Consider the following 144,179-nt stretch of genomic DNA (forward strand, 5'->3'; position numbering starts at 1 on the left):
AAAAAGAATTCTTTAACTTTTCAACTAGATTTTTTTTCTTTTTTCCTTTTTTTCTGTTTAATTGTGAACTTAAAGGCACATGGACATTTATACATATTTTTTTCCTCATTCTAGCATTTAAGAATTTTTAAATTTTATTTGTTCTAATTAGTTGTACATGACAGTTGAATGCATTTATACATTTTGATAGGTTATACATAAATGGAGTGTAATCTCTCATTTTTATGATTATACATATTGCAGGATCACATTGGTCATGCAGTCATACATGTACATGAGGTAATGATGTCTGTTTTACTCCACTACCATAGCATTTTTGAAGCTAATTATTTTTCATGGATCAGTTTTTTGAGGACTAGGATGTTTGATTAATATATTTTAGTTTTGTTTTGTATTCTTTAATTTATATTTTCAATTTTTAAAATTTTTACTTTGCATATATATTTTTCTCTTACCTGTTTCCCTTTATTCTTTCTCTTTTCTTCCACTAACAACCTCTATTGTTCTCTCTTTCACTCTTCCTTTAATTTTTTATTATATCTTCTCTCTTCCTCCGTCATTATCATAACATCCTATATCACTTTTGTTCTCTTCCTGTCCACCATTTGAAAATGTAAATCCTTTTGAAAACTTGCTGTTTTTGTTATAGACATAACTGATCATATCATTTTTGTTTATTGTGATAATTAACATTGTAGACATCATAGTAGGAACTATTTGGTTTAATACTGTATATAGTTTGCATTGGTTGTTGTTATCATTTGTATCCCCCTAAACAGTGAGGTATTGGAAACTTTCAGGGACACTATAATTCCACAGGGTTGAAACTCTACTGCCTCAGATCCATACTGTTAGATGGGTAGGCACACAAATAACATGAAAAAGCAAGAAAACAAATTGCACCAAACAAACCAAGATACTCCAATAACAGAATCCACAGTGGAAGAAATGTCTGAGGAGTCTAGAATGTACATAGTTAAACTGATCTGTAAAGTCTAGGATGATGTAAGGAATGAAATCAGAGAAAAAATACAGAGAGTGAAAGATCACTTCAATAAAGAGATAGAGATTCTAAAAAAAAAGCAGAAATCCTCAAAATGAAGGAAAAAACCAAATTAAAAATTCAATTGAAAATATCACCAACAGATGAGATCATTTGGAAGACAGAGTTCCAGACAATGAAAACAAATATATACTCTTGAAAACAAAGTTGACTGTGGAGAAAAGACCATGAACAAAACTTCCAAGAAATATATGATAACCTGAAAAAAAAAATAAATGTAAGATTTATTGGGATGGATGAAGGCTCAAAGATACAAACAAAAGGAATGCACAATCTTTTCAATGAAATAATATCAAAAGATTTTCCAAACCTAAAGAAAGAAATGGAAAATCAAATACAGGAGACTTATGGAACCCCAAATATACAAAATTACAACAGAGCCACCGCTAGGCACATTGTTTGAAATGCCTAACATACAGAATAAGGATAGAACTTAAAAGACTGCCAGAGAAAAATGGCAGGTAACATTTAGAAGGAAATCAATGCAGATCTCAGCAGATCTCTCAACCCAGACAATCAAAGCTAGAAAAGCAAATGAGCCACAACACAATAATACTGGGTGACTTTAACATACCCCTCTCATCACTGGATACATCTTCCAAACAAAAACTAAATAAAGAAGCTACAGAACTAAAAAATACAGTTAATAATTTAGACTTAACAGACATATATAGAATATTTCATCCATCAATGGTTGAATACACTTTATTCTCAGCAACACATGGTTCCTTCTCTAAAATATACCATACCTCAGGCCATGAAGCAATTCTTAGCAAATACAAAAAAATAGAGATAACACCTTGCATTCAATCAGATCATAAAGAAATGATATTAGAAATCAATGATAAAAATTAGAAGCTACTCTAACAACTGGAGACTACATAATACACTATTTTTAAAAGGTTAGTCATCTTTTAAAAAAAATTTAGTTGTTTATGGACCTTTATTTTATTTATATGAAGTGCTAGAAGTGAACCCCGTGCCTCACACATGCTAGGAAATCACTCTATCACTGAGCCACAACCCAAGCCCCCAATACACTATTGAATGACAAATGGATAGCAGAAGAAATCAGGGATGAAATAAACAAATACTTTGAGGTAAATGAGAACACCAGTACAACATATCTCTGGGACACAATGAAGATGGTGCTAACAGGAAAGTTCATTGCATTGAGCTTACTTATTAAAATAATAGAAATTCCACAAATAAATAACCTAAAATTACATCTCAAATCCCTAGAATAAGAAGAACAAATCAACAACAAAAGCAGTATACAGGAAATAATTAAAATCAGAGCTGAAGCCAATGAAATTGAAAAAAAAAAGAAACAATCCAAAAAAACAACAAAAGTTTGTTCTTTGAAAAAAATCTATAAAATTGGTAAACCCTTAGCAAAGCTAACAAAGAGAAAGAGAGAACACTCAAATTACTACAATTTAAGATGAAAGAGGAAATATCACAATGGACACTTCTGAAATACAGATGATAATCAGAAACTATTTTGAAAATTTAAGCTGTAATAAAATAGAAAATCTTGAAGATATCTGCAAATTTCTAGAGACATATGGCCTACCAAAATTGAATCAGGAGGACATAGAAATTTAAACAGATCAATTTCAAGCAATGAAATTGAAGACATTAGCAAAAGCCTACCAAGAAATAAAAGTCCAGGACCAGATGGAGTCTCAGCTGAGTTCTACCAGACCTTCGAAGTTCTTCTTCAAAGAAGAACTCATTCCAGTATTCCATGATATAGAAAAGGAGGGAACTCTTCCAAATTCATTCTATGAAGCTAATATCACCCTGATACCAAAACCCAACAAAGACACATAAAGGAAAGAAAATTTAGACCAATATCCCTGATGAACATAGATTCAAAAAGTCTTCATAAAATACTGGCAAGTCACGTACAAAACATGTTGAAAAGATAGTTCACCATGATCAAGTGGGGGTTCATCCCAATGATGCAAGGTTAGTTCAACATATGGAAATCAATAAATGTAATTCATCACATCAATAGACTTAAAAACAAGAATCACACAATTATCTCAATAGATGCAGAAAAAGCATTTGACAAAATACAGCATCCATTCTTGTTCAAAACACTAGAAAAACTAAGGATAGTAGGAATATACCTCACCATTGTAAAAGGTATATATGCTAAACTGAAGGCCAACATCATTCTAAATGGAAAAAACATTGACGGCATTCCCTCCAAACACTGGAACAAGACAGGGATGCTCTCCTTCACCAATTTCACTCAACATAGTCCTAGAAACTCTAGCCAGAGCAATTAGACAGAAGAAATAAATTAAAGGAATACAAATAGGAAAAGAACTCCAACTATCCCTATGTGCTGACACATTGATTCTATATTTAGAAGACCCAAAAAAAACTCCACCAGAAAACATCTAAAACTCATAATTCAATTCAACAAAGTAGCAAGATATAAAATTAACACCCATAAATCAACTGGGTTCCTATACATCATTGATGGTTCAAATGAAAGAGGAATTAGGAAAACTATCCCATTCAATAGCCTCAAAGAAAAGTAAAACATTTGGGAATCAATCTAACAAAAGAGATGAAAGATCTCTACAATGAAAACTACAGAACACTAAAGAAAGAAATTGAAACAGTAGAATGAGACAGACAGTATTACCCTATGTATATGTATGACTACATGAATGGTGTGAATCTACATTGTGTACAACCACAGAAAAGAAAAGTCGTACCCCATTTGTGTACAATGAATCAAAATGCAGTCTGTAAAAATAAAAATTTAAATAAAAAAAGAAAAAAGTAAGAAAGAAATTGAAGAAGATTTTAGAAGATGGAAAGATCTCCCATGTTCTTGGATTGGCAGAATTAATATTGTCAAAATACCATACTACCATAATCACTATACAGATTTAGTGAGATTCCTACGAAGGTTCTTCATAGAAAAAAGTCATGAAATTCATTTGGAAAAATAAGAGACCCAGAATAGACAAAGCAATACTTGCAAAAAAAGTGAAGCAGGAGGCGTCACAATACCAGACCTTAAATTATACTACAGGGCTCTAGTAACAAAAGGCCAATGGTACAGAATAGAAGACACAGAGACAAACCCACATAAATACAATTATCTCATACTAGACAATGGTGCCAAAAACATTCATTAGAGAAAAGATAGCCTCTTCAAAAGCGGTGCAGGGAAAACTGGAAATCCATACACAGTAAAATGAAATTAAACCCCTATCTCTCACCCTGCACAAAACTCATCTCTAAGTGGATGAAGAACCTATACCTTTTCTGCACCTACTAGAAGAAAAAGTAGACCCAAATCTCCACCACATTGACTTAGGAACCGGCTTCCTCAATAAGACTCCTAAAGTGAAAGAAGTAAAATCAAGAATCAATAAATGGGATTGTATCAAACTAAAAACTTCTTCGCAGCAAAGAACAATCAAGAATATGAAGAGAGAACTCTACAGAATGGGAGAAAATCTTTGCCACCTGCACCTAAGATAGAGTATTAATCTCCAGAATATATAAAGAATTCAAAGACTTAACACCAAAAAACAAATAACCCAACTGATAAATGGGCAAAGGAACTGAACAGACACTTCACAGAAGAAATACAAATGATCAACAAATATACGAAAATATGTTCAACACCATTAGCTATTAGAGAAGTGCAAATTAAAACTACGCTGAGATTTTTATCTCACTCCAGTCAGAATGTCAATTATCAAAAATACAAGTAAAAGTAAATGTTGCAGAGGATGTGGGGAACATGTATACCCATACATTGCTGGTGGGGCTGCAAATTGTTTCAACCACTCTGGAAGCAGTATGGAGATTCCTCAGAAAACTTGGAATGGAACCACCATTTGACCCAGTTATCCCACTCTTTGGGATATAGCCAATGGACTTAAAACCAGCATACTACAGTGAATGCAGCCACATTAATGTTCACAGTAGCTCAATTCACAATAGCTAAGCTATGGAACAGAACTAGGTGCCCTTCATCAGGTGAATAGATAAAGAAATTTAATATATATACACAATGGAGTATTACTAAGCCATAAAGAAGAATGAAATTAGGGCATTTTGCAGTAAATGGATGGAAAGGTTGAATATTCTCTCTGATATGTGGAGGCTGACTCACAATAGGTTGGTGGAGGGCAGAAAGGAGTAGAAGTTCACCAGATTGGTCAGGGGTTGTCAGGGGAAGGGATGGGGGTTGCAAATGGGAAAGACAGTAGAATGAATTGGACATAATTTTCCTATGTTCATATGTGAATACACAACCAGTGTAACTCCACATCATGTACAGCCACAAGAATGGGAAGTTATACTCCATGTATGTATGATATGTCAAAATGCATTTACTGTCATTTATAACTAAAAAGAACAAATTTTAAAAACAAGTAAAACTAAAAAAATTGATATATAAATCACATGCCACAAATACCACCATTTCAAAATGTAAAAATCTGTTTTTTAGTATACTCACACAGCTATAAAAATGTTTTCACTAACTCCAGATTGGCTGTCCACTCCATAAAGAAACATGTCATCAAAACCCAAACATAAATCTCCACTTCCCTCACACCTATCTTCTCCCAGGTGGATGTAGAGGAGCCCAGGAATGCACATCACCAGTCATCACAGAGAAAAGAGGGCCAAGCCTAACTGCAGAGGCTGAACAGAGGAGGCCCCAGGAGGTCTTCCCTGAGCATGCCCACAGGAAGCAGGTGTGAGAGCTGAGGGAGGGGGAGGTGGAACTCTGGGAAGTGGAGGCAGCTAGACAGAGGAGGTGCAGGAGGTCCTCCTGAGGATGGCCCACAGGAAGTGTTGGGGGCACAACTTAAGAACAGACTGATCACCACCAAGAAGTCCAAATTTGAGAGTCTTTATTAAACTAGCCTGTTGACTGTCTTACACAGTGCCCCCAAAAATGGCTATTGGGAGAACAGCCCCAACCATAGGGTTGTAGGGGTTCTTATACTAAAATCACATCAATCATAAGTGTCTGTTGTTATGATTTGAAATTACAAACTAACATCATGAGCTCATCAACAGAGGGAGAAGTGGGTCAAAATGACCCTTACCTAGGTACAAACTAAGAAATGGTTACTAACATCCACACAATCACCGTTTACATGGAACATCATTTAGGAGCAATAGAAATCAAAGAGAGCAAATTTTTTTAACATAGGAATTGTCATTCTATATTGTTAAGCATGTCACACTAAGTCACTGATGATGGGTACAGAGGTGGGGTGTTGCCTTGGGAGAAGCCTATAGCATTCTTATGGAGTCAGATCTGTCAGTCCATCACATTCCCCACTGTTTTTTTTTTTTTTTTTGTACATAATCAAATCATTGATTCATTAGTAGTTCTTAGGTGATTATAGTGAGTGTGCAACACCATTAACTCAACAGACTGGATTCTGTCTCTAACATATTTAGTTGAACAGTTTATCATGCATGACCTGATTAAAAGTTCCAACATAACTAGGATGAGAGGTCTCACCATTGTGGTTAATAGAGTAGTTAACCAGGGGGACTAAGAGAACAGATTTTGGTACCAATTTTTCTCAGGTTTTTAGCTTTTTTTTTTTTTTTTAACTTTTTTGAGCCTTTTAAAAAATTAAACTATCATGAATGACACCTGAGTGGTTAGTATAGAAATAATAGGTCTCCCCTAAGGCCATACATAATATTTTTATTTTAAAAACAACAAATTTAACACTCTTTTGTTTTGTAAAACCACTTCACCAGGTGAATCAAGGGAATTTTTAAGTGGCTTACAGGGTTTTTAAAATTTACTTACATTCAGATCTACTTTACTTAAGGTTTTGGAATTTTGGTTTCCTATAATGAGTGTAGTGGTCCCTATAGCTGTGGAGTCAGCTATATATATATTCCCACTAGGAGGGGAATTAGGAGAGGGGTCACTCATTTAAATATTAGCCCCATATGTTCCTTTTATCTCTTTCCATCAAAATAGTATACAGAATTTATCCTATTTGGTAATCTCAAAAAGTTGAATGGTTAAGCACAGAGTTATTCCTGATATAGTCCAATGATTAACATTTTTTCAGTCTTATCATTAGACAGTGGTTGGGGTCTCTGAGGGCTGTTCATTTTTCTATTGCTTTGACTCAGATGTGATGAGACCATGTTGTAAGATTCCTTCCATTTCAGCAGAGTATTAGTCCTTTTTGGAACCATTTGACATAGATGTAATCTTCTGACTGAAATGGGTGTTGTAAATCAGTGGTCTCTTGGGGCTGATTCTCTCATAAGTTGAGCCTGTTGAAGAGACTTAACAACAGGTTAGAACAGGAGCAGGTTCTTGGTAAGGGCGGAAGAAGGGCTCTGGAAGCATTAACATTTTAATCTCTCAGAGGTCATTTTCCTCCAACTTATTTTTGTGATTTAACCCAATTTATCTATCTATGTTGACTGTCTTTTAAATTTTTTATTATAACCCCTCTAATTTTAGGGACTTTTTACTGCTGTAAGGAAAAGGGGCGATGACCGCTCTTGCTGCTTCCAGCTGAGAGGGGGCAATGTGGGGTGGAGCAAGCAGTAAAGAGTTCCTTTTTAGAAATTGGGTCTTTCTAGTGGTAAAAGTCTTATGAAAGAAACAAAACACATGAGTACAAAATAAACAGCATCTGGAACATGTCAATGACTATCATGAAGATGATAGAAATCAATAATCTCTTACCAGGAGGTGGAAGAGCTGAATGTTATTCACATAAAAAGGCCTAACAAAGGCTAACAAGGCTGGAGAGGATAAGGCCTTAATTGTAAATCTTAACACTGTTGGAGTTATCAGGAATGTAAACACAACATTTAGTTAAGTTACTTACTGTCATCTGATTTTGTAAAATATCTTTTTATTGGCATGATCTCTTTGTTTCGTAGGGATTCCTTTGTTTTTGTTACTTAGGGTTAGAGAATCATACTAGCAAACATTGATTAAGTCTACCTGTATGAGAGGTTAGAAAGATAAGTAGGCCTTATACTGACTAAAAACTTATAACTCTGGCAGCTTCTTTTGATAATTATCAGGCATTTTTGTCTAAGAATCTTTTTTGTCACCTTCAGTTTTACTTATTTTGGGCAGGCTAACATAAGTGTACATCTCAAGTTACATTAAAATAACTATTGTTTAGTTTTTAAAATGTCCAGGAATGACTATATTTTTGTTTAAACTGTTTTTGCTAGGTGTTTAAGATCAAGCTGGTCAAATTGACCTTGTTTCTATCTGTTGTTAAGAGTCAGTTGAGTTCCCATAGGGGTCATTTATGGGGAGCTTGAGAGTAGCTTTTTAGCTCCTTTAGTGCCATTCACCTGGTCGGGTCTCCTTGATGAGGTGGCTTCCTTTGGAAGCATTAGGGATGTCTCCCTTTTCCAAGGACCCTCCTCTGCAGCAGATGCACTGATTGGCCTTTTATCCTCTAGTGATCTCATCAACCTCCCTGATTGGGAGGTCGTGTGGCCCAGAGTTGCAAATCTCCTTAGAGAAGTTCTCTTGTTCCCTGGGTCAGGCTGACTCTGAGGGCAAGAGCCAAATATTTATTTTCTTGGTCTTTTTATTTTAATCTCAGTCTTTAAGTTTTGATCTTAAATATCTAGCAAGTCAATCTCACCAGGCACACAATAAGAGTACTGGGCTTTAACTTTAATGTCTATGACTTTACAGCTACTTATCCACTTTTATTTAATTGGGGTATATATCTGTCCTATAGGTGATGGCTTATTATCTCAAATTAATTCAGATCGTTCTTGAAGCAGTACCTTGGCAAAACATTAATTAAGCAACAGTTATAGAGTTTACAAGGAAAATACAAAATGGAATTAACAACAGTAAAAACATTTTTAGTTGTGTAATAGCTATCTTAAATTTTGGTTGAGCTATATATTATATCCCCTGTTTGAGATCACAGTAATTTTACAACAAAAAAAACAATCTTTTGAATATGACTTTAAATGAGCTGAAGTCTGGCTTATTTTGGAGCCACAGTAACATGTAGTAAGGTGGGAGGCAGAGCCTTATCTCAGGTAAGGCAGGGCTCTTCATAAATCTTAGGTAAAGTAGTCCTAGTTCTGAAGCTGATCTTTTCTTTTAAATATCATTTTATAAAATTTACATATATTGTTTTCTAAGTTTATATAAGTGTTAGTTAACACAATTTGATATTACATCTAAAACATGAACCAAAGAAAGCTGAGAGAGCTTTTAACTTTCCTTTTGTGTAGTAAAGTGGCAAAATGTTTTCCTGATTCATGATATTAACTTATAAACATATCAGGCTCTCATTATCTTTTAGAAATACATTTACATTTTTATCCCAGTGCAAAAGGTAACATAAGGTTCAGGTCCAGTTGCAGAATACTAAATGATATGAATAAATCCCCAATAAAATTTCTTATTCTGATAAGTTTAAAATTACCATTACAACTTTGGTTGGAGAGCACCAACTTGATAAAATGTTTTTTTTTAATCTTTTAAAGACTTGTATACCTGGAAGATATGAACACATTTAATATATAAAGAAGAGTAATAGAATAATAATTGTATTGATGTTTTTATATTAACCATGTTTACTTTTAAAGAAAATTTAGACTTTGTCATGTAGTACAATACTCTAAAATAACAGTTGCTGTTTAACCAGAATTGTACAAACCCCCAATTTTTAAGACTAGTTGCTCTAGAGAATAAAACTTAACAGGTACAATGTTAAGAGTAAATTAATGTTTTAAGAATTATTGGTCATTTTAGCATATAGACTGAAATTTTGTTTATATCAGTGCATTAATATTTGATCTTGGAAAAAAACCTTGAATAGTTTTAACTGTTGTGTTACTTATATATACACATAAACTTTTTAAAATTTATCCTTAATTTACACTTTTTAAAATCTCTTAATTAGACTTTCTTGCTGTTTACTTAGCTGTATTACAACTTTATTTTATCACATAAAGAACTTTTTACCTAGAAACATTTTTTTACTAAATATATTTTTATATCTGAAACTTTGCAACATTTTAATTTTTAATCTGTTGATTCCTTTTTTAAAATTTACATTATGAAACAACCCTTATAAATTTCTGAATTTAGATAAATTACTCCATTGTAATCAGATGAAATACTTTGTTAGTTACAGAATGCTACTTAAATATAGTTGAAACTTTTGGACACTTTATATAGAATAATACTTGTTAAGACTTTAGTAACCATGTTTTCAGTGATAAAACAAAGTAAATTTAAATCCTCTTTTTATTTACCAATTTATGAAAACACCAAAAATGTTTTAAGTATGTTACTCTGTGAAATTTAAGGAGTTAAGAGTACTTGATGTTATATTTAACAATTAGCATTTTAACTCTCTAAACCAATCAGATGTCTCTAACAAACATGATCAATCCCATATATGTGAAATCTAATTTAGTTATTTTTTAAAAACCAAGATATCAGAGAAGTGTATTGGGCTGTATCAGTCATTTCTACCCTTTTGAAGAAAAATTGAGAAACAACGGATAGTAGACATTTTATAAAATTAATATTTTATTATTTTTGACCACCTAGAAACAAAACTGTGTTAGTAACTTGAAAGCCATATTTTTGTTTACCCAATTAAGAGACCTTTTAAATCATGTGAATCAAAAGAATTTGGATCCATTTTTTTTTAAATTTTAATTTATGAGCTCATATGTCAATTTTGGTACCAAATATAAGTATACATGACAATACACCAGTTTACATATACATAGAATAAATAGATGGACAAAGGCCTTATAGCTTATTTATTAAAACCCATTAGATTGAGAGTAAACCCTTGTAAATTGACCTCTGAATGAAACAGAGCATTAAGAAAACCTTATAGTTAGATAAAATAGGTCTGATCAAAAATTAACCTAGGCTCACCAGATCAAAATCATGAACTCAAAAAGATAGAATTTTAAAAGTCTTTTTGGCCTCCATCCTGATGTGGACCCTCTCATCAGAGATGAAAAGGATTAAGAGAATATAGACAAGGTTATGCCCCATCCCTCCCTGAAGGAGTTTCCCAAAGAGACAGCAAGGGAGCTGCTTTCACTGGTCTCCTGGGAGAGCCCCTCAGGTTGGGTCTTGTTCTAAACCGGTTTTCCTGGTGTCTTGGATGGCAGCCATCAAGATTTGAGCCTGGCATTTTGGTGGACCAACTCCAGTAGTTAGAAGTTCCAGTTGGCAGCAGTTTACATTTTAATGTAAGCTTTAGTGAACATTTTTTAAAACCTTTTTAGACATTTTTTTCCACTTTTGACTATAAAACATTTGATCAGGAAGTTCAGGCTGCCCAAAGACAATTTGGTGGTCCCTGAGGAGGCCATCTGACCTCGGAAGCTGGCCATTCTCTCTCACAGAATTTAGAGAGAAAAGATGTCACGGCAGGTCCCATCGTCAGTGGCCTTCTCTGGAATTCCTGAATTTGTCAATATGCACTGAAGGGAGTATATGATGAACATGAGGGAGATTGACCCACGCCCACACTCAAGGCAACAAAAAACAGAAAAAGACGAACACAGAACAGGCAAGACACCAAAGGCAATGACAAGTGGCCACTCCTGATTCCTGACCTGAGGGCCTGGGCAACATCTTGCCAGTCCCAGACTCAGGAAGTAATGCTACGTCCAGCCTTCCTCAGAGTCCCCAGATACGGATCCACCAGAAACAGACTACCAGTCCCCCGGGGGTGCAGAAACAGGTGACTCTCAGAGAATTTAGTTCAGTCCTGGTGTGGAACTCCACAGACCATGCAGCCTGGGGCTGAGGAACGTCTCTCAGAGGGCTTCCCCTAGGAGCAACGCTGTGGCCTCTCCCCTCCACAGGAGTTTCCAGGTCAGTAGTGAGTGGTGTTTGCCCACCAGGCAGCGAGGATCTTGCTTGGGCCTCCAAATGTTATGGGATGCAACTTAAGAACAGACTGATCACCACTGAGAAGTCCAAATTTAAGAGTCTTTATTAAGCTGGCCAGGTGACTGTCTCACATACTGCCCCCAAAAATGGCTATTGAGAGAACAGCCCTGACCACAGGGTTGTAGGAGTTTTTATACCAAATTCACATCAATCATAAATGTCTGTTGCTATGATTTGCAATTACAAACTAACATCATGAGATCATCAACAGAGGGAGAAGTGGGTCAAAATGACCCTTACCTAGGTACAAACTGAAGAATGGTTACTAACATCCACACAATCACTGTTCACATGGTACATTGTCTAGGAGCAATAGAAATCAAAAGAGACCAATTTTTCTTTACATAGGAATTGTCATTCTGTATTGTTAAACATGTCACACTAAGTAACGGATGATGGGCACACAGGTGGGGTGTTCCCATGGGAGCAGCTTATTTCCTACATAACATGGAGTCTCAGAGCAAAATGGAGTCTGTTTAGTCATTTCCCTTAGAGTCTGGCCTAGAACATTCTCATGGAGTCAGATCTGTTAGCCCATCTCAGAAGCAGGTGTGACCACAGAGGGAGGAAGAAGGTGGTGCCCTTGGAAGTGGAGGGGGCTTGAGGGGGACTCTGAGGAGTTGTCACAGAACACCTTTTGCTACGTCATGACCCACATTCCTTGGTTTCCCATTTGACCACAGGGAGGGTCAGGGGTCCTCCAGATACCTAGTCTTAGCTGGTGCCTGCTCTTCCTACAAAGGGAACCTGAGGGCCATCGCAGCCTCCTGAGAAGGATGGCGTCTGCATACCTGAGCTCTCTGCCAACTGATGAAAGTCGCTGATTGTTACATGGTCTGCACCCACTTAGGCATGTCCTCTTCATCCCTGCCCCCAGGTAAAAACTGTGGTTGCTAGTCCACATGCCAACATAAAGAAGCTGAGCAGCCCCTTCTTGTGGAAGGTCATGTTTGCTGCACCAGCCCACACAGGCCAGGCTGATGATCCACAGTGGCTTCTTGGAGCAATCATGCTTGTAGTATTCTGGGACACCTGAGTCACTGCATTTTTGGCTATTCCACAGAAAGAACCAGCATTTTCTCCAGGCGAAAATTCCACCAGGAAGGAGTATGAAGAGGTAAAAAATTCATGTATTATTTCCAAGCTTTTTCTTCTACATTCTGTTGTAAGACAGCGTTTTGTTGTAAGCTGGCCTGGAGTTATCAATCCTCCTGCCTCTGCCTTCTGAGTTGCTGGCATAAAAGTTGTAGCCACCATACCCAGCTTTTCAAGTCTTCTAACAGGTCACAAAAATTAAGGCTGGGATGTGTGGGACTTGCAGGCTGCTCAGCACCTCGGCCTCTCTCCAGGTTCTCCACACTGTCAGGAATGATCCAGAAATCCCATGACTGCAGCAGCACTCTCTGGCCATAAGTCTTATCACTGTGCAATAAGGGATGTCATGCCTGCTCTGCAGATCAGGAACAAGCACTGCAGCAAACTATGCCCTCAGGCAGAACACAGGTCCAAGCACATCAAGCCAGGGTGACCATCTGAGTACAAAGCTGGGGACCCACTCCTCTTGGTCAAGGGGACCTGCACTGAGCAGCACGTCAAGTTTACTAGCTCAGGATGCATGTGCTTTTCACCAGTTATGACACTCAAGGAGTCATGGAGAAACCCAGCTGAGACTTCAGGCTCTTTCCCCTTTGGACACCACAGCCCCAGTGCTACTGCCAGTGCCTGTGCATATGGAGCCCTCCACAAGCACCACTGCATGAATAAGGTCCTGGGACTGTGCTGCACTGTGGAACCCACACTCCCTGCAGGCCCTCTGGTCATGATGCCTTCTGTCTTGCCTGAGGACTGAGCTACTGTACTCTGAGACTGCAGGGAGCTGAGGTCCACATGAGCCCAAGGTTGAGGTGAGGCCTTAACACCAACTTGCTTGGGTGATCTCACCCCTGTTCTCTGCTCACCTGTAACTGAGTTCTGCAGCACCACTACCTGCTAACCACCTTGCTCCCTTCAGTATCCAAACAAATAGACCCTCTCTAAACAACCCTGAAGAAGGAATATGCCAAAGATCTGACAGTCTCTACAATTTTGAAGACAACGGGGGACCTACATGCTTTTAATGCCATCCCTTCACTCTCAATATTCACCCCTGTTCCAACTTCATTTCCAGCTCTGTCTCTGACCCCTCACTACATCCCTCCCCTCGCGTCTGTCTCCATTTCCCTCTTCATCTGGCAGAACCCTGACCTGGACAGGTCTAATGCTTTTTCTGTTCCCCATCAAATGTGCACAGCTGAGAACACCCTCCCACCAACTGGCCACCTTGCTTCACCTGCAAGTGGATCCTCCTGCTGCTCAAGAGGCCCACCACCTGGACCCAGTTCATGTTTTTCTCCTGTCCTGTGACAAGCATCCTGAACTCTGTCTCCTTAAGTCTCCAACACCTCCATTCTGTTGCATCTTATTTCATGAGAAAATCTAAACAACCAGAAGAGTGTCCCAGTGCTCCGCCCCACACCAGCACACCTGCTTCTGGGGCAGCACACCAGTGCCAAGGAGGTCAGCCCACTGCTGTCTGCTGCACCCTCTGTCTGTTAGGGACAGCAAGACTATGACTCTTACCTTCTGAACTCTTTGCCATTTCCCTTCCTGTGAGAATCAGATGGTCAAGACACCAGATGTCTCCTATCATAGAAAAAGCACCCAGAGGCAGAACTTGAACTCAGCATGCCCTCCTGCTGCTTCCTAGTTCTATTCCACATCACAGCACGACCTGAGTTCTCCACACTAGCAGTTTTTTGAATGACAATAAACGTTTCCTCACAAAGATGAAGGCCAGAGGAGAGCAGCACAAAACTATCAGGTTGAAAAGAGCTGTGAAAATTCTCAATCCAGTGGCCATACCATTCAAAATGAAGAATAAATTGACACATTACCTGGTGGAGAAAAACACATGGTTTTAGACATCTGCCTTGCCCTGTGGAATGACCCAAGAAGTCTCTGCCCAGAAGGGAACATTGAGAGGAGGAGCGAGGGCATATCAGCAAGAAGAAAGCACCCGGAAACAGAAGTGTGTGTTGATATGACAGGCTCGCCTCTTGCAGTCAGTCGCACTTGTTTAATGATTGACACATAAAGCTCGGCGCCACCTAATGCAGGAAAATACGAAGACCAGTGCACATGGGCAAGGAAATTCCTGTCAAAATCACAGCGAGGCTTTTCAGATACGAACATGATCACTGTCAACTCTGCATTGAAAGTCGGAAGAAGGATAACTACTGAAGCAGTGTGAAAAATAATAGGGTGGAGACGTTAGTCCAACAAATGTCCAGACTCATCACGTGACCACAGTTCTGAAGACCACCTGCTGCAACTGGCAGAGGGAGAGAGACAAGGACAACAGACTGGAAGAGAGCACCAGAAATAGACCCACAGGAAGGCGCCAGCTGACTTAACAGAGTCAAGAGAATAATTCAGAGAAAGAAGGGTGGTCTTTCAACAATGGTGCAGGTATCACTGTCTGAAAGGAAATGAGCTAAGTCACAAAATCCATACAGGAGTTAACTCCAAGTGGATCATGGACCTGACAGAAAACAGTGTGTTGGTCAGCTCCTCATCACGAACCAGAATGCCTGACGAGAATTCCTCAGAGGAGCTGAGGTTTATTTTGACTCATGGAATCAGTGTGGTCAGCCAACAGCACTGCAGAGACATCATGGTGAGTGGGCATGAGGGAGGAAAGCTGCTCAGCTCTTGACAACCAGAAAGCAGGGGCAGAGAATCGGATGTTAAGAGCCCTTAGAACCCCCAGGCCACACCCAGGAACCCACTGTCTCTAGCCAAACCCCACCTGCTTGTCATTTTCAATACCTCCCAGTAAGCCCATTCAAGTCACCATTTTTATTTTTATACTTTTGCAGTAGTGTTGATCGAACCAATGACCTCGCACATGCTGGGCAGGTGCTCTGCCCTGAGCTCCATTTAAATTATTAAACTGCTACGTGGATCAACCCACTGAGGAGGTCAGGGCCCTTGTAATCCAGTCTTTTGCTCTAAACACTGCTGCATATTCTTTGGAAGCTATTCTGGATCCGAACCATAACATTTAGGAAAACAAAACTAAGAAGTAGAACCTTTGGAACCACAGATTAAGCAAAGCGTTTCAGATTTGACAAAAAAATACAATCTAGAAAAGGAAAGGTTGATAAACTGATAATATTCTGCTCAGTGAAAGTCCTGTTCAGTGGAGAGAAAAAGTTACAGACTGAGAGAAAAATGCAAAGTGGGTGTGTTGGCCACACCTGTCATCCTGGTGACTCAAGAGACTGAGATAAGATCAACTCAGCCTCAGCTAGAGGCCCGCTTCAGAAACTTGGTGAGACCCATATCTATAAAATAACAAACAAACCAGGGAAGTAGATCAGTGGTAACACATGCTGGGTTCAAAAACCAGTAACCCCCCTTCAAAGAAGAGAAAGATTCAAAACACACGCTGAGCAAAGAACTACTATCTCGCAAGGGTAAGGTCTCAAAACACAAGAAAAACAAAAACAAGTGATTCTTACAGAAAATGCAGAAGACTTAAGGGGCTTTGACCAAAGAGAATAGAATCAAAGGGAAGCCATTCAATGTCCTTAGCCACAGGGATTCCTGAACTAAGAGGAGTGGGTACGTCCAGAGCTTGGGACACCACTTAGCAAAGAGAAAGTAAAGTGTCAACACACAGCAGCTTGGATAAGTCCCTAGAGACGTGCACTGAGCAATCCAAGAGTCCACACACTGCCTGAGTTCACTCAGTCGACGCTGCTGAGATGACCAGGTCGTAGAGGTGGAGGAACGTTTCAAGGCTGTCAGAGGTTAAGGATGTGGACGGGCTGGGCAGGGGCAGAGCTGACAGCAAGAGGGAGACAGGAGGGGCCTCAGCCTGGAGGCTTCTGCATCCTGGCTGCTTCTAGCAGGACCTGATGAGACTACAACACAGGGTTTCAAGATGGGGTCACTAGGGGAGGATAGGTCAAGGGCACATGGGTCTCTCTGCACCATTCCTGACTCACTGTTCACCTGAAATTACCTCAACATAAAACACTGGATTCTTTTAAATTGAGTCAGGCTTCACGACAAAGTAAGATAGCCCTGCTCACAGGGTAAATATTACTAAAATATTAAGAGGTAAATGATCCAAAGTGCTGCCATCTGGCATTTAATAGCAATATAATATCCAAATACTGACATCTAAACTAATACAACTTTATACCAATAAGGTATACACAGTTTAGCATATAAAACTAATATAATGACTGAACTGTAGATTTAACAGCTTTTTATTTTTATTTTTATTTTTTTGTACCCAGGTTTGAAACCTGGGGCATTTAACCACTGAATCAAATCCCCAGTCAATTTCAAATTTTAAAAATTTAAGACAAGGTCTCATTAAGTTGCTTAGGGCCTCGCTAGATTGCCAAGACTGGTCATGAACTTGTAATTCCCCTGCCTCAGCCACTCAAGTCACTGGGATGACAAATGTGCACCACCAGGCCCAGCTGGCCTTAAATACAAATAGAGTATGTACAACAGCCTCTTAACGTACTGCAGGAGCTGCCCTGTGACATCACCATTATCATTATAACCATACTGTGGCCATATGTGAATACCATATGTGAATGTATATGTGAACATATATGACTATATATGAGTGTATATAATTATAAATACAATTATTATGTGCAGGGTTAGGGTTAATATTAAAGTTAGGTTTGGTACTATTTATAAATATGTAAAAATATTTGTATGAACAAGAAAATGAATAGATACGTGAATGTGTATATAACAAAATGTGTGAAAATACAAATATGTAGATATGTAAATAGGCATATGATATGGGTACTTTTAGTGGTAATTATAGAAAAAAGATAATGATACTATTACTGTTTGGATATACATATATATAAAGTGGATATGTATGAATAATATATATGTCTACATACATTTTAATTTATGTTTTGGGTTAAAATAGAAAAAGGTACAGGCTTTTGTAAAACTGAACATATGTATCAATATATATGTATATATACACATATATATCCATATAGATTCACATATATGAATATGATTATAAATATATATGTTACTATATATAAATATAAGTATATATGCTTTTATATATAGAAGATTTTGTACTTAGGGGAATTGTTACATTTTGATTTAAAGAGCTCTTGCAGTATAAATGAATATATATGACCATAGATATAATTTTATAGTGAATTTATAAATACATATATGTATGAATATTCATGTAAATATGTATGGTTTATATATAAATATTTTAATAGTTGGGACTAGTGTTAGGGTTAGGAATAACTTTCAAAATAGGATTAGGGTTAGTATTAATTTGTGAACATGTATGTCAGTATATATAAATATAAATATGCATATATATATAAAAATATACATATGAAAACCTATAAATGAATATGGTTTAGTGCATGAATAAGTTAATGTTTAGATGGAGATTTACAATTTGAATTTGGCATACAGTATAAATATATAAATAAACATGCTTATGAACATATATGTGAAAATCTAAATATATAGATAAAAATATTCATGGATATTCATGTAGGTATATATGGTTTTCTATATGAGTATTTCTTGGTTGGGTTAATAAGGTTAGTATGGGTGAGGTTTAGTGTTTGGATGTGAACATATATGTGTGTATATTTGGGTATATGTGAACGTATATATGGAGTCACAGAAAGATATGACTTTATATATTTTAGGGTAATGTTGAGTTGTATGCTTATGGTTTGGTTTTGATTCAGTAAGAATATGTGAATGAATTTGTGTATTTATAAGAATTTCCATTTTTGCTTAAATTTATTTAAGTGGTTCATAAAATCATAAAGCTGTACATTGTCAGGAATAACAAATAAATTTAGTGCTTTGATCTGCATAGCCTTGGACAGCTAGGCTGCCCTTGTGGGTTTCTCTTCTTACAATGGTGCTGAAAGGCCCATTTGCAGGTGACCACTGTTCATGGGGCAGATTCCATGCCTGGTGTGGAATTCATGAATTCCTTAGCTTTAAATCCAGATGCCTGCCAGCCTTGGGTCAAAGAGATACCAATGTGCCTAAACAGCCTGGAGGTGCCCGCTGCCTGGAGGAGGAAGAATGACTGGCACATGTTAAGTCTGCAGCCAGGCCAACTTCCCCATGGCTTCTGACTTCTTCCTTGCCTTGAAGAACTCTTCCTCACAATGCATTCCTGTGGTGTTTCCTTAGAAATCAAGCATGCATGGGCTTTTCCCTTTGTTAGGATCAGATCCATCAGGCCTTTTCCACCAGTCAAGCACCCACTTTAAAAAATATTTTCTGTATCTTTTGCTTTCTTTCTTTTTCTTTTCTTTTTTATTTTTTTCTTCTTCTTTTACTTTTTTTTTTTTTTTTTTTTTTTTTTTTTTTTTTTTTTTTTTTTGGTGTCTGTCTGTGTGTGTGTGTGCATGCCAGGGATTGAACTCATGGGCACTCAACCACGGAGCCACATCCCCAGCCCTATTTTGTATTTTATTTAGAGAGAGTCTCACTGAGTTACTTAGCATCTCACTTTTGCTAAGGCTGGCTTTGAACTCATGATCCTCCTGTCTCAGCCTCCTGAGACACTGAGATTACAAGTGTGCCACCACACCTGGTGCTTTATCCCCCCCACACTGTTATCACTGGTTATTTTACAAAAATTGGTTTAGTGTACAAGTTCAAGGAAAACATTTGTTTTCCTTCTGAAATCATACTTCTAAAAGATTACATAACCTGGCCCAAACCTTCTATTTTGATTAATTTAAAGTAAGTTTGATTAAGAAGCTTTACAAGATGAATGACTGAAATATACAATGCTTTTTAAAAACAAAACTGAAAAAATTCAGAAAGGCAATCTTTATCTTGTTTGAACAATATATTTTAGAAAGGTTAAACTTCAGAAATTATTTAAAAGTACATAAGATTGGCAGCCATAAGGAATACTATTTATAAAATAAACACAATTATAAGAGGCTAGTTTTAAAAAAAAGACAATGTCGAGCTTCTGCATGGAACAAGTGTGTGATGACAGACGGGTCTAGAGGAGTGGAGTGAGGTCACACGGGTTGGCATTATCTGTGCACAGCATTTCTCCACTTTTCTCAGAAAAAAAAAAAAAGTAGGTGCACTTTGTCAGCTGCTTAGTTTCCAGTGAATTTAAATGCTTTAAAATCATTAAGAAAACAAAAATAAGATTTAAAGGAAGGCAGCCCTTTTTAAGAGGAAGGAGAATGTGGCTTATGTGTCTCCATTTAACACTGGCAGGCAGTGCTGCAGTAACTGGAAGTTACCCTTGGCATGCTTCAGTTCTAGTTATGCAAGTTCCACTAATTTTTTTTTTTCAGAATGCAGCAACTTGTCTTGTCTGAAAATCTTTAAGTTCATTCTTGTTTTTCAAATTCAGATATTTGTTCAAACTTCTGACATAATTGTTGGGAAGTTTCAGCTTGTAGAACATCTCTATTTTTTGCTCTTGCTTTATCCAGTACTTTGTTAGTGTTTTAATAATCCACTAGTGACCGAGATCATTGGTAAAGGAGATCCTTAGCTGTTTGAGATTCTTTTAAGTAATATGTCAAAAGGTCAGAAAGTTTGAGGTCTTTATCAGCAGATACCCTTGTTTCTCTTTTTCTTGCTTCATAAAACAGTTGTCATACTTTGAGGAAAAATTTGCACATATCTGTAGAATTCTGGGTTCCTAAAGCACATAATGAAGAACCAATTCTACTGTAATCAACTGCAGCACTTTTGTGGGATCTTGTCATCCTATCAGACTTAGCAGGTGCATCCTTAACTCAGTTACAATATTCTAAAAGGAATGTTCATTCATGCTCAAAAAAATCATCCATAGCCTTTACTCTGGAACAATTACTCCATCTGCTGATTTAACCATGTTCTTAAAGAAATCTTCAAGTTTCTCTTTTTAAATTTTTCCTTGCACACTAAAATGTTGATTATATTCCAAGAAGACATGGAAATTTAGATCTTTTCTCAACATAGGATGTGCTGCCACATGACCTAGGAACACTTCATGCATGGTAACGGTCTTCTTGAATAGTGCCTAATATTCAGTTTCCAGTTCTTGTTTCGTTTTTGTGAATTCTTCCTTTGCCATTGATCCTTCCCCTTCTCAAAGCCTCTGTAGTTTTTCCCTTGAAGCATCAAAATCAGGTCTTGATGGTGCTCGTGGAATGGTATATCCTGCATAGTCTTCATTTTCAACAAAGGAATCATGAAGGCAGAGAAATTCCTCATGTTGTTGAACAACAGAAAACTCGTTCTGTTTACAACTTGTCAATGAACCTTTTGTGTGAACATGAATTTTACTTTATCTCTCTCACTAAGAGCACCAGTGCTTTATTTATTAATACTGCATTTCAGTCTTTTATTTTCAGCTGGCCCACACCTCTGAGAGTTACTTATTCCCTCCCCACACAGGATGTGGCAGAGAGCACATATTTATGATGTACCATGTAATTCTTCCTTACCTGTGTACATTGTTTAATGTTTAAACAAGGTTAAACATATTTTGTCTCCTTAAATGTTTATCATTTCTTTAGGGTGAAAACATTCAAATTCATTATATACTAGCTTTTTAAAATTTATTTCTTTCATTTTAGGTATACATGACATTGTAGTGTATTTGACATGTGATATATACAAGGAGTATAACTCATCTAATTAGGATCCCATTCTTGTGGTTGTACATGATTCACTGGTCAAGTATTAATATATGAACATAGGAAAGTGCTGTCTGATTCATTCTACTGTCTTTTCTACACCCTTTCCACCGAGCTTCTCTTCATCCCACTTTGTCTAACAATGAATTCTATTCTTCCATCCCTGCCCCTTATCACGTGGTGGAATACACATATCGGAGAGTACATTGAGCCTAGAATAATGGTAACTAGAGTAATGGTAGTGATTTGTATATAAATAGATATGAGTATATGTGAATGTATGTATATGTATATAAAACAAAAATATAAAATATATACAAAATATACATGAGAAAGTTTAGGTTTTTGTGTTTTGTTAGGGTTCAATTTTGGATTAAGATTTGAATTTCATTTTGGGCTAGAATTATGGTCAATGTTAGGGTGCATATAAATATATGAAATTCCATAAGGATATATATGAATATACATGTAAAAATATATATGGATATTCCAAATAATATTTAAAGATTAAATATAACAGACTTATGTTAAAGAACAGTGTTATATTTAGTTCTGACTTAAGGAACAGTATTCAGGTAAGGGTTAGGATGTAAAGATATATATATATGTCAACATATAAATTTATATGAACATAAATTATATATAAAAATATATAAATATATATGCTTTTATCTATGGATAGGTTTATGGAATTTTCATGTTCTGTGTTAAAGATAAGGTATGTCTGTAGAATTGAATACATGTAAAAATATACATGGATTTTTATGTGAATTTATAAAATTATATCCCTATATATGTGCATTCATGTACATATATGGTTTATATGTAAAGTTGTTTATGTTTGGGGTGGTGGTAGGGATAGGACTAAGTTTAGAAACAGGGTTATGGGTAGGGTCAGGGTTTGAATGTCTATATCTATATAAATAAATGCAAGTATGAATATATATGTAAAATATACATGAAAATATATAAATGCATATGGGTTTTGTATATGGTTAGGGTTATGTTCAGATGGATGTTTATAATTTGATATAGGTATAACTTATATATACATAAATGAATATATAAAATATGTATGAATTTAAGTGAATATATAAATATTTATGTCAATATATATGAATATTCATATAAATACACATGGTTTTATATGTGCATATTTTATGGCTGGGGGAGTGTTAATGTTAGCAAAATATTTAATTGTTGGTTTAAGTAAAGTGTTTTACAAGGATACATATATGAATATACTTGAATATATTTTTGAAGATATATGTGAATACATGTATAATTATATGTGTAAGTGTATCTGACTATAGATATGAGTATGTTCAGAGTTAGTGCTAACAGCACATTATTTCAGGTTTAAGTTACAATAATGTATGAATATGTCAAAGTATATATATTTTTGGATACATGAATGAAAACATGATTGTATTTGTCACTATACATGCATGGAAATATGAATGAATATGGATAAAAAATTTATAAATATGCATAAGACTGGTTAGGTTTAGAAGTAATTATAGATTTAATGCTGGGGGCTATGCCGTGCGGATGGCGCTGGGATGGCGCCTGGCAGCCAGCCAGAGGTTGCTTTGATCACGTTGGGGTGAGGAGGTTGATTAACATAAGCTCACCAGGTGATTTGTCATTGGCCGAATCCAGTTAAGTCCGCGCACACAACGCTGCTCCTGAGTGCTCCTGATCGTTCCTGCTCATTTTGACCTTTACCATGATTGGGCAGCTAGCTCCTTGCCTAATCTTTGCATAATTGGCATCAGCCCTACCCTTCACCTCCCGGAGGGGATATAAGCCAGCTCTCCTCAAGCACCGGGGTTCGAGGTTTGAGGCCCCAGGTTCAAAGTTGGAGGTTCCAGGTTCGAGGTTCCAGTTTCCGGGTTTCCTGATTCATCAATAAACCATTCCGAATTCAAGAGCCTCGCTACTCTTTTGTCCCCTGTGCCAAATTAACTCCGCTGGACAGTGTCAATTTAACATTAATTTTATCCTTGAGTTTGGATATATATTTGTGCAAATGAATATATATGCATATATATATGTACATTTAATGAAATATCAGGTTACATTTAGGGTTGGGGTAGAAGTAGAATAGCTTTTAATTCCTTGTATAACTTTTAGAATTTAGCATTTAGAGTTAGAGATGTGAACTTTGTCTCTAGTAATAGGGATTAAGTTTTGGTGTTTCATATTATGGATACTGTGAGAGTTATGGTACTAATTTGCATATAAATGCATATGAATATATATAGAGATTGATATTTTGTATGTGTATATGAAGTATTTATTGAAAAGGAAAATAAATTTATAAATACACAGAATTTTTAGTTTTGAGTTGCTTTATGGTTTGGATTTTGATGGTTATGATTTTTTTACTGTAATTTCATATTTATTTATTTATTTTAATTCTTTTTTAATTTTTACAGACCTCATTTTGATTCATTGTACACAAATGGGGTACATCTTTTTCTTTAGGAGAGGGAGTATAAAAATGGTTTGGATTTTGATTAAAATTTGTGTTTCATTTAGGGGTAGGATTATAATCATTATGGTGCATACATATATATATATAAATCTATATAACATATTAATGTATATTTGAGAATATATATGGATATTCAACTTAATATTTATACTTTATACATATGGGTAGTTTTAGGTTTAGTTTTGAGATACAGTCTAGATTTAGGAGGAAGGTCAATGGTGGAACATATATGTCATAAATGAAAGTAAATATGAATGTATAAATAAAATTATATGTGAATATATAAACATATATACTTTTATCTATGAATAGTTTATGGTAAAGGGGAGTCTTATGTTTTGTGTTAAAACTAGGGTATGCCTATGGGAAAGAATATATAAATCAATATATATTTAATATGCATATAAATGATATATATGTGAATTTATAAATTTATATCCCCAAATATATAAGTACATTCACATAAAGTGTTATGGTTTATATGTATAGGGGTTTCTGATTAGTTGTGGTGGTAGGGATAGGACTAAGTTTAGAAATAGGGTTAGTGTTGGGGGCTGTGTTATGTTGGCGGCGCCAGGATGGCGCCTGATCACATCAGCAGAGAGGAGGTTAATTGACATAAGCACACTCAGGTGATTTTCTCGTCCATGCATACAATGTATGTGCATGTGTTCTCGAGCACTAATTGCCTGCTCGGAGCGTCTCGCCTAATCTTTGCGTAAGAGGCGTGGCCCTGCTCTCCGCCTCCTGGAGGTGATATAAGCGTAGGCGGAGCGAGACAGAGACACAGCAGCCATTACCAGAAAAGCTAGTAGAAGAAGATATATGCGGGGCAGCAGCCAGAGGGAAAAACACGCCACAGCAGCCATTAGCAGGAAAACAGCAGAAGAAGACACACGCGGCAGCAGCGAGTAGGGGCAGCGGCGGAAAGCAGATCACGGAACGGAGAACTGAGACGCATCACTAGGGCATCTTGGGTGGACGTACCCTTAGTTCACAGGATGCAGGACTTTAAGGTGTAGCAAGTCTCTTCCTCTAAGCTCTAAGCAAAGCTTGTCTTTCTCTCAAAGTTTCTCTCTTAAGCAAAGTCTCTTTCTCTCTGATAAGCGGGCTCTCTCTCTCTCCTCTCAAAGCAAGTAAACCTCATTTCCTCTATCCTCTATAACAAGCAAGAAAGCAGTGCACCAAAGAGAAAGATAGAAGTGCCTCAGTTTCCACTCCACCACCCATAAGACCCGTGCAAGTTGTTGCTGCAGGCGGTGACAAATATCCACGGATTTTGGAACCGCAAAGAGCCAGCGACAGGTTAGGGTTAGGGTTAGGTTTTGAACATTTCTAATCATGTATATGAATACAAATAGGAATATGTATGTAAGTATATATATACATATTCTTATATAAAAAAATATATTTTTGTATGTGGTTAGTTTTCTGTTCAGATGGATGTTGACAATTTGGTTTAGAGATAGGCTATGAATATATAAATGAATACATATGAAAATTTATAACAATCATAATTGAACAAAAAACTATATGTCAAATATATATAAATATTCATATAAAACCTGTCATTTTATATAAATATTTTATGCATGGGGTAGTGTTATGGTTAGGTCTCTAACCATATGCAAGAATATGCATGTGAATATACATGAATATATTTGTGAAGGAATATGTGACTGCATATATGATATATACATATAATTGTATCTGATTATAGTTATGAATATGTTCAGAGAGAGTGTTAGTGTAAGAGTTTCCAGTTTAGGTTACAACAATGTATGTGTATATTAAAATATATATGGGGGCTGGGGAAATAGCTCAGTTGGTAGAGTGCTTGCCTTGTAAGCACAAGGCCCTGGGTTCGATCCCCAGCACCAAAAAAAAAAAAAAAAAAAAAAACTAAAAATATATATGATTGGATACCTGAATAGAAAGGTGAAAGTATTTGTGTCTATATGCATAAAAATAAAAATAATATATATAATCATAACTATGCATTAGACTTTTTATGTTTAGAAGTAATTATATATTTAACAGCAATTCCACACTTGAATTTTCAATATATATTTCTGTAATTGTATGTATATGCATATTTAAGTGTATATTTGTGGATATGTAGGGTTAGATTTAGGGTTAGGGGTAGAATTAGAAGGATTTTAAAGTATGTATAACATTTAAAATTTAGTATCTATAATTAAGGGTGGGAATGTGGGGGTTTAGTCATAGGGATTATGATTTGGTGCTTAATTTTAGGGATACATTTAGAGTTTTGGTTGTAATTTGTATATGTAAACACATGAATATATTTATATATAAATACTTTTGTTGATGCATCTAAAATATTTATTAAAAATAATAAGTTTATAAATATACATGAGCATGATTAGAGTTTTCTGTTGCTTTAGGATTTCATTTTGGATTAAGGTTTGGGTTTCATGTAGAGCTAAGATTATGGTTATGGTTAGGGTCCACACACACACACACACACACACACACACACACACACACACATGAATGTATATACAGATATATATGAAAGTATATGTGAAAATATATAAATATTCACAATAATATTTATAGTTTATATATAAATGACTGACAGCTATGTGTAGTGATAGGATCAGTTCTGAGTAATGGACTAGATTTGGGTGAGGGTTACCATATGAATATGGTCATCGCCCCTTTTCCTTACAGCAGTAAAAAGTCCCTAAAATTAGAGGGGTTATAATAAAAAATTTAAAAGACAGTCAACATAGATAGATAAATTGGGTTAAATCACAAAAATAAGTTGGAGGAAAATGACCTCTGAGAGATTAAAATGTTAATGCTTCCAGAGCCCTTCTTCCGCCCTTACCAAGAACCTGCTCCTGTTCTAACCTGTTGTTAAGTCTCTTCAACAGGCTCAACTTATGAGAGAATCAGCCCCAAGAGACCACTGATTTACAACACCCATTTCAGTCAGAAGATTACATCTATGTCAAATGGTTCCAAAAAGGACTAATACTCTGCTGAAATGGAAGGAATCTTACAACATGGTCTCATCACATCTGAGTCAAAGCAATAGAAAAATGAACAGCCCTCAGAGACCCCAACCACTGTCTAATGATAAGACTGAAAAAATGTTAATCATTGGACTATATCAGGAATAACTCTGTGCTTAACCATTCAACTTTTTGAGATTACCAAATAGGATAAATTCTGTATACTATTTTGATGGAAAGAGATAAAAGGAACATATGGGGCTAATATTTAAATGAGTGACCCCTCTCCTAATTCCCCTCCTAGTGGGAATATATATATAGCTGACTCCACAGCTATAGGGACCACTACACTCATTATAGGAAACCAAAATTCCAAAACCTTAAGTAAAGTAGATCTGAATGTAAGTAAATTTTAAAAACCCTGTAAGCCACTTAAAAATTCCCTTGATTCACCTGGTGAAGTGGTTTTACAAAACAAAAGAGTGTTAAATTTGTTGTTTTTAAAATAAAAATATTATGTATGGCCTTAGGGGAGACCTATTATTTCTATACTAACCACTCAGGTGTCATTCATGATAGTTTAATTTTTTAAAAGGCTCAAAAAAGTTAAAAAAAAAAAAAAGCTAAAAACCTGAGAAAAATTGGTACCAAAATCTGTTCTCTTAGTCCCCCTGGTTAACTACTCTATTAACCACAATGGTGAGACCTCTCATCCTAGTTATGTTGGAACTTTTAATCAGGTCATGCATGATAAACTGTTCAACTAAATATGTTAGAGACAGAATCCAGTCTGTTGAGTTAATGGTGTTGCACACTCACTATAATCACCTAAGAACTACTAATGAATCAATGATTTGATTATGTACAAAAAAAAAAAAAAAAAACAGTGGGGAATGTGATGGACTGACAGATCTGACTCCATAAGAATGCTATAGGCTTCTCCCAAGGCAACACCCCACCTCTGTACCCATCATCAGTGACTTAGTGTGACATGCTTAACAATATAGAATGACAATTCCTATGTTAAAAAAATTTGCTCTCTTTGATTTCTATTGCTCCTAAATGATGTTCCATGTAAACGGTGATTGTGTGGATGTTAGTAACCATTTCTTAGTTTGTACCTAGGTAAGGGTCATTTTGACCCACTTCTCCCTCTGTTGATGAGCTCATGATGTTAGTTTGTAATTTCAAATCATAACAACAGACACTTATGATTGATGTGATTTTAGTATAAGAACCCCTACAACCCTATGGTTGGGGCTGTTCTCCCAATAGCCATTTTTGGGGGCACTGTGTAAGACAGTCAACAGGCTAGTTTAATAAAGACTCTCAAATTTGGACTTCTTGGTGGTGATCAGTCTGTTCTTAAGTTGTGCCCCCAACACTTCCTGTGGGCCATCCTCAGGAGGACCTCCTGCACCTCCTCTGTCTAGCTGCCTCCACTTCCCAGAGTTCCACCTCCCCCTCCCTCAGCTCTCACACCTGCTTCCTGTGGGCATGCTCAGGGAAGACCTCCTGGGGCCTCCTCTGTTCAGCCTCTGCAGTTAGGCTTGGCCCTCTTTTCTCTGTGATGACTGGTGATGTGCATTCCTGGGCTCCTCTACATCCACCTGGGAGAAGATAGGTGTGAGGGAAGTGGAGATTTATGTTTGGGTTTTGATGACATGTTTCTTTATGGAGTGGACAGCCAATCTGGAGTTAGTGAAAACATTTTTATAGCTGTGTGAGTATACTAAAAAACAGATTTTTACATTTTGAAATGGTGGTATTTGTGGCATGTGATTTATATATCAATTTTTTTAGTTTTACTTGTTTTTAAAATTTGTTCTTTTTAGTTATAAATGACAGTAAATGCATTTTGACATATCATACATACATGGAGTATAACTTCCCATTCTTGTGGCTGTACATGATGTGGAGTTACACTGGTTGTGTATTCACATATGAACATAGGAAAATTATGTCCAATTCATTCTACTGTCTTTCCCATTTGCAACCCCCATCCCTTCCCCTGACAACCCCTGACCAATCTGGTGAACTTCTACTCCTTTCTGCCCTCCACCAACCTATTGTGAGTCAGCCTCCACATATCAGAGAGAATATTCAACCTTTCCATCCATTTACTGCAAAATGCCCTAATTTCATTCTTCTTTATGGCTTAGTAATACTCCATTGTGTATATATATTAAATTTCTTTATCTATTCACCTGATGAAGGGCACCTAGTTCTGTTCCATAGCTTAGCTATTGTGAATTGAGCTACTGTGAACATTAATGTGGCTGCATTCACTGTAGTATGCTGGTTTTAAGTCCATTGGCTATATCCCAAAGAGTGGGATAACTGGGTCAAATGGTGGTTCCATTCCAAGTTTTCTGAGGAATCTCCATACTGCTTCCAGAGTGGTTGAAACAATTTGCAGCCCCACCAGCAATGTATGGGTATACATGTTCCCCACATCCTCTGCAACATTTACTTTTACTTGTATTTTTGATAATTGACATTCTGACTGGAGTGAGATAAAAATCTCAGCGTAGTTTTAATTTGCACTTCTCTAATAGCTAATGGTGTTGAACATATTTTCGTATATTTGTTGATCATTTGTATTTCTTCTGTGAAGTGTCTGTTCAGTTCCTTTGCCCATTTATCAGTTGGGTTATTTGTTTTTTGGTGTTAAGTCTTTGAATTCTTTATATATTCTGGAGATTAATACTCTATCTTAGGTGCAGGTGGCAAAGATTTTCTCCCATTCTGTAGAGTTCTCTCTTCATATTCTTGATTGTTCTTTGCTGCGAAGAAGTTTTTAGTTTGATACAATCCCATTTATTGATTCTTGATTTTACTTCTTTCACTTTAGGAGTCTTATTGAGGAAGCCGGTTCCTAAGTCAATGTGGTGGAGATTTGGGTCTACTTTTTCTTCTAGTAGGTGCAGAAAAGGTATAGGTTCTTCATCCACTTAGAGATGAGTTTTGTGCAGGGTGAGAGATAGGGGTTTAATTTCATTTTACTGTGTATGGATTTCCAGTTTTCCCTGCACCGCTTTTGAAGAGGCTATCTTTTCTCTAATGAATGTTTTTGGCACCATTGTCTAGTATGAGATAATTGTATTTATGTGGGTTTGTCTCTGTGTCTTCTATTCTGTACCATTGGCCTTTTGTTACTAGAGCCCTGTAGTATAATTTAAGGTCTGGTATTGTGACGCCTCCTGCTTCACTTTTTTTGCAAGTATTGCTTTGTCTATTCTGGGTCTCTTATTTTTCCAAATGAATTTCATGACTTTTTTCTATGAAGAACCTTCGTAGGAATCTCACTAAATCTGTATAGTGATTATGGTAGTATGGTATTTTGACAATATTAATTCTGCCAATCCAAGAACATGGGAGATCTTTCCATCTTCTAAAATCTTCTTCAATTTCTTTCTTACTTTTTTCTTTTTTTATTTAAATTTTTATTTTTACAGACTGCATTTTGATTCATTGTACACAAATGGGGTACGACTTTTCTTTTCTGTGGTTGTACACAATGTAGATTCACACCATTCATGTAGTCATACATATACATAGGGTAATACTGTCTGTCTCATTCTACTGTTTCAATTTCTTTCTTTAGTGTTCTGTAGTTTTCATTGTAGAGATCTTTCATCTCTTTTGTTAGATTGATTCCCAAATGTTTTACTTTTCTTTGAGGCTATTGAATGGGATAGTTTTCCTAATTCCTCTTTCATTTGAACCATCAATGATGTATAGGAACCCAGTTGATTTATGGGTGTTAATTTTATATCTTGCTACTTTGTTGAATTGAATTATGAGTTTTAGATGTTTTCTGGTGGAGTTTTTTTGGGTCTTCTAAATATAGAATCAATGTGTCAGCACATAGGGATAGTTGGAGTTCTTTTCCTATTTGTATTCCTTTAATTTATTTCTTCTGTCTAATTGCTCTGGCTAGAGTTTCTAGGACTATGTTGAGTGAAATTGGTGAAGGAGAGCATCCCTGTCTTGTTCCAGTGTTTGGAGGGAATGCCGTCAATGTTTTTTCCATTTAGAATGATGTTGGCCTTCAGTTTAGCATATATACCTTTTACAATGGTGAGGTATATTCCTACTATCCTTAGTTTTTCTAGTGTTTTGAACAAGAATGGATGCTGTATTTTGTCAAATGCTTTTTCTGCATCTATTGAGATAATTGTGTGATTCTTGTTTTTAAGTCTATTGATGTGATGAATTACATTTATTGATTTCCATATGTTGAACTAACCTTGCATCATTGGGATGAACCCCACTTGATCATGGTGAACTATCTTTTCAACATGTTTTTGTACGTGACTTGCCAGTATTTTATGAAGACTTTTTGAATCTATGTTCATCAGGGATATTGGTCTAAATTTTCTTTCCTTTATGTGTCTTTGTTGGGTTTTGGTATCAGGGTGATATTAGCTTCATAGAATGAATTTGGAAGAGTTCCCTCCTTTTCTATATCATGGAATACTGGAATGAGTTCTTCTTTGAAGAAGAACTTCGAAGGTCTGGTAGAACTCAGCTGAGACTCCATCTGGTCCTGGACTTTTATTTCTTGGTAGGCTTTTGCTAATGTCTTCAATTTCATTGCTTGAAATTGATCTGTTTAAATTTCTATGTCCTCCTGATTCAATTTTGGTAGGCCATATGTCTCTAGAAATTTGCAGATATCTTCAAGATTTTCTATTTTATTACAGCTTAAATTTTCAAAATAGTTTCTGATTATCATCTGTATTTCAGAAGTGTCCATTGTGATATTTCCTCTTTCATCTTAAATTGTAGTAATTTGAGTGTTCTCTCTTTCTCTTTGTTAGCTTTGCTAAGGGTTTACCAATTTTATAGATTTTTTTCAAAGAACAAACTTTTGTTGTTTTTTTGGATTGTTTCTTTTTTTTCAATTTCATTGGCTTCAGCTCTGATTTTAATTATTTCCTGTATACTGCTTTTGTTGTTGATTTGTTCTTCTTATTCTAGGGATTTGAGATGTAATTTTAGGTTATTTATTTGTGGAATTTCTATTATTTTAATAAGTAAGCTCAATGCAATGAACTTTCCTGTTAGCACCATCTTCATTGTGTCCCAGAGATATGTTGTACTGGTGTTCTCATTTACCTCAAAGTATTTGTTTATTTCATCCCTGATTTCTTCTGCTATCCATTTGTCATTCAATAGTGTATTGGGGGCTTGGGTTGTGGCTCAGTGATAGAGTGATTTCCTAGCATGTGTGAGGCACGGGGTTCACTTCTAGCACTTCATATAAATAAAATAAAGGTCCATAAACAACTAAATTTTTTTTAAAAGATGACTAACCTTTTAAAAAATAGTGTATTATGTAGTCTCCAGTTGTTAGAGTAGCTTCTAATTTTTATCATTGATTTCTAATATCATTTCTTTATGATCTGATTGAATGCAAGGTGTTATCTCTATTTTTTTGTATTTGCTAAGAATTGCTTCATGGCCTGAGGTATGGTATATTTTAGAGAAGGAACCATGTGTTGCTGAGAATAAAGTGTATTCAACCATTGATGGATGAAATATTCTATATATGTCTGTTAAGTCTAAATTATTAACTGTATTTTTTAGTTCTGTAGCTTCTTTATTTAGTTTTTGTTTGGAAGATGTATCCAGTGATGAGAGGGGTATGTTAAAGTCACCCAGTATTATTGTGTTGTGGCTCATTTGCTTTTCTAGCTTTGATTGTCTGGGTTGAGAGATCTGCTGAGATCTGCATTGATTTCCTTCTAAACGTTACCTGCCATTTTTCTCTGGCAGTCTTTTAAGTTCTATCCTTATTCTGTATGTTAGGCATTTCAAACAATGTGCCTAGCGGTGGCTCTGTTGTAATTTTGTATATTTGGGGTTCCATAAGTCTCCTGTATTTGATTTTCCATTTCTTTCTTTAGGTTTGGAAAATCTTTTGATATTATTTCATTGAAAAGATTGTGCATTCCTTTTGTTTGTATCTTTGAGCCTTCATCCATCCCAATAAATCTTACATTTATTTTTTTTTTCAGGTTATCATATATTTCTTGGAAGTTTTGTTCATGGTCTTTTCTCCACAGTCAACTTTGTTTTCAAGAGTATATATTTGTTTTCATTGTCTGGAACTCTGTCTTCCAAATGATCTCATCTGTTGGTGATATTTTCAATTGAATTTTTAATTTGGTTTTTTCCTTCATTTTGAGGATTTCTGCTTTTTTTTAGAATCTCTATCTCTTTATTGAAGTGATCTTTCACTCTCTGTATTTTTTCTCTGATTTCATTCCTTACATCATCCTAGACTTTACAGATCAGTTTAACTATGTACATTCTAGACTCCTCAGACATTTCTTCCACTGTGGATTCTGTTATTGGAGTATCTTGGTTTGTTTGGTGCAATTTGTTTTCTTGCTTTTTCATGTTATTTGTGTGCCTACCCATCTAACAGTATGGATCTGAGGCAGTAGAGTTTCAACCCTGTGGAATTATAGTGTCCCTGAAAGTTTCCAATACCTCACTGTTTAGGGGGATACAAATGATAACAACAACCAATGCAAACTATATACAGTATTAAACCAAATAGTTCCTACTATGATGTCTACAATGTTAATTATCACAATAAACAAAAATGATATGATCAGTTATGTCTATAACAAAAACAGCAAGTTTTCAAAAGGATTTACATTTTCAAATGGTGGACAGGAAGAGAACAAAAGTGATATAGGATGTTATGATAATGACGGAGGAAGAGAGAAGATATAATAAAAAATTAAAGGAAGAGTGAAAGAGAGAGCAATAGAGGTTGTTAGTGGAAGAAAAGAGAAAGAATAAAGGGAAACAGGTAAGAGAAAAATATATATGCAAAGTAAAAATTTTAAAAATTGAAAATATAAATTAAAGAATACAAAACAAAACTAAAATATATTAATCAAACATCCTAGTCCTCAAAAAACTGATCCATGAAAAATAATTAGCTTCAAAAATGCTATGGTAGTGGAGTAAAACAGACATCATTACCTCATGTACATGTATGACTGCATGACCAATGTGATCCTGCAATATGTATAATCATAAAAATGAGAGATTACACTCCATTTATGTATAACCTATCAAAATGTATAAATGCATTCAACTGTCATGTACAACTAATTAGAACAAATAAAATTTAAAAATTCTTAAATGCTAGAATGAGGAAAAAAATATGTATAAATGTCCATGTGCCTTTAAGTTCACAATTAAACAGAAAAAAAGGAAAAAAGAAAAAAAATCTAGTTGAAAAGTTAAAGAATTCTTTTTTTGGAGTTCAAAAGATTCTGAGCTTTTCTTCTCAGCAGTTTGAGGTAGGATCATATGGAACATTATGCTCCACCCTCCATATTGTTGGAGTGAGAGAGGTAATCCTGTAGGCAGAATTCTTGGAGGCAGGGTTTACATTTAGGTGGGCTCCAGGTTCTTTGCTGAATGCCAATAGATCTGAAGATTTTAAATCAGTACACCTCCAGGGCCAGACTGCCAGTCCATACTGGAAGACTGTACCTCAGGGATCTCCCCCAGGTTCCACTTATGTGGTTGAAAACAATTCTTAGTCCTCTATGTCACCTTCAGACCCCATTTTCCTGGACTTGGGTTCAGTCTCCAGTCTCTCCTGTCCCTGCCCTTCCAAGTTTGTGGCCAAATGCATCTGTCCCAGAGGGCTGTGCAAACAGCTGGGCTGGAGGGGGAAGGGTAGAATCAGGTGGGTTTCCATGACCAGTTGTCCCCTGGGTAAACCTCTTTCCATGTTTGATTTTGTCCTGGTCATATGAGCACACTCTATGGCATGCAATGTGTGTTCAGGCCAAACTCAAGTTTGCCACGAATTGGCTCCCTCAGCTGCCGGCCCCAGTGCCATGGATGCAAATGGTTACTTCCTTTGTCCTCTGCACACTTCCTGGAAAGATGGAAGCCTCTTTCCTGAATGAACAAGGATATTGTGCAGAGTGCAGTTCAGTTTAGTTGGGCAATACTGTTGGTCTCTAAACATTCTGTACACAGGAATGATGCTAGAAAAGGAGAAGGGGTTCTTAGAATGGATATGAAGATTCTGTATCCAATTTGGCATGTGTTTCTATTTGTTTTTTTGGGGGGGAACTTTGCTATCTCTAGAGGGCTTGGAGGGCAGGCAGGAGAACCTGGTTATATACATAGCAGGGCACATTCTAGGGCCTGGGTGATGAGACCTAGTCAGCAAAGCTGGCAGCCAGGGTCAAGTCCTCCCTGCCCAGGGGTTGACCATGCCAGTGTCAGGGAGCCTCCTGGACTGGGTGAGCCACACCCTCTGGGGATACTCCAGGGCAGCAAGAGGTGGGTGCCCAGGGGCTCTGCCCTGCTTGCAGGGAGGCAGAGTGAGCAGGGATGTCAGAGGTGGGAAGATGCTGCTGGGCATTGCCTAGATGATTAATACCTGTCCTTTCTTTGACAACCCACTACAGGATGGGCTACTTTCCCACCTGTCCTTCCTTTTCATCTACAGTCTCCCTGAGAAACAGTTCCTCAGACAGTTAGGGGTCCTGCTCCTCCAGAGCTGAGCTGATCCACTCATGTCAGCAGCACCTCCAAGAACAAAGACACTCTGCCCTGCTGCAGTGCAGTCAGCCTGCACTGCTCACATGCACCCACTCTGTGGGGGAGAATACACAGCCTCCTGGTCTTCCAGAGCACTTCAGCACCTCCACCTGTACCTCTGGATCAGTGTATGAGCAAGAGAGTAGAGAGTGCAGGGTAGTGACAAGTGCAGCCCTGTGATCACACCAGGCCAGGGGTTCCTGTGTCTCTGCTGTAGAGCTGTGAAGATGGGAGTCAAGATCTTTTCAGATAAGCATACAACAGAAGGTGATCTAATGTAACCTCAGTTCCTTGGTAGTAGGAAGTGATTGTTGGGTTCAAACCTTCCCATTGTCAAAAATCACAGAAATACAACAGGGCCTAGAGTTTCAGAACTGAAAAGAAACCCAGTCGGCCCTCCACTATGGAAACAGTGGCACCTCACTTCTGCTCCAGCGCGGCATGATTCCTTGTGGTGGCTGCTCTCCACTGCTGGTAGTGGTGAATGAATTGCAGGTTTCTTTATTTGAATCATCCCAAGGCAGAGGTGGGGCTCTTCTGGGAACTCCATTGAACTGTGCCAATTGAGACTGCTTAGTTGCTGGCAATGCCCTGTTCAAAGGGAAGATTTTGTGTCTCACAGAATTTATTGGTTCAAATCGCCTTGAGTTCAAATGCCTGCTGTCTGGGGCTAGAAGAGATATGGGCACACTCAATAGCCTGAGACACCAGATGCCTAGAGGTAGAAGAGGTATTGGTGCAAGCTGATAAACCCCAATTAAACTGCTTTTTGCTCACAACTTTATTTATCTTGAAGAAGCTTTCTCACAATAAATCCATTTTTTTTTTTTTTTTTTTTTTTTTTTTGTACTGCAGATTGAACTCAGGGGTACTCAACCACTGAGTCACATCCCCAGCCCTATTTTGTATTTTCTTTAAAGACAGGGTCTCACTGAGCTACATAGTGCCTCACTTTTGCTGGGTCTGGCTTTGAGCTTGCTATCCTCCTGCCTCAACTTCCAGAGTTGCTGGGATTACACACATGCACCACAGTGCCTGACTCACAGTAAATCCTCTTGAAGTAAAAACTGACATAATAAATATGTGGAGCCTCCTCATGGTGAGTCAGTCTTGTTCCCACCAGGAGCTCTGGTGATCCACTGTGTCCCCTTTTCTCTATATTTGAATGTTTGTATTTATTTCCCTTACTTTCTTTATTTCTAACCCACTCACAGCCTATATTCAGAGAACTGTTCACATGTTGTGCTGGATCGTGACACTGCACAGGTGCTGTTTAAATTGGAATTGGTTAAAATTAAATGAAATTTGAAGTTCAGACTCCCCAGGCACAGTGGTGCACAGGATGCTGAGCCAGGAGGATCATGAGTGGAAAGCCAACTTAAGCAACTTAGTGAGGCCCTAAGCAACTTAGCAAGACCCTGCCTCAAAAAAAGGGCGGGGGGGCTACAGATGTGACTCAGTGGTTAATACTGCTAGGCTCAATTCCTGGTTGAAATGAAAAAAGGACAGGAAAGGAAAAGAAAGGGAAAGGATGTGGACACAGAGCATGACTAAACATAACCCCAGAGTCTCAGTTGTACCAGCCACACTTTGAGCACTCCTAGAGATGAATCAGTGGATCAACGTATTATATCCCAGTGCCTTCCCTGTGCGTGTAGGAATGGAACGCCGAGTCCTTCCCTAGATGGGGTTGTAGGTCTCCACCCCTCCAACAAGTGAGTGGAGTAGTTCCCCTTTGGGGGTCCCCATGCCTTTCACCCCTTGAGGGGCACAGGTCCCCATACCCTCCATCTGGTGAGGTGGGTAGCACCATGATCTGGGGAGTTTTCTGTACAGTCCTTCTGATGATTTCTCACTCAGATTTTTCCACCTTCAAAATATGAATGGGGAAAGTATTAATATGGACATGAATGTTTATGTGTATGAACCTGAATATGTATATATGAATATGTACATTAAAATGAATGAGGGTATGTACATGAATGTGAATACATATGCATATAAATATGAATATGTATATTGGTAAATGTATATTAATGTGAACATGAAAATGCATGAACATGAATATAAACATATATATGAACATGTGTGCACTGTTAATATGAATATGAAAAAGGGACTGGTACATGTACATGAATGGGAATATGAATCTATAAATATGAAAATGGATAAGTGCATGAATGTTCAAGGATATGCACATGAATACATATGCATGCATACATATGTGTATGTATACTGATATGAATGTAACTGTGGATATATATGAACAGGAATGTGAATATATGCATATAGAATATGTATATTGTACATATTAATATGAAAATGTATATGAATATGAATGTGTACATAATTATGGATATGAATATGCATATGAACGGTGAATAGGTTTGTTAATATGTCCACATATATGATTGTGTACCTAGATATTAATATGTGTATGAATATAAATCTGTCCCTGCACATGAAAAAGTACAACAGGAATATGTACACATGTACATGAATATGATCTTCAATGTGTGTAAATAAGTACATGAACATGTAAGTGAATGTAAATGAGAATATGCACATGTATGAGTATATGAATATGTCTATGAATGTGAATATGTACATGAATATGAATATGTACATAAATATGTATATGAACAAATATGAATACATAAGTGAATTAGAATATACATGCGAATTAGATCCCAGTGTCTTCTGCTCATATGGGGAATGGCTCGTTCTTTTTTTTTATTTTTTTATTTGCAGTGCTGGGGATTGAACCCAGGGCCTTGTGCCTGGGAGGCGAGCACTCTACTGAGCCATCTCCCCAGCCCGGGAATGGCTCATTCTGACTTCCACTAGATGAGGTGTGTTGAGGGCTTATGGTTTCCATGGGGGGAACCTCACAACATGAGGGAAGTAGATCTCCATCCCCTCCACCTGGTGAATGGATTAGACTCATTTATCCTTGATCTGTTGAGGGAAGTTAATTCCTATACCCTCCATCTGATGAGATCCCACTCCAGAATATTTGTTCAAATCCTAAAAGGATGAAACTGGGGCAGATGCTATAGATGAATCTGTAGGTGAATGATGGGGGGGGGGGGTTGGAGTATGCTGCTATCATTGTTTCTAGTTGTGCACATAGAATGGATGATCTTGTGTGAGAAAGACGCTCAGGTAAGGGGATTGCAGGAAGAGACACCACAGGAAGTGATCTCACTTCCTTGATGATGGGCCAATCAGAACTTGAAATCCTAGTAGCTTAGCTGGGCACCCATATCCCAGAGGTGGCCCAACCAGCTCACTTCTCTAGCCCCTAGAGAGAGCATCGTTCTCCTGCTCCTTCCCAACTTGATGGGGCTCAGTCCTCAGGAAGCAGAGTGAGGCCTCATTCACATCTGGAGATGTAGGGTCAGCCCTCACCTCTGGGGGCCTTTCTGGAGGACCCCATGGGTGGTCAGCACAGTCCAGCCCACCACTGATTTCCCCGTGGACAGCACTAGACCCTTCTAATGTGTGTAATCAAGGAAAAACTTTCCATGGTGTTCTCGCTTCACTGTGCAGTGAGGAGTCGTTTTGCTGCTGGCTGCTGTTTCCATGTTTGATTCTCCCTTCTTAGTCCCACCCGAGAGAAATGGTGAAGTGTGCATGTTCTCAGCATGGTCATTCTGCATCTCACCAAGGAAGGTCTCTGATAACATGAAATACCCAAATGCCCGAGCCACACACACACATGAAAATCTGCTGTGTGCCTGTCGGCTATTGAGCAACAGCCCTGGCCTGGACCTATTTGATGGTCAGTAGCTCTTGACCTCTCGTTATGACAACCACAAATGTCCCTAGACACAGCCCATTGCATACTAACAAGAAATCTCATAATCAATATCTACCTACTGGTATATCATTAGACATTTTAAAGTAGTTTCCAATAAGACATTTACCATTTCTACCTGAAAATTAATATCCAAATTACATAAATGAATAATTTCCCTTCATTATAAATTTCTGATATGTAAGAAGTCATAGGAAGTCAGAAATTTTGTTGAAAGCTTCACACATTCAGAGTATTCAGAGTTCCTTTAGTCTGTGTTTTGTGAAATGTCCCTGTCAGATATGAAATTCTCAATTTATTGCAATTTCGCATTTCTTTTTCTCCATAAATTGGCTTGAAAAAGAAAGCTGAGGACAAAGGTTTGTCTCTGTAAGAAATCCCACGAAAACCACACCGGACATGGGAAATCACATAAGGGAGTTTATTAAGCAAACCGAGTGTCTCCCTGCAGGGTAAGAGAGAAAATGAGAGGAAAAGAGAAAGGAAAGAGAAAGGGCACGTGCTAGAGAGAGTGAAAAGCGAGGAGGAGAAAGAAAGCAAGTGAGTAGGAGAGAAAAAACAGGAGAAAAGATGGTGGGGTAGCTACCCTGAAGCAGCTGAATTCTGCTGGGCTAACAGGAGACCAATATCAGAGAAGGATACTTGCAAGCTGACTGATGAATCAATAGCTAGCCAGGATGTTCACAGACTGAGAGTAGTTGGGAGGCGGGGAAATGGCTGCAATGGAAAGGGTGGGGAGAGCAGCTTTGTACATTACAGTCTCCAAGGTGAAGTTTTTAAAATAAAAGGACAGGGACAGTCTCAGGTGGTTTATTGAATGAACCAATTCCCCAGGGGGTTGCATGTGTTACAAAACAGATCATGCAAAATGATTCCACAGAGTATTTCTCACTCACATGAACCACAAAGAGTATTCTGGGACAGTGGTGGGAAGATTTCTGCTCTCTCCTCTACATTCCATCTGTCTAAATCACATCTGATCTACCCAAAGCTTTCAAGGACACCTGGGGTCACCTGCACTCCAGGCCAGGGGTATGAGGACCCCAGGAAGAACAGAGCAAGTTTTGTTGATGGTCAAGCTGGAAGTACAACCATTATTCATGTTCAAAATTACACTACAGTAAAAGACTGGGAAGTGCAGACTGTGAGTCCCAAAGGAAAGGGATTTGAGAAGGCAAACAGGATTTTTTTGCCTCTGTGAGACCCTTGGTGCCAACTCAGGAACAATTTGCACAAAAACCTTTTCCCATATTCCTGATATTTTTAGGGCATCTCCTCAGCTGATTCTCTGATGGCTGCAGAGGTATGACATTAGTTTAAAGGTTATCCACATATATGACATTCAGGGCTTCTCCACCTGTTGAGTTCTCTGGTGTATAGTGAGGCCTGACTTATGGTTGAAAGTCTTTCTGCATTCTTTACACTCATAGGGCTTCTCATTTGAGTGAGTTATCTGATGTGTGTGGAGGTTTGACTTCTGGTAAAAGGTTTTTCCCACAAATAAAACATGCATAGGGCTTCTCACCTGTTGTGAATTCTGTGATGTACAGTGAGGCTGACTTACAGTTGAAACTTTTCCTACATTCTTTACATTCATAGAGTTTCTGACCTAGTGAGTTTTCTGATGTTTTCGGAGGTCTGAGTTTTGGTAAAAGGTTTTCCCCACAAATGTGACCACTCATAGGGCTTCTTGCCCTGTGTGGAATTCTCTGGCGTACAGTAACGGGCTGACTTGTGGTAGAAAGTTTTCCTGCATTCTTCCACCCATAGGGCTTCTCCACCCAGTGTGAGTTCCCTGGTGCCTGCTGAGGTCTGACTTCTGTAGAAGGTTTTCCCACATACTTTATACTCATAGGGCTTCTCACCTGTATGAGTTCTCTGATGTTTGTGGAGCGTGACTTTTGGCAAAGGTTTTTCCACATAATGTTACACTCCTAGGGCTTCTCACCTGTATGAATTCTGTGATGTACAGCAAAGTCTGACTCATGGTTGAACGTTTACCTACATTCTTTTTTTTTTTTTTTTTTTTTTTTTTTTTTTTTTTTATTGTAAACAAATGGGATACCTGGTTGTTTCTCTGTTTGTACATGGCGTAAAAGCATACCATTTGTGTAATCATAAAATTACATAGAGGCAATGTTGTTTGATTCATTCTGTTATTTTTTCCCTTCCCCCCACCCCTCCCACCCCTCTTTACCCTCTATTACCTACATTCTTTAACGTACATAGAGCTTCTTCCCCTGGGTGAATGCTCTGATCCGTTCTGTGGACTGAATTTTGGCAAAGTCTTCCCAGACACATTAGACTCAGTGTTCTTCTCCTCTGTGGGGTCTGGGATGCGCGATCAGCTTAGACTTCTGACAGAGGCTTTCTTACATCATTGTATCCGTAGGGCTTTTTTTTTCTGTGTGTGGACTCTGGTGTTTTGTAAGATACGATTTCTTAATGAAGGGTATCTCATGATTACTAAAATTATGACATTTCTTCCTTTGTGGATTTTTCATATGTTTAGAGAGTTTAGATTTTTGTATAGAACATATTCCCATACACTGTATATGCAGAAGTTTTCTCCCTTACCTGAGTCATCTCTTGAGCAGTAAGTGCCACCTTATCCAGGACTCTCCCACATTCACTGAGCATGCTGGGGGTCTCTCCCACATGCAGCCTCTTCAGTGTCCACACACTGCCTTCGCTGTGAAGGATTTACCCTGTCCACAATGTTGGAACCGCTGATGCCCACCTTAGAACCTTGTGGAGACTAGGCCGCTCAGGAGGCCTGGGGGGCTTCCCAGGGACATCAAGGACCACCAGGCTCCTCTCAGCCTGCACCTCCTCAGGCTCACTAGGGAGAAGCTCCTTCTGCCACACATCAAGCCCCTCTGGCCCACCCTTTGGATCCAGACTTGAAACAGGCTTTGAGCTCAAGTTAAACCTTGTTTCTAATGTGAACCTCTGCTCAGTTGGGGTACTGCTGTTGGGGAGTACAACTTGCCAGAAATGTCTCTCTGGCTTTTCCTGGATGGTCTCCTTCAAGCCATTTGCTTTCTGGACATCTAAAATGATATAGAAATCATGGTATTCATGAACAACACATGAAACTTTCTTATGGAATTCTAACACAATGGTAAAGAAACACCTTATCCTGATGACACAAGATTGTGAAATAATTATATTGACTTGTGGGCCTTTGTCCTTACTGAAATAATGGTTAAAAGTACCTTAATACATAACAACAAATAATGTTTGCCTTTTTTGCTCTAAGTTATTCTATTCTTTTAAAAGATGCAGATAACATTTACTTAAAACATTAACCTACTATCTAGCTGTGAGTTTTAACCAAGTTATTTTCATCCACCACTCTTCTGCCTATTTGTTTTCTTTAGTTTTTTCTTATGATAACAGTGGACGTGCTCTCCTTTGATTTCACTGCTCCTTCTGATTTGGAATGGAAGATATCCTGGATTAGCTACCGGTAGGACGCAGGCATGGTTCACTTGTCTGCCACCTGACCAAAAAAGGATTGGATCTGTGTTTGCTTAGTCTTCATTCCTTCCAGGGAAAGGAGATAGATATCTAGGGGGTTGTACAAGCACAAATTACCTTCTCTACACTAGAAGATAGCTTCCTCCCAAGTCCTAATTTTACCTGAACTAACCATAAAAGGTACAGAAATCTGCAAGTACACTTCCTGACAGAACTAAGGACCTGGCTCCACAATTCAAGCTGTGCCCTCCACTTTGAAATATGTCTTTCTGGTCCTTCAGAATCAGTTAAGGCCCTGGCATTTGCCCTTAGTTTCAGGCACATGCACTCAGCTTGGGTACTCACTGCTTCTGCAGGCTTTTCTTTTGTGCTTGGAGTGTCTTGTACAAATCAATCATGTCATTGTCTAGATGATTTCCACAAAGAGAAGGTAAATGCTAACTAGAAAATAAAACTCCCACACAAAAATCTGAGCCTTTGGCCACCTGGCCTCAACTGTCAACTCAAGCCTAGGGCCGGCCCTTCTTCAGGCTCTGTGCCAGCTCTCCTCAGTCCTGTATGTTCTGATGCCACTTGAAGCTTGATTCTGAGTCTCTCTTTGCAGTTTTCTTACCAATCCCAAGGTCCTTACCCTTATTTAAATATTGTTTTAAGCTGAAATCCAAGTTATTTCTTCAATACCAATGACCACTCTCAAGTCTGGATGTTATATCCATCTATGTAGTATGTACCACACTTATAAATAGTTATCTCAAATAAACTAAAGTGAACAAATAATTATCTCCTTAAAACTGTCTTCTCCTTAGACCTTTCCTAAAAGTAATACCTTGGAAAATAGTCATCTCAAAAACTCAAGTAAAGAAATAATAACTCTTTGAAGCTGCCTTCTTTTTAGAACATTCCCTATTTTTTTTTTCTTTCTCTCATCTAGGTAAATATTCTTCATATTCTTAATACCAAATTAAATGCATTTAACTTTCTGTTTCAACAAATGTAAGTTCTATTGAGAGATCCATTTGTTGATTTACTACTGTGTTCCCAACAACTATAAAAAGGCCAGTGCTTATGAGGGATTCAACAACAAGTGCCAGAAGGAGTCAAAACATGAATAAATGTCTTGAAAAAAAGAGACTACAAAGATGGAGGAAAGAAGAAAAAGTGAGAATGTAGAGGATGTACCTAACCAACAGAAATGTCAAGACGATTCATAGAAGGTTGGATTTTGGTAAATTAAAGAAGTAGACCTTATGAGAACATAAACATGGATATACATGAGGACAGCACTCCTTGGAGACTGTACTAAAGGAAGGGTTCTGATGCACAGGACCTGCTTCCTCAGGACTGGGACCTGAGGGAAACACGGAGGACAGCAGGCTCGTCGTGGCCGATGTCTGTGGGGCTCTCCTCATCCTGGTCTCTCTGCACAGTCTGCACTGACTGACCTGGGAGGCTCTGGTGTGGGGCTCCTCCACCATCCACGGCCCGGCTCCTTGCCTCCAGCCTGAAGATCACCTCAGGTTTTGCAACGCAGTGCCCTGTGAACAGAAACAGTGAAAGACTGGTGCCAAACTGCTAGTCAGGTGCCACTTGGAACGAAAGCATCTCAGGAGCTGTGCAATGATGGGACTGGTCTGAACACTCTGTGAGAGCGTTTTTGCTCACACTCTTATGGTCTGGAACGATGCACTGAGGCAGAACTCAACAGCTGGAGAAAGAATTCAAAGGATGATTTTTAAGAAAACCAAGGAGACAGAAGAGAATACAGATGGACAATAAAAAGAAGTTAGAAATACACTTTATGAAATACAGAAGAAATTGGACAAAGACATCCATGAAATAAAAAAGAACCAATCAGAAATCATGGGAGATAAAGAAAGAACTCAAATAATTAAATAAAAAATTACAGTTCAAAGCCTCAATAGTAGAACTAACTGGGCAGAAGAATTACTGAGGATGAAGACAGGTATTTTGATATAATCTTGTTAGAGAAAAATAAAATGAATTTAAAAGAAGGGGACATCATAAAGCAAGCTAACATTTAGAGAAAATATTTTTTTAAATGTATTAAATATCTGCTGGAAACTTTCAAATCATTGTAAAGATATGGACATCTAGATCTAGGAAGTTCAAAGAACCCTAATAAATTTGACCTAAAGAACTATAACAGCAGGAAGAAAAAAGCAACAAGTCATTTGTAAAAATATGCATAAATAAAAAATTTGAGTAATCAAAATAAATCAAATAACAAAAGGATCAATAAAACCAAAGTTGATTTTTAAAAAATAAATAAAATTGACACACCTTTAATTACACTAACCAAGAAAAAAGGAGAAGATCCAAATAAATAAAGCAAAGATGAAAAAACAGACATTACAACTGATACAACAGCTACATATTCCTAGGGAATATCAGGAACAACAACACTCACAATTGGAAAACCCAGAATGAATGATAAATTTCCATACACACACAACCCAACAGAATTGAACCATGAGGAGACAGAAACCTTATGAGAACCGGAACATGCAATGAGAGCCACATCAGGGAACAGACTTCCAACAAAACTCCAGCCAGGACCAAATGGCGTCACCTCCTGAATTTATCAAACAATTGCCAATTTTACAGAACAACTGCGAATTCTTCTCAAATATTGGAAGTATTAAAATAAAGGAAAATCTTCCAAATGCCTCTATGAGAACAGCATTGCCTGATATCAAAATGCCAGACAAGGACACAATTACAGACCAATACCCTGAGACCACAGATTTAAATTCTCAGTAAAACACTAGCAAAATCCAAACCATGAGCACATCACAAGGCCTGTAAACTTGTTAACCAGTCCACCAGCATATCAAAAAAGCGTACAAACTAGTTACCCAGTCCATCAGCATGTCACAAGTTTTAAAAAACCATTGACCCCTGTGTGACTAACCCCAGGAACAGAAGATGGCTCAATATACGAGAGCTGATAAATGTAATTTCATCACATAAACAGAATGCAGGATTAAAAACCATCTATCTCGCCAGGCATGGTGACACATGCCTATGGTCCCAGCGGCTTGGAAGGCTGAGGCAGGAGGATATTGAGTTCAAAGCCAGCCTCAGCAAATCAGTGAGGCTCTAGGCTGGGCATGTGGCTCAGTAAAAGTGCTTTTAAAAAAAGCATTCCCAGCAAAATGAATGGAACTGGAGGGTTTTTATGTAAAGTGAAATAAGTCAGGCACATAAAGACAAATACTGCATATTCTAATTTATTACTGGAAGCTAAAATTGACCTCAAAGATGCAGAGAATTGTGGGTACCAGAGCATGGGAAGGATGTGTGAGAGGGAGGGCGGAGAAATGACGGCAAAGTATGAGGTGGTGCACCTGCACAGGAAGAATGATTTTAATATCTTGCAGCACAGGAGCACAATTATGGTTGATAACAGTTCTTTAAATATTTCAAAATATCTATTAGAGAAGATTTTAAATGTTCCCAGTACAAACTTGCCTAAATTGACCATTGCACACTGTATACATGTACTGAAATGCCACACTCTACCCCATAAATATGTGCAATTACTATGTGTCAATTAAAATATATCATAGTAGTATTAAAACTTAAAAATGGTTTCCAATATTGCTGACAAAGAAAATGCTTCCAGTAAGATTACAGGGGCGTTTCACTCACCCAAGGACACCAGGCTGCAGTAGGTCTCCAGCATCACATCCCTGTAGAGGGTCCTCTGAGCATCATCCAGGTCCTGCCACTCCTCCCAGGTGAAGTCCACAGACACGTCCTCGAAGGACACCATCCCCTGTAAGGGAACATGTCTCCTCAGCCCAAGCCCTCCACCTGGGGTCAGAACAGGAATACGGAGCTCAGTCTTGTGTGAATGTGTGTCTTACATGTGTCTTGTATAAGACACAGCTTGATTTGTATTCTATATTTTGGGAGAGGAAAACACCAATAAAAATAAAAATACTTTGTAATTTGGTAGCCCTACATCACTATTATAGAATTCCCTTTATAGATTTTAATATGTTCTTGTTCACAGCAGAAACAGGGTGAAAAATATTCTGTTCCTAAAAAGAGATAAATCTAGTCTGAAGACTTAAATACAAACATGTAATTGAAACACTGTGTTAAATAAACTAAGCCACATGTTTGTAGTAGACTAGGGTGAGAAAGAAGGAGAAAAAGCAGATTGTTCCGAACTCCCAGAGTGTACTTCACTCAGATGACTGCGTCCCAGCCCTGGAGTCAGGCTGTGAAAGCACAAAGGGCCCACACCAGGCTAACGGAGCTACACAGTCAGTCTAGGTGAGGCTGCCTGGGCTGTGACAGGTGGTAAAGGTAGCTGTGTGTCTGGGAACTGACAACCTAGTGACAGGAAGGTGAATGCTTTGCCTCATTTCGACAATTAAAATCTCACATGTCCACTGTTATTAGAAACTACTATTAGGTTATAAAGTACTCTTGCGGGCAGTCTTGTATTTCCTTTCTAGATTAAATAGAACACTTCCGTATTTTGGATACAGAGCATTAAGAATGCAGAAGAGAGAACTTGTCCTAGAAAAAAGACAAAAAGAATGGAAAACAGAAACAATGTGGTACTCATTTTAGCTTGGAAGTACATGCCTACTGCAAACAGGCACTTACTTCCAAGCTATCTGCATAAGCAGCTGTGTAGACCCAGATTGGACAACAATAGCCACAATGGGCAGACTGACCTCAGACAGGCTGTGCTTAAAGTCCCTGTAATCAGATATGTGGGGACACCCACCTGGCAAGTGGATGCATGGTCCACAACTCAGAAGACAGGTCAAAAGTGAAGGTAAAGATTCAGGAAGCAGCAAGCCCTCAGGGACTGCTGAAGTAATCCGAGTGGGCAAAATGGCTTGAAATAAACCTAGATGTTGTTGAAATAAGCATCTGTTGGAAAGATGAAGATATGAGAACTGCATAACTTTTAAAATGTATTCCTGCATCAAAGCAAAGTTAAAAATTAAGAAATCAACTAATGTATTTCATCATACACATAACCCTGTGGAAATCTAAGTGTCACCCATTACAGACTCTGAGGAGGTGTCTTTAAAAATAATATCCCACCTGTAATGAAGATCTGCATACAATGGAATCCAAGGCATGACCTGACCTGACCATGTGTGTCTTGGAGCCAAGGCAGCATGACAGTGGGAGGACAGGCACTCTCCATTGCCGTAGCACTGAGCACAACTAGACAGGCACTGATACAAATGAAAAGAGAAAACAAAAGTGAAGGTTATAATAGAGTCTCCTGAAAAGTGACTCCAAATAGGAATATTCAATAAAGTAGAAAACTATAAATACCACATATTAAGGTCTTTGTGTATGTACAAACATTCATACAATAAGAAACATCAAAAAGAAAAATCACCCAGCAAGAGAACAAAAGGTAGGCAAGTATATAAGGGGAGAGTAAAAATGAAAGATGAAAAAATCACAGCTGGTCCCCTTAGCCGGTCTTATCTGCCAGATGGGTTCCTAATTTATGGTGGAGATTCTCTCTCAGGGTTGAGGCCCCTCTTCACACTCACTTTCTCTCGAAAACCCTGATGTCGGGTCCTCAACTCTCTTGGCTTTTGCCCAGCACACAGACTGATGCTTGTGTGATGACACCATCGATGTGCTGCCTTCTCATCTCCAGTCAAACAGTCTCTGACCCGGAACGCCGGGGCACAGACTTGGCTCTTTATCCGTCTCCACCACGGGATCTGGGTCCTCCATTCCAGCAGATTCACCCCTGGAATGTCTATTAGACAACTTTAGAACCCTTCGCCTGACCCCTGGCTTAAAGCCATCAAAACTTAATGATATTTGGCCACGGTACCCTTTAGATAATCAATCCAAAATGGTCACATAATGGCACACAGCTTCTGTGAGCAAGCGGGCAGATGGAAAGGGATTCCTTATCTTCTTTTCTTTATTGCACTTCTTTGCTCTTCCTGCAAACTTGAACGCCTCCTTTTGGCTTCTTCTCCCCCTCTTAATCCCTCCCGCTTCCACTCAGCTAACAAACCACCCTGATACCGGTCCACTGTGACAGAGGCCCCTCCGGCCCCTGCTTCTCCATCTCCTTTATCCCATTCTGTTTCTGCTTCCATTCCCCTGCCCAGCCTACCTAGTCCTCCTGCCACGAGGTCCCACATACGTATTCTAGTCCCCCCTACGGCCGGTGTGGAGGGAGTAGCCAGCCCAACAGTCAGTGGCATGTCCCAGTAAGGAGTATGATATAGCAGCCCCATTCCTCACAAGTAGTGGGAGATAATGTTCCACAATTTTCTGTATCCAAACCTGAATTGATTACTAACCAGGAAAAAGGGTTAAAATGCCCTAGGTATCAAGTTTCCACTAGAACCTGTTAGCTCCTTTCAGTTCTCAGTCAAGGCTTACACTGAAATGTAAATGGACAAAACCAGAAGGTGCAGTGGGAGACCAGTCTCAAACCCAAGAAAAAAAAAAAGTGTCCATTTTAAATTTTCCTGGGCTGCAACACAGATACTCTATCTCTCCCTCTCACCCCTTCTCTCTGCCCTTCTCTTTCTCACTCTCTCATGCTATAATTAATGGCCATTATCATTTTTCTTCTAGGACTCTTGTTTTTCTTAAATGCTATATTTTTTGAGCTCACGATTTTGATCCTACATACCTAGGTTGATGATTTTTGGTCAGTTCTCTTTATCCAACTCTAGAGTTTTTTGAACATCTGTTACATTGCAATGGAGATAAACATTACAAGGCCTTTGTTTTTGTGTTATGTTTGTCTGTCTGGGTGCAACTAAATATAAGCGTGCATAAAATTAAAATTTAAAAAATGGATCCAATACTTTTAAGTCACATGATTTAAAAAAGTTCAATTTAAATTGGGTAAACTAATAGAAGTAAAATGTCTTTAAAATTAACTCACAAGTCTCTAGGTGGTCAAACTAATAAAATGTTGATGTTCATAAAATGTCTAACATCAATTTTTCTAGGACTTTTCTTCAATAGGAAAGAGACAGCAAATACTGTTGGTACACTTGTCTGATATCTTTTTTTTTAACAATAAGATGAGTGAATTAGAGTTGAAATGTATGGGATTACTCAAATGTGTTTGTTAGGGACATCTGATTAATTACAAAGTTAAAATGTTAATTATTAAATAACATCGAGTACTCTCAATTCCTTAAATTCCATGGTAGTAACATACTCAAACATTATTGGTGTTTTCATAGGTTGGAAAAATTTACTCTTAATATTATGTCTGTTAAGTTCTATTCTTTAGAACAACTAGTCTTAAAAATTGAGGTTTATGCAATTATGGTTAAACAACAATTGTTAAAGTATTGTACTACGTTACAGAGTCTAAATTTTTCTTTTACAACTAAATTTGTTAATGATTGAGGAATGATCATTCTTTGTATATTAAATGTGTTCATATTTTCCAGGTATACATGCCTTTAAAGCAGAAAATTTATAAGCTGCCATTCTCCAAATTAAACTTGTCTGTAATGGTAATTTTAAACTTATAAGAAGAGTAAATGCTATTGGGGATTTATTTCTATCATTTAATGCTCTATTATAGGACCTGTAATCAATAGGGTGTATGTAAAATTTTTTTACTTTTTACACTGAGATAAAAAAATTTGTTAAATGTAAATATATTTCTAAAAGTTAGTGAGAGCCTGATTTGTTTAAAGGTTAATATCGTGAAACATGAAGGCATTTTGCCACTTTGCCACACCAAAGGAAAGTTAAAAGCTCTCTCAGCCTTTCTTTAATTCATGTTTTAGATACTGAGATTGGGGTCTCTACCTCATGGCTGTGGCATGCCTGGTGCCTGGGAGTGTTCCTGTGTAGGGGCACAAGATGCCTAACTGCTGTGGCAGTGCCCTCCCTGGGGAGGCTCTGTGCAGGAGTCCTATCAGCTCTGACATTGATCTCAGGCACACAGCTCTTGGGCAGGAAGAAATTCTTTTGCTAGGTAACCAGTGTTTCCTCAGCTCCCTTCTCTGGTTCCTGCCCACCTTACTGTAACTTTGGACAGTGGACTTCCTTGAGAGCTACACAGAGCTCCATCTCATCTCAGTTTAATCTTCAAAATCTGTGTTTTTAAACCTTTATTTTCTAATACTCCTTTGCCCCTCACTGAACTTGAGAATTTGGTCATGCTGGTCATGGCAAAAGAGGCAAAAATTAGCTTCAGGATTAGAACATTTTACCTAAGATTTGCGAAGAGCCCTGCCTTACCTGAGATGAGGCTCTGCCTCACCCTGCTGCATGTTAGAATGGCTCCAAAGTAAGCCAGACTTGAACTCACTTAAAGTTGTGTTCAAAAGTTTGATGTTTGTTGTAAAGATTACTATGATCTCAAACAGGGGATATAATGAATAACTCAGCCAAAATTCAAGATAGCAATTGCACAAACTGAATGTCCTACTGTTGGTGATTCCATTTTGTATTTTCCTTGTAAACTCTAACTGTTGCCCGATTAATATTTTGCAGAAGTACTGCTTCAAGAGCAAACACCATAAATTAACTTGAAATAGTAAGCCATCACCTATAGGACAGATAATGTAGACCCCAATTTGATAAAAGAGGGTAAATAACTATAAAGTCATAGACATTGAAATTAAAGTCCAGCACTCTTACTTTATGACTGGTGAGACTGGCTTGCTGGATGGTTAAGATCAAATTTAGAGATTGAAATTAAATACAGAGACCAAGAAAAACCAGTATCTTGTCCTCAAAGTCATCCTGAACCCAGGGAACAAAAGGTCTTCACTAAGGAGCTTTGCAACTCTGGATCACACATCCTCCCAATCAGGGAGGTTGATGAGACCACTAGAGGATAAAAAGCCAATCAGTGCACCTGCTGCAGAGGAGGATCACTGGAAAAGGGAGACATCCCTGATGCTTCCAAGAGAAGCCACCTCATCGAGGAGACCCTACCTAACAAATGGTACTAAAGGAGCTAAGAAGCTGCTCTCAAGTTCCCCATGAGTGACCCCTGTAGGAACTCAGCTGACTCTTCAACAAGAGAGGAACAGGTCAATTTGACCCACTTCATCTTAGACACCTAGAGAAACAGTTAAAATCAAAATATAGCCATTCTTGGGCATTTAAAAGAAATAATAGTTAAATGTAACTTAAAATATACACTTGTGTTAGCCCATTAGAATAAAGATTAGAAGTTACAAAAGAGAGATTCTTAGGCAAATGTGCCTGATAACTATCAAGAGAAACTGCCAGAGTCAGAAGTTTTTTAGTCAGTTTAAGGCCTGCAGACACAGGTAGGCTTAATCTATGTTTGCTAGTAATAGAAATATAGAGATCTCTACTAAATGTTGTGTTTACAATAAGATGTGTACAATACATCTCTTGATATAGTGGGCGATGTACATATGTTCTCCTAATTTTTATTTTTTTGCTTTCTTACATCATTATCAATTTTCCACCAATGTTGCCAAGTCAAATGGATATATATGTAGAAAAATAAAATTATGTCCCTATATCATACCTTACACACAATCATAATTTGAAAGAAAATATTAAATTTGGAGAAAGCATTCATATTTTTGTTATTGGGAAATTTCTTACATTAGATTCTTTTAGAAGCATAAACTCTAAAGACAAAAATGTAATAAAGGGCTGTGTGTGGTGGCACATACCTGTAATCCCGATGGTTCAGGAGGCTGAGGCAGGAGGATTGCAAGTTCAAAGTCAGCCTCAGCAACTTAGCAAGGCCCTAAGCAACTCAGTGAGACCTTGTCTCTAAATAATTTTTTTAAAAAAAGGGCTGGGGATATGGCCAGGGGTTAAGTGCCCCTAGGTTCAATACCCCATACCAAAAAACATTTTAAATAAATAAATAAATAAATAAATAAATAAATAAATAAATAAATGTATGTTCTATGACAGTTCATTAGAACTGGGGATTTCTGTTCATCACATCTTAAGAGTCTACAAAAGTAAGTCATGAGTGGGAACAGATCTGCAGTGTACACTTTCAGTAAAGGGCTTGTAGTGCAGAATATATGAGGTATTACACATCTGTGAGGGAAAGCCAAGCATTGCACCAGAAAAAAGAACGGCCAAGAGAATTCAAGAAGCCCTTCAGAAAGCAGGAGACATTCCAAAGATAGATAAGTATGTTAACAGGGCTGAGGGTGGAGCTCAATGGTACAACACTTGCTAGCATGCAGGAGACCCTGGGTTTGATCACCAACACCCCAAAAACAAAACAAACATATCAATATGTGTAGAAATCAAAGAAGTTAACATTAAGATCAGCAGATACTATGCATAATCACCAGACAGGTAAAAATGGTAACAATGGAAGAATAAATAAATGAATAAATGACCAACAATCATAAAGACATGAAGTGACCGGAATTGTTAAACGCAGCTGGTGACAATGTAAATTAGTAAAGTCATTTTAGAAAATGGTTTGGTAGGAACTGCTCAGGCATACCCTAAGAACCATCATCTCAACTCCCAGACAGAACATAAATGCACTAAAAGACTCTACAAGAATGCTGTAACAGTACTAGATGGAAGAGAAAAATAATAGTTACTTCTAGGGAGAATAAAGGGATTACTGGCATAGATAGGGCATAAAGGGTTTTCTGGGGCCTCGCTAATGCTGAGGCTGGGCACCTGAGGAATTAGTAAGAAGCAGCAGGTTTATTTAAGTAGCATAGGTACAGAGGGGCTAATGCCTAAAAATCTCTGGAGCTGGGGTCTGGAAATTCTTGGAGATTTATACCCAGTGGGGGCAGGGAATAGGGAGGCTTACATAATAGGTACTCTTTGTTCCATGTTCTTAGGCTAGACAGAGGTTTCACAAGTTTTTACCATGGAAAACCAAGAGTACAACAAGCTCTCTTGAGACAGACTCTATCACAGCTTTTGCTTGCAAACCTGGCATTTATAAGAAAGAGGAAGGTTCAAACCACACCAAACTCTCTGTAGAAATCCTGTGAAATCCTGTTGACACTCTTTGTAAAATCTCACTGACAAGAAGCTTAATTATGGTGGGGGGGGGGGTCCTGGAGAAACAATTATGGTGGGTCTTTTTGGTGGGGGTACCTGGTGGTTGCATGAGTAGTTACATGTATGTGCCTTGTGATAACTCATGAACCTATATAATTTTAGCATTTGTCTTGTTTTTGTTTTGCTCAACAAAATCAAATTTATTAAATAAATGATGATAGGGAAGAAAAGAAGGGAAGAATTATAGAAAGACACCGGGAAACACATTGGGATAACAGATATACCAATGGTAGCACTGGTTCCATGAATATGTACATATTTCAAAATTAAAAATATGCACCTTAAATACATGCAGACTATTATATGTCAAGTATAGCTCAATAAAGTTGAAAATAAAAAAAGGAGGATGCATCCAAAGTTGAGGGTAAAAAGGAAACTTAAAGTCTGAGGTAGTTAAAATACAAAAGACACTAAGATTTCATTAGCTATCCATCAATCTGAATAATTAGAAAGGCTAACTTTACAAAATGAGAAGAAAGAAAATCTGAAGTAAAAGAGCAAAGAGTAGAAGATACTGAAAATGAACAAACCACAGAGAGTTAACAAGTAAATCAAATGTTTGTTCTTTTACAGGACTAATGAAATTGAAAGCACTTTGGTTTATTTGTTAAGGAAAAATTACATATTAAGTATATATCACATATATATCAATGACCAAAGAGTTTTAACAAGAAAGGGTAAGACAGGAACCCCAGAAGAAAAACAGGCAAGAGACTCAACAGCCACTTTAAACAGGTGATATTTAAGTGTTCAATAATCATAACAAGGATCAACATCTTTAGAAATTAGAAAAGTATAAAATAAAACAGCAGATAGACAAAATTAAAGAATACTGATGAAGACGTGGACAACTGAACCCTCATGATCTTAAGATGGAGCATAAGTTAACCAGTTGGGACACTGGCTATGGAAGAGATATGATACTCCCACCACGGGTACAGACTTGTAGAAATCTCTGCACATGTGTACCATAACACACAAGGATACAGCAGCACTGGTTTAAACCAGGGGGTCGGGGCAAGAGGAGGTACATTCAGAGGCCAGTACTCTCTAGGGGCCAGTCACACTGTAGGTCTTATATGTCCACTTTCACAAATAGTATAAAATACCACATAAGTTTTATAAACATATCATATACATGTGATAGTTTGCAAATTTTCAAAATCTGTATACATATTTATGAAAACCTAAAAATTTAGAGGCACATAAAAAGACTTGATTACACACATCACATGTGTGTATATATACATATATATGATATTAGTTAAGAAACTTCTGAATTATAAGAACAAGGAGTAATTATCATTTCCTATCACTAATACTTATTATAAAATGATAATATTACAATAAAGACCAAGAAATAGTTTTACAAACAAAATCCATAGATGAATCCACATGGACTTAAGAAATGTTTGTTGTTAAAGCAGAAAGGCCTTTATAAATCCAACTACATCAGAAATAACATTAAGTGTAAATGAATTAAAAATCAAAAGGCAGATGTTGGGCCTGGGGACATTGCTCAGTGGCAGAGTGTGTGCCCAGAATGTACGAGGGCCTGGGTTCACTCCTCAGCACCAAAAATAAAGGTAGATGATAAGAGGATTGATGTTGCAAACACAGCAGAATTGGAGGCTCCGAACTCTCTCTCTATCAATGAACAACTAAACAATCACCTACTCTTGTTTCAAGTACCGCCGTGTGAAAATTATATGAGTTGAGAGACTTCTGTACACTGGGCAACTAAGAAAAACATCTACAGCAAATGACTAGGAAAAACTGAGACACACTTGGCCTGGATTTTTCCTTCAGCAGTGAGCCATATAATTAGCAAAAAATCCCAACATCCCAGTATTACACTGAGAAGAAGTAGTCTGGGACCATAGTTGCTATGCTCTAGCGCTAAACTTCCCTGCGATTTGGATCTTAGTTCACCTAGCATCAGGAGAGGAAGGGACTAAGTATACACAAATCTCATGTCCACTGAAAAAAGTGGTGGTTTTCTATAGTCATTGAAGTACTTTCACAGGCTTTATCCCCTGGGATTTGGGCAGAGAAGACTTTAAACTTCAAAAGTCCCAGTTTCTGCCGGGAAGGAATTTGCCCCTTATTGTGCCAATTGTTGTTGCTGACAGATGCTACCTACTCTCATCAGCAATAGGGCAAAAAACAGTCTGCAGCCTCCTGCACCCTCTCCCCCAGCTCGTCCTATAACTCCAGTTCTATCAATGCTCCTAGGAGTCTGTCCATGCACTGAGAGTCGCAACTTGAACACCTACTGTTCAAGGGACTACATCTTAAACACCCAAGCTCTGGAAACAAAGGTGACTGGGTATAAGAAAACCGCTCTAGATTCCAAACAGGTGGCTTTACATTGTTGTGCAACCGCTTCCATGGACTTCAATCCCAAAGAGCAAAGCAAAGGTGCTAAGAAGCACAGGTCCCTGATTATTTGCAGAAAAGGTTTACGACACCCTCTTCCAGGGGCTATTTGACAGCCTGGATTCTAACAAACTTGCATCAGTAAAATGGCAGACCACCCATAGCCCAAGTACAGCCTTAGAATGGCTATTGTCAAAAAGTTACAAGATAGCAAGTGTTTCAGAGCACAAGCATATGGAAAAAGGGAATCTTGGTACACTGTTCATGAAAATATAAACTTATCACAGCCATTTCTGAAATATATGAAGACTCTTCAAAATAACTAAAAATATAACCACCTGATATAGCAAACACAGTTCTGGGTATGCATCCAAAGGAATTAAAATCAAAATGTCAAAGAAAGAGGTCCACTCCATGTTCATTATAGCACTAATCACCATAGCTGAGGCATGGAAACACCTGAAGTACCTTTTAGATGAGGGTATTCCAGTAGATTCCTCCAAGCCCCAGAGGGGCTTTACCCCATACCTCAGGCTGCCCTCTGGGACAAGACCCAGGGGTTGATTTTGCACTTTAAGAGATCAGAGACAGGGCAGCCATGGACACCTGAGGTCAGGTCCTGTGTCAGGGTCCTGAAAGCAGGACCTGGAAAAAAAGGAGGGTAGGGTGAGGATATATCACCCTATAATATGTCCGCAAAGAGGTAATCTTGACCCAAAGACATTTCCTATCTAGGGCAGAAAAGAAAAAAGGCACAATGATTTTTCTTACGAGGGGTTAAGTGATTCTAATCTACTTCACTCTCAAATGAAATGTTCACAAACACAATATGAATCCTTTAAAATGCCATCCACGGAGTGAGAAAATACTGTGTCCATTTCAAATGAAGTATGGGAAGCATAGAGCTGATAATGTTGTGCACAGGGTAACTGGTTTTGAGAACACAGTCATGAAGCTGGAATTATAGGAATTTAATGCTAGACATAGCAAGAGTCAGGCTGGTGGGCAGGGTTCTAGATTTCAGATCCTGCTTCCCAGACATTTAGTGAGATTAGGGGAAAAGAGGTGACACCTGAGGTGGAAGGAGAGACTGGAGCCCCTCCTGACCACAGCTGCTCTACTGCAGGCACCCCATACACAGAATCAGGATTATCCCCTGACAATCCTCCAGGTGGTCACCACACAATATGAGGACACAGGAGGCTGCTCTGGAGCTGTGCACAGAGAGCTCCCGGCATGGATGAGTCAGTCACCTAGGGTCCCAGCTCTCCACCCTGTCTCCATCCTACAGCCTTCGGGGGCCCAGATGCAGAGAGAGAGCTCCAGTGGAGCTGAAGTCCACAGAGGGACAGAAGAGGAAACTGGATCCGAGCTGCCGCCCCACCCACGGACAGCTGGTGGGGACCAAGGCCCAGCTGCACAGAGAGGGCTCCAGCGGGGCCGAGGAAGCCACGCCGGCTGCCGCCCAGCCCACCCACGGCCGCAGGGGACCGAGGCCCGGCTGCCCCAAGGACTCGCCTGCAGGCTGCTGGACCCTCCGCCCGGAGGCGGGTCCCGCCACAGCGGGCACGCGGTTCCAGACGGCCGCCGCCTGCCTCAGACCTCCGCCGCACACTCACCACATCCGGCCTCCGGGGAGGCTCGCGGCCTCCGTGTGGGTCTCCCGGGACCTGCGGTGACAGGGCGACTGGGGCCCAGCAGAGTGCAGGTTGGAGCAGCGCCCAACAAGGCAGAACCCCGACGAAGGCCCCGCCAGATTGCGGAAGCCCGCCCCCTCCTTTCTGTCCGCACACGTGATTGGACAGGTCTCGCCCCCGTGCTCCTGATTGGAGGACTTCGGGCCCGCCTCCTCGAGCCCCGGGTGACGGCAGATGCCCATCCAGGACGGAAAGAGACCAGGATGGCAGGTTTGGGGCCGCAACTGTTTTAAGATATAGTTTCCTCGCTGTGGGGGTCGGCCCCCACATTCGCATCTCTTCTTGTGTATAAGGTCATATCAACTTATGAATTATGTGAATGTACATATTATTCACAAATAAAAAAATACAGTGAATATTATTTTTAAAGTTCTCGTAACTTCTGATCTCTGGTCTTGTGAGTTGGTAGCCTGAACTTTTAACTGGGAAGCAATACCCTAAGGCAGTAGTATCCAACACAAATAAAATGGGAAGCACTAGTATTCACATTAAAATACTAAAAGGAAAGATAAAGTTAACTGTAATAACAATACTGCCAAAATATTATCATTATAATATGTATCAATATGTAATTATTGTGAATTATATATACTTTTGCTACAAAATCTTCCAAGTTTGCTCTCTTTTAAGCCTCCAGCACATGTCAGATCAGAGCAGTCAAATTCCAGCTTTGAAAGCTGACTCCCCTGAACTCAGGGAGGTGAAGGACTTGAAACCATTTCATGCCACAGGTGAGGGAGCACATTACCCTATCAATATTTCTCTTCAGGACCAAGAACAGGGAGAGAGAGTACCCTGACAAATGACAGGGAAATTCACCAAGAGGCCTCCAAAGGTAGATCATGCTACCCACCGGCTTTTGGGTCAAGGTCCATCCCCCTTGCAGAGATGGGAAAGCAAACAGGGGAAGATGAGGCCTCCAGAGGAGGGAATCTCATGTCTTCAGATCTTCCCATAGCCTTGTTCTCCAGAGTTTAAGCAGTGTATAGGCAAACTTCTTATTTTGCAATTCAGCCTTGGACTATGGCTAGGCTACCGATGTCTATTTCTCCTGTGGCATGGGGTATTGTGTGAGCTTAAGCCCAGTCACATGCATGCATGTCTACATGTATGTCTGTATAATTCAACAGCATCTACCAAGAGATTTAACTTTCCTGAAAACAGGAAATAACCTTGGTAATGTGCTTTTACTGCTGTTTCCATCAAGAGACAGATGTTGCTGTTTCCCAAACCTTAGGTTTGGACAGGACTTATTTGTTATAACTCATACAAAGCTGTGATGACAGTTTGGTACCAAGACTCAAAAGGTCTTGAATGCTTTTTCTTTTTCTTTCAGAATACTGCAATGCATGAGAACAAGCCCACATTAGCCTACTGGAGGATGGGCTGTCAAGGGGAGGAGAATAAGTATCCCAGATGACAGCCAGTTCACACTCTAAAGCTGAGTCATTTAGCCAACTGTCAGTCAATCACATGCCAGAGGAAGAGCCCAGTTGAGTCCAGAATAAATTGCTGACTACCAGTTAAAAGCTAATATATTTTGGAGTGATCTGTTATCTAGTGACAGACAGACTAATAGCCAGTGATAGGCAAGATGCTAGGATTCAATGACATATTGATTACAAGTTGCCTGGCAAACAGTAGGGGCCTTATAGATTTTCTGCTCCCTCACCTGTGGTATGAAATGGATGCTCAAGCCCTCCACCTTCCTGAAGTCAGGGAAGTCATAGCTCTCAAAGCTGGAATGTAGGCTCTGCTGCATGTGCTGGAGCCTTAAACAGAGTGTGCTTTGAAGATTTAGTAGCAAAAGTATATATACTTCACAATAATTTTATATTAATAACAATGATAATATTTTGGATTAAAATATGAAAATTCCATTTAACATAGATCTTTTAAAATTATTTGTATTGAACATTGTTGCCTTAAGTAACTGTATTCTCCAAGTTCAAAGCTAAGGCTTCTTCCTCACAAGGTTAGAGACCAAAAGTTACAGTAAATTTAAAAATTACTTTAATTATATTCTGTCCACTTGTAAATAACATATACATACACACATACAATTGATAAGTGGTAATGATCTTATATACAAGGTTAAAAATGCAAATATAGGGGCTAGGGAGATAAAGCACAAGGCCCTGGGTTAGATCCCCAGCACCCCCCCAAAAAAAAAAAAAAAAAGAAAAGAAAAAGCAAATATACCCGCATAATGGGGAAAAAAGAAAAAGATCCAGCTAAGAACCTGTTATTCTGGCCTCATTCAGCGGCGGGTTATCCAGTTACTGTCCCTCAGGGTATAAGAAGGCGGGAGTCTCAGGGTGTGTCCAATCAGGAACACGTGCGTGAGGACTGGCCAATCAAGCATCGTTCTAGAAAGGAGAAGGCGGGATTTCCTACTCTCGCGGACTTTGGTTCGGGGATTCCGCCATATTGGGATTCGTTCTTCCGCCCGGGAGGCTTCAGAGGTTCTGCCCGGCCTCTCTCGCCCTGTCATCCACACGCAGGGCCGAGCCTCCCCGGAAGCCGGATGTGGTGAGTGTGCGGCGGCCGTCTGGAACCGCGCGCCCGCTGTGGCGGGACCCGCCTTCGGGCGGAGGGTCCAGCAGCCTGCAGGCCGAGTCCTCCGGGCAGCCGGGCCTCGGCCCCCTGTGGCCGTGGGTGGGCTGAGCGGCAGCCGGGACCCAGGGCTCCTGTCCCGCTCTGCGTGGCGGCCTGGGCCGCGCTGGAGCCCTCTCTGTGCAGCTGTCCGTGGGCTGGGCAGCAGCTTGCACCCAGGGCTCCTGTCCGGCTCTGCGTGGCGACCTCGGCCCCGCTGGAGCCCCCTCAGGTGGATGTGTGCTCGCAGCCCCTTTTGTCTCCCTCTGTATCCTGTGGGGAGGACAGGATGAGGGAGAATCTTGACTTCGTGTGTGGGGTTCCTGTGTTAGAGGAACGGTGGTCTTCAGGGTTCCCTTCTTTCCCCCTGAGAGATCACTCTTTTCTACTGAACTTGAAAATACTGCCAGTGGTATGTTTACTTTCAGTATCTTTAAATTTGCGTAATGACTTTGTGTTTCTTTACTCTCCTTTTGTAAAGTTTGCCTGTTTTTCCTTCCTTCCTTCCTTCCTTCCTTCCTTCCTTCCTTCCTTCCTTCCTTCCTTCCTTCCTTCCTTCCTCCCTCCCTCCCTCCCTCCCTCCCTCCCTCCCTTTCTTTACTGGTGATTACACTGAGCCACATTCCTAGCCCCCTCCCTTTTTAATTATTTAAAAATTTTGAAAATTGTCCTGCTTTTTGTTGTTTGTTTTGTTTTGTTTTTATTTGGGGGGTTTTGTTTTTTGTTTTTGTTTTTTGAGTCTAAGTTGCTTGGGGCCTTGCTGAGTTACTGAGGCTGGCCTGGAATTTGCAGTCTTCAGCCTACTGAGATGCTGGGGTTATGGGGGACACTGCTAGGCTACATTTTACTTTTAAATCCGTGAATCTTTTGTGTTATGATATAGGGACCAAGTATTATTATTTTTTTCTTTTATTGGCCGTGCTGAGAAATGTTGAGGTATAACAGAAAGCTACCTTCCAGGACTTCTGAAATAACATTGGCTTCCAAATAAAATTCTCAGATTGATTAAATGCAAATTTGTTGTAAAGTAGGAGAGTAGCTCTTAGGCCAGCAAGATTAAACTCTGCCACTGGATACAAGGGATCTATTTGGAAATCAAAGCAATTGGTACCAAAGTGGGAAAATGTCTCAGAGGAAAATGTCACATTGCCCATCCCAACACTAGAAGAGGGCTGACTTATTGAGTACTTCATGTGGAACTGAGGCAGGGGAAGGTGGAAGAGCAGTACCTACCATTGAGTGCATTGTTCTTCTCAGCATCTTTTAAATTGCAGGTAGAGTTGACTCTGGGTAGCTGGATGGAATCACTTATAATTGAAATAGACAACAATGTAAAATAATACATCGGAGAATATCACACATTGCAAAGATAAGCTTTATTATATTTTAATTTCTTTGAAATTTTCAAGGATGTATAGGTGTATACTGGGATATAATATAAAATCTATTTCTTACCATGGGCTCCCTTCCAAAAATACCTTAAGCCTCACATTTCTACTTACTCGTTTTCCCTATGAACCACCTTCATTGTGTTGTCCCTTGTTTGTAATACACACACCTGCCTACTCAAAGGAAAGTGCTGGTCATGATGAGTCTCATTTCTTCCTGTGTTTGTGTGTGTATTTGACATCTTCTTGTGTGTCCTGTGCTGCAGTAGCCCACTGTTTCACAGCCCCAGGCCTAGATTAAGATCTCAGCACCAGTGTACCTGCCCATAGTATTCCAACAGAATTGGTGGGGGTGGAATTACCATGAATTGAAAGTTGAAGATGTGTTGAATGAAGAGGAGACTAGGGTACCTGACAGTACAGGGGCAACGAAGGGCAATTCAGGTGTCCAACCAAAAGTGCTGGCTCCAACTACAGCAGGAACTTTTTGTTCTCTTTATTCCAGAGCTTGCTATTTCATCAGCTTCTCCCCACCTCTCGCTGTGCCTCTCTTCTGGACATTAACCCTTTCCTCCCTCCTGCTTTGACCGCTCATGTGTGGTTCACATGCAGCATGGGGACTCCAGGAACCGCAGACTGGGATCTGGATCTCAGTCTGTTCCGTACCTAGACACGGGCTCCTTGTCCTCACTCTGGGGGTCCCGTACCTAGACACGAGCTCCTTGTCCTCACTCTGGGGGTCCCGTACCTAGACACGGCTCCTCGTCCTCACTCTGGGGGTCCCGTACCTAGACACGGGCTCCTTGTCCTCACTCTGGGGGTCCCGTACCTAGACACGGGCTCCCTGTCCTCACTCTGGGGGTCCCGTACCTAGACACGGCTCCTTGTCCTCACTCTGGGGGTCCCGTGCCTAGACACGGCTCCTCGTCCTCACTCTGGGGGTCCTGTACCTAGACACGGCTCCTCGTCCTCACTCTGGGGGTCAGACTGTCCCCAGTCTCCTTCACTTCCACATTCAGCTTCTCTGCTTGTCACATGGCCCCTAGTTTGTGATTCAAGGTAGAGCTGGTGATCACTTTAGAGCAGACATAAGAAGGCACGAAGCAGTTAAGAAGGAAATATTGATAAAGCAGGGGTTAGCGTTTGCCTGCTTTTAAAAGTTTGGAGGGGGCACTTTCATGCTTTCTTATAAAACCACCTCTGTACAAATTGAAGTTGAATTTATATGACTCTTTTTCCTAGTGCAACAGTATATTACAGATTAAAACTATTCCTTGTCAATTTAATGATGTCTGGCTTTATCTTTCACAGGGGATTATTTTATCACCTGTTGACAGGTTGGGAGAAGAGACAATGGATTGCTTTGAAAATGCAGAGGTTTCCTGATGTGGGTTGAGACTATGCTAACTATTGAAACTATTATGTTAATCATCCCATCCAGTTTCCACATTTCCAAAATCCCAGTTTGGCAGGACCAGAGGACTAGCTATGACCAGTGAATCACTTCCAAGCAAAGGATGAAATATCAGTGTCCAACCTGGATTATGTCCCGACATCATAGGCTGGGACCTTCTGCAAAACTGAGGCAAGGCCAAGGTCCCCTCCTTCAAAACCTGATTCTTGGGACCAAGTCAAGAAAGGTTTCAGACATGTCACTCAGAGTAACAGGCATGAGTTTATTAACAGGGAAAAAGTAAAGGGGACACACTCAAGGGAGAGACTGGGTCCTCTCAGAGAGGAAAGGGACAACATACCTCTCCTTCCCTCCAGTTTTATTGGTGGTTCCAGGGAAGTTTCCAGAGAATCCCACCTTCCCAGGTTGACCTCTTGACTTTTGACTGAACAAGATGACAGCAGACTTTCAAGTCCCCACTGCCATGATGGTTCTGGGTCACTTTGGCCCATGCCGACCAGTTCTAATTGGCACCATTTTTACAGATTTTATGGTTAGGGGCAGTTATTCTTATCTCCCTGACTTCTGGGATGTGGTCTGTGTGTGGGTCAAAAAAGCCTCCCCCTTCAGGGTAACTTGCATTCTTACAGCATTTGGAGGCCTGCATATAACAGGTAGTTTGCTGACAAATGTAATAATATTCTGTCAACTTGAGCCAGGCAGGGCCACAGGTAAATTGCTTTGTAGAAAAGAAAGCGTGGGGGTCAGTGGGCCCAGCTTATAGAATCATTCCCTTCACTTCATCTTCCCACTGCTCATGTCTGTCTGTTCCCTATCAACACCACTGTCAGCATGGGTTCCTCTGTCACTCTGGAAAGCACCATGCACCCCAAGTTGCTCTACCTGAGAAGTCAGTCCTCTGAAGCCACTGAGAAGGTCATTAATTTTTAATGGATACTAATTTGGTCAAGTCAGGGTGGCCTTGTAATTGGTTCAGCTTTGCAGACCATGTGGAATAGAGCATGGAGACATGCTGACTTGAATTGACAAAAGTGTTTCACAGAGATTACCACAAAAACTTGCAGTGCAGTTTTTGATAACCAACATGTATATACCCTGGGGCTGAAAGTCAATACAGTGTTCCACATGGGATGTTGGGGGAAGAACATGGGCACATAAAAGATGAAGAGAGTAATAATTGGGATGATCCAGGGCTCAGTGGAACTAGGAAAAGTTCCAGGGGTCTTGTTAGAAACAAAAGTATGGCCCTCAGTCTGCTCTGTTGTCTGGGTTTGCCCATGTCCAAGGAGCTCATCTGGTTTGTGATCTCTTGGATTTTCCCTTTGCAGGATATCGGAGGCAGTGTCCGTGGCTATCCTCTCCCCGTGTCTCACTCTTGGGTCTTCCACACCTACTCTAGTCTACAGTCCCAGGGTCCCCTCCCTTTCCTCATTCTCCTGTGCATGGAGCTGCCTTTCGCCATTTCTCAAAAGCACTATGTAAGGACAAGTCCACTGCTTCATCATCTATGTGGGTTTTGGGAGGGCTTGCCTATCTTCACACTTGAGGGCTCCCCCAAAACTTAGAGAAAGCAAGCATCGGTGACCTACAGTTGCCATAAGCTAGACTGAGCTCTCATAGAGCCTCTGGAGAGAGTGCAATTGTGTTAACACTGATTTAAGGCAGTGTCACTCATCCAGATGTACATCAGCCACTACCATTAGAGTGTAAGTTTCTATTACTTTAATTGTGTGTTTGTGATGATTTCTCTCAACAACAGAAGGAAATGCAGCTTCCTTAAATCTGTGTAACCAAATTTGCAGCATGCCAATGTAGCCAACATTAAGTGGTAGCTATCAAAGCTGTGCAAATCTTCTGGAAAACTTTCTTGTCAGCAACAGCTTGACCAGGTGACATATTCAGCTTGGTTGAAGAAGTCACTATCTGTGATTCTTTCCTCATTAGCAGTAATCTTTGCATGTAAGGTACATGGTGTGTCTTGTGGCTAGACATGGAATACTCTTTAAGTACTTCTGATAACTGATGCCTTAACAAATCTTTTCTAAAGCTAATTGGCATGTGTTATTATCTGCGGTTAAACAACCCTGATTTATACACGGGGAAGACTCTTACTATCAGAAATTTTCTACTCTGAATTAGTTTTGGAGATGAGGTGATCTTCATAGCTCCTATCTCCTTTGTTGAGAACTAGACAGTTTGTTGTTTTTCTGTCATCTCTTGTGTTGGGTAAATTTAGTGTGTCAGACTTGGGGTCCTGTCCTTCCTTTTTCTGACTTGTGGAGGCTAGTGTCTGGCTGAGATTTCTACCAACACCTTTGGCTTGGTCACAGTAAGGGGTGTGTGGCTGGCTTGTTTACTTGTGTCTTAGTTTTGTTTTTCTTCCAAAGAGTCCCGAGATAGAAGTGTATGTGAAGAGGGTATTTTGAAAGTAACCCCAAAGAAGACATGTGAGGAAGTAGGGAAAGTGAGACAGAAGGGAGGAAAAGGCAGTAGAAGGGGTGCTGCTGACCTGGGGACCACGTGGGGAATCCGGGCTCTGGATAGTCCCTGAAGGTCCAGGTTGCATGCATCTCAGTGATCCAGTGAGCCTGGGGGGGGGGGGGGGGGTGCTGACACCTCTGCCTCGTGTGTCAGTTGCCGTCAGCCACACTGATCTCCCTGTGAATGAGCTGAGTGAGCTCTCTTGAATTGGGGAAATACTTGTGTCAGAAGAATTGAGAGATTTAAATTGGTTGGGGCTGTGTCCCCGTGTAAGGGTCTGTCCTTGGAATCAGCAGCTGGGCTGAGGGGCAGAGCCAGGTCCATCAGAGGCATTCAAACCCCAGGATAAGCCTTCCTTTCCTCTTAACTCCTCAAGGCTGGCAGCACCCTCTCAACTAGAAGTGAAGCTGGAATGGTTAGTAGAAGTCATGGTCCTGCTGCTGTAGCTGGTGCTGAGGCTGCACCTGATGTTACGTCTTCATATGGATCTTCAGTTTTAAATTGGCACAACTGAAAACTTGCACTTAGGACTACGTGGCACACAGGGAAGGGGCACTTCTAGAAAGCACACGTATGCACATGCACATAGTATTTTAGAAATACTACTTTCTAATTTCTCCATATTTTCTACTAACTACATGGTATATCAACTAGCAGTTTCACACCCTTTGCAGAATTTTATGATAACAGTTTTGTGAATTATTTTCAGACATAATTTCAGCATTTGCCCTCTTTTTACTAGGTTAGTGGACTTGAGAATGACAATTTGGAAACTTAAAACAAAAACCTTAGTTTCAGTCACCCAGATCATCACAGCATTTGCAAAGCCCACTAAACTCATAGGTAATAATATGACTATTCAGAGGATACCATCACTTGGTTCAGTTTAACTTTGTTCACCAGTTAATGCGTCACTGTGCGGTGGTGTCCTTTACAGGCAGCTCCCAAGTCAGTCAGTTCTAGGACTTCCAGCACGCCTTGTGAAGAGCTCTATGCATCTACCAGCAGCCTCCAGCAAAATCACAGGAAATGGCTAAACAGAACAACAGCAGCAACAGCCAGTCCATGTGTGTGCACTGGGAATGGTTCTAGGGATGTATGAAGATGTAAAAGGCAGTGTAAATGCACAGTTGCTATCTTTTTTTCTCTTAATGGAGCTAGAAAGCAATAATATGAAACTACAAGAACAACATATTCTTCTTCCTACACCATACAGAAACGTAACAAATTTGCCAGGAGTGAAGGAAGGGGAGGGGGTGTGGGGGCAGGGAAAATAGTAGAATGAATCAGACATAATTACCCTATGTACACATGACTACAGGACCATCACTTACGACCCACCACCCACCGGAAGAGTGAGAAATGGGACTCCTTTTGTGTAAGACGTATCAAAGTGCATTCTATTGTCATGTGTAACTAGTTAGAACACATTTTTAAAAAAGAATGCAAAGAGTTTGGCGGTGAAGCTGTAATGGGTTAAGAACTGACTCCAGGTGATAAATCAGAAAAAAAGAAAGAAAGAGAAAAAATTCAAATTAAGAGAATAATGAATAAATAAGGTTAAGATGACAAAATTTATAAGTACATACCTTTTCCCACTCAGCTCTTTCAAAAGGCAAAACACCAGGAAAAAATAGAAGACTCAACTACATTCAGATATTACACAGGAAATATTTCTACCTCCCTTAGGAAAAAAAAATAATACTTAGAGAAAAGTAGTGTGAACAGTGATTATGTCAGTTTATTAGGTAATTCACACAAAATGGGCCAGTATCTAGAAACACAAACTAGACACAAAAAGAAAATAATGTGAAGAGACCTATCACAAGTGAAGAGGTTATATCAGCGATAAATACCAGCTACACACCAAGAAAGTCTCATGTGCCTATAATTCACCGGAGAATGCTACCAAACACTTGGAGACGTAAATATCAGTTCTTCCCCAGAGCTCCAAAACATGAATAGCAGAGGCGCTTCCCATCTCATTTTGTGAGTCAGAACTGCAGGGATGCACAAAGTACAAAACCACCACAAAAAAGTTCAGAGTATATCTTAAAATGTAGACTGGGAAGGCTGAGGCATGAGGATTGCAAGTTTGAGGCCAGCCTTGGCAGCTTAGTGAGACTATCTCAAAAACATTAAGGACTGAGAATAGCTCTGTGGTAGACCTCCTTTGGGTTCGATCCCCAGAATGAAAGGGGTTGGGAAGAGGTAGAGAAGGAGAAAGAAAGGGAGCAGGAGAAGGCGTAAGGGAGAGAGGGAGAGAGAGAAATATGCAAATACTTCAAAAATATAAACAAACAGAACCCATCAACATATAAAGAGAAGTATGTGCTCTCACATAGTTTGTTTATCCCTGGAATATAAGATGGATTAGTAGCCAAAAATCATTTAATATGGCATATCAGTACAGTTTTTAAAATATCACCTCAATAGATGGAGACAACAGGTTGACAAAATCCAAAACCTTTCATGATGAAGATTCAATAATATGGGGACTACTCAGGCTGAAAATGGGCTCATAAGATCCCATAGTTACTATTACACTTTATGATAAAATTTATTTTATAAGATTACAAAGAAGATAAACACATGCTATCTCATATATCTGTCCTTAGTTGTACTGGAGGTAGTAGTCAGGACAAGTGGAAAAAGAATTCTAAGATACATAGATTGGAAGAAGAGGACTAGGATCACATATTTACAGGTAACATGATGTATTTAGAAAATTAGAGAGAAATTCACTAAAAAACATTAGATTTAATAAAAAGTTTTGCAAAGTAAGAAGACATAATCAATGTATAAAATCACTTGTTTCTATATACAAGTAAAGAACAACCCAAAAATGAAGTTTGGGGAATAATTGCCATTATAATAATATTGAAAACAAAATACTACTAACTTTTTAAAATACTTTTTTAGTGTAGATGGACACAAACCATTTTTTAAAAAATTTTTATGTGATACTAAGGGTGGAACCCAGTGCTACATGTGCCAGGCAGGTACTGTGTACCACTGAGCTACAACCACAGTCCAGGAATAACTTTTTTAAAAGTTGTGAAAACTTGAACTTGAGTAATAGAACCTATGGCTTGTGCTGAGAACACCTGGCATCCTCCCTGAGCCACCTCTTCTTGCCTCTGAGGACTTCTCTTTTGTAGAGGGAGGAGAGGGGGTGCATTCTTGTCTTGTGTGGTATTATAAGCGGCTCAGAGTGAGGTCTGCACACCTAAGTTATCGCTACCTCCAGTTCTGTGGACAGAAGAACCAGGCCCACTAGGTGAAGGAATGACATCCCATATTCCAGAGGTGCTGCCAACTCCCCTCACCAACTGCCAATTACCTGTTTAAAGGATGCCCAGTAGATGCTTAAGAAAGCATGGTCCCAGATGTACAAAATCTGGCTCAGAAGCTCTGGAAATAGTGTGGTTGAGTTCAAGATGAAGATGATGATGGGGTAGGTCTTGAGCCTGCAAAGTGTGCAGTGTGAGTTCACTTTCTAGCTCTGCCACTGCAGGGTCTTCTCATTCCCTGACTGACACTCAGTTTACCCATGTGTAAGATGTGTGTGTTTATATTACTAGTGAATTCCACCGAATTCCCAGAGAAAGAGTTGTGAAGTGGGTGCTGAGCAGAGTTAGTATTTGTGGGATTTTTGTTGTTGTTCTAGGGATCAGACCCAAGGCCTCATACATGCCAAGGCAAACACTCTACCACTGAACTGCATTCTAACCCATCATATGATTTCTTGATGTCTCTTTGTCAAGAAAACTTTGAATCCCATCCTGCATTTCATAGCCTGCCTGGCACTCCTGGATTGAGTTTAGGGAGTTCATACAAGACCTCCCTTTCCAGGGACAGGGAGTTCTACAAGGCATATTGGGGTACTGGATGGTGGTTCTTTTTTGCTTTGAAACAAAGTAGTCCTTATGCAGTATGAGACAGGAGGCTTCATGACTAGGAATTCCATTCTAAAGAATATCTGAACATCTGCAATCTGAATCCTCTCTCTAGCAGCCCAGACCAGAGGCATAGGAGTCTTAGAAAGGAAAAGGTCTTGCTTTGAATGGACCAAATAATTATTGATAGTCCCACCCAATGTAATCAAGATTTGAGTGATACTCCAGAGGCTATCAAGGACGGGATGCTGTTTGGAAATTCTAGATCAACTTTGAGAAGGGCAGTGTGAGGTGGGCTGTGACCATTAGGGAAGGGTCTAGCAGGTATTGCTTATTCTTGGTACAGTGAGGGTGTGGCTGGGGTGGAAGGGCAGATCCAGTCTACATTGCCCCTTTCACACTCCCATAACCTCACTCTGTCCTCTTTATTTCCAGAATTAAGCTTCCAAACCTCGTCTTCACCACATTGTTCTCTAGACCTAGTGGTGCTCCCTATATCCTGGTGGTTCTTCCTAGTAATTCAGGAAGTTTGCCAGCATCTTTCTGGCTAATAAGAAAGGTAGAAAGTTGGATTTGTGGAAGTCAGTGAGTAGTACCAGGTCATGTGTTTTGTATGTGTTAGGCATCGTGGCTTTTTGACGAGTGTTAACTATTTTGCCACAATGAAGTCAAAACTGTTGTTAAATTTTTGAGATCAGTTTCAGAAATTGCAGTCAATTCAGAACAAATATTGTTTTAGAAGATTTCGCCTTGAACATGCTTTTCCTTTTAATCCCAGATTTTTTTGTGAATTGTATGAGCTCAGGGAGATAATACAAATTTTTTCTCACTTAATGTCTATAATCAGTTCTTGAAAATCATGATTGCTACAGCCAATAAGAGCCTATTTTTCCATTATTTAAAGTGGGAAATTAAGCTCAATCGCTTTTACTTCTAGTTTCTTAAAACAGTACAGTGGCAACACATAAGTGGTAGGATCATGATATAAAACTTTAGACATAGTTTTATGATTGCCAGACAGTTTGTTTGATTCCCATGGCCTCAGTGCCTGCAGTCTTGCTGAGGCTTATCTGGTTGATATTTATTATGCTTATGAAAACTCATAGGTGTGATTGTGAGGTTCTGTTGATTGTATTTGGTATATCATTAAGTTATTTCTCCACTGCTTTACCAGTATGTTAAAAACATTGAATACTGTAAGGTTACACAGGTATCTGTTTGTTACATAATGTATCACCAAAATTTTTCTGGGCTTAAAAAAAATGAAAACATTTCTTTGTTCATGATTCTATGCATCAGCATTTTGTACTGGATGCATCTGGGCAATTCTTTTGCTGGTGTTGACTGGAATCACAAATGAAGCATTAGTCATCTTGTCCCTTGACCGGCTGACTTCTTGAAGATGGCTTCACTCTTGTCTGCTGGTTTGTGCTGGCCATGTGTATCCAAAGATTAGCTCCAGACTCCTTCACAGAATGTCAGGCAGGATTCCAGGAAGGCAAATTGCAATGGGCAAATTCTTTTCAAAAACTATTTTCATCACATTTATTAGTGTTCTATTGGCCAGAGCAACTGAAATGGTGAAGCACAGGGTCATTGTGGAAAATGAAGATGCAGGGAGACACACGCTCGGGAGCCGTACTCAAAAGTGTTGTTCTGTCAGCATGTGTTATTCCTGTGCAGTCTTGGGGCAAAAGTGTTAGGTCGTAAGATGCATGCTTTGTACGAAATTTAAATATGTAAAATCAAGAGATGTTCTAGTAGAAACACTAGTACAGAGTGCTACACATCCATCTGTATTGGCAGGAAAACAGTTAACACTGCCCAGGTTTCATTGTACACCTTAAATTTTAGCAATTACATAGTGTTTCTTCCTTCACTTTAGTTTCATTAAACAACCTTAAAATTTTAAATTTTTTTCTTCATGTTAACATTATTACAAATCAGTGGGAAATAAGTATTTTCATTAACCTAAGGATAAATTGTATTTTTAATCTCTACCAATTAATAGAATTGTTAGTGTTCCTTCAACAAAACATGTTCAACAATTCTCACATATAAGGAAGTATATCCATATGGGAAGCTTTCTTGTTGGTTTCTAGCTTTTTTTTTTTTTTTTCTTTTTTCTTTTCCACCAGCTCCTGTGTAGAGATCTTTGCACAGTAGAACCTAGGAGCAAGGCACACCAACTCTCATGATTCCCTCTATTCACCTTGTCTTCCAGCTGTAATTCCACAGTCCTCTCTGTGTCTCCAAGAGCAAAGAAAATGAACACCATTGTGGTAAGTTATTTGTTTATTCCTCAGCTTGTTTTAGTGTATTTTAGGAACTTTTACTCCTTAATTCAAATGGGATTGGAATTAAATAAATCTAACAGAAGAGAAAAATGCACAAGCAAGCTAAAGTTGGCATGTTGATAGAGCCAGGTTATAAAACCTTGGAGCAATCTGAGCTGCATGTAACTTGGTTTCTGGTCTTTCTGATTGAATGGCCAAAAGACCTAGTTTATATGGCTGGCATCGACACTAAGAAGAGAACATGCTAAGTTCTCCTGGCATATATAGTCTAAAACAGAGGCTGTGGCTCGTGTAGATGATGTTGTGGACAGTGCTTCACTGCCAGACTGCAGACACACAGCATTCTGCCGTGTTAGGGAATCTGATGCTAAAACAAATCAGTTAAAACAGTTTTCTAGAGTTGCTAAAACAGTGTGGTCCCACAGAGCTTTTGAAAGACCTGGAATGTGTGGAGGATAGTCTGGTACAGGATCTTAAATAACTGTCCATACATTTCTACATTTTTTGTATGCTAGTCAAAACACAGAGTGTCCAAAGTTAATCTTTTCTGAAAAGTATGTCTAGTGCTCATCTGCACTCTAATGTGCCCTCCTTAGTCTTAGTTCAGTTTTTCAAACATTCACCAAGAATTTAAATGGTAGTCACCTTCAAAACCGTTCTCTCGTATCTGCCTTATTCAAGTCTTCTGTCATATCTGAAATTCCATGATACTCACCTTAAAGTTCTTTTGTTAGTGTCTGTCATGAATTTACTCATACTTTTTTCTCTTTTTCCCTGAATTCTACTTTTTTCTCCTTAACAAAGATTATCCAGGTGTTTTGTCCTGTTCCCCATTCATCCCACTCTGCCCTTCTTGTCTGATTGATCTTGGGGTGTTAGAGGTACCAGGGTGCCTCAAGGAATCAGACACATGCTCAGAAGCAGCTGGGCAAGGCAAACTTAACTTCTGCAGAGGGGTATGCTACTGAACACAGACTGACAAGCAAGCACACCTGGGCGGGCAGTCCACCTGTTTTTATCCTTAATGCAGCACTGCCCCTTACTCTGACAGGAGGAGCTCAGGGTCATGATCTATGGAATTGTGGTTAATTTTAAAATTGGGGAGGGCAAAGGGAAGGGCTAAGTTAAAATGGCTATGATTGGATACAGATTGGGAAGCTCCAGGTATTTAGATAAATAGGCCTTAGGTCGCCTTTCTTACATCAGTTTTACATTTAAGGCTAAATACTATATTCTAAAAATGGACCACTGGACTTCTTTTTCACACAGTGGTTTGAGACTCCTACATATTTCTCTGTTGTATGGACATCTTCCCCAGCCTTTAAAGCAATGGTTCACCTCCCCTGTAGGTCTTCAGAGGATACCTCAGACTCCACAAATCCTAAGTGAAAATTACAACTGCATCCTCAGTTCTTCCCCTCTATATGGTATTTCTACCAACTACACCCAAACCACCAAAGGGAACTTTGCCCTGGTACCTCCTGCCCCTCTTTGATCTTGAAGTCATCATTTGTCAAATCTGGCTGTTTTTGTTTCTTTTTTATTTTAGTACCTGTAATGCATTAAATTATAGGCACTAAAATAGTGAGGATCCCTTGGTCTAAACAGATAGAGTAGTAGTATTTTTAACATTGGAAATGTCAAGTTGGCAAGACATGAAGGGTGTGTTTGCTTAACAAAGATTTTCATCCTTTCATTAAGGGAAAAAGAAAAAAGTATGAGTAAGTTCATGGCAGAAACTAACAAAAGAGCCTCTTGAGCTGTGCTTCTAGCAAGCCAGTGTGATGAGGCCTAGGAGTAAGCACTCAGTAGGTGCAGTTTCAGTGAGAGTCGAGAAGGATACACAGAGAATAAACAGGGAGCAGTTCTTAATACCTTCCTTTTGCTTAAATATGATTAGGTTAGTTATCTTATAGAAAATTATTTCTATCAAAACTGTCTTGACTCTTAAAGATTGTATCTAATTTAGTCATTTCAACCAGTCACTTGAAAATCTGTAGAGAAAACAGATTTGTTATCACACAGACCTGTGGCTAAAACTTGGTTAAAAACAAAGTTCATTTTTTCCTTTAAAAAAATTTTTTTAATCAATACAGGAAAAAGTAAGAAGTTCTTTCTTGTAGCTTTTTTAGATGTTCAGCATGCCATTGTTACCTCTTGTCACCCAGGTGTCCAGTAGAGAGATTCCTGCTCTGTTTGACTGAAGTAGTACACATTGCTCAGCCTTTCCCTGCTCTCCCCAGCCTCTAGGAAACTACCACCCTGCCCTCCACTTCATGAGATCATGGTTTTTGAATTCTACATAAGCATGATCGTGCAGTACCTTTGTGTGCACCTGGCTTATGTATGATCTCCACTTCCACCCATGATGACACAGAGGACAGTGTCCTGTTCTCTTCTGTGGCTGAATAGTTCCATTGTGTATATACCACATTATCTTTATCCATTCATCTGTTGGTAGACATTTGTTGTTGGTGAACATGGAGCTGCTGGTCTCTCTGGCATATTGACCTCATTTCCTTTGGATATATATACTCAGTAATGGAACTGCTAGATCAGCTGGTAGTTCATTTTTCCCCTTTTGAAGAGCTGCTGTACTGTTTTCTATAATATCGGTTCTAATGTATGTTTTCACATTAGTGTGCAAGTGTTCCCTTGTCTCCACATCCTCACCAGTACCTGTTATCCTTATTGGTTTATATAGTAGCCATCTTTACTGATGTAAAGTGATATCTGATTGCACTCTGCTGATTATTTTGTTTGCTTTTAAAAAGCTTTTTAGTTTGTTTCCATTTTGTTTTATGTGCTTTAAGGGGTCACATACAAAAAAATCATTTCAATGTCCTGAAGCATTTTCCCTGTGATTTCTTCTAGTGGTTTCACAGTTTCAGGTCTTACAATTAAATCTGTAGTCCAGTTGGAGTTGATTTTTGTAACTGGTAAAAGACAAGGGTCTAGTTTCATTTTTCTGTATGTGGATATCCAGTTTTCCCAGCACCATTTGTTGAAAAGACCATCCTTTCTCCAACACATATTCTTAACACCTTTGTCAAAAATCAGGTGGCTGTGGCTGAGTGGATTTTCTTCTGGACTGACCATTCTGTTCCTGTGTTCATGCCAGTGCCTTACTGCTTAGATGACTGCAGCCTGTAGTATATTTTGACACCAGGTAGTGTAATGCCTCCTGCTTTGTTCTTTGTACTCACGTGGCTTTGGCCATCAAACATTTTTGTGGTTCCTTACGGGTATTAGAATTGTGTTTTCTAGTTTCATGAGGAATGTCTTTGATATTTTCATAGGGATTGCATTGAATCTGTGAATTATTTTTAGTACTATGGTCATTTTAACAACATTGAGTCTTCCAAACCATGTACACAGGGTGTCTTTCCACTTTGTGTCCTCTTCAGTTTCTTTCATCAGTGCTTTATAATTTTAATTGTATTTTGTTCATTGCATTTGTTTTACTTCATTGTATTTTCATTGTATTTCATATAATTTTCATAGGTATCTTATTTGTTTTGTAGCTATTGTAAATATATTGCTTTCTTGATTTTTCTTTCAGATCATTATTAGCAGGTAGTAGTGCTACTGTTTTTAGTATTTTGGTTTTTGTATCCTGCAACATTGCTGAATTCATTTATTGGTGGAGTTCATAGGGTTTTTTATAAAAAGATCTAGTCATCTAGAACCAGGGATAATTTGACTTCTTTTTTTCCAATTTGTATGTCTTTCTCCTACCTGATTGATTGCTCAAACTAGGACTTCCATAAGTATTTAATGCAAGGATAAAGTGTACACGTTTGTCTTATTCCAATCTTAGAAAGTTCTCAGCCTTTGTTGGCTTCTTATAAATGGCCTTTATTATGTTGAGGTACATTCCATTCTTGTGTTCAATTTTTTTATATCATTATTTTGGGGTTTTTTTTTTTTTTTTTTTTTTCTAATTCCTTGAAATGCAATGATAAGTTGTTTAGTTGAGGTCTTTTTGCTATGGGCATTGATTCCTATAAACTTTCCTCTTAGCACTGCTTTTCCTGTACCCCATAGGTTTTGTTATGTTGTGTCTCCATTTTAATTTGTTTCTGGAAACTTAAATTTCCTTCTTAATTTATACCTTGAGCCAATGTGTATTCTGAAGTAAGTGGTATAATTTCCATGTATTTACATAGTTTCCCAAGTTTTTCTTATTATTTCTTTATAGTTTTATTGCATTGTGGTTACTTGGTATAATTCTAGTGTTTAAAAATGTGCTGAGGGCTGGAGATATAACTCAGATGGTAGAGTGTTTGCCTTGCATGCACAAAGCCCTGGGTTTGATCCCCAGCACCACAAAAAATAAATAAATAAAAATGTGCTGAGGCTTGTTCAGTGGACTGTGATGTGATCGGTCCTTGAAAATATTCCAGTGCACTGCTGGGAAAATGTTTTTTTCTGCAGCTTTTGGGAGGAATGATCTGTAGATGCTTGGTGTGTGCATTTGGTTCTGCACTTTATGCAGGCACCACCTGAAGTGGACAGCTGCAGCAATACAACCCCTTTCGGTTACATCCCTGTGGACAGCGATGGAGGGAAGTTTTGTAGAGTGCAGAGCTTTTGGCACTGTGCCTGGTGGTACATTTGCTTGGAAGGAAGCAAGGCCAGATGTGCAGCTATTTACCAATTCATGAGCTGCAGCTAGTGGTTTGGCTGCATGGTCAGGGACTTGGAAGCAACATGTATCGGCCATCTGTTCATCACTGTGACAGAATCTCTGAGAAGCCAATCCATGGTTTTAGAGGTTTCAGTCCATGCTTGGCTGGTTCCTTCATTCCTGAGCATGAGATGATGCAGTGCAAGGGTGTGGTACAAGGGTGTGGTAGAGCAAAGCTGTTCAGCCCATGGGACCTGGGAAACAGTGAGAGAGGACAGGGCCAGGGACAAGTTAGAGTCCCCAAGGGCACTCCCCCAAGGACTCACTTCCTTCAGCCAAGTCCTACCCACCTCCTGTACTTTACACAATTTGTTTACATTGGACCACTTCCAGCATGAAAGGGTCAGCACTTAGTTCTTACTGGAATAGTCACTTATTCTAGGTATGGATTCTGTATATTAACCCTTCTGCCAAACTACCATCTGTGGACTTAGCAAATTCCTTACCCACCACCATGGTGTTCCTCACAGCAGTGCCTCTGACCAGAGAGCTCACATCACAACTAAAGCAGTGTGTAGTGGGCCCATGCTCCTGGAAATTGCTAGTCTTACTGTAATCCCCAGGATCCTGGAGTAGCTGGCTTGGTAGAACAGTGCCTTGGTCACTTGAAGACTCAGTTACAACACAGTTAGGTGGAATACCTTCTAGGACTGGGGCAAAGTTCTCCAGATTGTTGTATAGGTCCTGAATCAAAGTCCAATGTGTAGTTGTTCCTCCAAAAGCTAGGATTTACAGGTCCAGGATTAAGGGGAGGAGGTAGAAATAGTCATTCCCATTCCCCCTAGTAACCCACCAGGAAAACTTTTGCTTCCTGTCCCCATAATCTTAAGCTCTGGTGACTTATAGTTCCTGATGGGAAGAATACTTCTATCAGGAGTCGCAACAATTGTTCCATTGAAATGGAAGATAAGGCTTCCTCCTGGCCACTCAGGTCTCCCCATAGCTCTGAGTCAACAAGCTAAGGAACTTGCAGCATTGGCAGGCATGACTGGTGCAGGCAACCAAAGGGAAAGTGGACTCCTTTATGGTGGAGGAAGGGAAGAGTGTCTCTGGAGTGCAGGAAATTCCTTGGACAGTATGGTGGGCCCTCCCTTAAGGTCATGAACCCAATCCAGGTTGTGGGGCAAATGTCCCAGACTCTTCAGGAATTGAGGTGTGGGTTACCCCTCCAGGTAAAGAACCAGGGCCTGATGAGGTACTTGCTGAAGGCAGAGAGAATACAGAATGAGGTGGAAGGAAGTAACCTGTGTTCTCCTTATTGGTTGCCACTTTTTAGATGGTTGCTTCATGGTCCAGAGTATTCATCTTTGACTTACATTCTGCCTTATGGCAGTGTTGTGCCACTTTGTGGAAAATGTAAAAACTTCATAGTGATACACTTGCATTTATCTCTTCTGAGCTAACATTTTAATCCAGTGTGTCATAAACACAGCACACATTTTTATCTTGCTTCAAATGGTCAGTGACTTTTATAAAGAGTTTGAATGTAGACTCAAAGCATGTCTACTCCCATGTTTATCATTTCCAGCATTCTTTGTTCATTTGTATTGATCCAGATTTCTGTCATCCTTCCTGGTTTCTGTCAGTTTGATCAGAGGCATGCCTCGGTGTACTTAACTTCATGTTGTTTCCTGATTTAAGATATTCTGATATCCCCAAGACCATGATTCTGATGCTGACTGTAAGTTTTGGGGTCCCCAGAATCACCCTCCTGTACAATAATACCTATAAGCAATTTGCCTTTGTACTCATGGTTATGGTTTATTGTTATGAAAGGATCCACTAAAATTGACCAAGAGACCAACACATATAGCAAGGTCCAAGAGTCCTTTTGCATGAACTTCAGATTATTTTCTTTCAGTGTTGACCTGTTGTCTTTGGCTCTTTCTCCATACAACAGTGGCCTTTAACAGTCATGGGATATTAACATGAAGGCCATCTTATTCAGGCCCATTTTAGAGTCGTTTTAGGATCTAGTCACACTGACATCGTGTGTTTGACCTTAGTCTCCAGTACATCCCAAGTTCAAGCTGATATCACATGACTCGGGCCTATCATCACAGATCACATTGTACGCATGGACTGTCCGTGTGTCCAAAGGCTTAAGGTGAACCACATTCATACCAGGCAAGACACTCAGGGACAGAGAGAAAGTCCCCAGATCTGGGCAAAACCTGAAGGCAGAACCTTTCTTTGGGAAGAGTTCTTCACTATATAGTTTGTGATTTGTAGACAAGGCTTCTTGATTGAACGGGTTCTTAATTTTCATCACATTTAGAAAGTGTTTTCTGTGGTTGAATCCATGGGTGCAAGACACCCAGACACAGAGAGCTCCCTCTTTGAAAGTACAACCATGAGGTTGGTCACGTTCTCCCTGCTTCACAAACTGTGACCTTTTTAAGCTGCTGGAATTTTGTTAATTCTTTTAGGTGAAAAAAAAAAATGCATTGCAGTATATTTTTAATTTGTGTTTTTCAATTTTTGTCAGAATTCAAGCATGTCTTCATATTTTCAAAACTTCAGATCTGTGGAGGGTGGGGAGAGTGCCATGTCATTTTGGCTCACTTTTCATTGGGATGCTCTGTTTTTTCTTATTACTATAATACTTTATGGGGAAGGTAGTTTTTTTTGTGATGTGACTTGTTTTTCTTTTGACTTTGCTATGTGTTTTTTCTTTGTTCATAAGAGGAAATTTTTTTATGTATGCACTCAGGTTTCTCAATTTTTAGTTATATACTGAAAACATGTCCTTTCCTAACTGATAAAAAGCAGAGTAGTCCCATCATGTAATTCTTTACTTTTTATGCACTTACTAAATAGAGACACATTATTCAAGTGCTCATCTGTCCATCCCATGGATTCCCTGTAGGTTTGGGTTGTCATCTGTACACTGGAATGGTCTTCTCCAGATGATGCTTTTTGTGGGTTTTTAAAATATCAGGTGTAGTGACCTAGGTTGTGTTTTGGTAACTGCAACCTAAATTATTAAAGGGTCACACATTCCAGGTGTGCATCGACTCTCAGTAGCTATGGCAGCTTGACAGGTCGTTCTGGAGCATTCTGACCATGGCAACTGGAAGGAAAAGAGCAGTGGCTCAAATACCAGCTTTTACTGCTTATCAGAAGTGACAGTTCACTTCTGACATTCCCCTTGTCCAGTGTGAGTTACCTCCCCTTTCCAGGGTTCCTTTGTTGTGGGAGTGACAGCATATGGTCTTCTCTCAAAAACAAACAGCAGTTCAAACATGTGGGCTGGTATCACCACACCTGGAATTCCTCTTTCACATGTTTCTCACTTCCTCTCTCCTCATAGATACCCCTATGTCCCAACTGTTCAGCACTTTGCACTGTAATTCCAAGATCTCTGAACAATGCCTGGAGCTCATGTCACCCACACGTAAGCCCTCATGTTCCAGGGACTTGTGACCTACAAAGAGAAGGTTCATCCCACTGTGTACCCAGTATAGAAGGGTGATGTGTGAACAGGGCAGCAGGAAACTGGGGGAATGGGGAGGACACTAGAGTCATATCTTCATGGCATTTGAAACCCTGGGTAGGTGTTGAATCCCCTCTACCAAGAGTGGATGCCTTCCTTCATTAGCCTGGGTTCTGCACCTAGGGGCTCCTAGCCACTCTTCTTTACAGCAGTTCTCTCTGCTTCTGGAACTCTTTTCCTGTCACCCAGGTTGGTCTTGATGAGTGCCTTTCAATCTGTTATGTTCAAGGGTAGGGGGCCTTTTTTTTTTTTTTTGTTTTGTTTTTTTTTTTTTTTTTTTTTTTTTTTTTTATTCATTTTGTTTCTTTTTGTTGGTTGCTACTGGGTTTGGAAACCCAGAGGCGCTTTACTACTGAGCTGCATCCCCAGCACTTTTTAATTTTATTTTGAAACAGGGTCTCCCTAAGTTACCTAGGCTGGCCTTGAACTTGCATCTTCCTGCCTCAACTACTCCTCAGAGTAACTAGGTCTACACACATGCTCCCCCATGCCTGGTTGATTGTTTTTATGATGGTATGACTCTTAACAAGTATAGATAGATTGATAGATTTATGTCTTTATCATTCTACCTATCTCTGTTGTTTTTAGTGTTTTGTTTTTTGGTTTTTTTTTTTTTTTTTTTTTGAGATATGCCTTTGTGGGGTTTATCCCCAAAGTTAATGTGTTTTTTTTCTACCTCAAAATTTTCTTAGGAGGACTCCATTCTAAATCTCTAAATCTTTCCTCTATTTCATTTTACCTGTGGAGGTAAATTTAATCTAGTCACAGGTCTTAACAATATCATAAAATTAATTTTTTTACTTGTCATTTGTTGCTTTTTGAAGGCTTTTTTGTATTTTTTTCTGTGAGAGCTATGAGAGACAACTTTAAAAATTTTAAATAGTAAAATAAGAAATGAAAAATGCTTTCAGAATTTTGGAATCCTACATGTTCTTACATTTCTAATAGTTTCTTATTCTCTTTTATTCTTACTTCAACATTGCTTTTTCTTTCATGAATTCAGCATTATGACATTTTACTAAACAGTGAAAGTAACTGAAATATACTGCTCTCATTCTGCTTTTCAGCCTCTTTTCCTTTTGCTGTAAGTGCATGAGGCAAACACATGACTTAGTAACACATTGCATAGTTGCTGTTATTCTAAGTAGTGCATGAGTGACAGCTGCCTTAGGTAGCACTGTGGACAGGCAGTGAGTCACTTGGTACTGTTTTAGCCCTTCATTTAGCATTGATAGCACGGATCACCAGCTTTGCACTGATCATTGTCATTGCTTGTGGTGTTGGTTTTGTTGTTATGGTGCTAATTAATTTCCCAGGTAGACCAGAAGCATATTTATTTTTGACTTACAGTTCCTGTGCTTGAAGGGTCAGAGAAGGGTTTGTTGCTCTTTGCTTCAGAGTATCAGAGCGAAGAGTATTTCTGTATGTAGCATTGTTAGCTCTCGGGGGGAAAAAAGGAAGACCATGGATCCACAGCTGTGTGTACGGCTCCTACAACTTCTGAGATCACCTCACCTCATCCAAATGCCTTCAATCAGCTAAAAGCAAGTGGGGAAATATAAACCTACTTGAGTTTCACTGAAAGAGGATATTTAAACTTTCTTCAGAGAAAGTGTAATAACAAATGCAATGGATAAACTGTGTCTCCAAGGAATTTATATGTTGAAGTCTATTGCTAAAGCCAAATGTTACTTCACTGGAGATGAGGCTTTTAGGAGGTAACTGGCTAAATGAGGCCCTCAGTGCTGGTCCTAACCTCAAAGGATTGGTGGCCTCCACTGTGTGAGTGCACATCAAGAAGGCAGCCATGTAAAGCCAGGAGTGGATAGGGATACTTCCTCAGGACTAAACAGCTGGCCCTTGCATCCTGGGCTTTTTGAGGGCGCAGTGACTCAGAGAACCTAAGAGAGGCTTAAGGAAAAGATGAAGATGTTAACAGCAGCAGGACCTCAGGGCAACTGAAGCCACCTGAGTGGGTGAAATGGCTCAGGGAGAACCTGAGAGACTGAAGAAGAATGGAAACCTGATGGAATCCAAGGGAACGTGAACAGCAAGGAAGGGAGAGCAACAGGCCATGAAAACTGATGATTTATAAATATGTGTTCTAGGAATTAAGGAAAGGAAAATATTAAGAAGTCAGTGTATTTAATTATATTCATAGTTCTATAGAAAAAATCCTATGATCATCCACGTAGGTATGCAGAAGGTATCTAAAAATTAAGATCCCTCAGTAACAGAGAACTCAGGACATTCTTGTTCACACGATGAGTGCATGTCTCCATGCCTAAAAGGCAGCATGACCAGGGAAACAAGAACGGCTAAAGATGCTGCCTCGCTGCGACTGTTTCCCACTATAGGAAAAGTACTAGTTAATTTAAATAAGAGAAACTCAAAAATGAGAAAGATTATGATACCCATGTAATTTATACCTAAACCACAAGAGAGTATCCTCAAAATTATTCTACTAAGAACATTCAATAAATTAACATTCAACAAAATAGCAACAATTTCAAAAAAAGAATAGAACCTGGGATCAGATAACCAGATAGCTGGACTTGGAAGATGGGATCAGGTAACTAGGTAACTTGGTTTGGGGAGATGGGATCAGGTAATTATATATCTTGTTGGAGAACTTAAGCATAATTTTGAAAAGTTCAGTTGGAATTCTGGCATAAACCTTTTATTTTTTTGTTTGTTTACTTGCACTGGGAATTGAACCCAGGGTCTTACGCTAGGCCAGTGCTCTACCCTGGCCTCTAAATCTTTTAAAATAAATTTGCTGTTTTTGAAAATTACACAGGAAAAATATGTTCCATGTTTAAAAAAGAAATGAAAATATAATTGAACTTTTTAAAATTTAATTTTATTTTTTTAATTTGTTCTGATTAGTTACACATGACAGCAGAATACATTTGGACTCATTGTATACAAATGGAGTACAACTTTTCATTTCTGGGGTTGTACCTGATTCAGAGTCACACCATTCGTGCACACAGGGTAATGTTTGTCTCATTCCACCATCTTTCCCACCCTCCTCCCTCCCCTCTGCCCTATCCAAAGTTTCTCATTCTTCCCTTGCTCCCCTCCCCCCATTATGGATTGGCATCCACTTATCAGAGAAAACATTTGGTCTTTGGTTTCTTGGGATTGGCTTACTTCACTTAGCATGATATTCTCCAACTTCATCCATTACTTGCAAATGCCATAATTTTATTTTTCTTTAAGATTGAGCAATATTCCATTGTGTATATATGTACCACAGTTTCTTTATCCATTCATCTATTGAAGGGCATCTAGATTGGTTCCACAGTTTAGCTATTGTGAATTGAGCTGTTATAAACATTGATGTGACTGTGTTACTGTAGTATGCTGACTTTAAGTCCTTTGGGTATAGACTGAGGAGCAGGATAGCTGGGTCAAATGGTGGTTCCATTCCAATTTTTCTAAGGAATCTCCATGCTGCTTTTCAGAGTGGTTGCACCAATTTGCAGTCCCACCTGCAACGTGTGCGTGTTCCTCTTTCCCCACATCCTTGCCAACACTAATTGTTGCTTGTATTCATGATAATTGCAATTCTGACTGGTGTAAGAGGAAATCTTAAAGTAGTTTTGATTTGCATTTCTCTAATTGTTAGAGATGTTGAACATTTTTTCATATATTTGTGGATTGATTGTGTATCTTCTGTGAAGTGTTTGCTCAGTTCCTTAGCCCATTTATTGATTGGGTCATTTGATTTTTTTGGTATTAAGTTGTTTTAGTTTTTTATACATCCTGGAGATTAGTGCTCTATCTGATGTGCTTGTGGTAAAGATTTTCTCCCATTCTGTAGGCTCACTCTTCCCATTATTGTTTTTTTGTTTGTTTGTTTGTTTGTTTTGCTGAGAAGCAGCTTTTTAGTTTGAATGCATCCCATTTCTGATTCTTAATTTTATTTCTTGCACTTTAGGAGTCTTGTTAAGGAAGTCAGGTCCTAAGTTAACATGATGAAGATTTGGGCCTGCTTTTTCTTCTATTAGGTGCAGGGTCTCTGGTCTAATTCCAGGTCCTTGATCCACTTTGAGTTGAACTTTGTGCAGGGTGAGATTTAGAAATTTAATTTCATTTTGCTGCATATGGATTTCCAATTTTCCCAGCATCATTTGTTGAATAGACCATCTTTTCTCCTGTATGTTTTTGGCACCTTTTGTCTACTATGAGATAACCATATTTTTGTGGGTTTGTCTCTGTGTCTTCTATTTTGTACCATTGGTCTACATGTCTATTTTGGTGCCAGTACCATGCCATTTTTGTTACTATTGCTCTGGAGTGTAGTTTAAGGTCTGATAGTTTGATGCCTCCTGCTTCACTCTTGTTGCTAAGTATTGCTTTGACTATTCTGGGTCTCTTATTTTTCCAAATGAATTCCATGATTGCTTTTTCTATTTTATGAGGAATGTCATTGGGATTTTAATTGGAAATATATTAAATCAGTATAACACTTTTGATAGTATGGCTATTTTGACAATATTAATTCTGCCTATTCAAGAACAAGGGAGATCTTTCCATCTTCTAAGGCCTTCTTTAGTTTCTAGTTTCTCTTTTTAGTGTTCTGTAGTTTTTATTGTAGAGGTCTTTCACCCTTTTGTTAGGTTGATTCCCAAGGTTTTTGCTTGTTTGTTTGTTTGTTTTGAGTCTATTGTGTGTGGGATAGTTTTCCTAATTTCTCTTTCAGAAATGCATTTGATTTGTGGGTGTTAATTTTATATTCTGCTACTTTACTGAATTTATTTATTAGTTCTAGAAGTTTTCTGGTGAATTTTTTGGATCCTCTAAGTATAGAATCATGTTGCTGGCAAATAGTGATAGTTTGAGTTCTTCTTTTCCTATTTGTATCCCTTTAATTTCTTTGGTCTGTCTGATTGCTCTGGCTAGAGTTTCAAGAACTATATTGAATAGAAGTGGTGAAAGAGGGCATCCCTGTCTTGTTCCAGTTTTTAGAGAGAATACTGTCAATTTTTCTCCATTTAGGATGATGTTGGTGTTGGGTTTAGCATACATAGTTTTTAATAATGTTGAGTTATGTTCCTATTATCTCTATTTTTTCTAGTGTTTTGAACATGAAGTGGTGCTGTATTTTGTCACATGCTTTTTCTGCATCTATTGAGATGATCATATGGTTCTTATCTTTAAGTCTATTGAGGTACTGAATTATGTTTATTGATTTCTGTATGTTGAACCAAACTTGCATCCCTGGGATGAACCCCTTGATTGTGGTACACTGTCTTTTTGATATGTTTTTGTATGTGATTTTCCAGAATTTTGTTGAGAAATTTTGCATCTATGTTCATCAGAGATATTGATCTGAAGTTTTCTTTCCTTGATGTGTCTTTGCCTGGTTTGAGTATCAGGGTGATATTAGCCTCATAGAATGAGTTTGGAAGGGTTCCTTCCTTTTCTATTTCATGGAATACTTTGAGGAGTATTGGAATGAGAACTTCTTTGAAGGTCTTGTAGAACTCAGCTGAGAATCCATCTGGTCCTGGACTTTTCTTAGTTTGTAGGCTTTTGATGGCATCTTCTATTTCATTGCTTAAAATTGGTCTGTTTAAATTGTGTATGTCCTCCTAATCCAGTTTGGGTAAGTTTTATGTCTCTAGAAATTTGTTGATGTCCTTGAGATTTTCTGTTTTATTGGAGTATAAATTTTCAAAAGTTTCTAATTATCTTCTGTATTTCAATAGTGTCTGTCATTATATTTCCTTTTTCATGAATTTTAGTAATTTGAGTTTTCTCACTCCTCATTAGTGTGGCTAAGGGTTTATCAATTTTATTTATGTTTTTCAAAGAACGAACTTTTTGTTTGGTCTTTTTTTTAATTGTTTCTTTTGTTTTGGTTTCATTGACTTTAGCATTGATTTTAATTATTTCCTATCTTCTACTACTTTTGGTATTGATTTGTTCTTCTTTTTCTAGGACTTTGAGATGTAATATTAGGTCATTTGTTTGTTTACTTTTTATTCTTTTAATGAATGAACTCAATGCAGTGAACTTTCCTCTTAACACTGCCTTCACAGTGTCCCAGAGATTTTGATATGTTGTATTGGTGTTCTCATTTACCTCTAGGAATTTTTTTATCTCCTCACTGATGTCTTCCACTATCCATTGTTCATTCAATAGCATATTATTTAATCTCTAGGTGTTGGAGTAGTTCCTATTTTTAATTTTATCATTGAGTTCTAATTTTAATCTATTATGATTAGATAGAAAAATATTTTTTCATATTTGCTAAGAGTTGCTTTGTGGCATAATATATGGTCTGTTTTAGAGAAGGATCTATGTGCTGCTGAGAAGAAAGTGTATTTGCTCATTGATGGATGAAATATTCTATATATGTCTGTGAAGTCTAAATTATTGATTAATTGACTTCTGTAGTTTCTTTGTTTAGTTTTTGGAAGATCCATCCAGTGGTGAGAGAGGTATGTTAAAGTCACCCAGTATTATTGTGTTGTGGTCTATTTGATTCTTGAAATTGAGAAGAATTTGATGTATGTAGATGCTCCATTGTTTGGGGCATAGATATTTACGATTGTTATGCCTTGTTGATGTATGGTTCCCTTAAGCAGTATGAAATGTCCCTCTTTATCCCTTCTGACTAACTTTGGCTTGAAGTCCACTTTATCTGATATGAGGATGGAAACCCCTTGACTATTGCTTCATACTCATGAGACACGTTCAGGTAGAAGATCCAACAGTGAAGTGCCTGTTCTATGCTGAACATGTGACTTAGGTTATCTAACACATTATCCCTAGTATGTGTTTATGTCTTCAGACTGGATAATCGGCTCTTTTCAGGAGCAGAATTGTATTCATCCTGTTCTTGCCAGGAAAAATTCTGTAATAGTATATTTTGAATTACTAAATTTCTATGAGGTAGTATATTTTTATTGACTTTCTTCTCATGATACAGAATGTAGTCAAATTGCTTTTTTTTTTTTTTAATTTGGTCCTAGAGACTGAACCCAGGGGCGTTTAACCAGTGAGCCACATCCCCAGCCCTTTTTATATTTTTTATTTTGAGGCAGGGTCTCACTAAGTTGCTTAGGGCTTCGATAAGTTGCTGAGACTGGCTTTGAACTTGGCAGTTCTGCCCCAGCCTCCCAAGTTGCAAGGATTACAGGTGTGCGCCACCACACATGGCATGAGTTGCCTCTTACCTAAAACACATGTTCACACACAAGAGTGAGCTCCGTATTCCTGTTCTGACCCCAGGTGGAGGGCTTGGGCTGAGGAGACATGTTCCCTTACAGGGGATGGTGTCCTTCGAGGACGTGTCTGTGGACTTCACCTGGGAGGAGTGGCAGGACCTGGATGATGCTCAGAGGACCCTCTACAGGGATGTGATGCTGGAGACCTACTGCAGCCTGGTGTCCTTGGGTGAGTGAAACGCCCTGGTAATCTTACTGGAAGCATTTTCTTTGTCAGCAAATATTGGAACCATTTTTAAGTTTTAATACTACTATGATATATTTTAATTGACACATAGTAATTGCACATATTTATGGGGTAGAGTGTGGCATTTCAGTACATGTATACAGTGTGCAATGGTCAGATCAGGGTAATTGGCAAGTCCATCACTCACATATGTATCACTTCTTTGTACTGGGAACATTTAAAATTCTCTTTACTAGCTATTTTGAAATGTTCAATTAATTGTTGTCAACCATAGTTGTTCTACTATGCTATGGAATATTAAAAGTTGTTCCTACTATCCAAAAGCACCCCTGAACATAGTAGTTACCGTGTTTCCCCTGCTCTGGTAAACGCTGTTTTCTCCACATATGTGGGAATATGCAGGATTTGTCTTTCTCTACCTGATTTATTTCAGTTAACGTAGTGTTCTTCAGTTACATTCATGTTGCTACAAATGACGGAATTTTGTTTTTTAAATGTGCATATGTACCATGCTTTCTTTATCCTTTTATCTGTCCGTGCACACTGAGGTTGAGCCATATTGTGGCTTTTGTGAACAGTGCTACAGTAAATGTACTAGCACAGCTTTCCCTTCAAAGCACTGGGTTGGTATCATATGGTAAGTTCTATTTTTAATTTTTGAGGAGACTTCTTTCTGGTTTTCATAGTGGCTCTCTTTCCCACCCACATCTTGGGAGAGCACTTCTTCCTCTGAATCCTTCATGGCCTGTGTTACATTGAATCATTTTGATAATAGCCATTCTACCTGCAGTGCATTAATGCCTCATCCTGGTTCTAATCAGAGATGTGGAGGTTTAGTCATATACTTGTGGGTTGTTCGTGTCCTCTTTTGAGAAATGCATATTCCCGGTCATCTGTCCAGTTTTTAATTGTATTATTTGTTTCTCTGCTGTTGAGTTGAGTTCCTCATAGATTCCAGAAGTTAATGTTTATTGGGTAAACAGTGAAGATTTTCTGCATGATGTACCTTGACTGTTCACTCTGCTTTTTTGTACAGAAGCTTTTTAGTTTGATATAATCTCATTTATTAGTTTTTGCTATTGTTGTCTGTACTTTTGGGGTCATGTCAAAAAAATGTTTGCATAGGGCTTGGGTGGTGCATGCCTTAGTCCCTTGCATTTTGGGGGGCTAAAGTAGAAGGATCACTCTAGCCCAGGAATTTGAGACCAGCCTGTACAAACATAACAAGACCCCATATTTAAAAAAAGAAAGTGCTGCCTGGATCAATGTCCTGAAGTGCTTCCCCTCTGTTCCTTCTGTTTTCCCCTAGCAGTCATGATTTCAGGTCTTAATATTGAAGTTTTTAGTGCATTTTGTGTTGATTTCTGTGTGTGGTGAGAGATGGGGTCTAATATCTTTTTTCTGCATATGGATGTCCAGTTTCTGAGCATTTGCTGAAGAAAACTCTTTTTCTCAATGTATGCTCATGCTGCCATTGGTGAAAATCAGTTGGCTGTAAATATATATTACTGGTTTCTCTCTCATGTTCCATTGGTCTATTTGTCTTTCCTTATGCCAGTAGCCTGCTGTATTTTTGTCACTTGTGGTATGTTTTGAAGACAGCTTTTGTACTAATTCCAGATTTGTTCATTGTGTCCAGAATTGCTTTTACTGTTCAGGATCTTTTGTGCATCCACACCAAGTTTAGAACTCTTTTTTTCTAGTTCATTGGTATTTAAATGAGTATTGTACTATATGTAAGTCATTTGGGGTAGTGTGGACATTTTAAATGCTCTCCCAATTCATGACAGTGGGTTATTCTCTCTCTGTGTGTGTGTGTGTGTGTGTGTGTGTGTGTGTGTGTGTGTGTGTGTATTTGATTTCTTTTAGTATCTCTCTTAATTTCTTTTAGTATTTCATGATTTTCATGTAGAGATTTGTCACTTGTTTGGCAAAATTTATTCTAAGATTTTATTTTTCAGTAGCTATTATGAATGGGATTGTTTTCTTTTTTCAGCAACTTCATTATTGATAATATATCAATAAAAAACCTACAGATTTTCTTTTCTTTTTTTTTTTTTTTACAATTTACAAAATGTGTTATTACTGCAGTCTTTGATTTCTGATAAGCTGTAATCCTGGCTGCATGAATCCAGTTCATGTTGATTTTGTTTCCTGAAACCTTACTGAATTCATTTATCTCTCCTCACAATTTGTTGTTGTTGTTGTTGTTGTTGTAGTCTTTAGGTTTTCCTACATACACAATCATGTTCTTTTTAAATAAGGACAGTTTGACCTCCTTTCTGATCTGGATACCCTTTATTTTGTTTGCTTGTCTTATTTCTATGGCTAAGACTTCCAATACTATATTGCATAATTGTGGTAAAAGTGGACATCCTTTTCTTACTACAGATTTTAGAGGGAACAATTTCATGTTTCCCCCATTCGTTAAGATGTTGACTGGAACTGGGTTATAGCTCAGGGACAGAGCACTTGCCTACCACATGTGAGGCACTGGGTGTGATCCTCAGCACCACATAAAAATAACTAACTAAATAAATAAATAGAGGTATTGTGTCCATTAAAAAATTAAAAGGATGTAGGCTGTGGGTTTGTCCTATGTGGCATTGAGGTACACTCTTTCTGGGTTTTTGAGAGTTGTTATAATAAAAGGATGTTGAATTTTATCATCTTCCTTTTTGTGTCTGTTGAGATATTCATGTATTTATTCTGTTGATATGAAGAATTACATTTATTGATTTGCATATATTGAGCCAGTATTGCGTGCTTGGGACAGGTCACTCATGCTCATGGTGTATGATACTATGTGCGAATTTTGTTGAGCATTGCATTTATGTTCATCTCCTCGGATTATTGATCTTTATTTTTTGTTGTTGTCATTTTGTCTGTTTTTATACCAGGGTAATGCTGGTCTCACTTTTTGAGTTTGGAGGGTTCCCTCCCTTTCAGGACTTTTGAACAATTTTAGAATTCATGTTAATTCTTTAAAAGTTGGCCCAATTTACCAGTGAAGCTCTCCAGTCCTGGGCTTTACTTTGTTGGGAGCTTTTTCCTTCCTGATTCAGTCTCATTATGAATTATTAGTCTGTTCTGATTTTCTTAAGTCCTCATGGTTCAATTTTGGTAGGTTATGTATCCAGCAATTTATCCATATTTTCCAGATTTTCAGTTGGCGTGTAGTTGCTATTGGTCCTTTGTGTTTCTGTGATTTCACTTTTAATGTGTTCTTTGTCATGTCTAATGTAATTTATTTGAGTCTTCTGTTTTCCCCTAGTTAGCCTAGCTAAAAGTTTGTTTCATTTATCTTAAAAAAAATTATTTGTTTTATTAGTTCTTTGTATTCGTTTGTTTGTTTTGTTTTGTTTTCAATCTCAATTTCCTTCATTTTTGCTGAGACCTTTCTTCCTACTTAATTTGGATTTGGTTTGTTTTTCCTTTTCTAATTCCTTACATTGCAAAATTATGTTGTTAATTTGAAATTTTTGTTTTGTTTTGTTTGTTTGTAGGTACTTATTGCTATAAAATTCCACTTTAGTAATGTTTTTGCTCCATAGTACTGATTTTGTATCCATAGGTTTTGTCATATTGTGTTTTCAACTTCATTTGTCTCAATAAATTCTAAAATTTGCATTGTAATTTCTTTCTTACCAATCAATCATTTAGAGGACATTTAGTTTCCATATATTTGTACAGTTTCTAATGTTCCTCATATGGTCAATGTCTAGGTTTTTCTACTGTGGTCAGAGAAAACACATAGTATGATTTCAATTTTTTTAATTTGTAGAGACTTATTTTGTGCCCTGACATTTGACCTATCCTAGAGAATATTCAGTATGCTGATGAGAAGAATGTATATCCTTCAGCCATTGAGTGAAATGCTCTGTCAGTGTCTGCAGGTTCAGCTAGTCTGTGGTCTGGTTGAACACCAGTGTTTCTTTGCTCACTGATTGCTAAGACTACCTGTCTGTTGATGGGTGTTGAAGTCCCCATGCGTACTGAATTAACATCTGCCCCTCCTTTAGACCTAGTAACTGTGCTTTACAAACGAGTGCTCCAACATCCGGTGTGTGTCTCCTTGCAGTTATTGCTTACTCCCGCTGAACTCATGCCCTTATCATTGTGCAGTGCCTTCTGTGATGCAGATTGGATTTCATATGCTTTATGTGATGCAAATGCAGTCCTTGTCCTCCTGGCAGTCCTGTTTGCAGGGTGTATTCTTTTCTCCCCTTCACTTCCAGTCCCGGAGCTCTGCACTGGTGAAGTGTTTGCTTTCAGGCAGCATATCATTGTGTCTAGATTTTTTTTTATCCCTTCAGTCATCTCTTGGGAAATCCCATCTGTTTACACATTCAGGGTTATTACTGATAAGTACAGACATTCTCCGGTCATTGTTATTTTCTTTCCTGGTTGTTTTGAATATCCGTTTCATTTCTTCTTCTCTGGTTAATTCTCATTTAGTGGTTTTCTATATTGATTGGGGCTCATTCTGTTTCTGTAAGAAACCCACGAAAACCAAGCCAGACACGGGAAATCGCATAAGGGAGTTTATTAAGCAAACAGAGTGTCTCCCTGCAGGGTAAGAGAAAAAATGAGAGGAAAAGAGAAAGGGCGCGCGCAAGAGAGAGTGTGAAAAGTGAGTAGGAGAGAGAAAGCAAGAGAAAAGATGGCGGGGAAGCTATCCTTAAGCAGTTGAATTCCGCCAGGCTAACAGGGGACCAATAATGGAGAAGGATACTTGCAAGCTGACTGATAAACCAATAGCTAGCTAGGATGTTCACAGACTGACAAGTAGTTGGGAGGCAGGGAAAATGACTGCAACGTGAAGGGTGGGGGAGCAGCTTTATATTACTTTATGTTTCTCTCTCTATTCTGCACTTTTGTGTGTCTTGATGGTAGTTATCATCCTTTCAACTCTAGCGTAGGACTCCTCCTCCCTAAGGCACTATTGTAGGGCTGATCTATTGGTGAAGAATTCCCTCAGCTTTTGCTTGTCCTGAAAACTCTTCTTTATTTCAGAAGGATATTTTTTCTGGGTACACATTGAAGGGTTATGGAAAATAATATTCCTATAAGATGGCTTCCCAAGAAAAATGTAGGGGTGGTGTGGCTCAGGAGGAGGGAGGGGAAAGAGGCAGATACTGAATGCTGGGCCCTAAACCTTGACCTTCCCTGGTGGCCAGTTAGTCCTAAATAACAATGGGCAGGATTTGAGTACTCATCCCTCAGGGTCTGGTTTCACCCTCTTCAACTAGCCTATGATGGTCAAAACTGCATGTGGGGTTTCCAATGATCACATCATCCTCATTATACCCTATAAAACCAAAATCCCCTCTGTAACCGACGACTATTTTCCTATCCGGAAAGTTGATGCCAATGGCGCCCGAGTCCACAAATAAATAAAGGCTTCTCTGAATCCGTTGAGGTCTGCTTCTCATCCTTTTGTGCTTACACACATTCTTGGCCCGCATTTCCCCCCCAGAGCTTCCATTGTTAACCTGTGAAGTTTCTGTTAAGAATCTACTGCTTCTCTAATGGGGGTCTCTTTTTTTGTAGGTGACTTGATATTTTTCTCTTGCAGTTTGCACAGTTCCCTTTGGCTTGTAGTTTTGACAGTTTGACTCCAACATGATTCAGAGGAACATGCTTTGCTAAAATTCATAAGGAATCTTCCTGGACCAAATGCCCATATATTTCCCAGATTTAAAAGTTTCACAAGTTATTTCATCACATGTTTTTTTAATGTCTATTCTCTGTCTGAAATGTCTGCAATGCAAATGTTTGCTTGCTTTATGATGACCTCAAGTCTTAAAGTCTTATGTCTACTCTCTGAAATGTCTGCAATGCAATGTCTGCTTGCTTTATGATGACCTCAAGTCTTAAAGTCTTAAAGGCTTTTTTCATTCTTCTTTTTTTTTTTTTTTTGGTATCAGGGATTGAACTCAGGGGCACTCAGCCACTGAACCACATTCCCCAGCCCTTTTTTGTATTTTATTTAGAGACAGGGTCACCTGAGTTGCTTAGGGCCTTGCTAAGTTGCTGAGGCTGGTTTTGAACTCATGATTCTCCTACCTCAGGCTCCTGAGTGCTAGGAATACAGGTATGCGCTGCTGTGTCCAGCTTTCTTCATTCTTAATTTTTCTCTTTTTATGATCTGACATTATTATTTTAACATATCTGTCTTCAAGGTCAGAAACTTGGTTCTTCTACCTGATCAATTATGCCATTGAGGCTTTTAGCTGACTTGCTTTGCTTACTTTTTTTCCTTCCTTCTTTTTTTTTAAATTTTATTGTTTGTAAGCTCAGGGCACAGTTAGTGGCCAAATAAAATCGGACAGAAAGTGGCAGAAGCAAGCTTTATTGGAATTTGACTCTCGGGCGAAATTCCCAGCCCTCTGGGGTACAGGAGCCAGAGAAAATCACACATGGCCCCGGCTGCCCAGGGTCTTTATAGGCCGGAATGGGTATGGATCCTGCTGAGTGACTGGTGGATATTAAGGATCAGTGGAGTTTTCCTGTCCGCTTTGATTGGTCACTGGCGCTGCCCTTTGTCTCAATTGCTCTGCTCTGCCTCCTACAGTCGCCCAAATTCCGACCTAACAGAGTTTGTTATCTCCCATGATTTCTGATTGGTTCTTTTTTATTTCATGGATGTCTTTATCCAATTTCTTCTGTATTTCATAAAGTGTATTTCTAACTTCTTTTTATTGTCCATCTGTATTCTCTTCTGTCTCCTTGGTTTTCTTAAAAAATCATCCTTTGAATTCTTTCTCCAGCTGTTGAGTTCTGCCTCAGTGCATCGTTCCAGACCATAAGAGTGTGAGCAAAAATGCTCTCACAGAGTGTTCAGACCAGTCCCATCATTGCACAGCTCCTGAGATGCTTTCGTTCCCAAGTGCACCTGACTAGCAGTTTGGCACAAGTCTTTCACTGTTTTCTGTTCACAGGGCACTGCGTTGCAAAACCTGAGGTGATCTTCAGGCTGGAGCAAGGAGCCGGGCCGTGGATGGTGGAGGGAGCCCCACACCAGAGCCTCCCAGGTCAGTCAGTGCAGACTGTGCAGAGAGACCAGGATGAGGAGAGCCCCACAGACATCGGCCACGACGAGCTGCTGTCCTCCGTGTTTCCTCAGGTCCCAGTCCTGAGGAAGCAGGTCCTGTGCATCAGACCCTTCCTTTATACAGTCTCCAAGGAGTGCTGTCTCATGTATATCCATGTTTATGTTCTCATAAGGTCTACTTCTTTAAATTTACCAAAATCCAACCTTCTATGAATCGTGTTGACATTTCTGTTGGTTGCTCTCTTTCCTCTGGTTTCATAACCTATTGTTCCAGGCATGTATTCACATAAGTTCCTTCAGCACTTGCTGGTTGATCGCTTCATAGGCAGTGGTTTTTTTAAATTGTGTGGATATCAACATTAATAAAACAAATGCATCTTCTCTTAAAGTATTTACATTTTGTTGAGGAGAAAAACGAAACCTACACACACACACACACACACACACACACACACACACACACATATACGCATATGTTTATGTATATAATATTTGGCAGTAAAATAGGAGCCAAAAAGAATATTTTATCAGGATGAGAGAAAGAAAAACATGTTTTATTTTAAGAAAGGCAAAGGAAAGGAAGTTTTAAGGAGATTGTAATTTAGGTTCATTTTGAAATGAACCTAAGTTTGGTATATAAAACACAGGTAGATATAAAATCTAGACTTGAGAATGGTCATGATTATAATGGAGATACAAATTTGGAAGTCAGTAGCCTATGCTAGTATTTAAATCATAGTTATTCAGGTTGTCACCTAAGGAACTGATAGAAAATGAGAAGAGAGGTACATGCTAGAGCCTTGTGCACTCTTATCAGGACTCATGAGGTGAGGAACACCCAGCATAGGTGCATGAGAATGGGCAGTCCTGGACTGGGTAGGACAAGCAGGAGACCTTGGGTCTATAGGCCAAGGAAACCTAGAATTTCATGCTGAAAGGCTTTAATTTCTGTTCAGAAGTGGAATTTGTACTTAACATTTACCCTTCATGCTGTAGAAGTCATTCAAAGACAGGAGATTTGTTTTCTGTGAAAACAGAAGATAGGTGAATTCCAAACACAAAAGCCTACAGACGTAGTGAGCTGCAACCAGGGTACCTGTGTCTGGCATTGGGAAAGAACGCCAGGAGTGTTAAGCCAGAGAGACACATTTCAAAGATGGCAGCAAGAAGGTGGATTGGAGATTCCTGAGAACCATAAGATACTTTAGATTAGGAATTTAGTGGACGCTGTCTCTAGGTTAGGTTTGTAAAACCCCAAAGGTTTCTACTACATTTCCTCAGGGAAAAGTGAAAACTAAAACATGTAGATAACAGTCCTTTCCTAAACTATATTCCTGCTCCAGTGAGAGACAGATCAGCCATGCCTGAATGGTGTAAGTAGCTAACCTACGAAAACTTGGCCACTACAAACCTGTAAGAGAAGCAGAACAGGGTGGAATTTTACCCACAAATGTTCTATGAAAGAACTAGAGAAAAAGAAGAGGCAGAACAAGTAGTAGATGAAAACCACGGAAACCTTCAGCGAGGTACTCAGTGAGTGTTTTAACCAAACGTCTTCCTACATTTTAGAAGAATAACCTCAAGCAACAAAGTAATGTGATTTGATACTAAAATTACTAATTATAATTTTTTACATTCATTAGGGACAAAACACTCATAAATCAACACAACTTTCTTACAGTTTCATGTCATTTGGATAAGAAAGCATTTCTTTATGTTTGAATTCTATAAGAAATGCCCATGTATGTTTCATGGATATTATTCTTTTTTGTATCATTTTAGATGTCCAGAAAGCAAATGGCTTGAAGGAGACCATCCAGGAAAAGCCAGGGAGACATTTCTGGCAAGTTGTACTCCCCAACAGCAGTACCCCAACTGAGCAGAGGTTCACATTAGGAACAAGGTTTAACTTGAGCTCAAAGCCTGTTTCAAGTCTGGATCCAAAGGGTGGGCCAGAGGGGCTTGATGTGTGGCAGAAGGAACTTCTCCCTAGTGAGCCTGAGGAGGTGCAGGCTGGAGAGGAGCCTGGTGGTCTTGATGTCCCTGGGAAGCCCCCCAGGCCTCCTGAGCGGCCTAGTCTCCACAAGGTTCAAAGTGGGCATCAGCGGTTCCAACATTGTGGACAGGGTAAATCCTTCACAGCGAAGGCAGTGTGGACACTGAAGAGGCTGCATGTGGGAGAGACCCCCAGCATGCTCAGTGAATGTGGGAGAGTCCTGGATAAGGTGGCACTTACTGCTCAAGAGATGACTCAGGTAAGGGAGAAAACTTCTGCATATAATATATGTGGAGAAACTTTCTGTAAAAACTCTAAACTCACTATGCTTAAGAAAATACAGAGAATACAGAAATGTTATGAATGTTGCAATGGTAAGAAACCATTGATTAAGAAGCCATACCTTGCAAAACTTCAGAGGTCTCAGTCAGAGGAAAAGCCCCATATGTGTAATGAACGTGAGAACTTCTGTCAGAAGACACAACTTACTGAGCGCCAGAGAACCCACAGAAGAGCAAAACCCTTTGGAAGTCACGAATGTAGAAAGCACTTTCACCAGAAGTCCCACCCCAGCGGGCACCAGGGAACTCCCACAGGTGAGAAGCCCTTCGGGTGCAGTGTGTGTGGGAAATCCTTTTCCCGGAAGTCGCACCTCAGCAGGCACCAGGGCACGCACACAGGCGAGAAGCCCTATGGGTGTAAGGAGTGCAGGAAGACTTTCTACCATAAGTCATCCCTCACAATTCACCAGAGAACTCACACAGGTGAGAAGCCCTACGAGTGTAAGAAGTGTAGGAAAAGTTTCTACTGTAAGTCAGATCTCACTGTGCATCAGAGGACTCACACAGGTGAGAAGCCCTATGCCTGTGAAGCATGCAGGAAGACTTTCTACTCTAAGTCACACCTCACCGTGCACCAGAGAATTCACACGGGCGACAAGCCCTACGCCTGTGAGGAGTGCAGGAAGACTTTCAACCGCAAGTCTAACCTCACTGTGCACCAGAGAACCCACACAGGTGAGAAGCCCTATGAGTGTGACGTGTGTGGGAAAACCTTCTACCAGAAGTCACACCTCAGCACACACCAGGGAACTCACACAGATGAGAAGCCCTACGAGTGCGAGCACTGCAGGAAGGCTTTCCTCCATAAGTCGTCCCTCACTGTGCATCAGAAAACGCACTCAGGCAACAAGCCGTACACCTGTGACGCGTGCAGGAAGACTTTCCTGCACAAGTCTTCCCTCACCGTCCATCAGAGGGCTCACACGGGCCACAAGCCCTATGTCTGCGAGGACTGCAGGAAGGCTTTCTACTGCAAGTCACACCTCACTGTGCATCGGAGAACTCACACGGGTGAGAAGCCCTACGAGTGTCACAAGTGTGAAAAAGCCTTTCACCAGAAGTCCTACCTCAGCAGGCATCAGATGACTCACCAGAATGAGAAGCAGTATGAATGTCAAGAATGCAGGAAAACTTTCTACCGTAAGTCATCCTTCACTGTCCATCAGAGAACACACCTGGGTAAAACGGCACGAATATGATATGTGTGGACAACTCTTCCACCAGGCACCAGAGAATGCCACAGGGAATCCTCGCAAAGTGAGCGAGTGTGGGGAGAGTGTTTGTGAGTGGGCATGTCAACAGACTCCAGGGAACTCAGAGAGAGAAGCCCACGCAGGAGGCTCCCAGAGACCAGTCTTCTCTGGGGTGCTCAGCCTCCAGGGAGCACATCTGTGTGTGGGCCCTGGAGCTGAGCTGCACAGCAGAACATGCACCTGTGGCAGTCATTCTCCACAGCCCAGCCCAGAACCTCCATCAGGTTCTGCTCCCTGAGTTCTCATGCATTCTGGGCCTCAAGTGAGCATGACATACTAGGTGGCCTTGAGAGCCAGAGATAGTCACTGGGACTTGAGACAAACTAATTGACTGGAGAGAGCAGAGGTCTTCTGACTTGTATCCCAGAATGCTCCCTTCTTAGTTCACATGAGTGAGAAGTACTCTGGTGGACCAGTGCATGATCTGTTTGCATTTCCTTGCAAACTGTAACTGATACACTTTATAAAGTTTCTGAGAGAAGTTACATCTCTTAATATTTCAAAAATTCCCACATGAGAGAAACCTGTACTGTTACCTTTGATTCCCAAGTCAGTTTATGGAAAATAGAAGCAATCAAATAGAGAAGTAACAGGAAGTTGAGAATGCCTTATCAGGCAGGTACCTTTCATTAACACCTTGAATAGAGTAAATATTCATACATTCCTTTAACTTGTCAAAACTTTCAACACGACTTCTGACTTTTTATGTATAAACTTTGTAAGGAGAGAAAATCATCAATTTATGTAATTTGGATGTTAATTTTCCAATGAAAGTGTTAAATATAGTATTGGAGATTATTTTAAAATATCTGACTGTATACCAGTAAATACTTCCTGTCAGAGGACATTGTCCATCTTGTGACATTTGTTGTCATGCTGGGGGTTGGTGGTTGCTACTGGTATATAGTGGGTAGAGGCTAGGCATGCTTTTCAATGCAATGCATTAAACATGCTGTCTTACGCAGTTTGTATATGGGAGTATTTGTAGACTTTCCTCTATGGAATCCAGCATGGCTGTGCAGTGAACATGGGCACTTGTCATTATAGTGACTGAGGCTCAAGTGCGCCAGGTGTAGGGCATGTGTGTATTATAATACATGAGGCCCTGCTTTCAGTCCCAGCATGCAGGAATACATACATATATAAGTACATAAGTATTATAGATCACACTGAAATTTTTCACATTAAATGACATCCTAGCTCATGTACACCTATTTGTATTTATCTCAAAATTCTGCACTGTGTGCTATACCCTTTCTCCTGATACATATCATTGTGTGTAAAGGTTGTTACAAAGCTATCCTTAAGTAAAGAAGCAGCTCACAGTCCCAGCTTGGGTCTGTAAGTGCCCAGATCAAGCAGGTACTGTGCACAGCTGGCACCTGAAGGAATGTGGTCTGTGAGTGAGAGTTCTTATTTCTTCCCCTCAGTGAAGAGCAGTCTCTGGAAGAATGTTCCCCTTTGTTCCCACTCCTCACACCTGTGAGTGTGCACCTTCCTTCTCCAGGACTGAGTGTCCTATAGGCACCTGCCACTGACCTGGTGCAGGTTGTGAATTGGCAGCGTAGTACCTTCTGTCTCTGTTTGTCATGTGTTGAATCCCCAGATATAGGGTACACATTCATGCCCTGAGCTCACAGGGCTCCACGTCTCCATGTGCATTCATAGTGAACAAGGGTATCATAAACCAGCCTGCAAAGGACCATCATGAGTATTTAGATTGAATGCTCTGGATACCACCCAACAGGGAGTGCACACATATCGTGGATAACTGCAGTCATGAGGGTCCTTATCAGTATGTACAGAGTCACTGAAGTTGGCAAGAGCCTACAACAGAACATAGCAAGATCCCATCTCAAAACACAGAAGCAGATGGGTGCTAACAGGGCTTGCATTAGGAATGCCATAGGGACTGCTCAGGGCCTTGCTGAGTTCCTGGGTCTGGCTTTGAACTTGCAATCCTCCTGCCTGAGCCTCCTGAGCCACTGGGATTACAGGCCTGTGTTGCTGTGCCCAGTCAGGTGGTCTCTGACTCACATTTCTACTGTCCCTGGAACTGTAGGCCCCAACTGCTGTCCTTTATTTTCTAGAAGTTAATAAGATTGCTCTGGGAGGAAGACAGTCCATCAGAGAGCCCCCCTGAAGCATTCCTAGTGAAAGAATCTCATTCCTTAGATAGATGAGTGTCTCCCACCTGTGCAGGCTCTGCCTTTCCTTTACCTCCCCATCACCTGGGAGCCTGGCTGCTTCTAGCTCTGGCTGCCATGGACAGGGCTGCAGGGAGCATGGCAACCTGGTGTCTTGGGCATGCTCTGTCCTCTGCATCTAAGCCCAATGGGTTGCTGGATCTCTGGTGGTTCCATTTGAAAGTTCTTGAAGAATCTCCCTACTAAGCTTCCTAATGGCTGCACTGGAGCACTCTAGGTGGTCAGAACCCAAGCCCTCCTTCCCGACTCCTAAAGACAAACCAGAAGGGTTATAGGTGATGCAATTGCCTGGCTAGAGTGACTCACAGGACCACATAAACAGATGATCCTTGTGTTTCTACCTAAGAGGGGTCAACTGACTTAAAGAGGACGCTTGTCCTGAGGAGGCCTTGGGGGCTTGGACTTTCTGAGCAGCTGGTGAGCACCACAGAGCCCCCAGCACCTCTACTGGATGAAACCAGACACTCCCCCCTCCAAGATGCCCAGGCAGCCTTCCCTGTCACTCTTCTCCCACCAAGCCCTTCAGAGGTGCGTGCAGGCTTGAGGGGAGAACAGGTGAGAACAAAGGGGCCCAGGCCTTATTGGGGTGCAGGGAACCCAGTGAAGGATCTGAGAGCAGCCCAGGGAGGATGGACTCCAGGACCCAGAGTCACAGGGAAGCAACAAGGAAGGGCATCTCCAGGGACAGTGCCAGAATTTGACCAAGGTCACCATGATCTGGAGAACTTTCCCAAAGGAACTGCAGCCCTTGGCAGCTCTGAGTATCTCTAGATAACCATGGAGCTTTATCTGAACTCTCTGGCTCCTGAGGTTGGCTGGGGTCCCCACCCTGGCGATCTGAGCCCCTCCCTAGGGCTCCTGGTGGCTCCAAGCTGGTCCTGCTGGCCATCCTCCCAGGGGCCACTACACTTGATCTCAGACTCTCCCCTTATCTCCTGCTACCAGCATCTTCATCCACCTTCAGGACTTGTGGCCACACCCCGCCTGTTTGACTCTGTTGTAGCTGCCAAAAAGACATAGTTGGTTATGTTTGCAAAAAGTAGTGAGGGCTCTATAGAAGCTCCAGAGTTGTCTGCTCCCTGGGGATCTCCAGGCTCCCTCTCTGATTACTATCTGAAGACAATTGTCCCTGCCTGGAATTTGCCAAGAACCAGTCTAATTTCCTCCAAGTCACCAAGATGTCCCCAGGAAGCAGGGCAGCTGCTTCAGAGCGAGGTGAGTGTCTTCTGTGTAAGGCCCTGTGGTGTCTTTGCCTCCTCCTTCTCTCCCCATGCTCAGGGGGCAGGGAGCCCCATGGGCTTTCCTTCAAGGCAAGAACCAACCTTTGCCAGCCTCCCTGCTTATCCAAGCATAAGAGCAGACCCTATGAGGCTGTGCTGGAACTTACTCAGGCCAGCAGAAGGCTTCCACACCCCTGCTCTCCTAGTCAGTCCATAGCTAGCAACAGTGGCCAAGCTTCTGCCAGAAGGAGCCCCATCCTGCACCCCAGCTGTAGAAGTCCTCTAGGACAGCAGGCTGGAGGCCTTGGGGAAACTGTTGATGTCGTTCTGACCTCAAATTTGCCTGATGGGAGTTTGGGTTTTCTCCACCCACATTCTGTGTTTGGTGGGTGTCAAGGGCTACTCTCTGGGTGAAAACCCTCACTGAGCAGGAGAATAAGACAGGATATCTCCATGGTATTCTTCAGAGGGTGACATAAGAGGAAGGTGATCTCCAGAAGGCAGACTTGAGAAAAGAAGGTGATTGGCCTGCTTACAGAATGCACATGGGCCTGGTGAACCACCTTTCTCTGCCAGGGAAGTTTCCCCTTCTCTCCTGTGAGAAGGTGACTTCTCTCCATGTCTGATGCACGTCCCACCCTGTGTATCCCTGTCCCCAACAGGGATGGCAAAGACACACTATGGAGATGGGTCTCTGCTGAGCTGTGCCATCGCCTTCCTCTTCCTTCAGCTCCCACCTCCTGGAAATGGTAGGAAGTCTCCCTTTCTAGCCCTGGAGGGCCCCAGGAGGGACAATCCCTAGTGGGGGCCAGATGAGGCCCCACTGAGGCCCAGGATTGGAGGGACAGGAGAGCTGAGGCCCCATGAAGGCCCAGGGATGGAAGGAGAAGAGAACTGAGGCCCCATCAGGCCCACAGTTGGAGGGACAGGAGAGCTGAGGCCCCATGAGGCACAGGGTTGGAGAGACAGGGGCTGAGGCCCCATGAAGGTCCAGGGTTGGAGGGACAGGTGAGCTGAGGTCCCATCAGGTTCACAGTTGGAGGGACAGGAGAGCTGAGGCCTCATGAAGACCCAGAATTGGAGGGACAGGAGATCTGAGGCCCCATGAAAGTCCAGGGTTGGAGGGACAGGAGAGCTGAGATCCCAGGAGGCACAGGGTTGGAGGGACAGGAGACCTGAGGCCCCATGAGGAACAGGGTTGGAGGGACAGGAGACCTGAGGCCCCATGAAGGTCCAGGGTTGTAGAGAAAGGAGCTGAGGCCCCATGAAGACCCAGGGTTGGAGGGACAGGTGAGCTGAGGCCCCATGAAGACCCAGGGTTGGAGGGACAGGTGAGCTGAGGCCCCATGAAGACCCAGGGTTGGAGGGACAGGTGAGCTGAGGCCCCATGAAGGTTCAGGGTTGGAGAGATAGGAGCTGAGGCCCCATGAAGACCCAGGGTTGGAGGGACAGGTGAGCTGAGGCCCCATGAGGAACAGGGTTGGAGGGACAGGTGAGCTGAGGCACCATCAGGTCCACAGTTGGAGGGGCAGGTGAGCTGAGGCCCCATGAAGACCCAGGGTTGGAGGGACAGGTGAGCTGAGGCCTCACTGCAGCTCAGGGTTTGGTGGACACTCATGCTCCAAGGCAAGGTGGGGTGAGGAGCATCATCTCCCTACACATCCCTGACCCAGTCCTCTTGGATCTGCCTCCCTAAGGGAAAGCTGATTTCCAAGTCCGAGGGCCTGGCACCCCCGTGCTGGCCATGGTGGGGGAAGACGCAGAGCTGCCGTGTGTATTGGCCCCCAACATCAGCGCTGAGGGCATGGAGCTGCGGTGGTACAAGAACCAGCTCAGCCCAGCTGTGCTCGTGCACAGGGATGGGGAGGACATACACCAAGAGCAGATGGTGGAGTATCAGGGGAGGACGAGCTTTGTGAGTGACCACCTGGACAGGGGCAAGGCCACGGTGAGGATACACAACATCACTGCATTTGACAATGGCACCTATCACTGCCGATTCAAGGAGCACACTTCCTTCAGCCAGGCCACACTGTGGCTGAAGGTAGCAGGTAAGGGCGGCACATGGCATCTGCCCTGCTGGGAGCTTCCCCACAGCTGGCCCCAGTTCCAGACCCTGGCCACTGTGACCAGAGTCCTGAGCTTGAGAGCCTGCAGGACACATGCTCCCAAGCAAGGCCATCCCCAAGGGTCAGGAACAGAGCTCAGAAGCAGTGGTTCCTCCTCTTCTTCCCCTTCATTATGTGATACCACTAGAAAGCGGAGACGGAGACTGAGGCAGGCTGAGAAGGAGGGTGTGGAGCTACAAGGGTGTTGGGGTTGGCAGTTCTCCTGGGTTCCTCAAGCTCTTCTTTGGAGTCAGGCCAGCTCAGGTCCTTCCTGTCCCCTGCATGCACTCACCATGTGACAGTCTTCCTGAACCTTCCCTGCCTCACTCTGCTGTGTTATCTCAGACAGAACCGTAGCTTAGGGAGGTGCTGATTTCACGGTGGTGGCCTGTGAGCATTTGCTAGTACCCACTGAAGTCTTCAAGACGTGGCACTGTCCCAGCTGATGCCTCCTCCTCCAGGGCTGGGCTCACAGCCCAGAGTCCAAGTGGTGGACGGCCAGGACAAAGGTGTCCGAGTGGAATGCACCTCAGCAGGCTGGTACCCGGAGCCTGTGGTGGAGTGGAGAGACCTCAGAGGACAACAAGTGCCTGCCGTGACCAACTTCTCAGTGTCAGCTACCACCGGCCTGGTGGCCGTGGTATCCAGCGTGAGCCTCCAGAATGGGACCGTGCGGGGTCTGTCCTGCTCCCTCTCCAACCCCCTTCTCCCTGAGAAGAAGGGGGCCAAGAGCCTGCTGCCTGGTGAGTGTTCTGTTCAGCTCTGGTGGCACAGCACTGAGCACAGGGCCCCTGTCCCAGGATGCCAGGGTGTCAGAAGACCACTGTGGAGCTCCAAGCAAGAGCGGTGGGAGCTGGTCCCTGTGCACAGCCTGACTGGGTGTGGGGCACAGATGTGATTGCTGAGGTGGGACCAAGGGAGATGGGGAACGGGGGGAGCACCAGGGGAGCTTTGCCTTATGGGGAAGTAAAAGTGCACCCCATAGATGTTTTTCTAACTTTGCTTTTTATAAAATAGACTATTTTTAGAGCAGTTTTAGTTCACAGCAAAGTTGATCAGAAAGCACGTGTATTTCCCATATATCCCCAACATGCATAGCTTTCCCAGGATAAAACCCTGCCCCAAAGCAGATCTCACTGTCACCCAGCACCCACAGTTCACATCTGGGCTCACTCCTGGTGAGCCCCACCATTCTGACCACAGCAGATGCACACAAATACACACAGAGCTCTTAGGCAGATTGTGCAAGCATGTGTCCTAGAGCAAGCGTGACCACGGAGCAGAGACACTCTCACCTGCTGTTCTCGTGCCCTCAGCTCCCGTCTCCAGGCCTCCGTTCACAGAATGGCAACTAGCTCTGCCTCTGGTCCTCACTGCACTGGGACTCCTGGTAGCTGGAGGCCTCTGCCTCTTCAGGAAGCATCAGAGGGAAGAGCAGCATACCCTTCTGGAAGGAGAGACAGAGCTAGCAGAAATGGCACAGAGGCCACAAGTCAGCAGTGCCAAGGTTGAGTCATCCCATGGTGAGTAGGGGGTTCAGCAGGACAGGACCTCAATGCCCAGCCTGGAGCACAGCCTGTCTCCTCAAACCCAGCAGGAATGGAATGGCCAGTGGGAATCCCAACTCTGGAGCTATCCATGATGATCCACTTTTTATCTCTGAAGGGTTGCTTGACCGGTTTTTCTTCACTAGATAATTCCAGGCAGTCTGGTTGGCCTCCCTTTTAGAATGGACAGATCTGAGTTTGAACCCTTTGTTAGTTCTTTTTTTATTGTTGTTTTTACTGTAACAAAATACCCAAGGTTGGATAATGTATGAAGAAAAGAGGTTTATTTACTCACAGTTCTCGAAGCTGAAAGATCAGGAGGTTCTGTCAGTCAGCCTGTGATGGGGACCTTTGGCTGTGTCATTTCATGGTGTGGGAGATCACACAGTAAGACAGGAAGAAAGAGGGATTTGGGTTCAGGCTTTATAACAACTCACTTCTGTGGGCACTAACCAGGGTGGAGGTCACTACCCTCCTCTTTCAGGGTGACACCCCTTGACCTGCTTACCTGCTCCAGGCCCTGCCTCTTCAAGGTCCCTCCTGCCAACACTGCACACTGGATCACACACCCAACAGTGAACCCTGGGGACACTCTCAAGCCAGATCCACGTCACAGCAAAGTTGCGGTCCGAAGGTGCTGCCTTGGGTCTGCGTGGACCCGTCTGTCTAGGTGCCGTGTGACTGCCACCCTGAGGGACTGCTGTGGTGGCCAGCAAGCACAGCAGGGGCCAGCGAGGCCAGCAAGCACAGCAGGGGCCAGCGTGGGGCTCCTCTCTGTGCCAGTCGCCCATTGTTTCCAGCATCCCCTCCATCACTCTGCTTACTCCCTCCTGTGTCACTTGGGGCTGGGGTCCTGTCCCTAGCTTCAGGCTCCTGTGTTGGAAGTAGAGATAGTCCCCTTAGCTGCTAGGGAAGAGCAAAGTGTCTCCTCAGGAAGGAGGAGAGAGGCCCTTGGAGAGCTGCCACTCCAGGGTGACAGTGCTAGACCCCACCCAGCCGGGGCGAGGACCTGGAATCACGGGAGAAAACAGCAGCACCAGGGCTTCAGACAGCAGAAAGGAGGCTGTGGGAGGCAAGCGCCTCTGGTGCTGCCTGGCTGCTCTCCTTCAGCAGCTGGAGCATACAGTGCCCCTGCAGCCCTGCCACACTCTGCAGGCCAGGAGACCTGCAGGCAGGAGGATGGAGGTCAGAGGCCACATGATGGGAGGGGAGGGAAGCCTCCTCCAGATGTGGGCTCAGCATCTGGCAGCTGCAGGCCCTTTGGGGATTTTCCAGGCCAGTCTGGCAGGTCAGGGGCTCCACAGCTGTCAGTTTCCAGGTTGATGAACACTATGCGCCACATAGTCCTGCCAGCTCAGCCTGACGCTGTCTCACTCATTGCTGACTCTGTCTCAGTCTCTCCCACTGTCTCTGCATTGCTGTCTCTGTCTCTCTCTGTCCAGAGCTGTCATGCACACCTGCAGACACTAGCTGTGACAGAAGCCCATGCACATGTTGGGAGCCAGCCGGGCCATGCTGGGCACCCTCATGCCCACAGTTCCCCAGGGACCCTCCAGCCCTGCCTCCCAGCCTGGTGTGCCCCACTGCTGGAGAAAAGGCTATTTGGACAGGCTTTGGCACAGGATGTGGAACAGTAATGGGATTCCAGGAACCCTGGTACCCCTGGTCTGTGCAGGAACACAGGGGTGCAGACCCCACTGACCCTCTCCTCTTTCCACAGTGAGCCCCTGTCTAGACCCTGACACTGCAAGTCCCAAACTCATGGTGTCTGAGGATCAGAAAAGTGTGAAGAGGCTGCCCTTCGACCAGCACTTGCCTCCCAACTCCAAGAGATTCGACCAGGACCCCTGTGTCCTGGCCCAAGAGCAGTTCTCTGCTGGGAGATACTACTGGGCAGTTGAGGTGGGGGACAGGAAGGCCTGGATTCTGGGCGTGTGTCTGGAGAGCATAGGGCGAGAGGGAAGGATCCCCAAGTCCCCCCAGCATGGACTCTGGGCAGTGGAGTTGTACAGGAAGAGTTTCTGGGCGCTCTCCTACCCACGGACTCGCCTCTCTCCTTCCCAGCCCCTCCGACGGCTGGGCATCCTCCTGGACTGGGATGCTGGGGAGATTTCCTTCTACAATGCCACTGATGGGTCCCTGGTCCACAGCTTCTCTGGACTGTCTTTTTCTGGGCCCCTGCTGCCATTCCTCTGCCTCTGGACCCATGACCCCAGGCCCCTGACCATCTGCTCAGTGGCCAGAGAGACCCAGGAGGACACGAGCTCCCCTGGAAGCCTCTACTTTCCCCCAGGGAACCCCAGGACTTCTGCTGAGGCAGAACAGCATTCTTGAGCCCTGGCTTCTGCCTCCTGGTGACATTGATCCTGTTGCATGTGCATGATGGCAGTGTCGGGGGCTGGCTTTCGCCTCCCTAAGTCCTGTGCTGAAGTCCTAAGCCCAGGACATCAGAATGTGGCTGCCCTTTCAGATGGACCTTACAGAGGAAATCAGTGCGTCCGTGTGAGTGTCCCTGATGCCACAGATCTGGCGTCCCTGTGAGAAGAGGTCAGGACACAGGCACACACAGGGGAAAGGCTTCAAGGACCCAGGTGCCCTCACAAGACACAGAGAGTGCCTCAGAAGGAACCAGTCTGCCCACACCTGGGCTCAGACCTCAGCCTCCGGAAGTGAGGAAAACTTTCTGTGTGTGAGTCACTCCATCTGCAGAACTTTGCTATGGTGGCTCTATTGTGATAAAACTACACAATTATAAGCACAGCCCTGGGTTACTTTTGCCATGTCCTTGGGGGGCATATGTAAAATATCCAGCTTATGTTGGACATGTAGTTGTCACATATTAAATGACAACTCTGCCATCCCCCTCCCTCCTCTTACTCCATCATCCTGGTCATTTTTCTCTCCTGCCCCTCCTCCCCTCTCCTCCCCCCCACCTCCTTCTCCCTACAGCAAGCACTCAGACATCTGGTCTAGTTGGAGTCCCTCTCTCCCTCTCTCCCAGGACAGACCAGCACAAGCCAAAGATTCCTGGGCATTGGCCGGGGTTCAGCCACAACTGGAAAAACACCAGCAATTTGACAGAGAGAATAGACTAGTGTCAGCGAGGCACAGAAGAGCCCGGTAGACATGGAAGGAACTAGCAGCCAACTACCACAAACATTCTGCCTGTGGCAGAGGAAGGCTCGGGGGTATTGCTCAGGGCATTCAGGGCAGCAGGTTCCAGGGGCTGAGGAAATGCAGTCTGGCCAGGTGCCATGCTGCTGGGTGGCTCTGAGGGACAGGGCTCAACTGTGCCCTGCCATGACTCTCCTCTTGCTGCCAGTTGTAAGATCCACCAGGCAGCAGGGGTGTGAGCTCTGTGGAGCCCAGCCCCCTCCAGAAGGCCTGCAGTGGTGCCCTGGGGCACCTGCTGTAGCCAATTGTCACACACTGTTGTCTCAGAACAGTGCTCTTCTTCAGTTCTGAAGTCCACTCTGAAATTGAGGGTCAGCAGGGCTGGTTCCTCCTGCAGGCTCTGAAGAGAATCCAGCCATGCTCTCCTGCAGCTCCTGGTGGCTGCCAGTCTTCCTTGGCTCACAGAAGCATTACTGCAGGTGCTGTGTCTGAGGCCACACAGCTGACTTCTCCCTGTCCTTTCTCTGTGAGTGTGATGCCTGTGTGCAGTGAATGTGCTCCTGGGAGCGGGCACGTGGGAGCAGATTCTGGTCACTGCATGCTCTTGTGCCACAGCACCATCAAGAGATGACATTTCTTGAAGCCTGGGGGAAATGAAGCCCCTCTCCCACTCCCACCCTGACAGCCCCTGTTCTGCCCTCCACAGCTCTTGTGGTCTTTACTTACTCCTGGTCTCACTTTGCAATATCCATTTACATTTGGTGACATCACTGAACCATCCTTTTTCCTGATTTTCCATCTGACACAGCTACAGGATGTCCTTCTTTCTCATATGGAATGTCATGGAAGCACATGGTGCTCTGTGCATTGCCTTTCATGGTAGCCCACTCTCCCTTGTTGTTCAGAAGCCCTGTGGCTGGGAGACTTGTCAATCAAGGGCTTGTGCAGCTCTCAGACCCTCACCCCCGCCCATGTGCTGATTATGGCTTAGAATCACTGTCTCCAGATTTACCGAGAAGGCAAAGTAGAGAGAGTTGATTGGCTGCCTTTCTGAATCCTAAATCCCATCAATCACCTACAAGAACAGATCAAGTCCAGAAAACCCTAGACAGCAGACATCCATGGACACCCTGTCTTGGGACTCCTCCCCTGAGGCAGCCCTGCTTGCTTTCTATTACCCTACTAAATCCTGTACCTTTGCTCTCAGCCATAGGTCCATGGATTTCATTGTTCAAATTCATGAGATGAAGAACCCACCTGACATCCACACTCCATGTTAGAGCATCATACCAGGAGCCCATGTGAGAGGGGAGATGGCTCAAGACACAGGCAGCCAGAGGGCCAGAGGGCAGGGCAGGCTGGCAGCTCTCCAGTAGCAGTTCACTGCAAGCCTTGCATTTCCCCTTCTGGGAGCTTAGCCTAAGGACCTCAGCATCTTCCACCCGGCCCTGCCTCTCCAGGGACCTGCCACCTCCCGGCTCCCACCCTGGAGCCAAGCTCCTGGCATGTGACCCCTGGGGTCACACTCAAATCCTGTCAACACCTTAACAGCTTCCCTCGCTCAACACAGCAGCTGAGACTCATCCACACTGTTGACTGTCACAGAATAAAGTCCACTCCATTCTTCACTGAGTAGTGTTCTGTGTGCAGTCTGTTTATGCACCAACTCCGGGACATGTGGGTTGCGTCCGCCACTGGGTATGGTAAGTAATCCTGCCACAAGTTGCATACACATTTCTGTGCAGATTCATGCTTCCCTTCTCTCAGATAACAACTTGGGAGATGAAAGTTGACACTTACTTAAGAGATTCCCATGTTGTCTTCCAGCACCTGGCTTCTCACTAGCCAGCACAGGGTGTGCGTGCTGGGTTCCCACCCGCTCAGCGGTCATGGTGGCACGGATGTCAGCCCTAGCTTTACCTGTGACGCTGCACGTATGAGTCGGTACTCCCTGGGAATGCGATCTGCATCTCTCTATTGACAGCAGGACTGGGTGCTGTGCCTGTGCTTGCAGGAAATCCACCTCTTCTTTGGCAAAATGTCTGTTTCAGTCATCTGCCCATGGCTTAATACTGCGTTTAGTCTTCTCATGACTGAATCATAAGAACTTAAGAGCGTCTCACAGGCTCTGCACATGCATCCTTTACTGATGTGTGTTTCATAAAAACGTCCTGCCAGACTGTGACTTGCCTTTCTGTGTTCTTAATTATATATCTGTAAAGGCAGGTGGGGTAGGGGGAAGGGAAGGTGTTGGGCCAAGAGTATCAACTTTCAGTTATAAAATGATCTTGTCGTGGTTTGTACCTGGACACTTCCCCAAAGTCCTGTGCGAAAGATCCACCTCACCTGCAGTTCTGTGGATGGCCACCTGATCATGGCCTGCTGGGGTGTGGCCCTGCAGGAGATGGCCTCCCCAGAGCCAGCAAGCCCCAGGCGTGCCTGGAGGTTGCATCTTGTCCCCGCACCCCAACTCTCTCTCTGCCCAGATGATCTGAGGTCAGCAGCTAGAAGCCCTGCCTCACCACAGGCCAAAAGAGAGGAGGGCACTGCCCATGACGCAGCCTCCTGCACCGCAAACCAAAGCTCTCTTCTCCTTTGAATCGTCTAGCTCAGGTGTTTTGTTAAAGCAAGGAAAAGGGACCAGCAGCTCTGGTCCAGTTAGTAACAATGTATCCATCAAAGTTTGCCAAGACAGATTATCCTAAGTGTTTTTGCCACACAAAAGTGAACTGTGTGATGTGATAGATATGTTAATTAACTTGTTTATGATAGTCATTTCATGACTATACTTACAGAATATTTATGTATAAACCAAATCGTAAGTTTGTGTATCTAAAGTATATACAATTTTCATTGCCAATCCAAATACCTCTAGACCAATAAAATTACACCAAATTTAAAAAAAAATGGCAAAAGTCCTTTTGTTACCAAACTCACTCCACTGAAAAACCAATGTATCAGAGACCAGCAATGGGAGGAGAAAGGGTGCTATTCAGTAGCCCAAGAGTGGAGCAGCAGGCACCCTACCGGCAAATCAGAGTTCAGCTCCAGGTTGAAAGGGCAGAGGTCCAGGGCAGGATTGACAGGAAGGACAGGCTGGAGCTCAATGTGTGGAGGGCCACAGTGCAGGACAGGAATGGCAGGAGGTACAGGCTGCTGGCTCCATCTGTGATGACCACAGTGTACGACAAGAATGGCAGGAGGGACTGGCCGGAGGCTCCATGTGTGGAAGACAGGAATGGCAGAAGATACATGCTGGTGGCTGCAGGTGTGAGGGCTACAGTGCAGGACAGGAATGGCAGGAGGGACAGGCTGGTAACTACATCTGTGAGGACAACAGTGCAGAACAAGATTGGAAGTAGGGACAGGCTGGTGGGTACAGATGTGGAGGACCACAGTGGAGAACAAGAATGGCAGGAGGGACAGGATGGTGAGGATCACAAGGCAGTCCAGGAATGACAGGAGGGACAGGCTGGTGGCTGCAGGTGTGAGGGCCACAGTGCAGGACAGGAATGGCAGGAGGGACAGGATGGTAGCTGCAGGTGGGAGGGTCACACTGCAGGACAGGAAAGGCAGGAGGGACAGGAAGGTGATAGCAGGTGTGAAGGTCACAGTGCAGGACAGGAATGGCAGGATGGACAGGCTGGTGGCTGCAGGAGTGAGGGCCACAGTGCGGGACAGGATGGGCAAGAGAGACAGGCTGGTGGCAGGAGGTGTGAAGGCCAAAGTGAAGGACAGGAATGGCAGGAGGGAAAGGCTGGTGGGTGTTGTAGTGAGGGTCACATTGCAGGAAATGCATGGCAGAAGGGACAGGTGGTGAGGGCCACAGTGCAGGACAGTAATGGCAGGAGGGACAGGCTGGTGGGTGCAGGTGTGAGGGCCAGAGTGCAGGACAGGAATGGCAGGAGGGATAGGCTGGAGAGGGCCAGAGTGCAGGACAGGAATGGCAGGAGGGACAGGCTGGTGGCTCCATGTGTGAGGGCCATAGTACAGAACAGGAATGGCAGGAGGGACAGGCTGCTGGCTGCAGGTGTGGAGGGCCACAGTGCAGGACAGGAATGGCAGGAGGGACCGGCTGGTGGCTGCAGGTGTGAGGGCCACAGTGCAGGGCAGGAATGGCAGGAGGGACCGGCTGGTGGCTGCAGGTGTGGAGGGCCACAGTGCAGGACAGGAATGGCAAGAGGGACAGGCTGGTGGCTGCAGGTGTGAGGGCCATAGTGCAGGACAGGAATGGCAGGAGGGACAGGCTGGTGGGTCCTGACGTGAGGGCCACAGGTGGAGGAATGGTAGCAGGGCCCCTAGCAGAAGGGGCCTTCTCTCCTGGAGCTGGGCACCACCTCCCTCTCCCTTTGTGGTCTTGTAAATGGGGTCATGGTGGTCTTGAACCTTGAAGTGGGGGAGAGAGCCTGGGTTGGTCTACACAGAACATTGTGGACTGTTTCAGGGGTCTCCCTGCCGAATCGTGCAGAGCTTACCAAGCACACACCAGGACAGCAGATGCTGAGCCCTTTCCTCAGGCTCCCGCTGCCCATCTGCCAGGGGTACCAGTGAGGTGTTAGGCTGTTAGCAAAGAGGCCTCAGTCCCCCACGTAACCATGGCAACCATTATCATGTGTACCCACACACCAGTGGTGTGTCCTACATCACAGCGGAGGAGGCCGGTGGGGTGCTGCCCAGCCCTGCAGCCTCCAAACGCAGCACCTCTCATGTGACCCTGAGGGGTCACTCCCAAAATCTGCCTCTTAGAGTTCCCATCCATTCGTCGCTGACAACTCACAAAATGATAAAATTTTCTATTCTTTTTCTTTGTATTTCAAACACTTTATTGAGACATGATTGGCAGTTTGTTGAGATATGGTAAGACAGTTGTGCATATTTACTGCACACAGCTTGCTGTGATGGGATAAGTTCGCACCCATGGAACCATCCCCAAATCAGAGTCGCAGCATGTCCCTCCTTCAGAAGGGTCCTCGTGCCTCTGTCATCGTTGTTAGTAGGACTTGTCTGGTTTTTGTTTTCTCTTGTGTAGGAACTGAACATAAGACTCCCTTATTAGAAACTCTAAGCACACTGTAGAGTACGTAGCTATCAGCAGTATGCTGTACAGAGTCTTCAGGACTGACTGGTCCATACAACTGAACACGTCCCCTTGGCCTTCACCTCCCCACTTCCCTAGCCACCAGCCCTGGAAGCCACCACTCTGCTCAACTCTTCCTTAGGTCCATGTGTAAATTAAGTAAAGCATTTGTTTCTCTGTGCCTGGCTTATCTCACTTAGCACAATGCCTTCCAAGTGCACTGCTGCTGGAGATGACAGATTTCCTTCTTTATCATCAGAACATGTCTGCAAGTATCCACTGTCCAGGAGGAAGAACCTTCTCCAGTGGGTAGGGGGCTCTTTCATAGGTTTCTCACCAATGGGAGGGTCCCCGGTATGTTTGGAACCCAGTGGAGGCTACTGGTTCAGCCCCACACCCTCCTCTGGGTGAGTTTGGGGTATCCCCTGTTTGGGTTCAAAATCCCACAGGAGGAGAGGCTGCCAACCTATGGACACTCACAGAAGTGCACCTGAGGCATGACAGACTCCAATGGTCACTTTGGTATCTCCAGGCCCTGACCTGCTCTGGTACAGGTGTCAGACTGTCAGCAAGGCCTCCTGAAGTTCACTTGATAGAAGTGGTTATCTTCTACCAAGGCTGACTTGGTAGAAGTCTCCTCATCTGCAGCACAGCAGCCAACATGGGCTTAACTGTGCCCCCAACTCATATGATCAAGTTCCATCCACCGAGAGACCAGCCAAGGCCTGGACACACCCAACAAGAATTCCTTCAGTAGCAAAGTGCTGGAGAAGTCTTTCAGGAACCGCCTCCAACACCCACTCAAAGATGGAGTGGAACCAAATTTTCAAGAATGGACAGACACAGAAGACAGCTTGCCCAGTTGATGACCTTAGGACCTCACAAGCTCACAATTCCCATGTGGACTCGAGGGCCAGGGCTGGTGACCAAACAAAGCGGACAGAAACAGCCAAAGCAAACTTTACTGGAATTTGGCTTTTGGGTGAAATTCCCAGCCGCCCGGGATACAGATCAGGGTGGAGAGCGAGAGAAGATCGCATGTGGCCCCAGCTACCCAGAGTCTTTATGGACTGGAATAGGCAGGGGTCCTGCTGAGTCACAGGCGGCCTACGGGTCAGAGGGGATTATCTGTCTGCGTTTGACTGGTCGCTCTTTGGCGTGCTGCTGCTTCCTCAGTTGTCCTGACCTCACGCGGAACGGGACACCTGCCCCATGATATGCATGTGGACTGTGAAGAGACGAGGCCAAGAAGCAATGTGCCTGAAACCTCCCTTTCTGGTCTCCCGCCCACAAGTAGTTTCTCCTCTCCCCCTTCCTATAAACTCCCCAGATACCAGTTGACAGGGAGGCAGAGCAGTTGAGCTTTTGGCTCCTGGTCTCTTTGCCAGTCAATCTTGCAAAGAATTCCTTCTTTCTGCAAGAACCAGTGCCATAGTGTGGGCTTCTGTGCACACTGGGCCAAGCCCTAGCTCAATGTCACCAGTACCTGAGAAAGTGACTGTATTGGAGACAGGCCCCTGGAGTAGGCAGCATTCTCAGAGAGAGAGATGAGGACACGCACGAGGATACTTTTATGACATGGGCTCACACAGTTATGGAGCAGATAGGTCTTACCACCTGCTGGCTGCAAGTCGGAGAACTGTAACAGCAGGTGACACTTGTGACAGCTGAGAACCAGGAGTCCTGCTGGAGTAAGGCCCTGGAGTCCAAACACAGGAGAAACTGCTCTCTGGTGACCTGGTTAGCAGGCGGACTCCCCACCCAAGACGAGAGAGAGCTTTGTCTTCCCAGTGTCCTCCGCTCTGCTAAGCCCTTCACAGAGTGGATGGGTGTCTGCCCTTGGTGAGGAAGGGTCTTTATCTCTCCACTGATACTTCTCCCCAAAACACTTTCACAGATGCACCCAGCAACAGTGCTTCACCAGCTCTCTGGGCACCCCACCCCCAGTCAAACTGACACAAAAAGTCAATCGTCACAGCCCTGGGAGGGTAGGGGGTGCATCCACACTGCCAGCAAGCAAGTCCAGAGGGGGCCCAGGGGACCCACCCTCTCCCTGCTGCTTCTGGCAAAGTTTCACTTGCCTGTCTCTATGGAGCCCTCCTGGCCCCCTCCTACTCCCTTATTCTGGGTTACAATGACCAGTGACCTCTGTGCACCCCCGAGGTAAGTCCAGTTCACAAGCGACTCTTTCCTACTGCAACAGAACACTCCAGTGTGGGTCTTTGTGTTCAACAGGAGCATCAACCCCCTCACCAGGTACTCACCCCAGGAGTCCTCTGATTTATGCCCCTAGAAGGTGACGTGTCTCTTGTGACCCCATGACCACTGGGGTCCATCTCACAGGCAGGATTCTGAAGCAGGCCTGGCGCATGGCCCTTGTGATCTTGGGCGCAGAGAGTTGGACATGAGAGGAAGGGCCGCTGGTGCCAGCCTGGGAAGTGTTCGGTGGGACTGCAGGGCGGTCCAGGGCCCGCCGGCGCTGGGGCAGCTTTAGAAACCTGCAGGTTTAGTGGAGGACCTGTGCGAGAGCGACAGGAGCGAAATCGCGCTGCGCTCACGTGGTGTCACCTCCATTCTCAAAATGGTCACCACCGGTTTCCCCGGGCAGTTCGGTACTAATAACATCTGTGAGGACTTGAGAAAGTCCCCAGGCATGGGCGCAAACTCAGCAGGGGCAGCAAGCGGTGGAAAACGGCGGAGCGCCTGCCTTCAGAAGGTTCGCCTGGCCTCCTGCAAGCCGCAGGGGCGGCCCGAGGGCCCGCTGCGGTTCCGAAACCCGGGAGCGGCGAGGTCCCGCCAAGAGGCCAGCCTGGGCGCCGGCTTCCCGGCCTTCCTGCGCCGACCCGGCCGAGCCGCGCTGCCGCGCCCCTTCCCGCCGGGGAGGGCGCTGCGAGCCGGGCGCAGCTGGAGGGTCGCGGACCTGGAGAGTGTGCTCTCAATCTGGTCCGCCGGCTGCTCATAAAAGGAGGTGAGCAGGCGCGGGACGCCTGGCCTTCCGGGGTTTCCTCGTGGGCGCCCCTGGCACGGCTGTGAGCCCCGAGTGGGGAGTTGGGAAGGCAGCCTGGTTCCGCGCGGAGAGGACCTGCGGGCCCGGAGCAGCGCAGAGAAGGGCCCTTGTCAGGGCCGCTGCACCCGCGGCGCTCGGCGCGGGCAGCGCCCCGCCCTGGGGGTCTCCGCATATTAGGAGTGGGCATCCTACTAAGCAGGCCTTCCCAGTTCAGATGCCGAGACAACGTGGTTCGGGTTAGAGCGGTTTTTAAGCTGTGTAGATTCTGCTCCAGATTGGATTTCTCGGTGTAGGGTTTGTCACCAAGGTGCCAGCACCACCTATGGGCTCGCCTGCCCTGGCCAATAGGGATGGCCAGCACACGCGCTCTGAACATTGTCCAGTCATGCGGGTTAAGCCCTGCTTGGGCCTATTCGGGAATTTTCAATCCTGACAAGATGGAAGTGACTCCAAGGGGCCATCCCCCAGAGAAGAATGCTCATTACGTGTGTCATGTAGTAAGGTGGGTGGACACGAATGCGTTAACAAGTGGAGTTGGCTTCTCACCCGAGACCCCCCACAGGTGGAGCTGCTGCTAGCCTAGATGGTGGTGTCGCCCAGATAGGGACTTTAAGAGGAGGGCCTGGGCTGATCCTTACTGTTCTCTTGGCCAGGTGTGCAGAAGACAGAACCCCAGGTATGGGATTCACTGGGCTAAGCAGTGGGAGAAGCAGGAGGGGTAAAGCAAACCACATGTTCTGGCTGGGTCGGACCTTAGTCAGTTACAGAAAAGGGCACTGTGGTGACATTTCTCTCTTCTGAAACACTTGCAGTCTCTGATCTGAGAACCTAGGTATCCCCTGGTTACACAGCAACCCTGGGAAAGCTGGAAGAGAAACATCTGGGGTCAAGAGGTGACCATGCCCCGATAAGAAACCAGGAAGAAATTACAATATGGGGAAAATAGGAATGCACAGCCTGGGTGATGGTTGTCGAGCACATTGTGCAGACGTTTCTGGACCACCAGGAATGAGGGCTACCCAAGGGTTCAGGTAATCAAGGAGACAGTCACAGCTAAAATAGGGCAAATACTTGGAAACGTGCCTGTGCTGTTCTTTATTACTGAAATGCTTCTCCCCATCCATCCTCACAGTTCTCTGTTGAAATCTTTCCCTATATTTCTAGTGATGAGCCAGCCGCCTCTCTTCTGAACCCTGAAAATCTCATGCTCTGCTGGAAACCACACAGAGGCTATTAACTGTTTTTAAGTTTCGCCTGTGGCTGAGTAACTGTTTGCACCCCACCCTCCCATTTGGACTGAAATTATCAGTGTAGATAATGTTTCACTGAGGGTTTTTACCCATAGTGCTGAGCAACCTCCTGGGCACAGGGCCAGGATGCCCAGTATTGATAATTCTGAGTGGAGGCAGGCAAGGCCAGAGAGCACTTGTACACTTCCTGGCACTGGTGCTTCTGCCCTCTCACTCTGCCCATGCAGGAACCCAATGGACGTCCAAGGGTCCTGACAGCAGATACCAGCTTTTAAAGACTCCAAATCAATTGCATTAGTAATGTAGGGCTCTTGCCTTGTAGTCAGCAATAGTGCTGATTTGCATAATTACTCCTCCCTGTAGGCAGCAAATCAAAGGGTTCGTCTGTTCTCTAGCTATTTGGAGTGAAGCACTGAAACGAATACCAAATTGATGGTATTTATTGTTTCTAGCTTCCCACCATTTCAAACACACAGTAAAAAATGAACTGATTTTTTGTCTTTGTTATGATTATTGGTATCATCACAGTGCACATTATAATTGTTCATACCCAGGACAAGAGGTGTAATGTTGAGTAGTACCTTTCCTGTTTTTGTGTGGCAGGCTAATTTGCTAGTGTAAAAACAAAATTTCTTGGGCTGGGGATGCAAAATAGTGGTAGATCACACTTGCTTGACATGCAGGAGGCCAAGGCTCAATCCTCAATAATGGGGAAGAAAACCATGTCAATCACAGCCTATGGCACAGCGAGTGTGGTACGGTCAAAACAACCAGAAGGGTTTAAATGTTCCTATCAGTGAGAGAAGGCATGGCATGGAGGGGTGACAGAACTGGGAAGCTGGATGCTTATAAAAGCAGCTAATTGAAAAGAAAGGCAGCAGCAGATCAGATGAAAATGGCAGTGTTTTATATGGTGAGCTCAAAATAAGCTTGTCCTCTCAGTTGAGAGGACACCTAGAGCAAGCAAAGTGTTTTGAGAAGCTGGGCATGTTGGTCCTCACCAAGAAAACAACTACATACATAAATGTAAGAGGAACATATTCAGTCAGTGCCCAGTGTCCTTGGGGATGAGTCCTAGAACCCAACTCCTTGTATAACATGGCACAGTACTTTTATGTTATCTATACAATCTTTGAAACATCTCTAAATGACTTAATACCTGAGACAATGGAAATGCCAAGTATACAGTTGTTATACTGTATTGTTTGGAGAACAATAGTAAGATCTGTATGTGTTCAGTACAAATGCATTTCCCCCAGTATTATTTTTCAGTTGTCAATGGACCTTTATTCTATTTATGTATATGAGGTGCTGAGAATCTAAACTCAGTACCTCACACATGCTAGGCAAGTGCTCTTCCACTGAACCACAACTGAGCCTCATCCCCCCCAATATTTTTGATCCATGAATAGTCAGATCTGAGGATGGAGAATTCAAATATGGAAAGCCAGCTGTGTGTGAGAGAGTGAGAGAGAGAATACGAATAAGTGAATGAATGAATGACGGTTGTCTCTGAGGCTGCTGACCTGGGATGGTTCTCCTTCCTAACTGAAGAGGTCTTTGCAGGCAAGTGTGAGTAGGGAAAGGTGCTTCGTTCCCAGGCATAAGCTCGGGTTTGAACGGGCCTCTGCCACTGATGCTTGTCAGGTGTCAAGCCACCGTGCACAATAGTGTGCTTAGTTCGTCTGTTGGAACGAGTTTGCTCTCCCTAACACTGCTTCATCCAGGAACCTTTCAGCGCACCAGGAAGTGAGCTCACCTACTTCCGTGTGAACCCAGGGTAGATGGGTAGCCCCTTTTTGTCCTGAGTCACAGAGTAAAGCGATTCTGTGAGGATTGTTGTGAGAATCCAGCCCACGGCTTCATCTCCAGTCCCTCCTGCAGTGTAGGACGTGCACCTTCCAACTTCTGATGGACCAGCCCTTGGGGTGTTACGATACCTTGAAGGAGGCTGATATAAAGCCACCCCTCCGAAATCCTATTTAGTGACTCCATGGTGGTTTCACACGATTCTCTCACCATGTGATAACCCAATAGGATCAGTAACTTTATCCCATTTTTACTAAGACCTGGAAATTTGGTGGCGAGGGGCTTGGGTGAGATTGGCCATGGGCAGAGAACCTGAATCTGGAGGGACTGTCTTCCAGGTCTTGTGCAAGACCAAGGGATGAAGCTGTCACAGGGTAGCATCCCCCTGAAATATATCTGGGAGCTCCCTGTTTCATCATGACAGATATGGGTTAGTCAAATGAAGTCCAATCTTAAATTATTTGAGTATTAAGTCCCTTTGAGTAGATTTTTGTACAAGGCAAAAGGTAGGGGGTCCAGTTTTGGTTTTCCCAGCACCACTTATTGGAAGGCCGTCCTTTCTGCAATATGCTTTTGGCAGCTTTGTCAAGAATCAGTTGGCTGTAGATGTGTGGGTTGGTATCTTTATATCTCAGAGAGTTGTGAACAGCATGGTGATTAACAGGGGCCAGGAAGAGTAGTGGGGAGGGAGGGATAGGGAAAGGCTGATCAATGGGTGCTAAGTTACAGTTAGGTAGGAGCAGCAAGGGAGCACAGTAGGGTGACTATTGGCAACCACAGTAGTATATATTTCAAGAAAACTCGAAAGATTATCAGTGCTTTTAAATCACAAATTATGTGTTTGAGACAGATACTTACCCTGACCTGAACGCAATGTATACATGGATCAAAACATTATAGGATACCCTAGAAATATGTAAAATTTTGCCAATTAAAAAATAATTTTTAAAACAAGTCCTAAATTGACCTTGAGCATGTCTTGAACCCACCATCACAGTCTTGCTGGGCCTTCTTGCCGTCCCAGGCATGTTGACACACCTTACCTTTCCACAAGCTTGCTCGTTTGCCCTCGGTTGTTAAGGTGTGTGAGCTAATTCCCAGGACCAGCTAACACATATCTAGAGACTTCTCAGCCACTGGACCTGTGCTGAGCTGGTCAACAGGCATCCTAAAGGAGAGGAACATTCTGGAGGACTTCAGAGATTTTCTTGGCCAGAGATCAGATGTCATCACAAAGAAGTTTGCCTGAACAGCAAATTCCATGTCCTGCTAGAAACACCGTGACGCTTTTGTGCTCATGTATGCATGTGAACACACCACACACACACACACCCTGAAACTGGCAGCACATGCCTACAGAACACTTACAGCTAACACCCAGCACACGCCTACAGCACAACTACAGCTAACTCCCAACATACCTGCAGCACACCTACAGCTAACTCCCAGCTCACACCCACAGCACACCTACAGCTAACTCCCAGCTCACACCTACAGCACATCTACAGCTCCCAACATACCTGCAGCACACCTACAGTTAACTCCCAGCACACCTGCAGCTAACTCCCAACACACCTCACAGCACACCTGCAGCTAACTTCCAGCACACCTGCAGCTAACTCCCAGCACATGCCCACAACACACCTACAGCACACCTACAGCTGACTCCCAGTACACACCTACAGCACACCTGCAGCTAACTCCCAGCACACACCTACAGCACACCTGCAGCTAACTCCCAGTAGACACCTACAGACTTCGCACTCCGCCTTCCCAGGGGAGGACATCTGCTCAGGAAAGGACTCCCTCCGCAGGCGAGTGTTGGGGACTCCCCCTTGCCGCCAGCACTACAGGGGAAGACTGGTAATCACCAACCACGCCTGTCAGTCCGGCCAACAGCGCTTCCATTCTGCACCTGAACGCCCAGGCAAGCGTCTCCAGATCGACCTCCACGGACTGTAGGCCCGTGACACAAAGGGCTAGGCTGGGAGAAAGGGCATATCGGTGACTTCACTCGTGCCTGGGTGGCTCTGAAAAGAGCCTCTGGTGTCTCTCAGGGGCGCCCAGGAACCGCACAACTCGGCAGCCCTTGTGTGGCTCTCCGTGTTCTCTCAGCTGAGGCGTCGGGCCGCACAGGACGGCAGGCGGCACGACGGTCACGCGGCCTGCAGCTGGAGGCCGGCGACAAAGACGTCCTTGCGGCCGCTGAGTGGTTAGGTGCTGGAGCGCAAGGGCCGCGCCGCCCGCCACGACCCAACGCAGCGCTGCAGCAGAGCTGCAGCAACGCTGCAGGGAAGCTGAGCAGCCAGCCGCAGCTTACACCGCCGCAGGCCCGCCGCCCAACCTCTGTACGGGGCTGTGGATGCTGCGCCCACCAATGGGCTGAATGGGCTTGCAGCCCGGGAGCCCCATTGGCTGCTCCGTGGCCTCTTTGTCCAATTAAACGAGGCCTGGAAAGTCGCCTCTTTTGCATACGGCCCGGAGGGCCTGAGCGCCGGCCCACAGCAAGGCCTACTCCGCGCTGGCCTGGGTGCGTGTAGCTCGCTTCCCGGCCTCGGGAATCTCCCTGTCGCCTCTGCTGGTTGGATGGCCGAGGAAGCTCGGCCCGCTCCTTACGAGGCTAGGACAGGGAACTACCGCTACCCACTGAGGTTGGGTGACTGGAACAGGCAGAGCCTGGGCAAAAGGTGCACAGAGGTGTTGCATGGCAGCGTCTTACGGGGAAAAGTGAATGCTCCCCCACAAACGGCGAGATGCCAGCTCCTTAGGGGAAAGCAGAGGGGCCAATTCAGGGCAGAGTACAGGACTTCTAGGAAAGGCGAGCTGGCCCTTAGAAGAATAGTTTGTGACGTCTGCGTTACTACAGTGTTGGCATTATGGCCTCTGTGGTCAGAGTTCACTGCACCTTCGATGAAACTCTGAAGAGGATTAATGCTGTGACGCGGAGTCTCCTCAGGCAGATACGAGGCGTTTGGGGAAAGCCTCTGCCGCATGTGCGGTTTTCCAAGGGCCTGTTGGCTCAAAACAACCACTCTCCCAAGGTGGGGTAGGTGGGGAGGGGCATCCTGGACTCCTGGTTCACACTCCCAAGTTTTGCGTTTTGTTTTGTGTTTTGTTGTTTTGTTGTTACTGGGGATTGAACCCAGGGGAGCTTAACCATTGAGCAACATTCCCATCCCTTTTTATATTTTATTTAAAGACAAGGCCTCCATAAGTTGCTGAGGCTAACTTTGAACTGCAGTTCTCCTGCCTTAGCCTCCCAAGCTGCTGGGGTTACAGGTGTGCACCTGTAAGTTTCACAAGGTCTGTCAAACCTGAGTTTGGCCACATCCCTTTAGGACTGCAGGTGGGTGCTGTCAGCCCCAACCCTGTGGGTGGGAGGAACCCAGAAGTGCTGAGTCCAAGGCAGGTTGGCCTCTCCCAGGGGATCCTAACTTGTCCAACAGATGCCATCCTCCTTACTGGCCCACCTGCCCTGCTACAGGCATGTGGCCAGTGTCCTGGGAGCCTGGGCGGTGCACCCTGCTCTGGGTCTCTCTGTGACTGCACTTGGCAGGACTGGGCCTAGATGAGAGGTCAGGCCCAGAGGTTCTGAGGGCCAGGGACTTGACAGGGTGCAAGGGGGGGCGACCAGGCTGCTCTGGGGACTGCAGGAGAGCACCCTGCACCCTCAATCTAGTGAGGCCAAGGGCTGAACTCCAGAGCCCAGTGCAGAGAGTATCAATCTTTTTTTTTTTTTAAAAGATGTGTCCACCTATACAATACCTTTGTTTTATTTATTTACTTTTTTTTTAATGTGGTGCTGAGAATCGAACCCAGTGCCTCACACATGCTAGGCAAGCACTCTACCACTGAGCCACAACCCCAGCCCAAGAGTATCAATCTTATAATTAAGGAAAGAAAGAAATCTTGGAAAGTACTCAGAAGTTGCTTATGCACAGGGAAAAATACTGGTCCTAGTCAACAAGATAAATTCAGTGGTTGATCCACATAGAATTAAACTCTTAAAATAGGCTGTTCAGCAAACAGGAGTGTGAGGTGTGTGGCTGTCCCCAACATGTTACGCTTCCTGGTGGTGCTTTTAAAGTCCGTCTGCTCTTGTTTGCACCAGGAAGGGTCCTATAAAAAATGACTTCAGAGTCCTCCTTTGTCCTTTGAGTTTAATTCTGACTGGCTGACTTAATGTCTTATGCTGTGTCAGTGGGAGCATTTTTAGTTGACATTTCTTCATTTATAAATGGTTATTCAAACACTTATTTGCCAAATAGAAGAGTCTTAGTAGCACATCCTTCTTCATATGAACAAAAGTTTAATTAAAAACTCAAAGTCCAAAAGATTATCTTTCCAGAGGACAGGGGAAGACTTCAGGATCTTCAGTCTCCAAACTGAGTGAAGTCCCCAGGAAATCAGGCACCTTCACGCAGGACACAGGGGAGACAGGCACCTCCCTGCCACCCCAGTCATGGGAGCCTCACGTGTGCAGTGATGGCAGCTGTCCTCGTGTATCCTGTGGCCCTCCATCTCCTCCTGGGTGTTGGCTTTCCCTTGAGAAGATGATGGGCAGGGGCTAGGGCTGGTCATTGGGGCTGAGCTGCTGTGGGGACAGCGGGCTCTGCCCCCTGCACCTGACCTCTCCTGGAGGCCTGGCAGAGGCTCCAGAGCTGCACTGGAGTTTCACACACTGCCTCTGGCCTTCAAGACCAAGGGGAGAAGGAAGTGGTCATGGGCACGGCCCCAGGAGAACTTTCCAAGGGAAGCTGAGAAGTTCATCTGACATCTGGATAAAGGGCTTTGCCAGAGACCTCCGTGGGTTTTGAAGGCTGAACTTATTTCCTTTTAAAGGAATATTCAAAGTAGAGTTAGCCCTCCACCTGGGGGCATCACATCTGTGCATTCCACTAAACACAGCTCAAACATACTCGGGGGAAAAAACCTGCCCTCAGTCAACATTTGTTCTTACCAGCGCTCCCCTTACAGGACAGAATGAGCATCTGCGTAGCATTCACACTGCATTAAATAGTGCGTGTTATAGCGAGGGCCCAAGGGGTTCACAGGATGTGCAGGGAAGATGAGCAACAAGGACTTGAGCGTCTGTGTCCACGGGGTCCTGGATCCCACCCCTGTGGTGCCAAGGAACTGTGGTACACCCAACCTTTCCCAGTGCGAACACGACTGTAATATTCCAAAGACATCTATGGCTCTTTTCGCCAATTCTTCTCCCAAGATCTGATAGGGTGCTTGTTACAGAAACCCAAACAGAAAGGTAGGATGGAGCCTGGTGGCCTCCCACAACAGAGCCCTGAGAATGGACAGCCCGCCTCCCCTGCCCCACCTCCCTCTTACACTGATGCTCCTCACTCCCCTGGCCTCCCCACCCCATTCCTGTTCCCAACCCACAGCACCCAGTCCACTGGGCTCCACTGTTCCCTGTCTGAAGTGTTAAGCTATGGTAGCTGTGATGTGCACGCTTCAAGTCTGGTCCTGATTTCATGCTGTCTGTGGTGCCCAGCCCCTACCCATGTGGCACATGGCCAACTCAACACACTAACCCAGGCTGTGGTATGCCAGGCTGCCCCACCCCATTGCACCTCCCCCTTCCAGCAAAGGGCACCTGACGTCCACCCTGCCTAACTCAAACGAGTGCAGGGACATCCTTGTGGGTCTGGCAGGGGATGTCTGTGTTGTAACACCAGGTGGGCTGGGACTGCTGGTCCTCAGGTCACTGTACCCTTCATCTAAGGGACACTGCTGGACACTGGTAGTGACATGCCATCTGCACCCAGCAGCAAAGGCTGGAGGCTGGGCTGGGCGGCCACTTCCTCATCTCCACCAACCCCCAGGGAGGAGCCATTGTGGGTGCACAATTTCTGTTGCTCAAAAACCTACAGGAAGGGCTGTGCTGGTGGCTCAGTGGTGGAGCATCTGCCGAGCATGTATGAGGAACAGGGTTTGATCCTCAGCACCGCCTACAAGTAAGTAAATGAAGGTCCATCAACAACGGACAGAATCATTTTGTAAATAACACATACACGAGCTGAAGAATCCCTCTCCCTGGGAACCTGAGCTTTGGGGGCTTTTGCTATGGACGTCTGTGTGCCCACAAAACTTACACTAGATCCTCTCCACCCTGAGATGGTGATGGGGGTGGGGGTTGGGAGTAGAAGTCATGAGACTGGACCTCATGATGGGAGCAGTGTCCTTATGAAGGGATCCAGGGAGCCCCTGCCCTCCACAATGTGAAGACACAGTGAGAAGGGCGACCATGAGCCAGAGCAGCCCTTGCCAGGTGGGAATCTGTTCCAAGAGAGGAAGGAGGCCCATTCCCCAGCAGGGCATGGAGGAAAAGCCTGCTAGCACAGGGAGGCTACAGCAGGGGCCAGGCCCTCCACAGTGACAAGGCCAGGGCCTGAGGCCCAGGGGCTGGGAGGTGGGGATGGAGAGGCCAGGCTTCACCGGGCACAGGGCTCATGTAAACAGGACGTGAGCATGGAGTGCTTCTGCTGAACCTGCGCCTGGGACGAGGGGGGCGTTCATGTTCCACCACACTGTGCAGAGGTGGTCTCAGGGCTCAGGCTGATATGGAGAGCAGCCTCAGGCCTGGCTGGCAGGTGGCAAGCTGGGATGCAGGCTGGAGGCCTTCTGAATAAACACTGCTCTTTCCAGGATCCAGTCGGCCTTGCTGGAGATGGAGGCTTCAGGAGAGGGCCCTGGGGACTCCAGTGCTGAGCATGCACCTTAGGGGTCAGGGTTATTCATTAGAGCTCTTTACCAAGGTCAGATGATTCTCCTGGGCTAATATTAAGGTCCTCAGGGTGAACCAGTCACTCTATCCGTGACACAAACAGGCAGCTTGTTCCAGTCAGCTCAGAATTCCTGCCACTTGTGCGGGAGAGGGAGGGGTTTCCAGCCCACAGCTGACTTAAGAACCCCGACTTCCACATCCAGCCCACACACGCCATCTGACTTCAGAAGCCTCACAGGGGCGGGCTGCTTTCCCACTGCCTCCTGCCCTCCCTGGCTGTTTCTGACACCCATGGGCCTTGTGGCCCCTCTCTGGGCTACAGGGAACCCCCACCCTGGATAGCCACCTGGCCATCTGACAGTTCCTCACCTCCACCATCCCCAGGTGATGTCTGGTCACTGGCCTGCCTGTAGCAAGAATCCTGTCAGCTGGGTCCAGCCAGAGCCCCTCGCCTGTGTCTGCTCCCCATCTCCTTCCAGCCCTGGACCCTGCCTTGGCCATCAGTTCCCACTCACCCTCAAGTGCTTGAAGCGGAGCCCCATCTGTCTTCCCCGCAGAGGACCCGGCTGCAGTGAGCCACACACCCATCTCCAAGGTGCCAAATGAAATCTTCTCTTTAACCAGCATGGACAAGTAAGTTTTCTCCCACAGTGGGGACGGGCCAGGGGCAGGAGAAGGGGTCATGTGGACACACAGACCAGATGAGGGGCACGAAGCAAACAGCTGGAGCAAATCCACTTTATTCGGCACCCAGAGCCTGGCCCACACGGGCAGGCCAGGCTGTACCACACCCAAGGCCAGGGACTTCACCCCACAGGCCCCAAGCACCTGCCGACTCACGCACTGGGGCGGATCTAGTTGCTCCGCACCTGCACACCCTGACCTCCCGTTCCCACTCCTTGGTCTGGGTTTTTGTCACGGGGACTAATCTACACACAATCCTACGGTGACCACACTACTGTACGCCACAGGTTTTATGAATCCACCTACCAGAAGAGACAGGAAGCAAGAAGCCAAGGACAAGCAAGGCGGAACGTGGGGAGGGGAGCGGCAGGGCTAGCAGAGAAGCCCTGCACCAGGGAGAAGGGACCTTGCAGGGGTGAGGGGTCAGGAAGGTCCGGGGCTCTGTGAGCACGAAGGGCCGCAAGCCAGAAGGGAAGGAAAGAGATGGGGGCGCAGAGGACAGAGCTGCCAGGACCCCAAGGGAGGAGGGAGGACCTAGGAAGGGTGGAGAGCACACCACTTACTTTCTCTTCCCCGAGAGTCGCATCCTTGATGGTGACCCCAGTGTGACCCTCCTGGTGTGCCTAGGGCCCTGCCCAGGGGCATCCAGCCTCCGGAAGGCAAGGAGGTTCACAGACAGCCCGCCCCAAGCATGGGATGGTGCTGGGGCCCTTGATGCCAAAGGCCTACACGCCAGGCCCAAGGCACAGCCAGCTGGAGAACAGGGACCATGGGACCATCAGGCAGGGCTGGGACACACTGGGGAGTTTTTCCAGGACTAGCCTCTGCTAGGAACTGACACGTCCCTGAACGCACTCCCGCCTCAGGGAAAATGGAAATGACACTTGGTTGAGACTTGGAACCAGGTGCACACCAAAGGCATGGGCACCCACGATGCTCCACCCACGCCCAAGCAGTCGGCGCCCGTGGAGGTGAGGGTCCGTCCAGGATTGAGGGCGATGCCAGGAGAGGGGGCCGGGGGGCCGGTGGGGCTGCTGCAGGTCAGCTTGGAAGGTGGAGCCTTCTGCTCTCACTCTGGGGACCCAATGCTGGGCCAGCGCCATCACTGCAGGGAGAGGAGAAGGGAAGAGACAGAGGGGAGACAGAGACACACAGAAAGACAGAGAGTGAGACGCAGACAGAGACAGACAGCTACCGTCCTGGGCACAACCCTCTCAGAACCTATGACTGGACCCCACCTACACCGAGCCCCAGCCCTGTCTCCCCAAGGCTACAGCCCATCACCAGGTCGCTGCAGCGGCTGGGCTCAGCCGCCTGAGTTCTGCTGCAGGTAAACCAAGGCCTCACAGGGGAGAGCTGCTGGCTCTGGCCTGGTGGGCCTAAGTGCAGAGGCCCAGAGGGGCTGCTGGGGGTCTTGAGTTAGTTCAGGCCTCAGGGCTGACACCAAGGGGTGTCTAGGCTGCTCCTGCATCAGAGCCCCAGGGTGGGGCCAGCCCTTGATGCTACCATCTGGGGTGCAAACACCCCACCCATGGAGGCCAGGGGTGCCTTGTGCCCTCTCAGCATCAAACTCCCTCATCTTCCTTGCCCACCTCCTCATCCTCGACGTCCAGCCCAGGAGGCCACGGCCTGGAAGGCAGGCTGTGGCTCTGGCCTTTCCTGAGCCCACCCCAGGGTCTGGGCCTCTGCTGACCCCGCCCCACAGCACACACCTGTAGCAGCATGCTGAGCCCCAGGTTCCGGTGCTTCTTCTCCAGCTCTGACACTGCCTGCAGCAGGGACTGGAACCGCTCAGCCGGGTCAGCCTGCTCATCCTCCAGGGCTCCCTCGTCCTTCCCGGCCTCCTGCAGGAAGTGCTGCTCCTCCTCGGCAAAGAAGGCCCGCAGCTTCTTGTAGTCGGTCAGGGCCTTCTTTCTGCGGTCCATGACATGCCCCTGCAGGGTGGGCAGGTGGCAGAAGGGACCCATGTTCCAGGGCCCCCATGGGAACCTCGGCCCACCCCCCAGTGCCAGGAGAAACCTGTGCACTCTAAGAGGAATCGAGAACAGACACCCCAAGGCAGGCTACCTGGGCATCACGGGCTAAAGGCACAGGCGTGAGACCATCTGAACGCCACACCCTTCCAGAGCAGAGGAAAATCCACAGGAAAGACCCCTCTGCCAGGGTCTGAGCTCGTCATTGCGGGAGGGTGAGGTGGGGGCCTCAGGAGCCTGCGAGGTCCCTGGGGCCCTGGCCAGGCAGGCATCAGTGCTGCTCTCAGAACCCCAGTGGTTTCTGCGAGCAAGTGGCCACTGGAGGCCAGCCGGACCAAGCTTCCCCAGGGGTGTGTTGCCCACCACCAGGCCTCACCAAGGCTGAACAGATGGGGCCACTAGACCTAGGGCAGTCAGCCCCCAGAAAGGTGAGTTCAGTGAGCCTCTTCTCTTTGAGAAATCCTTGGTCTTGAGTATCTTGTTAGACAAAGCAACAGCATACCCTCCCTTCAGCAAAGGACAACGTCTCATCTGTGAGGATGAAGTCAAGGCGGAGAGGGCTCTGGACAGACCTGTCAAATCGCTCACCCCTGCCTGCTGACCACTCGGCTGCTTTCACAACCTGCTGTTCTTCATCCGCTTGGTACAGGACTGTCACGACTTTGCTTCCTGAGGTCTTCACGTCCTCACAAGGGCTCCGGGACACACAAGATGCATGCCAATGAATGAGCATGCTCTTCTGAGATCCACCTTATGTCAAATCCACTCCCGGGCCCAGCCTGGGGCCCTAGGAGCGAGCAGGGAGCATTCTCTCTCAGTGTCCTTGGAGGAGCGGTTCCAAGATGCCCCCGAGGACCCTAGAACGTGCGGGTCTCAAGGGTATTTGATGAAATGGCACTGTTTTTGCACATGACTCGTGTGCATCCTCAGATGTACTTCATAACACCTAGTACAGCCTCAATACTATGAAGAGGTTATTTTGCCCACTGCTCAGGAGGCACGACCAGAAACCATTCGCATGCCGGATACAGGCGCACTTCTGCTCTGAGTTGGGCGGCACGCAGGGTTGCAGGTGCCCACCACAGGGACAGCCGTGCTGTAAAGCACTGGACTGCATCTGAAGATGGGAGGACCCCAGAGGCAAGGGGCCCATGACCTGTGGGTATGTGACCCTCACTGACTCAGGACATGCACCACCTTCCCTGCAAGTTTCCCTGCTGCACTGCCTGGCACCAGGGGTGAAAGCCAGCGGCCACTCTTCAGCCATCACCTCACCTAGACACAGGAGCAAGGAAGCTACGCTGACCTCACTCAGCCTTACCCATGTCTCCAACCTGGCTCTGGACTCGCCACCCGGGCAGCTGTGGTTGTGAGGGGCAGATGCTTCTACGGCTGAGAACACAAATGTCAGCAGGCCCCTGCTGGCCGGTCAGTGTGGTGAGCCACAAAATCTTTCCTCTGAGTTCAGGATTCTTTCAACGCCCCCTACCACCCTCTCCTAAGTCAGAGAGAAGTCCCAGGCTGCTGGAACTTGTGGGCCAAACCAATCCTTTGGGACAGCAGGGTCACTGAAAACTCCCAAGAGCACTGCAGCTTGTCCTGATTAAAAGACGAAATCCAGAGTGACCCCAGAGAGTGGCGTGTGCTGCCAGAGATCCAGCAGGCACCATATGCCCAATCTGTCACCTCTCTGCACTGTCCAAGGGAGGCTGAGTCACGCTAGAAAGACACCCCATGGTGCCGGCCTGGAAGCAAAGTCGCTCTGGCCTCTTCTCTCACCCCTGCCTCCCGACAAGTCAAGGCATGGAAACAGAATTTCTCTTCCCAAGGCAGATCCTAGAAACTGGAGCCCATCCTCCCCAAAGTAAGCCATACAGCCTGAGAATATCACCCTACTCTTGCTGGTCATAGAGGGATCCTCTGTCCTGTCCATCTCAGGAAGTTCCGCAGACCCATCTCAGAGGGTCCTTCCCACACCTGGGAGGGAGGACACTGCAGACAGGCCTGCTGCTTCCCCAGTCCACCACACCCAGCCTACTACCACTGGTCACGCCCTTCCTGTCCAGTCCTATTTCTGCACTGCTGCCCTGCTACCTCACACCTGACCACAACGGGAAGTTCACCCTGGGTCTGAGTCTTCAAGCTCAGGGTTACCATGCCACGCTGTCTGCTGGCCAGCGTGTCTCTCGATGCAGGAGTGCTGGCCATGGCTCTTTATGGTGGACAGGAAGGGGATCATCCCTGCGTCTCCACCTCTGGCCCCATGAAGGGAACAAGGGCAGAGCCGACCCAGGGCACCGAATGTCACCCATGGACAGGACAGGTGGCCTCTGCCTCACGGGGCTGGTCATGTCCAAGAGCTTCAGAGCCTTTATAGCCTTCAGAAATTTTTTGTTTCTACATGATTTAAAAAATTGTGAAACCTGCAGAAAACGGTCGTAAGTCTTAATACGTGTGAAGAAAAGTCACCTATGAGAGGTTAAGTTAACGTGCAGCTCTGCTGGCAATAACTGGAAGAAACTACAGTGTGAGGTCACCTTGGGGACATCACTGTGTGGCCCCAGAGGAAGGAGGCAAGTGCCATGGACCGAATGGTGTGCCTCCCAATTCCATGACTTCGGACTGCCAGCCTCTAGAACTGTGAGCAACGAATATCTGTTTCTCAGGCCCCCGAGTCTTTGGCACCTCACTTCAGTAGCCAGGACACAGCAAATCACTACACGTAAAACATGGGGGAAAGTGAAACCCGGCTGGCCCTGGCTAGACTCCATTTGGAAAACACCCACGAGCATCCTAGAAAGCCACCTGCAATTCCTATGGTCCTATGGTTCAGCCAGCCAGGCAGAGCAGCTGCCTGGCCCGTTCAGGGCACCCAGGTCCACCAAGAACCCACGCCCACCACCTGCCCCTGACTTGCCTTCCACACAGCAGCCGCCGACTCTGCCTGTCCATGCAGATCTCGGGCATCATTCAAGTCCTTCCTCATGATTTCCACGGACCCCTTGTTCTCCTAGGAGAGAGAAGCTGGTAACGTGGGGATGAGTGGAGTACCGGGAGCAGCAGCTCAGTGCAGGGAGCTTCACACCTGCCAATGCCAGGAAGTCTCACTGTCCCAGAGTTCATCCCCGAGCCCATGGGCTCCAGCTAGACAGTGCTCAGAGGAAAGGGCTGCAGGCACCGAGGAGCAACAGCTGCCCCACACGGCACCCTCTCAGACGCAACTGGCACCAGCCAAGGCACTCTGGAGGCCATCTTTGAACCCTATGTTCTTGAATGGGGACCCCCCCTAGCCCGAGTTGTGTCCATACCAACAGCCTGCCTGGCCTCTTCTATGTTCTGCTTGGCCCTTGCTGGGGTCACTCTGGCCAGGAAGGGGAAGCCAATAGCAAAACAGCCCAGCATCACCACAGGACAGGTCACCTACTCCTGGGGTTGAAGGGCAGCCATGGGCCTCACCTCCACCACTTCCACCGTGAATGGACAGTGACCCCAGACCCATGGTGCATGGTCCCCAGAGGGGCTGTCAGCATCACTCAGAACCCATGCCACGCTGGCCTGTCTCTTCTGTGCTGGGCAGGGACCAAGCAATGTCGTCTTGGTCACCAGGGCCTTAGCTATCTATTCTCTCAGAAATAGCTCCAGGGTCTCAGGGCCCAGCTATGGACAGACTCTGGAGGTGAGTTTCTGCCCAATGGCAAGGGCCACAAGAGAACAAGTGGAGAAAGTTCCAGATCCAGGTTGATGGTAGGACCTCAGAGGTCTGCAGGATGTACAATGGAAGAAAGGCCTAGTGCCCAGGACAGAAATTTAGGGCTCCATCAGCAAGGGGGTAGGGTCTGGTGCACTGATGTCACACAGCAGTGCAAGGAGGGGAGGGGTCCATCCACTGGTGCTCTGAAAGCAGGGCTGGCGGTAACGGGAGGACAAAGAGGATGGGGAAAGTTCCTGGCCTGCAGGTGGAGAACAGCGATATGAGGCACTGCAGGGTGGGGAAGGGAGGGAAAATGAGCATCCTCTGGCGGTGGGGGATGGAGGGACAGGGAAGGATCCAGTAGTGAAGCCTGCCAGGACTGGGGTAGGCACAGGGCTTCTCATGGACCCAGGAGGGCACGAAGCTCCACAGGGACCAGGGGGTAGAGAGGGTGCAGGGCACTGCAGGGACCCCTGGGGTGAGCAGAGCGCAGGGCGCCGGGAGGAGACGCTATAGTGGCCCCGGGAAAAGGAGAAATTGGGGGAACCCAGGATGGGCAAGACACACGGTTCCCCCGCTGCACCTTGCCGCGCAGGGCCTTTCTCCAGCGCGGCTCCCACTCGGGTGGCTCGGGGCCGGCGGCCATGCGGCAGGCGGCGCAAAGCGGGTCCCCGTCGGCGCGGCACAGCAGTTGCAGCGCGGCCTCGCTGGCCGGGCCGTCGCGCGCTGGCGCCGCGGCCGCTTCCTCCAGCGCCAGCAGGCGGCGGCTGAGCGGCGGGCGGCCGGGCTCCACTGCGCGCTGCCAGCAGTCGTCGGCGCACTCGGGGCACGGGAAGGGTCCGTCCTCCTCTGCCCAGAAGCGCACCACGCACGCCCGGCAGAAGCGGTGGCCGCAGTCGGCGCGCACAGGCTCCCGGGGCGCGCGCTGGCACAGGGCGCAGGCGGCCTCGGCGGGGCCGGCGGGGAGCGCCAGGGCTGCGGGCGGCGGGGCCGGCGAGGGCGCGGGCGGCTAGGGCGCGGGACGGCCGGGGAGCGGCCGGGGACAGCAGGCGACAGCGGACGGCTGACGATGACCAGGACCGGGACCGGAGGACGCTGACGACGCCAACGCCGGGGACGCGCGTGTGGGGCGGGTCCTGGCAGCCGCGCGCTCCTCCGTCCAGGTCCTGGCAGCGGTGCGCTTCAAGCCCAGGTCCTGGCAGCGGTGTGCTCCAAGTTCAGGTCCTGGCAGCCGCGCGCTCCTCCGTCAAGGTCCTGACAGCGGAGAGCTCCAAGGCCAGGTCCTGGCAGCGGTGCGCTCCTCTGTCCAGGTCCTGACAGCGGAGAGCTCCAAGCCCAGGTCCTGGCAGCCGCGCGCTCCTCCGTCAAGGTCCTGACAGCGGAGCGCTCCAAGCCCCGGTCCTGATAGCGGTGCGCTCCTCCGACCAGGTCCTGGCAGCGGAGAGCTCCAAGCCCAGGTCCTGACAGCGGAGCGCTCCAAGCCCAGGTCCTGGCAGCGGTGCGCTCCTCCGACCAGGTCCTGGCAGCGGTGTGCTCCAAGCCCAGGTCCCGTAGCCGCGCGCTCCTCCGTCAGGGTCCTGACAGCGGCGCGCTCTCCTCCAGCAGGGTCCCGGCAGCGGTGTATTCCATGTTAAGGGTCCTGGCATCGGCGCGCTCCTGAACTTCACGAACAAGAGTCCTGATAACCGGAGGACCCCAAGCCAGGTCTTGGTAGAAGTGCGCCCCTGAACCCCGGGTTCTGGCAGGGGTGCCCGCCACTGTCCAGCGCACAGGCTGGCCCATGTCCTCAAGATGTGAAATCTTAATAGGACTGTCACTTTTTCATAAATGAACAATGGGTAGAAGGGGAATAACGCGTTATTGTTTGAAGTTCCATTTTTAAAAAGCTGTTTTGTACGCTGCTAGAACCTGAGCCACGCCCTCGCTCCCGGGGCTCCACGCCCACGTGTGGGAGGCGAGGCCGGAGGGCGCGCGTGCTCCCGCCCCACTCCTCCAGCCACGCCCCTGGGCGCTTTCTGCGCGTTCCCTCCTCGCCTGCACGAGCCGCGCGGGCTCTCGAAAGCCCCTATCCTGCTCCGACCCACCCGAGCACAGCTGCCCCCGTGGATGTATCTTGAGAGGACATTTCCTGAAGGGCCCTCCTCCCGTGCCCCGCCCTGTGTGCCCCTGCCCTGCGTGCGTCGCCCCGCGTGGACATGCCTCACTTGCCCCTTCCTGCCTAGACCTCCCCTGGGCCGGCCCTCCTCCCTTGCACCGGTTCTCCCCAGGCCCATTTTTTGTGTATCGCCCCTTGTGGACGTGCCCTTCGAGGACTTTGCCTGGGCGGGCACTCCTTGTGTGGACACTCCTTGCTGCACAGGTCCCCGCGTGTGCCTGTCCCGCGTGGACGTGCTCCCATCCTTCTTGGACCCTTCCCCTGCATGGACGCGCCTTCCACCCCCGCGCTGCCTGGGACCTCCCTGCGTGGACCAGTCCTGCTTGGAAGTTGCTGGCGGAGCCTCTCATCTGGCCCTTGGGGAGCCGGCCTTGGTGACCACTGTCTGACCCCTGTCATGGAGGACTCTGACCCAGGGAAGCTCTCTGATTCAAGAAGGAAGGATGCCTTTTGTCTTTTTCAAAACATTAACTTAAGGGAAGCAACCTATTTTTCTTATTTTGAAAACAAACACGCAGTTTTTTTAAAGATGAAAATCAGAACTACATAGAATGACTGCATGACCGATGTGATCCTACAATATGTACAATCAGAAATCACACTCCATTTATGCATGATTCATCAAAATGTATAAATGCATTCTACTGTCAGGTACAACTAATTAGAGCAAGTAAAAATTTTAAAGTGAGTTTTTTATTCCATATAAGTGCAAGTTATTCCAAGGTATCACTGTTTTTATGGGGTGTGTTTTATGGCGTGTGTAGTTTTGGAAAGGCATTATGTGAGTATTTGAAAATGTGAAGAGCAAACCCAAGTTAGTTTTGTGTAGGGTGGTTAGGAGGCTTCCAGCCCAGCCTGGTTTTTCCATTGAACCAGGAATGTCGTGGAGGGAGAATGAAACCAAGCAAGTGCATAAATAAATTTAGTTAAGCCAGAAAACTGACTAAAGTCAAATTCCCTACAATAACTGCCCCTGTAGTGAGCACGTACAGACTGTTTCCTGTCATTATTCCCTAAACAAAGCAACAGACAACTGTTTAACGACATTTACATAGCATTAGGTGTTAAAAGTCATCTAGAGATGATCCAAGGTTCATCCATGGATTGTGTAGGTGGTATGGCAAACACTGTGCCATTTGTGAGGGACTTGAGATCTGAGGGCATGGGAGTCCTGGACCCACCTCCATGGATCCTGAGGTTCTACTGTACACAGAGTGGTTGCCAGTGGGTGATGGGAGGGCGTGAGGACAGTGGGCATAACCACGTGTCCACGTGTCCTGTCAGCCCTCAGTATTCAGGGTTTGTATCTGTGAAATCGATCAACCACAGATCAAGACTGTTGTGGTTTTTTAAATTGGGCCTGCACTGAACATGTACACACTTTGTTCTTTATTCCCTAAACGATACAGGAGAGCAACTATTTATGGAGCATTTACATTTGTTAGGTATTATAAGTCATCTGGAGATTTAAAGTATATGGAAGAATGTGCATGTTCTGTGCAAATATGAAATCTTACATGAAGATTGAGCATCCCCAAGTTTGGGTATCCTTAGTGGCCCTGGAACCATCCCCTGCAGATACTTGACGATCTCTACATACACATGCAAGATTTGAAATTTCTACCTGATTTCTTAATCTGATTTGCATTTAGGCACTCCATAGGTGCCTGAGTAACATGGACCACCATGGGCATATCCAAACTGCTCTCAAACTGTCACCAAGGGCTGGGAGTATAGCTCAGTGACAGAGCACTAGCATGCACGAGGCCCTGGGTTTGAGTCCCAACACCCAAAAAATAAATAAATAAATCACTGCACCAGGCCCATATTCCCTACCACACAGAATGACAATCGCTGACAAGTGTGGAGACAGGAGTCCACGTTTCTAGTCCACCTCCCTTAGGAAAAGACTTGGGGATATTAATGGGATAGGGAAGCAGGGTGGTCCACGGGGTGGGGAAAGATGGTGGGAGATGAAGTCATTGATCTGCACATGAGCAGTCGACCTTCACGGGATGTGTGTTCAGAAACAACCATGTTAGTGTGATCTGAGGTGGAGATTTCAGCCTCCTGATGTCAAAAGATTCCCATGGGACGCCCATGGGAAGCCCCAGTGAAGAGCTGGGATTTCACCAAGGGTGGCCTCCAGGTCCCTGAAGAGGGACCTAGGCCACCCGAGGTCAGCAGTATCACCCACAGTGGGGGACTAACACTGTATCACACAGCTGTATGACCTCCGGAATTAATGGGGTATTTTGTTTTTGTTTGGCACTGGGGATTGAACCACATTGGCACTGAACCACATCCCCAGTCCTTTTTATTTTTTAATTTGAGACTCACTAAAGTTATGGGGCACAACTTAAGAACAGACGGATCACCACTGAGAAATTCAAATATGAGAGTCTTTATTAAGCCAGCTGGCTGACTGTCTCCCACAACCCCCCAAAAATGGCTATTGGGAGAACAGCCCCGACCACAGGGCTGCAGGGGCTTTTATACCAGAAGCCAGTACATCAGTCATAAGTGTCTGTTGCTATGATTCAAAATTACAAACTAGCATCATGGGATCTAAAATCATTAGCAGAGGGGGAAGCAGGTCAAAATGACCTTACTTAGGTACAAACCAAAGAGCGGTTACTAACACCTAGACAACCACTGTTGACATCATTGTTAACACGGTACACTGCTTAGGAAGCTGGGAATCAAAAAGAGAACAGTTTTTCACTGTACAAGAATTGCCATTTTGCCATTTTGTGTTGCCAGCTGTGTCATGCTAAGCACCTGTTGGCGGGTACAGAGGCGGGGTTCCCATGGGAGAAGCATTTCCTACATAAAATGAAGTCTGTTTAGTCATTGCCCATATAGTCTGGCCTAGAGCAATTCCATGGAGTTAAATATGTCAACCCATCACAACTAAGTTGCTGAGGCTGGCTTCAACTTGTGATCCTCCTACCTCAGACTCCCAAGCTGTTGGGATTACAGGCATGGACCATAGTGCCCAGCCAGAATTAGTGATTTTGAAAGTCAACTAGAAGCAAGAAGGTAGAAACAAATGAAGCTAGAGGGTTTATTCAGGTTTTCCAATGGTTTCAAAATCCAGAATGCAACACAAATGGGTTGATTGACACCAACTTCCAGATACATCTCTTTCATATCTGAACAAAGTGGCCCAAATAACATTTCTAGGGAGTCAAACTTCTGCTTGGGGATGATGGGTCAAGGCCCCCTGGATGCAGGTGGTGGACACACACTGGAAACAGGAGCACACGGAAGAGCAGGCGGATTAGGCTCCTGAAACAGCATGTGCAGCCCAAGACCTTCAGGCGATCTCCTCCCACACAGGGACATGCAACTCCTCCTCTTTCTAAGTTCTTCCTGAAGCTGGTTCCCACTCCCACAGTTGCTTCCCAAGAGGTACTGGCTCCACGGACTTCCACTCACAGTCACCCCAGCATAGCAAACGAGCTCCTCTCTTCTAAATGTCTGGACCAAAAATCCAGGGTAGGTGTTGTGCTGGCCACAGCAGTCATCTCCAGCAAACTGAGGACTCAGTGCCAGGTCTCCCATCTGGGGTGGGGAAAGTGTGATGCTGGGTGAGGCTGGACTATGCAGACCTACACCACAGTGAGTTGTTTGCTTCATGTGGCTATTAAGACAATACCACAGACTGGGCAAGTTCTAAGCAAATAAGGCCCATTTGGACTCAGAGTTTTGGTCCAAGGTTGAGAGGCTGCATTTGATGATGGACTTGGTGGTAGAATCCCAAGGCACACAGGGTGTCGTACAGAGAGCACATGAGAGACCCCACCAGACTGGCATTTATTGAAGACCCACTTCCAAGATGACCCATTCGTCTACTGTTTAGTTCGGTTTTCCTTCACTTCCACCAAAAGACCCTACAAGCACAACAGAGGAAGAAAAGTTCATTCGGGCTCCTGGTTTCAGAGGTCTCAGTGCATAGACAGCTGGCTCCATTTCTCTGGGCCCAAGGGAGGGAGAACACCATGGTGGAAGGGCACGGAGGAGGAAAGCAGCTCAGAAGATGGCACCAGCAAGTGGACAGCTCTGCTCACAGGGACAAAATATAAACTCCAAAGTCACACCCCAAGTGACCCACGTCCTCCAGCCACCTCTCACCTGCCTACAAGTACTACCTAAATAATCCATATCAGTGGCTGAATCCACTGATTAGGTCACACATCTCATAATCTGATCACTTCACCTCTGAAAATAACTGCATTGTCTAACACAAGTTTTGGTGGATCCCTCATACATGAACCATAGCACCCACTACTCTATTAAAGGAAGGAATGGGTGAATCCAATCAAGAGACCAGACCACTAATCAACCTCAACGGTCCCACCGTATAATATCCCTAATGGTGACTGCATTTCAACATGCTTTTCAGTGGGGAGAGCCCTTATTCAAACCGCAGCAGGAGTAGAGGGGAGAAGGAAAGACTGGGAGGATGTGAGGAGGCCTGGGGAGCCCTTGAGGTCCAGGAGACAGCAGAGGGGACCTGCACCCAGTAGGCACATCCGACGTTCTGGGAGCCCAGGCCACCCCACACGTCACTGCCAGCATGGAACAGGAAACCACAAAACCACACTAAAAAGAGAGGTGAATTTTCAAAACAAATGACTAACTAAAAAAGGATGAATGATGAGTGGATTTTAACATTGCATAGAATGGATACCCCTAGCACAATTTCAACATTCAACTTTAAAAACTATCAAAGCAGTTAGGAAATTTTTCAACTTTAATTATTTCATTTCATTTCATTTTCATTGGTCTCTCTTAAACACCAATTGATAAAATATTTCTGGTGTAAAAAAGATTTCCTTTTGATAAACTAAGAAAAAAAATTCACTATATACCTCTGGTGTTTCCAAACAGAAACAAATAAAATTAAAAAATTAAACAATTGAATCACTATTATTGATGGCAACCCTGTTCAAACAAAATGGAAGGAACAAATTAGAATTTCTCTCACAAGGTACTAAAGTAAAACAGTGAGAGGACTTAGAGAAAAGGACTGATGTCCCAAGTGGAAGAACGGAAATAAGCTTGAGATGAAGAGAAGAGCAAGCCTAAGTAAGAAGATGGCAGGCCCCTGTGGGGAAGCACTAGAGGACCTGAGGGTGAGGACTCACAGGACCTGAGGGGGAGGACTCACAGGACCTGAGGGGGAGGGCTCACAGGACCTGAGGGGGAGGGCTCACAGGACCTGAGGGGGAGGGCTCAAGGGCCTGAGGGTGAGGACTCACAGGACATGAGGGGGAGGACTCACAAGACCTGAGGGGGAGGGCTCACAGGACCTGAGGGGGAGGGCTCACAGGACCTGAGGGGGAGGGCTCAAGGACCTGAGGAGGAGGGCTCACAGGACCTGAGGGGGAGGGCTCAAGGGCCTGAGGGGGAGGGCTCAAGGGCCTGAGGGGGAGGACTCACAGGACCTGAGGGGGAGGACTCACAGGACCTGAGGGGGAGGGCTCACAGGACCTGAGGGGGAGGACTCACAGGACCTGAGGGGGAGGGCTCACAGGACCTGAGGGGGAGGACTCACAGGACCTGAGGGGGAGGGCTCACAGGACCTGAGGGGGAGGGCTCAAGGGCCTGAGGGTGAGGACTCACAGGACATGAGGGGGAGGACTCACAAGACCTGAGGGGGAGGGCTCACAGGACCTGAGGGGGAGGACTCACAGGACCTGAGGGGGAGGGCTCACAGGACCTGAGGGGGAGGACTCACAGGACCTGAGGGGGAGGGCTCACAGGACCTGAGGGGGAGGGCTCACAGGACCTGAGGGGGAGGGCTCACAGGACCTGAGGGGGAGGACTCACAGGACCTGAGGGGGAGGGCTCACAGGACCTGAGGGGGAGGGCTCAAGGGCCTGAGGGTGAGGACTCACAGGACATGAGGGGGAGGACTCACAGGACCTGAGGGGGAGGGCTCACAGGACCTGAGGGGGAGGACTCACAGGACCTGAGGGGGAGGGCTCACAGGACCTGAGGGGGAGGACTCACAGGACCTGAGGGGGAGGGCTCACAGGACCTGAGGGGGAGGGCTCACAGGACCTGAGGGGGAGGGCTCACAGGACCTGAGGGGGAGGACTCACAGGACCTGAGGGGGAGGGCTCACAGGACCTGAGGGGGAGGGCTCACAGGGCCTGAGGGTGAGGACTCACAGGACATGAGGGGGAGGACTCACAAGACCTGAGGGGGAGGGCTCACAGGACCTGAGGGGGAGGGCTCACAGGACCTGAGGGGGAGGACTCACAGGACCTGAGGGGGAGGGCTCACAGGACCTGAGGGGGAGGACTCACAGGACCTGAGGGGGAGGGCTCACAGGACCTGAGGGGGAGGGCTCACAGGACCTGAGGGGGAGGGCTCAAGGGCCTGAGGGTGAGGACTCACAGGACCTGAGGGGGAGGGCTCAAGGGCCTGAGGGGGAGGGCTCAAGGGCCTGAGGGGGAGGACTCACAGGACCTGAGGGGGAGGGCTCACAGGACCTGAGGGGGAGGGCTCACAGGACCTGAGGGGGAGGACTCACAGGACCTGAGGGGGGGGGCTCAAGGGCTTGAGGGGGAGGGCTCAAGGGCCTGAGGGGGAGGGCTCAAGGGCCTGAGGGGGAGGACTCACAGGACCTGAGGGGGAGGACTCACAGGACCTGAGGGGGAGGGCTCACAGGACCTGAGGGGGAGGGCTCAAGGGCCTGAGGGGGAGGGCTCACAGGACCTGAGGGGGAGGGCTCACAGGACCTGAGGGGGAGGGCTCACAGGACCTGAGGGGGAGGGCTCAAGGGCCTGAGGGTGAGGACTCACAGGACATGAGGGGGAGGACTCACAGGACCTGAGGGGGAGGGCTCAAGGGCCTGAGGGGGAGGGCTCAAGGGCCTGAGGGGGAGGGCTCACAGGACCTGAGGGGGAGGACTCACAGGACCTGAGGGGGAGGGCTCACAGGACCTGAGGGGGAGGGCTCAAGGGCCTGAGGGTGAGGACTCACAGGACCTGAGGGGGAGGGCTCACAGGACCTGAGGGGGAGGGCTCACAGGACCTGAGGGGGAGGGCTCACAGGACCTGAGGGGGAGGACTCACAGGACCTGAGGGGGAGGGCTCACAGGACCTGAGGGGGAGGGCTCACAGGGCCTGAGGGTGAGGACTCACAGGACATGAGGGGGAGGACTCACAAGACCTGAGGGGGAGGGCTCACAGGACCTGAGGGGGAGGGCTCACAGGACCTGAGGGGGAGGACTCACAGGACCTGAGGGGGAGGGCTCACAGGACCTGAGGGGGAGGACTCACAGGACCTGAGGGGGAGGGCTCACAGGACCTGAGGGGGAGGGCTCACAGGACCTGAGGGGGAGGGCTCAAGGGCCTGAGGGTGAGGACTCACAGGACCTGAGGGGGAGGGCTCAAGGGCCTGAGGGGGAGGGCTCAAGGGCCTGAGGGGGAGGACTCACAGGACCTGAGGGGGAGGGCTCACAGGACCTGAGGGGAGGGCTCACAGGACCTGAGGGGGAGGACTCACAGGACCTGAGGGGGGGGGGCTCAAGGGCTTGAGGGGGAGGGCTCAAGGGCCTGAGGGGGAGGGCTCAAGGGCCTGAGGGGGAGGACTCACAGGACCTGAGGGGGAGGACTCACAGGACCTGAGGGGGAGGGCTCACAGGACCTGAGGGGGAGGGCTCACAGGACCTGAGGGGGAGGGCTCAAGGGCCTGAGGGTGAGGACTCACAGGACATGAGGGGGAGGACTCACAGGACCTGAGGGGGAGGGCTCAAGGGCCTGAGGGGGAGGGCTCAAGGGCCTGAGGGGGAGGGCTCACAGGACCTGAGGGGGAGGACTCACAGGACCTGAGGGGGAGGGCTCACAGGACCTGAGGGGGAGGGCTCAAGGGCCTGAGGGTGAGGACTCACAGGACCTGAGGGGGAGGGCTCACAGGACCTGAGGGGGAGGGCTCACAGGACCTGAGGGGGAGGGCTCAAGGGCCTGAGGGTGAGGACTCACAGGACATGAGGGGGAGGACTCACAAGACCTGAGGGGGAGGGCTCACAGGACCTGAGGGGGAGGGCTCACAGGACCTGAGGGGGAGGGCTCAAGGGCCTGAGGGGGAGGACTCACAGGAGCTGAGGGGGAGGACTCACAGGACCTCAGGTGGAGGACACACAGGACCTGAGGGAAGGGTTCACAGGACCTGAGGGGGAGGACTCACAGGACCTGAGGGGGAGGGCTCACAGGACCTGAGGGGGAGGGCTCACAGGAGCTGAGGGGGAGGACTCACAGGAGCTGAGGGGGAGGACTCACAGGAGCTGAGGGGGAGGACTCACAGGACATGAGGGGGAGGGTTCAAGGGCCTGAGGGGGAGGGCTCACAGGACCTCAGGTGGAGGACACACAGGACCTGAGGGAAGGGTTCACAGGACCTGAGGGGGAGGACTCACAGGACCTGAGGGGGAGGGCTCACAGGACCTGAGGGGGGGGGGGCTCAAGGGCCTGAGGGGGAGGACTCACAGGACCTAAGTGGAATGATTGAGAGGACCTGAGGGGGAGGACTCAGGACCTGAGGGGGTGGACTCACAGGACCTAAGTGGAATGATTGAGAGGACCTGAGGGGGAGGACTCACAGGACCTGAGGCGGAGGACTCACAGGACCTAAGTGGAATGATTGAGAGGACCTGGGGGGAGGACTCACAGGACCTAAGTGGAATGATTGAGAGGACCTGAGGGGGAGGACTCACAGGACCTGAGGCGGAGGACTCACAGGACCTAAGTGGAATAATTGAGAGGACCTGAGGGGGAGGACTCACAGGACCTAAGTGGAATGATTGAGAGGACCTGAGGGGGAGGACTCACAGGACCTGAGGTGGAGGACTCACAGGACCTAAGTGGAATGATTGAGAGGACCTGAGGGGGAGGACTCACAGGATCTGAGGCAGAGGACTCACAGGACCTAAGTGGAATGATTGAGAGG

General features: G+C 44.2%; 3 protein-coding genes and 1 pseudogene across 10 annotated transcripts in view; 1 reads left to right on the plus strand and 3 right to left on the minus strand.

The window, feature by feature from the left end:
• Window positions 1-20,229: 20,229 nt before the first annotated feature.
• On the minus strand, window positions 20,230-21,266 carry LOC306664169 (sorting nexin-6-like; annotated as a pseudogene). The gene has a single exon. The product of its transcript is annotated as a sorting nexin-6-like (transcript).
• Window positions 21,267-42,079: 20,813 nt separating this feature from the next.
• Window positions 42,080-60,597, minus strand: LOC306663069 (zinc finger protein 39-like). The gene is made up of 5 exons (XM_079143412.1): window positions 60,578-60,597; window positions 59,967-60,066; window positions 46,833-46,959; window positions 44,603-44,695; window positions 42,080-42,730 (listed from the first exon to the last, which is right to left on the minus strand). Exons 2-5 carry the CDS (start codon window positions 60,054-60,056, stop codon window positions 42,381-42,383), a joined length of 660 nt encoding a protein of 219 aa, XP_078999538.1. The 5' UTR covers window positions 60,057-60,066; window positions 60,578-60,597; the 3' UTR covers window positions 42,080-42,380.
• A 25-nt stretch (window positions 60,598-60,622) lies between these two features.
• On the plus strand, window positions 60,623-110,464 carry LOC306663070 (uncharacterized protein). 7 transcript variants are annotated; one of them, XM_079143413.1, is made up of 10 exons: window positions 60,686-60,826; window positions 72,296-72,353; window positions 87,841-87,967; window positions 94,930-95,022; window positions 96,825-98,519; window positions 102,722-102,808; window positions 103,757-104,110; window positions 104,629-104,910; window positions 105,484-105,690; window positions 107,435-108,185. In XM_079143413.1, exons 1-10 carry the CDS (start codon window positions 60,822-60,824, stop codon window positions 108,046-108,048), a joined length of 3,522 nt encoding a protein of 1,173 aa, XP_078999539.1. In that variant the 5' UTR covers window positions 60,686-60,821; the 3' UTR covers window positions 108,049-108,185. The 7 variants fall into 7 exon arrangements, with proteins under 7 accessions (XP_078999543.1, XP_078999539.1, XP_078999542.1 ...); XM_079143416.1 differs by having other exon boundaries at window positions 60,687-60,826; window positions 87,803-87,967; XM_079143414.1 differs by having other exon boundaries at window positions 60,692-60,826; window positions 72,210-72,353; window positions 107,435-108,184.
• A 17,135-nt stretch (window positions 110,465-127,599) lies between these two features.
• The window catches only part of RNF187 (ring finger protein 187), a gene marked incomplete at its 5' end in the record, with an annotated part of 16,812 nt that continues 232 nt past the window's right edge, over window positions 127,600-144,179 (minus strand). The window contains 6 exons of the mRNA XM_079143803.1: window positions 127,600-128,502; window positions 129,110-129,331; window positions 132,288-132,380; window positions 133,645-134,070; window positions 142,741-142,745; window positions 142,831-142,835. Coding sequence (XP_078999929.1) covers window positions 128,500-128,502; window positions 129,110-129,331; window positions 132,288-132,380; window positions 133,645-134,070; window positions 142,741-142,745; window positions 142,831-142,835 — 754 coding nt within the window. The 3' untranslated portion in view covers window positions 127,600-128,499. The remainder of the gene's footprint in view (window positions 128,503-129,109; window positions 129,332-132,287; window positions 132,381-133,644; window positions 134,071-142,740; window positions 142,746-142,830; window positions 142,836-144,179) is intronic.

Source organism: Sciurus vulgaris (genome assembly GCF_902686455.1).
Source record: "Sciurus vulgaris genome assembly, chromosome: 6".
Taxonomy (NCBI): domain Eukaryota; kingdom Metazoa; phylum Chordata; class Mammalia; order Rodentia; family Sciuridae; genus Sciurus; species Sciurus vulgaris.

Excerpts from the sequence above, each read along its gene's own strand:
- LOC306663070 (XM_079143413.1), top strand. Across the intron at positions 87,968-94,929 it reads CTGCAGCCTGGTGTCCTTGG|GGCACTGCGTTGCAAAACCT; the intron begins GTGAGTGAAACG and ends TTCTGTTCACAG. Across the intron at positions 95,023-96,824 it reads CCCACACCAGAGCCTCCCAG|ATGTCCAGAAAGCAAATGGC; the intron begins GTCAGTCAGTGC and ends GTATCATTTTAG.
- LOC306663069 (XM_079143412.1), bottom strand. The coding sequence starts at position 60,056 with ATGCAGCAGAGCCTACATTCCAGCTTTGAGAGCTATGACTTCCCTGAC. Across the intron at positions 44,696-46,832 it reads CTGCAGCCTGGTGTCCTTGG|GGCACTGCGTTGCAAAACCT; the intron begins GTGAGTGAAACG and ends TTCTGTTCACAG. Across the intron at positions 42,731-44,602 it reads CCCACACCAGAGCCTCCCAG|ATGTCCAGAAAGCAAATGGC; the intron begins GTCAGTCAGTGC and ends ATATCATTTTAG.